The 122216-nt window shown below is 43.7% G+C and overlaps 7 protein-coding genes across 12 annotated transcripts; all 7 read left to right on the top strand.

The window, feature by feature from the left end:
- Positions 1-3440: 3440 nt before the first annotated feature.
- On the top strand, positions 3441-19703 carry prkcdb (protein kinase C, delta b). 3 transcript variants are annotated; one of them, XM_079296028.1, is made up of 18 exons: positions 10506-10544; positions 10661-10729; positions 11011-11138; positions 11383-11655; positions 14005-14173; positions 14967-14998; positions 15097-15182; positions 15526-15655; positions 15757-15857; positions 16004-16088; positions 16297-16412; positions 16879-17052; positions 17270-17361; positions 17498-17560; positions 17766-17904; positions 18046-18234; positions 18380-18508; positions 18619-19703. In XM_079296028.1, exons 3-18 carry the CDS (start codon positions 11030-11032, stop codon positions 18775-18777), a joined length of 2046 nt encoding a protein of 681 aa, XP_079152154.1. In that variant the 5' UTR covers positions 10506-10544; positions 10661-10729; positions 11011-11029; the 3' UTR covers positions 18778-19703. The 3 variants fall into 3 exon arrangements, with proteins under 3 accessions (XP_079152153.1, XP_079152155.1, XP_079152154.1); XM_079296027.1 differs by lacking the exons at positions 10506-10544; positions 10661-10729 and adding an exon at positions 3441-3598; XM_079296029.1 differs by lacking the exons at positions 10506-10544; positions 10661-10729; positions 11011-11138; positions 11383-11655 and adding an exon at positions 3441-3598.
- Positions 19704-21765: 2062 nt separating this feature from the next.
- On the top strand, positions 21766-37631 carry sfmbt1 (Scm like with four mbt domains 1). Of its 3 annotated transcripts, none has more exons than XM_079296234.1 (21): positions 21766-21827; positions 25929-25986; positions 26088-26182; positions 26686-26929; positions 27610-27698; positions 28510-28762; positions 29657-29754; positions 29925-30020; positions 30335-30494; positions 30766-30848; positions 31566-31692; positions 32241-32354; positions 32526-32568; positions 32674-32741; positions 32852-32991; positions 33240-33349; positions 33665-33840; positions 34503-34681; positions 34841-35062; positions 35497-35625; positions 35799-37631. In XM_079296234.1, the coding sequence occupies exons 2-21, from the start codon at positions 25962-25964 to the stop codon at positions 35937-35939; spliced, it is 2592 nt and encodes an 863-aa protein (XP_079152360.1). In that variant the 5' UTR covers positions 21766-21827; positions 25929-25961; the 3' UTR covers positions 35940-37631. The 3 variants fall into 3 exon arrangements, with proteins under 3 accessions (XP_079152360.1, XP_079152358.1, XP_079152359.1); XM_079296232.1 differs by having other exon boundaries at positions 29919-30020; XM_079296233.1 differs by lacking the exon at positions 21766-21827 and having other exon boundaries at positions 25861-25986; positions 29919-30020.
- A 340-nt stretch (positions 37632-37971) lies between these two features.
- On the top strand, positions 37972-48721 carry stimate (STIM activating enhance). Of its 2 annotated transcripts, none has more exons than XM_079297188.1 (8): positions 37972-38872; positions 40521-40569; positions 40669-40764; positions 40876-40997; positions 41232-41344; positions 42878-42955; positions 43130-43273; positions 47015-48721. In XM_079297188.1, exons 1-8 carry the CDS (start codon positions 38671-38673, stop codon positions 47129-47131), a joined length of 921 nt encoding a protein of 306 aa, XP_079153314.1. In that variant the 5' UTR covers positions 37972-38670; the 3' UTR covers positions 47132-48721. The 2 variants fall into 2 exon arrangements, with proteins under 2 accessions (XP_079153314.1, XP_079153315.1); XM_079297189.1 differs by lacking the exon at positions 47015-48721 and adding an exon at positions 44042-44093.
- Positions 48722-50510: 1789 nt separating this feature from the next.
- On the top strand, positions 50511-53203 carry mustn1b (musculoskeletal, embryonic nuclear protein 1b). The gene is made up of 3 exons (XM_079297192.1): positions 50511-50640; positions 50759-50882; positions 52743-53203. The coding sequence occupies exons 1-3, from the start codon at positions 50632-50634 to the stop codon at positions 52856-52858; spliced, it is 249 nt and encodes an 82-aa protein (XP_079153318.1). The 5' UTR covers positions 50511-50631; the 3' UTR covers positions 52859-53203.
- Positions 53204-53314: 111 nt separating this feature from the next.
- LOC306797774 (protein C19orf12 homolog) lies at positions 53315-55073 on the top strand (the record flags this gene model as incomplete). The annotated part of the gene is made up of 1 exon (XM_079297191.1): positions 53315-55073. The coding sequence occupies exon 1, from the start codon at positions 54747-54749 to the stop codon at positions 55071-55073; it is 327 nt and encodes a 108-aa protein (XP_079153317.1). The 5' UTR covers positions 53315-54746.
- A 1027-nt stretch (positions 55074-56100) lies between these two features.
- LOC306775578 (inter-alpha-trypsin inhibitor heavy chain H3-like) lies at positions 56101-65487 on the top strand (the record flags this gene model as incomplete). Its single annotated transcript, XM_079266035.1, has 21 exons — positions 56101-56214; positions 56485-56514; positions 56733-56756; positions 57330-57484; positions 57568-57672; positions 57795-57957; positions 58156-58266; positions 58408-58536; positions 58780-58896; positions 58981-59149; positions 60225-60350; positions 60735-60916; positions 61698-61886; positions 61975-62114; positions 62322-62482; positions 62668-62694; positions 63413-63526; positions 63665-63866; positions 63964-64136; positions 64850-64961; positions 65083-65487. The coding sequence occupies 21 exons, from the start codon at positions 56101-56103 to the stop codon at positions 65219-65221; spliced, it is 2682 nt and encodes an 893-aa protein (XP_079122161.1). The 3' UTR covers positions 65222-65487.
- Positions 65488-66748: 1261 nt separating this feature from the next.
- Positions 66749-77558, top strand: LOC306775423 (inter-alpha-trypsin inhibitor heavy chain H3-like). Its single transcript, XM_079265848.1, has 22 exons — positions 66749-66875; positions 68262-68297; positions 68409-68432; positions 69331-69488; positions 69578-69682; positions 69763-69925; positions 70216-70326; positions 70449-70577; positions 70719-70835; positions 70920-71088; positions 72039-72164; positions 72294-72475; positions 72660-72845; positions 73548-73687; positions 73856-74016; positions 74268-74297; positions 74434-74634; positions 75034-75147; positions 75241-75442; positions 75532-75707; positions 75800-75911; positions 76094-77558. The coding sequence occupies exons 1-22, from the start codon at positions 66768-66770 to the stop codon at positions 76233-76235; spliced, it is 2892 nt and encodes a 963-aa protein (XP_079121974.1). The 5' UTR covers positions 66749-66767; the 3' UTR covers positions 76236-77558.
- Positions 77559-122216: the final 44658 nt, after the last annotated feature.

Here is a 122216-nt window from a genome sequence, read left to right as displayed (position 1 = left end):
TATATGTATTATTTCAAAGGTCTATGACGCCTCCACTAAAAAACAAGACATGCTGTATTTGTCAAACCATTTTCACTTCATGCTGGATCAGAATTCAACGACATTTCATTCCATTAATTGTCTCTACACTGATTGACCCAAGGGAGGCACTCTAATTTTAGGTCATATTAAGGTGACATTATTTGTATTGCCCAGAGGGATAACACATCATTCCTGCTAACTGTTGCCTTGTTGCTGATTTACTTTGGCCAAATATAAAACACACATTCCCATCTCCTTCCAGTAGAGACCATAATGAGCCCTTCTTTTCTCCAGGCTTTCACTTCCCAGCTCTGGTCAGATTGCTGGGTAATACCAGCAATCTCAGATCAGTGGTTTATGCCAAAGACTTCCGCTAAACTGGAACAACCAAGTCACACAGCGAGGGACCGCGACCAAGAAAGCAGCACTCGCGTGTCATACAGAAAGTAGGCAGAACAGAAAATAGGAAGATTGGGGTTGCTCTAGATAAATGATCCCAGGAGCGTCAGTGACCCAATACTCACTTGAAGTACCAAAAAGCGAGAGAGGAGCGAGAAAAGGCATTGTAAGCGTGCAAAGTTGTTCATTTCCTTCAGGCACCTGAAAGTTAAAGACACCTTGCTCCACTTCTCCTCTTGAGCATGAACTCAGTGGCATGGTCTCTTACTCGTGCGAACACATTCACAAAACCTTCCCCATGGTATCCAGGCAACCAGAGAGGCACAAAGTGATTCGGTAACGGCCTGCTCGTATGAATCAATAGCTTCAATTTCAGCAGTCTCTGCAAATTGTAAGAAGAGGACCTCTTAAAACAGAAAAAAAAGGACAACTTCTCCTTGTACACACTCGAAAACCTTCAAATCCACATCCGGGAGGTCAATGAGGAATTCAAGATATGGGCCTGTTTTGCATTTCATAAACTACTTTAATATGCAGTCACAAAAGTTCCGAATCAAACTGAGATCATTGTAATTAATCAACAGGAAAAGCAAAGAGGGTGTGTGAGATGTAATTCCCGATAAGACAGTGATACCTACTGTATGCAATAAATGTCAAAGGAGCCGGTCTTCTGAGCGGCCCACATGACAACACCAACGTAAGCAGTTGAGCAACTTTCCACGCCGTAATCATTTCCCATTGCAATACTGTGAACACACCAAACTTTGAGGTGGGGGTTTCTTTTAAGGGGAAGTTCTCCATTTGACCTCTGTTCTAGTGTAATGCTCTATACTCACAAGAAGCTGAGCACACTAATGGACACAACAGGACGCACCAAAAGCCCTGCTTATAGTCCAGCTCAGGGTGTTATCTGAACAACATTTTAAAGCAGACACAACACAAACACTTTTGGATGTTCCTTTACCACTAAAGAGGAAAGTCACTTTGAAAGTGAGGAGAGTGACGTTACGCTGCTTTTAGAGAGATAAACCACCCTCGAGCCAAATGTTAGAATGATGAGCTTCTCTTTGTCTACAAACGTGCAGTTATCAGCCTGGCAACATGAAAACGGAGCGTAGGGTTTAAGTTTAAGTTTCATATACATTTATAAAATGTGTCCTCTGCATTTAACCCATCCCTAGCTTATTGGGAGCAGTGGGCAGCTGAGAGGCGCCCGGGGAGCAGTTAGGAGTTCGGTGTCTTGCTCAGGGACACTTTGGCACAGGACACAAAGCAGCCAAGGATCGAGCCGCCGGCCTTGCGGTTGCCAGACGACGCTCTCTACCCAGTGAGCCACGGCCGCCCCCAGGGACTGTGAAAGGCAAGGAACCGAATAACAGCTGATGAGAGAGAAGGAGACGTAAATGAGGACAGATGAAGAAAGGCAGAGTTCATCTCTGGCATGTCTCTTTTTGGGGATTGTTTTTTCATCCCACCCTCTGTTTGTTCCTCTCATTACTCACTCTGATGCTTTCCTGCAACCCCAGGTGTTGAACTTAATGAACTTAATTTCTGTCAGATAACTTGTGACTTTTATAATGTGCGTCCCTCTGTCCTAAATGTCTTCCTTCAGAAAGTGGTGATGGTGAAAACATCTTTTGTATTTGCTCATGTTCAGGAGAAAGTCTTGCTTCTCGTATTTGATGAAGTTCCTGTTGAACCAGAATGCTGAGCGGGAAAAACTAAAAGGAGGAGTCACTGAAGTTTAAATCAGTCACTGATTGAAAGTCTGTGATAGGTTTATTGGGTGGAACGTTTTATTTACAACTACTGGTGCAGCATGAGGTCATCCGTAAAGATAAGACAGTTTTCCAGGACGTGAAAGTAATGGACTTGGACTTGTTTTTCTGTCACATGTCTGTACGTTTGGGTGTGTTAGATACTGGAAACCTGGCTGACATGGTAAATCCCAATAGGCGAATACTCTTTGTCACAACCACAAATTCTAGTTTTGAGTGATCTTGGAATTACTAAATTGTAACGCTTGACTGCAAATGCATGTCCAGTTTCCAAAGCCCTCCTTTTGTAGTTAAATCTGTTGTTCTTCGTTTCAGTTGTTGTCCCATGCGCCAAATACGTGTGGTGGTGATGACATGATGAGTAACTCTCTCAGCATTCAACCCTGCCACCTACTCTGCCCCTCATTGTTGGGCGCTTTTTGTAGCTATAAATAGCTCTTTAGGAGTTGAGACAGGCTGTCTAAATTTACTGGCCCATTCTCTCTTACAGTCATACAGTTTTGGTGGGTGGGGGCTGATGACTCAGCACCACGTGGACGTCTGTGTGGAGGTGATGTGGGCAGGGCCAAGATAGAAAAGCTTGGCTGTTGGGATCAACCCTATAACTGAATTCTCCCTGAACCTGTCTGTGCGTAAGAGAGAGAGAGAGCGAGAGAGAGAGAGAGAGAGCGAGAGAGAGAGAGAGAGCGAGAGAGAGAGAAACCAGAACAATTGTGTATCTGAGCATACATGTTGCATTGATTTCCTGTTGCTCATGACATGTTTTGTTTTACTTGAGGGAATAAAAATAGTTGGGGGACATTGACGCTCAATGTGCAACTGCAGAGCGTTGCATCCACCTCTATGGTTTGCATTTAAAAACGGATAAGTTTCCACAATGTCAAGTTCAAGGCAAAGGCTTAAAGAAACAACGCGTAAGCCTAAATCATGATATGGTGGCGAAATGTAAAATATCAGGTTTTCCAATGTTGTTGGTCCAGTGAACTCTGCAGTGTCAGAGCCTGAAATGTAAATAAGAAGCTCAAAGCATTCCAACGCCGATCCTCTTGTGACTTGTTATCCACTGTACGCACTGCCAAATCATACAGTCTCACTTCTGTGTGTTATGGGTGTGTGTGTGTGTGTGTGTGTGTGTGTGTGTGTGTGTGTGTGCTTGGGAATTCACCTGGCTGACGACACACACACGAACTGCTCCGCACATGATTGAGCCGCAGTACAGCGTCAGTCACAGACGGAGAGAGCGGGAGCACGAAGTAACAGCTCGAGTAACGACTTGAACACTTCCTTAAACCACTGGTGAAGACGTGTTGTTTTAAAGACAATCCTCCGGGAGAACTGCGCTTCCAAAAACACTCAAACCCGCGACAAACAAAGACACTTTTGCTGCTCAGCGGAAAGAGGTAAGTCACAGTTTGTTGCGAGAAGAGGTTCAACTTCATTGTAGTTTTTGGGGGAAGGACAAAAAGTACACGGTGTTGTTTGACCGCACTTGGTTACAAAGTACTGCGTGTCAGGAGTTGCCTGTTTCACACTGTGGGCGCGCTTTGGCTCGTGCTTTTTGTCGCGTAAAAGAAGCAAAGCGCGACTGCAAAAACCTCGGTTGGCATCGTCGGTAGAAGTAATGTGACTGTGTGTTGGGAATGAGAGGAGTTGCTGTCGAAGAATGTCTCCCTCTCTCGCCGTGTTTCAGTTGTAAAGTTACGTAAGAGAAAGCCTGTTTCTGTGCTTTGCAGGTCCGGGCTGGTGTGACACACACTCAACGCGTCTCCCCTGCTACTCGGGGAAGCGATGTTATGTATGTGTATAACACTGGGAAACCAGTTAGTTTGCTTCATAAATCCGCCTCGACAAGTGTTGTATTCTATGGCAACAGAGAGGTCGTTTTTTTTAGTGATGTAACGTTAAACTTTGTCGAAATTCAAAATGGGGCTAAACAATGGCATTCATCAAGATCCGAACGCCCACCACAATGAACACACACCAAATAAAAAAATAACATCAATGAAATGTTACCTTTTTGTTGTATAACAGGGGGCAGTCTTTCATTGGAAACACCTTACCTCGATGCCTCTAATGTCCCTTTGTGTGATTCCGATTTGTAAATATTGACAATCCACAGCTTAAGATTTACTGTACGTGAAGTCAAAATGTGGAGACGACCCAAAGTTCTTGAAGTTCAAACACAGATGAAGTGAGTTGACTTGGGTTGGCTTTGCTCAGTGTGGTCTAACTTGAACTGGAGCTGGTTTGCCTAGTTCAGCTGAGCCTGGAAGTCCATGTATGCATGTCAAAAGTACTCGTCCTTGCGCTGAAGTGCAGCAACTCAAACACCCGTACCATCCTCCGTCACCTGTTCTGGGTAAAGTCAGTGATTGAGAAGCAGTTCCGCATGTAAAACACAAAGACAACTATTTGTGTTGGCGTAAATAAGTGCCATGTGTCAGCAGGATGACTAAATAAGTCTCTGTTTGAACACTTGTGGGTGTAAACAACTCAGCCTTCTGAATCCACAGTAGACAACATAACTGGTCAGCTCCCCAGACACTCTAAACGCATTATCCTATTTTGAAATATTCCTTCCATCGCTTGCGAAAAAAAGACTTGTTTGTCACAAACGACAACACATTTCTGCCTTTGTGGCATGCCCTGTATCCTGTTGTTATCTTCTGGAGGCGATGCCGCTTTGTGAGCGCCGGTAACACTATCTGCCTGCGGTTACTGATGTGTCAATATTGGCTTGAGGCTTCATGAGCTGCTCGGAGGACGCGGTTGGGACATCTGCTCAGTGAGGAGTTGCCCTTCCAACGCTGATCCCCCTCGACAGTACAAGACGGGTATAAAAACTCGCCCGACTACTTTAGACAATGTTTAGATTGGTGTTGGGCTTTATTGTGTGTCGGAATAATTCATCATTTATTTCAAGGCAGGACTGCAGAGTCGAGGAAGCTCCGATAGGTACGGCAAATTATAACTCAGAGCTGGGTATTGATCCAGTACTTTTTAAGTACCATTTAAACTGTCTACGTTAAACTGAATATTAAAACGGTCACGTACTGAATGTCAACATTAGTCAATTTTATTTATTTAAATGAAATATTTACACACTTGAATAAAAATGTTTAAACTCAAAGTGGTGTTTGGTTTTAAACTCGAGTATCATTTTGGCAATAGCATAAAAAACAGTACCACCAAAACTGTAAACGGTTTGTTTTAAGCGCCATTTAAACATGAAATGTACAATAATACATGATACTAGTTAAAAGAGCACCTGCTGTTTATGCATAACTGCAGACACTCACAAAACAACACAGCAGTTTGGCATGCATTTGGTAAATCAGCACTGGGAGATGATAGTTAAGCTGCTCGTCCTTGGCCTCTTGTCACTATACCTCTCTCACACACACACACACACACACTCAACATCATGCTGTCCTGCTCTGCTCTCCTTGCTCAGGTGCTATAATGTCTGTCTTAACCAAGGCTTTGTGAACTGTGAGCGAGGCAGAAATGGACACCGCTCTTAATGCATGTGGAGAGGACACAGACACACACACACACACACACACACACACACACACACACACACACACACACACACACACACACACACAGAGAGAGTAGAAGCCAGATTCATTAACCTTGGTTCGTGAAAGAAAGGAAGGCTTTGATTCTTTCAAGCCAGTCCCCACCGAAAATTCACTAAAGGCTGCTTTGTTCAAGGTTATTAGCGTGTGCACGCGCACAAGTACACTTATGTGCTTTCGAGGCGGCGCTAATGCGGTAATAATAATACATGCCGCCGTGGCTCAGCCAAAGACTGGTGGGTTAAAGCAAGTTTTTCTGAGAATTACGTTTGTTTGAGCAAATTCTTCAAAATCGGGAATGAATTCAAAACATCAAGTGATTGTTTGTGCTCAAAAAGTTCTCCTATGTCATGTTATTACCGCCACCAAGATACAAAACAACTGAGTCATTAAAATGGTAAATTTCGGGGATTGGGCAGACTTGACAGATGTACAGTATGTCCTTTCCAGTATACAGAGCAGATCAACAGCGCTTTCACAGTTCAGAACAATCCCTCTCCGTGATCACTGTTTGATTTCCAATGCGGAGGGATTGTTTTTGTTTGAGCTATCATAAAGAGCACTTTCATGATCCAATCGATGTTTATTCACACAGCTACACACAAAACCGGTTATTAGGTGCGAGTGTGGACTGGCTGACTCTGGCCATGCTTGTTCAGGTACATAATAATCGTGCGGAGCATGTTTGTTCAGCTCTAATTTGCCAGACGAGGCCACGCCTGGCCCAGCTCCATCCAGCCAGGCTGTCCTGGGTCTCTTTCACTCGCCCTTCCTCTCTCTCGTCATCGTGTGTTGACAGCGCAGTCTCTTGAAGGAACTGGAAAACGGGGAGGATAAGGAAACCAAAGTGTTTTGTCATTCTTCAACTGAAAGGTGCTTTGAGCACATGGTGCATCTTCTTCCTTCACGTTTCTCCATGTTTCCTGATATTGATCACCGTGTGTGTTACAGACAGTACGGGAATGTGTCAAACACTTCCTGGTTGTGCTTGACAGGACCACCAGTGCAACCTGCCACACACTCTCGGAGCGATTGTGATCGTGACATGTGGTTTTGCAAGTCTGAAATTGTCTGAACCGGTTGATCTGTTACCTGTGTCCTATATTTTTCATGTTCTAGCTTTATTTAACTTCCTGTCAGGACAGTTTCCATCGCTCAATGTCTTCCTCTGTTACTGTAACTGACCTCAATTGAAAGCACATGTGAGGATAATAACGCAGTCAAGTCAAGATATCGCAATGCACTGAGTTGAAGGAGCCTGTTTGTTGCTGGTTTTGATGGTTTCTCAACATTTCTCATCTAATTGAGTTTCATCAACTACTGATTTCACGGCACGCCTTTTGGCTTGTCATAGTAGGAAAAGCCCAGGTGTTAGTAATAACATCAACGATGGCCTTTTTTGTCTCCGTAAGCTGTGACAGTGAGCCAGCATACACAATACCAGAACCCTGAAAGCGAAGCAGCCAAATAATATCCAGCCAGTTTTTTGTTTTTGTTTTTTTATTTAAGACCTGCGCTTTTCCATCTGTGACATGTTCACTGACATCTTCCATGAAAAAAAGGCCTCTAGGTGTTGAGTCAGCAGAATTTAAACCTGGGTATTAAAACTTTAAATCGACCTTTCTTCACTGCGGACAGTTTGGCACATCTCAGTAATAAAAAAGCACAGGTGTAATTCACGACATTGACAATGGCTGCATTCCCTTCAGGTGAGACGGTTTCGCGGTCCAGTTTTTGTGCGACGCTGACTCACTGGAATGACGTACTGCGAGTTCTATTGACACTGTAACTGTGCCATCGTTATTGTTATTTGTAACACCTGTGCGTTTCCTCCTCTGACAAGTCAAAATGTCTGGTGTGAAAATGGTATGTGTCCATGTTTAGATCTAAGTGCCTTTAGTCCTGAATGTCTTCTATAGTTAAAAACAACCCATCACTGCTGCCTTTGGGACTTCTAGATATACAGTCTCAAAGTGCTGTGCCGTCTCCAAGTATTTGTACATTTCTGTTGCCTCTTACTCCAGCGCACTGAGGGTGTTTACCTTCACATCACATAAACAATTTAGGAACAGGCCTGTACTGCAGCCATATTCACGTCTTGCTTGTTTCAGGGGCTTTTCGCCTGTTAGCCTGGCGAAGGAAACACGTCCTCAGTTGGACTGAGGTCGGGTAACTGACTTCACTGTTCAGTCAAGAACATCCCACTGACGGCCCATAAACACTGGTTGCCTTGTCTACATGTTTAAGATTGTTGTCCTGTTGGATTTTCCCTTAAATTGAGGGACTGTAGAGTACAGAATGGGCTCCAGGTTCCACACTGTTTCCCCAATATAGATGCATGCGACGCATACTCTTTTTGATGTAAATAAACCTTCCTTATAATTATGTAGCGAAGGGGTTAAACACACTGTAGAAAGAGACTGAATCTCTTCCAGCTGTTCTGCAGATGGCTCTATGAGGGGATTAAAACTGTATATTAGTCATCTAATAATCTCTTCCTTTTGATTTGAGGGTTTCCCAGTCAACTATGCTGCTAGCAGAATTCAAGGTGCTGCAGGAAGAAAGGGAACTCCATTGTTGTTGCTCTCTGTGTAGCTGTGCCTGTCTGTGTTCATTCCTACAGATTTTAAAAGGTTGACATGCAAATAAATTCCCCAACCTGCTGGACCTGCTTGATCACTTGTTCCAAGAAATGACATTCCCATTAACTCGGCGCATACCAAACCCTTGACTTGTTTGTGCTGCTTCACAGAACATGACTTTGATGATGAGTCTATCTATTGTAGACTGTCACGCATCTCAGCGATGCGTTTCATAAAGCATGCAGTGTGATGGAATATTGGTTTCACGTCATCTCTAAAGGTCACTTTTCTTGTTGTGTAATAATCTACGTATTTTATTATCCACTTGCTAAAAATGTGTGGTTCTGCTGTCCTGTTCATCACATGAATAACTTGAGGTTGTCATTAAATGCTGATTCTAAAATATATTGCACTGAAAGCATATATTTTATAAGTTGTGTCGTTCATATAACCTCCTCAGAGCTGATAAAACGGGTGACGGGGATGTTCTCGTCAAGTCAAAGCGCCATTTAATGACACGTTCCACTTGTGAAGGCAAGTCTGGTTCTCTCATTGAGTCTGAATTCTCCTCATGGCCACTGGCCTGCCTTCCACTGTGTGTGTGGTTTTTTTTTCTTTCCCTCCTTCTGCTCTTTTACTCGACCCACCCCTTCCCCGATTGCATGTGCTCATTTTTTCCACCCTCTCTGGAGAAACAAGGCTCTCTTTTCTTTGTAGCAATGCCGGTCTATGTGTAGGCCTTCGTGTGTGTGTGTGTGTGTGTGGAGAGAGGAAATGGACTCTAAAAATGTATGTCTAAGTGTGTATTTCACATCTGGCAAACTCAATAACTGTGATTAATATTATCTTTGTGAGTGTCTGTCTGTCTGTATGGGTTGTATTATGAGAGCTCGGAATGGTCTCCCGACCCTCCCGACCTCACTCGGAAACAGTTGCTTGTTTAGGAGTTTTTCAATCTGCGACAGAGACGTGTCATTCTCCTGAAAATGCACAGCATCCAAAATGTAATTAGCTAAGAGATGTAGCCAACTTGCATTCTCTATCACAGTAGCCTTATCCCAAAGAATTCTTCAGCTTAATAATGGGGGTTCACTTTTGTCTTGGTCCAGTTTTCCTTTGACTTATGACAGCGCCTTAAAGTTTTCCTTTGTCGTCCTTCTTAAGCCTGGGCAGGGGTTTGTGGTTTTGGAACAATACAGGGTGGTGTGATGGCTCTGTGGTTGCTCTGTCGCATCACAACACAAAGGTCCTGGGTTTGAATGAACTGGCTGAAGGCTTCGTTCTGTGGAGAGTCTTTGAATTAGAAAAAAAAAACACAGTACATTCCTGTCCAGGAGTCTATGTGAGAGAAGGACATGTTTCTGTGCATTACTGTACAGAAATGTCATTTCATAGGGAAGCTAAACACCATTGTGTAGTAAAATGAGAGATCACAGGTGTGCCGTGTTGCAGAAGTGTTAAACCAGGATGATGTTAATGGTGCAAGAGACTGATGCCACGAGAGATCAAGTTAAGGAACTTAAAAGCTCACAAACTGTGCAGTGTGGAGGAATTCTGTGGGATCTTGTTGCTGCTTAAGGATTTTGGATGTGGGCTGAAGTGCCCTCTTGGTCGTTCTAGTCTGATGTAGCGTATATGTGTGGTGTGAAACAGCTTTGACGACAACAACGGTTCAGTAAGTGATTGTGATGGCAGTTCCATTGCAGAAACCATTCATTAATGCTTTGTAGAGAGACTCTGCCACACCACTTGATAATGATTGTGTTAAAATGTATAGACTGGACCAGGTCAGCTGGGCGGGTTAAGAATGACTTTAAGAGGAAGTGGATGAAACGCATGGAAACGAGTGCTGAACAAATCTGTCAGTGGAGCAATTCAGCTTAGATGAAGCAAGCGGGCGGACGGACGCTTTTGCAAGCTGTGGTTTCTGTTTCAGTTCTGGTCACTTTTGAAATGAAGTATAGAACTCTTAAGAATGAATACATTTTACCACAACCAATACATGCAAATACCTTTTGTGTAAGGTGAATACCTTTACAAATGATTTGAAATGATTGAATCAGGTAATTTGTCTTTGTCAGCGTAATAGATCTAATCCTGCATTTTTCAAATTTGACCTGATGTTAGTCTAGATTGATCCAGAACTAAGTAGAGACAGTTAACCACAACATCAATGTAAAGTAAGTAGCAACGAGACTTTACTGCTTATCTTTTACCTTTTTTTTTGTCTTATAGCCTAACATTGAGACTGTCTTGGAAATGTGATCCTTTTTGATTGTCTGTTTCTCTCTGGAAGTCCCAAACTGTGCACACGAGAGCAGGATAAAAGGAAGGAGTTCATTTCTTCTTTCCTCATTAATGGCAGGTACGGTAGTTTCCAAAGTTGTGTCTTAAGTTGAAACTTCCTCTGTGGTTCCCATGTGAAGACACCATTGGCCACAGACTCTCTTCCTTCTTGTTTTAAGTGCAGAACTTAAGCAATCCAAGTACTTGCGTGTCAAGTCATTTTAAGTACATTTTACTTTATATTGCCCAATGTCAGAAATTTGCCTCAAGGGGCTGTACAATCTGTGCATACGACACTCTCGCTCTCCTCTGACCATATTGTGTGTGCGACGTCCAAACTGTGGCTCTTTTTTCTTGAAGGCTTAGGTGAGTAGTCACCATGGCACCCTTCCTGCGCATCGCCTTCAATGCCTATGACGTGGGCGTTCTGCCTCCTCTGTCTGAAACTCCCATCTGCGCCATCAAGATGAAGGAGTCTGTCAACACAGGTATGTACAGATGCACACACACACACACGCAGTCATACTTTTACCTAGATAGGGGAGCTCCACAGCGAGCAGGGAGACCTGACGTCCCACGTTCAATTGCTTTAACAGCCACCATCTGCTGAGCTCACAAATCCACACGCAAACTCTGCACCTCCAGCCACTTTGTGCAGTAATTGCGCCGCTGCTGTGACTTTACTGAGAGAGTAAAAGACAAATGTTTTATTCCTACTGATCTATTTCACAGAGCGAGGAAAGACCTTGGTCCAGAGGAAGCCCACCATGTACCCAGCCTGGAATTCCACCTTCGATGCTCACATCTATGAGGGGCGAGTCTTGGAAGTGGTCCTCATGCAGAGTGCCGAGGAACCGTTGGCCAAGGCCACGGTTGGAGTGTCTGTACTGGCAGAACGCTGTAAGAAGTCCAAGACCAGCAACCGTGCTGAGTTCTGGTTGGACCTGCAACCTTCAGGGAGGGTCCAGATGGTTGTGCAGCACTTCCTTGAGGACACTGATGCAGGTAAAACGGCTGCATCTAAAAGCCTCTGGAAACCTGGTTTGAACTCTTTTGTATTATTCTAACATTAGATATGTATGACTGAATACGTCTGTTAATGTTCATAAAAAAACATTCTTTGATATTTAATTGTTTAGAGTATTTCAATCAAAACTCTAACCTGCTTAATCAGGACCATGTGGGTGTGGTTTGATCAGATTAAAGCAACAGTGGCCCAGCAATTTCAGAGAGAAACTCCACAAGTGTCATCACACTTAGATTCAAATATTGCTAAATCCTGTTTGGAAATATGTGACATCACAGCATCACCTTTTTCTCGATGAGCCCAACCCAGTTGAAACAGCACAGACATACATCTCCCATGTGAAATAATTCAAATTTAGCCAATTCAGCGTGTTGTTTTAGGACCCTACCACTTGAAGAAATTTTGAATTTGCCAATACTATTACTCTGCATTAAAAAGTGCGTTCCCTGACCGGGAATCGAACCCGGGCCGCGGCGGTGAGAGCGCCGAATCCTAACCACTAGACCACCAGGGAGTGCTGAGACAGGCAGGAAATATAGTGGGGTAACCGTAGCTCTTAGATCCCCTTCCCCCTCTCCTTTTCGCTCCCTCCTCTTCCAACCACACTCATGTAGATCCACAGAAAATCACTCTCCTTCAGTGTCTATATGTGCCCTCTATTCGCAGAGATGATTCCCTGTCTAGTGTTCATTTCATTGCACTTTACACAATCAACCACACCTAAACATGTTGGTGATTGTGGACCTCTCTGGAGAGTGTGTAGTCGTCATGCTCCGGGCCAACTGCCTGCCTCAAACTGCCACGTGTTAATCCGCATGCTGGACATGTGTCAAGTTAAGCTTGTCAGCTGACTACAGGTGTGGCCATGTAGCCAATGCACTATCACAGTCCATCTAGGTCATATACTGTAGGCAGTACTTTGTAAATGAAGCAAACATACTGAACACAGCAATGAATATATACTATGTATATGGCACAGCACATATAACAAGAAGGGTTAATTCCTGTTTCTCTTGATGCAGTGTGCAAATGTCTTGACAATGACTACTCTGCAGCATATCGTATATCAGGCCTATATTAGTATTTTATTACAGATTAAATATATTTGTCTTGTTCTTTATTTTATGCTTTTTTTATTATGTGTTTCAATGCAGAGTTTTAGATCTCGGCGGTCTATCCTTTCAGGAATGAGGCGGGGGAATTATTGAGATTCTTTAGTATGATAAGGCCACTTTAAGCCATTGAACAGCACCTCAAATGATCTCTCACTGGCAGCTTGAGTTCAAAACCATATAACCATCATTATCTGCTTTCAAAAACCTCTTTTAGTTTCACTTCAGCTGTAGGAAGCAGAAGTTAAGCAGAGCAGTACTGGCCAGCAGTGTGGCAACTGCTAACTCACCACCCCAGACAGGGAACCTAGTCTATGGCCGTCACTGCTGTCTGCCAACATGGGAGTGGGATCGAGTGAGATTTACAAAGGGGGAATTTCTGCGTGGGAGTAGCACAGTCGGGGGTTCACCGTTCAGGGTTGGAGAGGGTCATGAGAGGGGTGTGTGTCTGCTGTCATGAGGGTTAGGCTCCATACTCCCATCAGCTCCCTCCTACACACTCCACAGGTTTCCTGAAAAGCAGCCCGGAGTATTTTTAGGCATGTGTCAGCGCTGTCTACCTTCTTTCTCTTGCCCTCACTCTCACCGTCTTGGCTCAGCTCACTGACGCGCTTTCCAAACATAAACATCTGTCGGTAGAGTGGCAGAGAGGAAATTAGTTTATCTCGTTCTCCTCATCACTCTTCCCACTTTTCCTTGTCGATCTATTGTCTCTTTAAGGCTACTCCTTTTATGAAGTGTCCCCTCTATCTCTTCTCTCCCTCACCCCCGTCCACCCATTTACCCTCCCGATCTCTCTCTGAGTTGTCCGCCTTCTTTGTTTACCTTTCTCACGCCTCTTTGGCTGTGGTCTTTGGGTGACTTTTGACCCCACCCCGCGTCAGTCGAAGCCGCTGATACAAGATGGTATTTTTCTGTGTTTACCCCGCATTTAGCAGCAGTATCGGAGGCTCCCTTCTATAGCTAGTAGGGCTTTTTGACTAAATAGCCCTTGGCTATTAGAGCTGATGACTAATATGTGAACGTCAATAAAGCTCATCAGCTAGATTGTAAAAGATTTGGGTGGTTAAATAATTCCAACTCGCTCTATCGTTTTTCTTTTTCTTTGGAAATCAATAAAAGTGTACTTGTATAACACTGCACTTTAAAGCTGTTTTGAAAAACACAGAGGTATAAATACAGTAGTTTGATTTGTTAATCAACCTCTCCCCTCAGCGTCGTGTCAGCCGTCAATGAAGGGTTCTTGCGAGGATGGACTCACGACCCTCACCAAGAGGAGAGGAGCGGTCAAGCAGGCCAAAGTTCACATCATCAAGAACCACGAGTTTACCGCCACCTTCTTCGGCCAACCCACCTTCTGCTCTGTCTGCAGAGAGTTTGTCTGGTGAGATGCCATGTTACATCTGTCACTATTATGTCATCAAATGCGCAGCTTCTTTTTTTTTTTTTTTTTTTTTAAATAACTGCTGCATTCCAGGGAGAGAATATGGTGGTAATTTCCAATGCTCCTCTTCCTGGGCACGACTTATCCAAAAGCAGACAATTTAGTTTTTCTCCAATAATATTACACACTATTGCACAATATTACACTGGCACAGCTTTGATAACTCCAGACCATTTAAGCTGTCACCTACTGTATGTTCCCTGGGTACCACATGAGACCAATAACATCCTTTGTCCAATAAGAAAAGTCCAGCCCCCCCCACGGGTGCTTCTCAAAAGACCAATTAGTAGCGGTTCTAGTTTCGTTAATGGAGCAGTGTGGGGGTTTTGTGATGGGAGAAACGGCAGCAGGACTGCTGTTGTGAGAATGAGTCAATGTCTTGGGAAGTCCCACAAAGCTGTCATGTTGCCTTCCAACTATGTCAGCACCACTAACTAAGCTCTTACTACTACTATATCCCACTTAGAGGCAGGCAGAAAGAAATCTGATGTTTTCTTCAGTTCTGATCATTTTTAGATATGGAAGTTTCAATCTCATGATTTAACATGTGAAAGATATCTTCCAGTCATGGTGTTAACAAATATAACCCACGAGTCATTGCTGTGCCTACTATTGAAAAACCATTCTGGATATATTGCTTTAATATCAGCAGCCATGTTTTTCTGAGTAATGGCCGACGAAAATCCTTTTTCTGCTTCATCTTACCCTTTACATTCCTTTCCTCCCCACACAGGGGGCTCAACAAGCAAGGCTACAAGTGCAGACGTGAGTGTTTTCACTAAACGCTATCTGCGTTTTTATCACATTTTACCCTTTTGTAGTCTTCACAGTTAACAAAATATGTATTCATTTGGTTCACCCAGAATGCAATGCGGCAATCCACAAGAGATGCATCGATATAATCATCGGCAAGTGCACTGGGACAGCAGCCAACAGTCGGGACACTGTGGTGAGCAAAGTCAATGTTCTGTGCAAAACCTCACCTCAGATCTGACACCCTTTGAATTTAGAGCATGTATGCGCTGTTATTAAGCAGCCCATTAATCATTCAGGTAGTCAATGTGTTTTTTCCTGACTCAAAAACAATGCAAACTGTTTTTCATGAGTCAACTTAAATCAGATTCAAACAAATTGTACAAACAACATCAACATATAGATTCAATAAGAATTGGCTGTGGAATTTCATTCATCTCAAAAGCAACTAAAACTGGCAAAGCGTAGTCCCACATGTGTCTGTTTTATTATCCGATAGCAGCTTCCTGTGTGTTTAATGGATCTCTGCGTGCTTGTAGTTCCAGAAAGAGCGCTTCAAGATTGATATGCCGCATCGCTTCAAGCAACATAACTATAAGAGCCCCACTTTCTGTGACCACTGTGGCAGTCTGCTCTGGGGTCTCTACAAACAGGGCCTTAAATGTGAAGGTAACGTGTTTTTATACCCTGTCTTCAGATGATATGTCTGCATTTCTCCTGCCTCCGTCCATGCCCATGACTCTTTTTTCTCTTTCATTGTATCCGACCAGAGTGCGGCATGAACGTACACGGTAACTGTCAGAAAAAAGTGGCCAATCTGTGTGGAATCAACCAGAAACTACTGGCAGAGGTTCTGTCTCAAATCAGCCAGGTTTGTACGCTAACAAACTGTTTATTTCAGTGTATGTGGACTTTCTGTTCATTTTATGCCAGTCAGCAATTTAAAAAAAAGTGTAAGTTACTAATTGTTAATGTGCAATGTCAAGAATATTCTAGCAAACTTTTTTTCATCCCTAGAAATCAATCAAGAAGTCTGATGACTCCAATTCAGAAGATATTGGGATCTATCAAGACATCAATAGTGCAACAGTAGACCCTAGTGGTAAGATGGGTTCATTGTAGCACACACTGTAACACAAAGTTGTTTGGTTTAAATCAAGTTTTGTCATTAAAGGTAAAATAGGAATAGTAATGTCTGTGATTGTCTTTTTAACTTTGTTCACATCCTCAAATCCTTTATCCTTTGTTTGAGTTTGACTGCATATTTGCATTCAGGTTTGCATGCGTATTTACTCTGTGTGCATTTATAGCAGACGGCATGGAACGTGATGGCTTGAGCCCAGGCACACCTGCCGTTGCCCGGGTACGCCTCAACATGAGCCACCTGGTATTCCACAAGGTGCTGGGAAAAGGCAGCTTTGGCAAGGTAGGCCCCATGGTCCCCATCTTTAGATCCTTTCCTGGAGTTAACATGAAATGATTGTGTCGACATAAAGAATGGAAAACACTTCAAACTTCAAACGTTGTACAGACATGTTATGTCAATGGTGTTACACATATATGGCGGAAAAAAATATTCTTCCGGGAATTGTCTCCATGTGAATGTATATGTAATATGACCATGAATATGACAGCGATGGTCCATATCTTCATGAAAGAAGAGTAAAATGATGAAAGCTGAATTATAATTCAAGCGAGCTCTCAAGGACACACACTTTCAAGACGAGATTCTTATCACGTCATCATGTCTTAAAAATCATCATCCTTCCTTAAACCATATTTGATATCATTTTTTATTTGTGTTAAATTTATAATTAATTACATAGTACTCTATGAAACTGGTGTCATCAAACTGATGAAGTACTCACTCTAAGTGGCTTTTGACACCCCAGGTGCTGCTGGCAGAGCTGAAGGGGCAGGGCCAGTACTTTGCTGTGAAGGTCCTGAAGAAGGATGTCGTTCTCATGGATGACGACGTGGAGTGCACCATGGTGGAGCAGAGAGTCCTGGCGCTCGCCTGGGAGAACCCCTTCCTCACACACCTCTACTCCGCATTCCAGTCGAAAGTAAGCACACAGATGCTGAACGTCGACTGGTAAAACTTATAAAAGCGTGTTTTCTGATGGGGAATCAACCCAGGCAGCAGCGACAACAGTCACAACTCCCAATTGTTGTTAAAGACCCCCAGCCCCCCTTGTCTGAATCCATTATCTCTCTCGCTCTCGCTCTCTCTCACACCCTCTTCATGTCTCATTTGTTGACAATAATGTGTTGTTTGCACAGGAACACCTCTTCTTTGTAATGGAGTACCTGAATGGAGGCGACTTGATGTTCCACATCCAAGACAAAGGCCGTTTCGATCTCAACAGAGCCACGTGAGTACACAAGGACACCACTCAAAACTATGAGCAATACAGAAACTGCCCTTTTCCACATTGGAGGATCTGTAACGAGCTCTTGAGCGCAGTGAAGCTGTGATTTAATGGTTGTTTTGCACATTTCAACATTCAGATTCTACGGCGCTGAGATAATAGTGGGACTGCAGTTCCTCCACTCAAAAGGAATCATCTACAGGTAAGATCCCACAGCCATTCTGCACAGATGTCTGCAGTCTCTATATTCAACTTGTTACTGCAACCGAGGAGGCGGGAACATTATCTCTCTTTCTGATTTTTGACTGCAGTACTCCAAACAGAATATACTGTACTGGAAATGGTTGTACATTGTATATATGTATATATATATCTATATCTCTAGCTCTTCCTGTGTCTTTCCTCAGAGATCTGAAGCTGGACAATGTGATGCTGGACAAGGACGGACACATCAAGATAGCAGACTTTGGCATGTGCAAAGAGAATGTGTTTGGAGACGTCAGAGCCACCACATTTTGTGGGACACCAGACTACATCGCACCAGAGGTTAGATTCAGCGCCGGACTTACGTTACATTTCATACCACTACTTATAAAAAAAGATGTTTATTCTGAAATATGTTGAGAATATATATATGTCTTGTCACTCATGTCTAAAGTGTTTTTGTGAAACCGTCTCTCCTCTCAGATCCTGCTAGGACAGAAGTACACCTTCTCGGTAGACTGGTGGTCTTTCGGCGTGCTGGTGTACGAGATGCTGATCGGTCAGTCGCCGTTCCAAGGCGACGATGAGGACGAGCTGTTTGAGTCCATCAGGTCGGACACCCCTCACTACCCTCGGTGGATCCCCAAGGAGGCCAAGAACCTCATTGAACTGGTACCTGACAGGATACATTTGTTATTATTAAGCACACTTTGTTCCACATAGGCGGACACGGTGTTTACATCATTCACAATAATTGATTTCAATGCGGACACTCCTCCTCATCAGTCCGTCTTCTTTCTCTCCATCATCATTCCAGTTGTTTGAGCGAGATCCCAGTCGCAGGTTGGGTGTGGTGGGCAACGTTCGTGCTCATCCGTTCTTCAAAACCATCAACTGGCCGGCACTGGAGAAGAAAGAAATGGACCCTCCTTTTAAGCCCAAAGTGGTACGAGTCTTTTTTTTTTTTAAATATGAATGTATGAATCCAGGATACCAATTACTTCAGTGTGCTTTGTTACATTAGCTTAACTGAAATCCCTGACCTGCCACCCACAGAAATCTCCCAGTGACTGCAGCAACTTTGACCGAGAGTTCCTGAGCGAGAAGCCGCGGCTCTCCCACGCAGACAAGAACCTCATAGATTCCATGGACCAGGCAGCGTTCGCTGGCTTTTCCTTCATCAACCCCAAAATGGAAAAAATGATTAGCAAATGAAAAAAAAAACGAAATGGCTCCTTTGGGAACACGGTCTTAGCCCTGAACTTGGAAATGGGCTCGAAGTTCAACTGGATGGATAACAAGAACATGACAATATTTGGGCTTGACTAGGACTTCTTTAGTTCGTCCATCAGAGGACGAGAGATAAAGTGAAACCAGGATGTATGCTGGCATCGAAAGCAAAAATCTTGTCTCGGCTGTCAAACTGTATAGGTGTATAAAAGAATATAAAGCTCCAGGAAATTAAAAGGGAGATTATTATAATCAATGCTGGGGAGGGATAGTCAATGATGCATTCTGTCTTTTCTTACTTTTCTGTCAATTTTCCTCGTGATGACACCTTGAATCTAAACAAATCATCGAATGTACTGTATTTAGATTCACAGGATTTAAATCCCTCTGAATTGAAGGAACGTTATTGCAGAACCGAATAAGTTCCTCCATCACTTACTGCACTATCTTGAGAAATTGGAGGTGCTCTAAGCACATCCCAGAGTCTCGCATCACCTGAAAAGCGTTAATCTGTTTTAAATTTTGTCAAGTATTTTAAAGTGCCCTTAGTGTCAAAAACCTTTCGATGAACATCAAACTGAAGCGTCGTGCAAACAATCGCTCTTTTTGATTTTCTGCGTTGTCACCACTTATTGGACAGCCGTGGTATGGTACTTAACCTGTATATGTGTTGAAGGATGTGTTATTTTGTGTTGGCGGTATGGGCATTCCACTGTAAGCATTGGGTCTTTGAAATGTGTTATCTTACTTTAATGTAGGGCTTTTAACATGAAAATAATAATGCTGTATATGGAAAATTAATATGTGCATTCTAATGAACTGCATGTGAGTTGTGGGTGTCTTTTTTTTTACTCATCTTTTCCATCTGATTAGAAATAAATACATTGTAAACTCTTGATTAAATCCCTGTCACTTGATTACATTTTGTTTTTCATTTACCTTGTGTTGGAGACTGATGTATATCACACGGCTTCATGTGTAGACGCTCTTTCAAAACAAAAATCCTTTTGTAAAGACCAGCATACCATAGAAATCCCAGTACTAATCACTGCATTCCTGCTGTTATGGCGTGGTCCTCTGGTCGCTGCTGGTTTCCAGCCATTGTTTGCTCGATTTTGAGGAACCGACATTGGACACAGTCTGTAGTGCCTCACCTCAGAAACCGTGAATTGCTTTGGAAGGGCACCAAAACATTTCCAAGGACCACAGGGATTTTGTCAGCACCTAAGAGAGGGAGAGAAAGACCTGCATGGCTTTACTGACATCTAGTGGTCAGGTGACATAACTGCACCTCGTGTGGACGAAAGGCGAGGAGACATTCCTGCAGTGCGCACGGCTTACGACCTGTCCTCGTCCTCTGTCCTCGTCCTCTGTCCCCAGCAGTAATCCCCTGCCGACTGCAGGATGTGGACAGTGAACAAATAACTAACACGAGGCGAATAACGGCGACCTCCACTGAGCAATAAACCAAGTCAAGTAGTTGAGACATGTGCCTTTATGCAAACAGCATCATAGACCAATGCAGCATTGAAGTTCTAGACCCTTAAAAAAATGTAATGACCCCACACATTTAAAAACCGAAATAATAAAAACAAATACGTGGGGTTTTTTTCTTTGTTTATTTACTGATCCTAATTTCCTTAAAACAGTCGCCTGCCGTCTTTTGTTTGGAAGCTTATATATTGAGAGCGCCTCTGCAGTTAAATAAAACGACTGAATGAATTCAGGAGTAAATGCCTGCCCCCTTTTGATGTATTCATGGCTCTCCGATTGTTTCGACTGTTCACGATCCGATAGGTTTTCTGTTGCCCATTTTTATTGAAGGCGACTGTTTTCCCCTCAACGCGTGAATTTTTTTTTTCTTTTGTTGTAACCATCCGAAGGGTTGGTCTATTGTGGAGGATTATAGCATGTATATGGTCCAAGTGAGCGGCAAAACATGTGTCTGGCTCATAGAAGCGCTTTACAAAACGAGAAATACGCGTATTTAATACATAAATTAGATGTAGAATACGAAATGAATGGACTTTGAGCATTGCACTCACAGTGTGAAGGCATATTTCCAGCAGTTTCTCCCGCCCTCCTCCAAAAACCCGACTTGACAGCCTTGTGCAGCAGAAGTACCGAAACAGCGATGACATACAGAACTGAATTCAGTCATCATGACAGGGCGTTATTGTGCTTGATTTAAAAAGCAATTGCCCATTCAGCCTTTTATTGGGAATTGTAGGGCTATTTTATGTGCTGAAAAATATCACAGTGAATGAAAATTAAGCAACTCGAGGTCACCTTCAACAACACAATCTACAGGCTACTTTATTCAAGAACAAATTGCTCTTTCGTGGCAAAAAGCACTCCTATCGAAAGTGGGTCGATTATATGTGCAATTAATTCCAGCTCAACCATTAACTAAGTGTTGATTCCGCTGGGGATAAAATACAGTAAACATGTTGACCCTCGTGTCTTTGTCAGAAATAAAGCAAACGAAAATCATTCTGCTTCATTCTGTTTTATTTTGTGAGGTTTTCTAGATTTTTGGTCTTGCTTCTTGACTGAGTGGTATTTTATTGTGTGTGTGTGTGTGTGTGTGTGTGTGTGTGTGTGTGTGTGTGTGTGTGTGTGTGTGTGTGTGTGTGTGTGTGTGTGTGAGTGTGTGTGTGTGAGTGAGTGTGTGAAGATGGAAGTCGTTGTGATGTAGCCGGGCTCAGAGGCATAGAGGCGGCAGAACATGCGCAGTGGCCATTTGTGCCATATTGGGAACGAGGTCGTGAACGAGAACTGCGTCAAGGTAGCGGCACACGACCGGAGCGAACCGGAAGTGTCGCGAATTATAACCCTCGACACAAAAAGAGCCGCCGTTGCTCTGACGACGACTTGCGACTTCCGCTCGCGTAAGCCATCTTATTTTGAAAAGCCTCACCGGGGGCTCTCGGTTTTCATTCGCGTTAGCTCTCAAACGTTGCTGCGAGCGAAGCGAGCGAGCAGGCGAGAGAGGAACGGCATCTAAAAAACCCACTTGGAAAAACTACTTAGCGGTAAGGGGCGAATTTTGCGACTAAATATTCACGTACTCTGTGTTGTCAGTCACACATCCCTCGCGGTGTTTCGCATTATGGCGAGGCATTCGTCTTTTTTCCCGTCTCTCAAAAAGATGAGTCGGGTTCGGTCGAGTGTAAGCGCCCTTATTGCTCGTCAGCCTGCTCTTATTGCTCGAGCCGTGTGACGTTCAGTAACTTGACTCGGACACACGGGCGATTTTTTTTTTTATACCATGTGTCCAATGAGTCCCACACGGCCGCTGTGCATTCACGACCGCGTGTTTATTTATTAGACAGCAATTTAATAAATCCCTCAATCGCTATGCGATGTTCTCCTCATTGTGAAAGTTAGACCGTCGGCGCTGTAGTCCCTCTCTCTCTCCCTCTCTCTCGCTCTCTCTCTCTCTGCGTTAGTGGCCCATCAATGCGGCGGTTAGTCTGTACAAACGGTGCAATCTTACGCTAGTTTCAGTTCAGACTGTGTGGGTCTCCTCCAGTGATTTTGCGCTTGTGTGCGCGTCAGTGTATTTATTATGTGGAAAGCGTTACATAATGACGGTCGCACGACCTCAGCCGATTCGTGTTTGTGTGCAGCTCTCACCTAAATAAACAAATTTGTTTATAAATGCATTTAACTTCGGCGTGCTTTCAACAGCTGATGGGACAGGAAGGCTGCTCTGAAGGTTGTCGTTATTGCAACCTATTCTTTTTTTTAAATATGTTTATTGTGTTTTCCCTCTTCTGGCCGCTTCACTTCCCCTATTGTGCAACTTGAGTGATCCGCTGGCAACGATGCCCCGGTTGACGTGCCGCTATGCAATGGAAACGAGCAGCGTGATTGCATTTGCAACTGAATGAAAACTCGTCTCGTTATTTTTGTGTGCTGTGTGCTGGAAAGGTGGATTATTTTGGTCTGCAGTTGTAGCAGTTAGATATACTTTATTAATTACATTTTTTCGCTATTATGGTGCAGGTAAAGCAATACAAAAAGAGTACAAAAATGCAAATATAAGAATGAAAATGCACAATATATACAATACAAATACCAGAGTAAAAATATAAAAATGCACAATATACAATAAAATAGAATAATATTAAAATGATCTAACTAAACAATGGTGCAAAGATTTAACAAAACAAACAACAGTGTAACAGAGTTATAGTCGTTAGCAGGCTCCTTGGTCTCCAGAGCAACCGTAACGTGATTATTAATGATGTTTAGGGTATTTTAAGTTGTTATTTGGGCTGCCGTGGAGTGTAAACCTGTCTCAACTTTATTTCCCAGTCCTTTTTTAAAGGGTCATTTCACCTACATTACAAAAAAAAGCCCCTATATTTTCTCACTTGGTGCTATTGACCCGTCACCAGACAGATGTTTTTGGTTGTATGGTGTCAAGTCATGAGACGTCGGTCAATGAGATTTCTGCCACCACACCAATACAATATGGGGTGAGTTGAACTAATATTTGTGGGGCTCACAGCATTGCTGTTAAACAAGGTCATCCACGTGCTTCCCTGTAAACAGTTTTCATTGGAACTACTACCAAAGAAATAGTTCCTATGAAAACTGTCCACAGTGTTGATTATTTCGAAAGAGATGTTGCTGTTTTTACTGCAACTTTTAAATGCTTTGAGCTCAACAAGCAAAATTGCGATCCATTCAGTTTCATACGGGTGAAAGCAGAAGTTTCCCTGCCACCTGCCACCACGAAACCAAAAGTAATTGCATGGCTTGATAGCACTACGGGTAAGAAAACATTGTTTTTTGTACTTTGATTGAAATTTGCAATGCAAATAATAATTAGAAAAACAAAAAAGTGCTCTTCTGAAAATAGGTTTCGTTGATGTTAGAGGATCAAACAGCAGGACATACTAATGTTCTGCCACATTGCTTCTTATGTCAAACTGGTAATCAGCAGAGGCCATTAAATCGTGTTTGGGCGAAATGTTTCAACAGCTAATTTCATTTTATTGAAAGTCGACTTTGATTTTATTTCCAGTAGAAGCCGTCCACTGTGTGTGATTTTGTTAGTTTGCATTTTCCACCCGGGAACCTCCGAGGTTCAGGAAGGCTCATTGGCATTGCATGCTAAGTGCAGATGAGAATATGATTCCGCAAGTGCTTGTAAAGAGGATGTAGTGTGGCTCTCAGTTGCCTGTGTGTGTGTGTGTGTGTGTGTGTGTGTGCCCTTGTTTGTACGCGTGTGTGTTTGCGTGGGTGGGTGCACATTTGGCCCTTTATCTTTCAGGTTCAGTCAGTCTCGGTTGGTGCAGAAAGATTCAGACAGACTGCTGCTAGCTGTCGTCCACACGGACCACTTGCTGTATAATGAAACGGGGGAAGTTGCCTTTCTTCTTGTCTGCGAGTACACGCTGAGGCCTTTGCTGCTCTGCGAAGTTAAATGCTGCAGGAACCTACAGCTGCGGCAGAGCAAACACCGAAAGCTCGTCTGTGGAAATTTGAACCGGTAGTTTTAATCGATGTACTTCTCAGAGAGTGTATGCAGACACTAGATACTATTACACTATTTCATTTTTTTGTCAAAGAATGACAGATTCAGTTCACACACACAGAAAAGCCACTGATTGTAGAGGAAAGGCCCCACGAGGTAGACCTATCCGAAGCACCAACCAGAATCAGTTTAAAATACCGCCATGAACTCATAAATGCTCTTAATATGCAAGCTCAGCATCAGATGTTAGAATACTGCTTCTTAACTTTAGGCCTGTATTATTTCTACACTGCTCTTTTTTTTTTTCTCCCACTCCTATGTCAGGAGTGTGACCCCCGGGGACAATAAGGCCCTCTGGTGTGTGTGTGTGTGTGTGTGTGTGTGTGTCAGAGGGAGGGGGGAGAGAAAGACAGAGGGAGTCTGGGGCAGGGTCGCGGGTGAAAGGTGGCGCTGATCCCGGTGGAGCACGGGGGTCGCGGTGGCAGTCCGGTCGCCGGGAGGGGTGGTTTCTGACGGCGGCCCTGGTTTTAATAGAGACGTCAGACATGACAAAGACGGGCCTGACAGGCCGGCTGAATGGAGCTGCGTTGACAGAGCGGCTATCCTCGGCTGTCCCATACACCGCTCTCTCCACCTTCGTCACGCCCAGCGCTCCCTTCTGTCTCATTCATGCCATCGCTCTTGTTGCATTAACTTATTTCATCCCCGTTTTGCACAATGCCCTTCCGTCAGTTCGATGTGTCAAAGCTTGATGCGTGTGTCCACATTCACGTCAAGGCCCCGTTTGAGATCTTCACATCGGGGCAGGAAAATAAGGTGTACGATTACAAGACGAGCCCAAATGAGTTTCACAAGAAGAGGTGGAGTTGGATGAGATTAGCATAGTTTTTAATATATTTCCCTGCGATCACGTAGCCTACCATCTGGTGTGCTGCTTAGGTGTTAGCCTGGGCCGCCCTAATGAAAGGCAAATGTGCGGCGTATAATTTGTGATTTTATTCATCACCACCGCTCTCCTGTTTTTTATTGATGCGTCCAGGAGCAGATAGAAGCACTTGCATATTGATGTAGGAACTTAACCAGCTCTAAAATCAAGGTCTCCTATAGGCCTTGATTTTAGAGCTGGAAAAATCCAAACAAATGTTAATTCATTTCATTTTGGCTTTGAAACAGGTTTTCTTTTAATTACAGCTGTTGGATTTTGTCTTTCATGACCTTGCGTGTGTCGTGGTTGCTGGTATTAATACAATTTTTTGTATCCATAGCTGTTGGCTGACACATTGCATGCCGATAGATGTGTCTTGTCGTTGTAAATGCAGTAGCCAGATATAGTGCGTCTCGCTCTCTGTTTCCGGCTCTTTTGTGTAACTCTTTGCTGATACAGTTTGGCTTGTGAACTGCTGAGCGGGCTGTTACAAGCAAAACGATATATCACCTGTCTCATGAATCTTATTGAAAACAGTAGCGAGTTCACGGACTATTTACTGAGGTGGAGCTCTGCGTGAGTGTGGTTAAGTCACAGCGTATTGTGCTGCAGACGACTGGTGCAATTCTATGTTTTCTTCTCTTGGCCGCCAGGAGTTTTGGACCGGTGCTCGTCCATTTACTCGCTGGATAATAATCCCTCTCCTCTGTTCCTCCTCAGAGCTCCTAGTCTCAGCCTTGAGGGGGCACCAGCATGAGTCAGGAGTTGCTGGAGTCTGGTAAGACCTACTCTGTGAACAGCTGCGTGAAATGAGTAAGATAACAAGTTGGAAAGCGGGTTGGAAAAGATAAAAATGTGTTGCGTGTGTGTGTTTTCCAGACAGAGACTCTGCTCAGGATGCATCGGACTTTAACTGGGATGACTACCTGGAGGAGACTGGAGCCGCGTCCGTACCCCATCACGCCTTCAAACATGTGGGTGCTGACAACTTCCACAGCTTAACACGCATCACAGGATAATCTCGTGCCAGTTATTCATTATCAATTACTAAACATCTGTGCAAAGTTCTGAGGAAACCGCAAGTTAAACACTGTGTATTAAATCTGAAAGTATGAATCAAATTTATGAAACGTGTCAGCTGGTAAAGCCCCTAGAAACGGCTGTCGAAGTCATAAGGCAATCAACAGCGTGAACATAGAAGTCACTGTGTTATTACCAGTAGTAACAAAGCTTCTATGAATACAGATTTTAACACGTGATACTCAGCTGTGTGCTGACAGATAGGTTTAATAGGAATAAAATCCAATGGCATCATAAAATAGAAGCCGTCCCTTCTCTTCTTTTATGTTCTTTGTCCACATTTGTACGTTGTTTTTATGTAACCAGCTGCAGAATACAAATAAATGCTGTCTAACTGAGAGTGTGCCAATACAAGTGAATGACTCCATGTATCTCTGTTCTTCTGTCCTGGTCTCAGGTGGACCAGGACCTGCAGACAGGGCTGACTCCAGGCATGAAGCTCGAGGTGTGTGTGCGCTCGGAGGCCGATCGTCCTTACTGGGTGGCCAACATCATCACCACATGTGGCCAGCTGCTGCTGCTACGCTACGAGGGATACGAGGAAGACCGGCGTGCCGACTTCTGGTGTGACTTAATGACGGCGGACCTCCACCCGCTGGGCTGGAGCCGCCAGCACGGGAAGACAGTGAGGGCCCCCGAGGGTGAGGCCTTGGCTGGTGTTAGTTGTGACATGAAAGTGAAATTAAATTCTCTCACATTTAGTTCTGATGATAACTTACAGATGTCAAGTTGATACATCTCTCGTGTAACTTTAGTGCTACCACTTTAAGATGTTTTTTTTTTTTCTGAGTGCTTCAGGGACAGACGAGCAGTTTTTTGTACTGTGTTCACAAAATTCAATTTCATGGTGGAACTCGACTATGAAATGTGACTTTTTGCTCTGCATAGCGAGGAGTAATGATTGTTTCTGTCTCTCATAAAGTGTTGTCAGCGTTGTGTTGTCTCTCTGCTGTTCTGGTTTCATGATAAATACTTTTCTCTGGGAAATGAACATGGCGCTGAAGCAATTTCACTGTTTTTCTTCTGTTCATTTTCAGTTAATACGACCTAATTAGCACTGATGTTAACTTGTTGAAGAAATATTATGGCGCGAAATAGCAGAGCAACTGAAATACGTCGCCTGTACATATTGTGATGAAAAAGTCCTGACAGATGTAATGATCTAATCATTTTTAATCAATTCCAGTATTTATTCTTATTTTATAGCTGATGACTAAGAGAGACCACAGGAGTGTATATGTGTGTGTGTGTATGTGTGATCCTGAGCCCACCGCCTTGTTTGTTTCATGAACTAAGCGCTGTATGTGTGTGGTCCACCCAGGTGTGCGTGAGAAGCACCAGGACTGGGAGGCTCTGCTGGAAAAGGCACTGGCCGAGGAGTGCAGCGCTCCTGCCAACCTGCTGGAATTGGTAAGACAGAGGAACACAGCAGCTGTCCTGAGGAACTCCTCACACACCACATGTGGGGCGTTGTCTTTTGTCTTTGTCTCTCAAGTTTGTCATTGCCAAGAACAATCTCCTTTGTCGATGCTGGTTTAATGAATCGTACGACTTTCAAACCACATAATGCAGTGAGTAAAACTGCAGAGGTTGTCATAATAAATTCAGACTTTCCCCTTTCCTGTTTTAATGTCACTTGTAAATGCATCAGACATTAGAAAAACACCAATTGGACTGTTCATACCCTCAAGTGGTCAGAGCTGTGACTCTGTGGTCTTAAAACTCACACAACTGTTCAACTGTTATGTTTTGTTTCACTGTTATTTGCTACTTTTATAGCGTAGATTGTTGGTATGTTTGGTATGTTTGTGCCCATTTTGATATGATAAAAGCACGGGGCAAAACCGTCACACTTCATATGTCCTTTTGAATGAAGTTGATCTTGAACTAAATATGATTTTGTAGCAATTTTGAAGTCTTGCGCGCGTACCCTGAGTGAAGTCACACGCTACAAGCTACAAATCCACAAGGCCGCACGCTTTTTATTTACAGCACCAAGGTTGTGCTGCTGAAATCAAATTTGCTGTCGGAACAGCCTGTGACATTCTTTAGAGCCATTAGTTAGCTTTTAGTGACTGCTTCAGTTCTGCCACTTCGTCATCCAGTGCTTTCTCTCCAAGTGCAAATTCCTCACCTTGCCTAGGCGTGTGTTCATTTGTGTACGTGTGTGTGTGTGCTATGTACCACCCCTCCCCCCCCCCCCCCCCCCCCCCCTCCACAGTCCCAGCGTGGTCGAGACCCAGTGGAGCTCCTGTCTGCGGGCTGCTACGTGGAGCTCCAGGACGGTGTCGATCCGGGGCTTGCCTGGGCTGCTGAGGTGGAGGAGAACGTCGGAGGAAGGCTGAAGCTGCGCCTGCTCGGCACCGAGGCTCTGCCAGACACGCCCGCAACCCTCTGGCTCTTTTACCTCTACCCACGCCTCCACCCACCCGGCTGGGCCAAAGAGCACGGCTGCACCCTCAGGCCTCCTTCAGGTCAGTGGCACTGACACGGGTCAGATTTATATTTAGAAACAAAAGGAAGAAAGGGAAAAACAAATGTCCTGATCTTGATGTGTACTGCCAAAGCAGGCATGAGTAATGACGGAAGAACGCGTGAAGAAATCACACACTGGATACATGTCTAATTATAGTATAATATTAATTTGTATAGAATCGCTACATCAGAATGAATGTGTAATTACTACTTATTTTCAGACTTATATCAGCATCTTCCAATACTTTGAGCCAATATTCAAAGTGTGATGGTGTCAGTACACCTTGAAATAGATTTTCCATGCAGGATTAAATAGATTATTGTTTTCAGAGCCATGATGCTCTTCAAGTGAATAAAGTTTGTTGATATGCACGATGTGAGAAGCCCCGGAGGCTGTATCTCTCTCCTGACACAGCTGATCTACCTTCTGGTTCCACTACAGCTAAGCTTTGTTGATGTTTAATGCCAGTTAATGTGGTGAGCAGTAGTGGTGCATTTAACGGATTTGTAACATTTTATAGTGTTAGAAGTAATCACAGCCTTTTTGTATTTCTTGCATTTTATTGTTTCATAAAAGAATAGAGGAGACAATGTATTTCTTATATGTGATTAAGGGTAACAACCGAAGTTCAGCCTCATTTATTTTGCTCATCATCTTGTTTATAAGGCCGTCTGGGACCTCATGCCGGGTGATGAGAGGTAAATGTGTGTTTTTGTTTGCTTGTTTTATTAATTATGAGCGACCTAATTTGAGGTCCGGAACAAAGAACAAGCAACAAAAAAGGTTCAGTTATTTACAGAACTAAAAGTGTGCAGTGTAAAATTCAATCGGATGTATGTTTTACCATTCTCCTTCAATATCTCTCTGATTTGTGTGTACTTGTTTGTTTCAGACCTGTTGGCCCTGCGGACCGAGGCAGAGTGGGAGGAGGTGAGACAGAGGATCAGTGACCTGCCTCAGGATGAAGCTCTGACTGCAGAGTTCAGTAAGGTACTGCCAGCCATGCTCTCATTCGTTCCCACTGGCCCAAACACATCCCCTTAACATTTGATAAGTGTGCTTCAAGCAAAGAGTCGTGACGTTCTCCACTAAACTGGATGCTGAAGCTCAGAGCTGAGCTTTTGAAAATGACGTGTGTGTGTTGTTTGTCTCAGGATCAGCCGGCCATCGCTGCTCATTGTTTCAAAGAAGGAATGAAACTGGAGGCTGTTGACCCCGCGGCTCCTATTTCCATCAGACCTGCCACTGTCACCAAGGTAACAGACTTTCCTATCAAATCTGTCTCTCCGATGCTGCAGTGTTTATCTCTTTCTTTGCTGCTTATTGGCCTTAGTTGTTTATGTCTTTACTCGCTAAAAGGCAAATGACCCCCCTCCCCCCCAGAGTCTTGAAAGACCACAAACATGGCTGAAACTACATCTTTTTGAACATTGCTCTTTAATGGTACAGCCTAGTGGATCTCCTGAGCTTCAGTGTGACTCGGTGAAACGAAACGGGTGTTTTAAAAACTTGACAGCTGTCAAGAAAGAGTGTCTGAAAGTGTCCTAAAATGACCTCCTCTCCACTTCAGGTGTTCGATGAGCAGAACTTCCTTGTGAAGATGGACGACCTGTGTGGTATTGAGGAGTCGGAGGGTGCCGGGAGGTCCTTTCTGTGTCACAGAGACAGTCCAGGGATCTTCCCTGCTCAGTGGAGCCTAAAAAATGGACTAACGCTCAGCCCTCCACCAGGTCTGCTTTGTCAAATGTTGCCCCTTTTTATAACCACTGACTTAATCGGTTATCAGTGATATCAGAACGTAAGGAATGGCAGCGATTAGATCCCTCATGCTTTCTTTCCCTCTCTCTCTCTCTCCCTGTCGTGATTTGTTTCCATTATCTGCTTCTCTCTCTCTCTCTCTCTCTCTCTCTCTCTCTCTCTCTCTCTCTCTCTCTCTCTCTCTCTCTCTCTCTCTCTCTCTCTCTCTCTCTCTCCATTCTTTCTTTATTTTATCCTGTGCAGGATACCAGGGTGCGGACTTTGACTGGGCAGATTACCTGAAACAGTGCGAAGCCGAGGCAGCTCCTCAACATTGCTTCCCAACTGTAAGTCAACCTCCGTTTTTAAGCCTTCTACACAGAGTTCGCACTGGTCAGGCTTCAGTCTAGAGAGCCGTCTCATGTCCCAGACTCGCGTACAAACCTTCCACCAGATGCTGATTTGTAACACTTGTTGTTGCAGTCGTCATTGCAAAAAATGACAATTAAATGTGAAATTGTAGGCTGTTGTTATGATACTGCTGTTGCATGAAAGCTGCATGACATCTGTGCTATGAATGAATAAAATGTTTATCACTATTAACAAGCCGTCAGAGCTAAAGCCTTCTTATTACGTGGGTTGTATTATCCAAGCAGCAACTCAGGCTACTGTAGGAAACTGTAGTATTTGAATTTAAACCAAATACAATATTTGCAGGTTCAGTTTGTACGTGGTTTTTAAAATGAGAGACTGAAATTGACCGCATTCCTCTGAAAGCATTACACCGTAGCAGCCTATAAAGTACGACACCTACTGTATCTCATGCCCATCCTGTTTGGGGACAGAGGTTTAACATTGCTATGATCAATGCTATAATACTCTCAAGCACACAAGTGAGCATGTTGTCAGGGCTGTTTGCAGCAATTGAAACAATTAAACTGTATCCCATACAGTCAGAATACGACAGAATGTAGGAGATGAGATTTAACCCATCTGATAGACAGCATAATAGCCTCGCATAACCCTCTCACACCCAGTATTTTCCCTCTCTGTTTACCTGCCAGGAGCAGTGTGAGCACAGCTTCAAAGAGGCCATGAAACTGGAGGCTATCAACCTGCTGTCACCTGAGAACATTCACGTGGCCACTGTCACCAGGGTCAAAGGGCAGTACCTTTGGCTCAGCCTGGAAGGTGAAAAGCAGGACTTCAAGAAAGTGTTTATTTTAGGTGGATGGAAGTAGAAAATGTACATGTGTCATTTCTGTGCAGTCCCACAGCACAGGTTAATGCTTTCCATTTCCTGGCTCCCGAGTTGAGTAGCGACATTTACATTTTTAACGCTAGAATTTGCGAGACATAGGTGATAGTATTTCACACGAGTACATACACTAGATGACTTCTTCTGAGATGATGCATGAACTAGTGTTGCACACTTCAGACAACATCAACATTTTCTGCTATTTCAAGCACTTTAAAGTCTTTCCAGATGCAGTATGGAGGATAGGGTGACCATATTTTCAAACTCCTAAATATGGACCCTTAAGTGTACCGCATGTTCATGCTTGTGCAGATGTACGCGCTTATGCGTGCGCCATAGCCGTGCTATTGGATATTGCTATCTGGCCGTCTTAATATGATCGTTTGTATCGGCATTCCAGGTTAATGCCAGGTTAAGGATGTGGTCTGAGTTATCTTAACTGCTGCTCTTGTCTAAAAGCTGTGTGTGTATGTTCATACAGGACTGAAGCAGCCCATGCCAGAACTGATAGTTCATGTGGACTCCCTCGACATCTTCCCCGTCAGCTGGTGTGAGACAAACGGCTATCCACTCATCTACCCAATTAAACCCTCAGGTACACAACATGAGTCATCATCGTGGACTCTAATGATCTTCACACATCTGCCTTCATGAGACTGTTACTAATGCTGTAACACACACAATACAGTTTTTTTTTTCATCCTGACCAATTGGCATAATGTAATAGTGTGACTGGGAACACATTCGTCTGTCCTTGTTTTTCCAGTTGAAAAAGAGAGGAAGATTGCTGTGGTGCAGCCTGAGAAACAGTGAGTATAAGAGGAAGGGTGGGGGTGTCGACCGGTTTATTGATTTGAATGGTTCGTGTCCTGTTGCCTTTCCACGCCTGACTCGAAATTTTCATCACTTTACAGCCGAATTCCACCGAAGTCGTCGTCACCTGACACTGTCAAGCAGCAGATGTCCAACCAGTCAGAGACAGGTGCGTGCTATGTCGCAGGTCCCATTGTCTGCGACGTGTCCCGTCTCCTGACTCTCCGTGCAGTCTGTGGTTGTTCCAGAATCTGTATCTCATTTTGTGTCCACCAGCAGGGCAGGGCAACAGGAAATACTGCTGCCCCAAGATCTACTTCAACCACCGCTGTTTCTCTGGGCCTTACCTTAACAAGGGACGCATTGCAGAGCTTCCTCAGTTCATTGGTCCTGGAAACTGTGTCCTCGTGCTCAAAGAGGTGAGCGTGGGTAGTCCAGCTGCTGACTGTGTGAATAACGCTACGCAAGCGGCGAGGCTCTGTAGATGGCAACGTCGGTCTCTGGGTCTGCCGCTATTCAATGGATTGTCACGAAGTTTGGTACAGCCCTTCATGGTTCCCAGAGGATGCGTTAATTGCTTAATCAGTTGTGATTTTAAAACACAGACAACCTCGGACCTGCAGATAACCTGTAACTGTTGTAATTTGTCTACATGTCTTGTATCCAGGTTTTGTCTCAGCTGATAAACTCTGCATACAAGCCCAGCCGAGTGCTGAGGGAGCTGCAGCTGGACCAGGAGAGCCGCTGGCAAGGCCATGGAGAAACGCTCAAAGCCAAGTGAGGGGAAGCACCGTTTAATCCGTAGCTCAAAAATACTCCACTCTGTAAAGAACCTGCAGGAATAGTTGTAGTCTTTACAGCTGGCCTTTTAGAGGACATGTGCTACTGGATTAAACATGTACTTGAATTCACCCGTGGAAATAAATATCTGCACAGCAGAACCCAGCACAAGACACTTCAGTAAAGCAGTGATTTAGCCGACGACGGCATCTGAGTTACTTTTAAGAGAGACCGTGCTACCTTTTTAGACAATAAAAAGACTAATTATGTCACACGAATTATTTACGGTTGAACCTTGCTTTTTTATATCAGGTACAAGGGAAAGAGTTACCGGGCCACTGTGGAAATCGTCCGCACTGTAGACCGCGTGGCTGACTTCTGCAGGAAAACCTGCATCAAGCTGGAGTGCTGCCCCAACCTGTTTGGACCGCGCATGGTTCTGGAGCACTGCTCGGAGAACTGCTCTGTCCTCACCAAGACCAAATACAGTAGGTGATTTACAGAACTAGAGGCTGCTGATTGTCGAGACTTCAAATGATTAATTAGATGATCTGGGGTGGCAGACAATGAACCTATCCTCTAATTGCCATGATTGTAATAGCTTTGAAATCTCTATACATGCTTGTCAGCTGTGACCTTAGTTCACAACATTATTCAAACGTCTTCAAAGTCAACACACAGCTCATTCATTTCTCTTTTTTTCAGAAACCTTATGAATAGAAATGATCTGCGAGTGCATAACTGCACCCTTAATGAATAGAGAAAGTCTGCCGAGCAGAGGGATAGAATTTGTGATTTGCAATAACAGGCAGTGAATGTATGGTTTGCTGAAAATATGTGTTAGAATTTGCCTCTTTTGTCTTCTGCTGAACTATTTTTCGACGGCACAAAGCCACAGATTTGTTGATATTTTTACTCGATACTGCACTGCGGTGTTGGGGTTAAGAAAGTGATGCAATTTGCCAGCAACAGACACTTACTTATGTTTTCATTTCGCTCCAGACAGCACATACCCTCCACAGACATACTTTTACATCCTATATAACGTCAGTTTGATCGATTTAATATCCATCTATCTAAATTATGTATTCGAATCTTACAGACATGTGAAATGCGTCATTTCACAATAAGCCTTTTGTCTTGTCGCAAGCATATTACTATGGAAAAAAGAAGAGTAAACGCGTCGGCCGTCCACCCGGGGGCCACTCCAACCTGGAGGGTGGAGTGAAGCGAAGAGGGAGGAGGAGGAAGAGGAGGAAGCAGCTCTTTGTACACAAAAAGAGACGCTCCTCAGCCTCAGTGGACAACACGCCTGCTGGGTCTCCACAGGTAACACACACCTGCACACTCATATTTCCTTCATTAAGCATTATATTAAAGGAAGCACAAGTTGTATCACTGTTAAACCAACACTGTAAACTTCTTCCTCACACTTCACTTGAATCTGTCCTAAAAGACTTGTTTGTTGTCCTTGTCTTTGGCTCACAGGGCAGCGGAGAGGAAGAAGATCTGGATGAAGATGACTCCCTGAGTGACTCTGGCTCTGAGCTGCAGGACGATCTCCAGGAGGATTCTGAACAATCGTTTGGGAAGTCTCAGCCCACCACGCCGTCCCCCTCCCCTCCGGCGACACCCAGGCCCACACGCCGAAGACGGAAACCCCGCTCACCCTCATTCTCTGATGATGAGAACCGACCTCCTTCACCAAAGGTAACGAAAGTCACAAACACTTTTGAAATGACTAGGTATCAATTTTGAAAATGTTCATATTCCGGTATTTTTACATCAAAGTTTACTTTCCAGACAATGTGTCTTTAATTAAAACTCTAATTTGTGTCTTTAAGCAAAATCTTTAAGCAAAATGAAAGATGTTCTGCACAATGCCATCTCTTTTGCCCCTCCCATTAAATACAGCTGCCTTTCTTCTGCCCAACTAAGCCGTTTCAAAAACATTTTAAATGATGTTTTCACTGTGACCAGAACTTGCTCTAACCGGCTAATAAGGAAATCAGCGAAACTGAAACAGCCAGTGCTTCTTTTATGAAATGTTCAGGTTTGATACCCTTCTCATCAGCATGAGCTGTGAGCCTCTGCACTTCAGCTGGGAGATCTCTGTCTGACTCACCATGTGTGTGTGTTTGCAGACCTCAAAGATGGAGCCTCCTCAGAAGTTGTGTTTGGACACCAGCCCCCTGGAGTGGAGCATCGCTGATGTGGTTCGCTTCATCAGGACCACCGACTGTGCACCTCTTGCGCGGATTTTCTTGGATCAGGTAAGAAATACTCACAGACTTCATGGCCAATCAGGATGAGAGCTCACTCCATGCGACTGCAATAAGGGCATCACACACTTGTATTGTATCCATGGTCACAAATACAAGATACCACTTCACCAGCCAAAACTAATTCAAGAAACTGCATCTGATATGAATTAATGTTTTTATAGGAGATTGACGGACAGGCACTGCTGCTGCTGAACCTGCCAACAGTGCAGGAGTGTATGGACCTGAAGCTGGGACCAGCCATCAAGCTGTGCCACCACATTGAGAGGGTCAAGCTGGCTTTTTATCAGCAGTTTGCAACGTAGCGGACGGGGAATGAACATGGACGTGACTGCATACTGTTCTGTGTATTAATTCCGTGGAAAACTATTTTCCAATTCTTACTTTTCCAACACTGGACATCCTTAAGAATCCTGAAACATACCACATTGTGTCATTAAAAACATGGCCGTGAGGTGAACGAAGCAACATCTCGTGATCATTGCAAACAGAACAAAGAAGAAGAGCTACAAAAGGTCCAAAAGTCATTAGGAAAGACACAGGGGTGGACTGAAAGACAGAAGAGACACTTTGATATCATGAATAAGTGTAAACGCTTTTGTTGACTTCAGCACGTTTTACAAAAGAAAACACACACACAAAATGCAAGCCGTTTTTAGCTCTGTCCTCATGAAGGCTTCTTAACTTATTGTGTCTTCAGAGTGTCTCCGATTCTCCTTTTTATTTATGCAGATGAATGAGTGACAATGCTACAACTTTCTCTGTCCATTGCGGCCATTTGTGATTTCCAGCCTGCCCTGCTGTCCCTGAAAGTGGATACCACTGAATCACAGCTTTTACTTGTCATACTAAGGCCTAAAATATTTGGTGTCTGCTTGTCAACACTTGCTAAATCTCTGCTGGAGTCAGAAATGAGGTGGTCTTGCCTCGAAATCTGGTGTTTTTCACACTGAAGTCTAATTTCGTGGAACATATGCTGAACATTTGTGGTGTGGATGAGGCTAAACGCAGTGTATGACAGCCTACTTTTACAGAAACACTTAAAAACAAACGTTGTTTTTTACAGAGTCAAGCTCTGAGCTGTATCTTGGCGCTTTGGCTTTGTGCTTTCTAGTTTTAAAAAGAGACTTGTTTTTATCCTTTTATCTATTCTATAGATAGCTTGGCCCATTAATTAAGCAATCACGAAAATAACTGTTTGCACACTGAAAGAACTACAAGTTGCCTCGAATACAGTTTTCAAGTTTCTTGAAAGCCAGAGGTAATATTCTACTCGATATATACATGGTAGTTTTGGAAAAACAGTCGTAGTGTCCCATTGCTAGGAAAGGAATTTGATTTTAGTGTGAACACCAGGCATGTATACTGTACTAACATAATTTGCAAATGTTATCCAACTGAATTAAGATATACTCTGGTCAACAACGGATATAAAGGGGGCCGTCATCTCAAGAGATCAAATTGCTTTATTGTTCTAGCTTCTACAGTATGTAAGAGCAGTTTACATTGTAAGGACACTAATGCAAGCACAAGCAAAACCATGTACTGGTAGTATGCAAATATGACTGCATGTTTGTATATAGTGTATATTGTCAAATATCTTTTAGTGCAACAGGGTGATCAGAAAGAAAAAAAAACTATGGAGCAATTAACTCTGCATAAGCAATGTGTAAATCTCTTAAATATAGGCTACAGTATATTTGCACAGAATACGCCTGAACTTTCTCATATGGGGTGCATTGTTAAAACTAATCAGGCAACAGTTGATTATTTGAACCATTTCATTTTTAAGAATTACCTTAATGATACATGTGCAGTTTTAAAGAAAGACAATATTCTCAAACTGCTTCTGTAAACTGTTTTTTTCCTCTTTTTACCAGTTGTAGTGTGATTTACTGTGCCGTGCTTCATTTTTTTGTGAGGAAAAAAAAAACTGTCGTGTCTTTGTTTACTAACTTGCTTGTGGAACAACTTTTTATTCATATTTGAAAATGATAACTGCTATTTAAAAAAAGAAGACTGCAATTAAAACTGTGAACAACGAATTGTAGCAGACTCTTAGTGTTTATTGGCAAACAAACATATGTAGGAAGTATAATACACACACTAAAACAAGATTTAAGGACCGTTATGTAACACACAAATGTATATATACAGCTATTAACAGACCGAGACATCATGGGGAAATGTGACATTTTCCAATTGGGTTTTACTTTTTTGTTCAGCAGTGTCATACATTTTCCAGCATGCAATTCGTAGTGACGTAGGCCACGTGACCCGACGTCTGTCAACATGAGTGGGCACTGTTGGGCAGGGGAGCAGCTGGATGTACGCAAACCGTGACCTGCAATGATTCCTTTTTAAAGTATATTAAGACGGGCTATTTTTTTTTCGAGCGTTAGCGTCACAATGAAAACCGCTGCAACCGTAGTTTGTAGCGCCAGAGACTGAATATGTGTGCTAGCCTTGCGTTAGCTTAATGCAGCTGAGTATTTAGCTTGGAGCTAGCTAGGTGAGCAATGATAGCATCAGCCGATGGAGCTCCTTTTTTTCCCCACACTGGAACTGCAAAATGTTCCTTCTGGTTGACCTGCATTGTGCAGCACATTGTAAATAAGTGACAGCATTGGTTTTGTCTGTTTCAGTAGCTGCATGACACGTTTATGTGGCGTGTCTGACACTAACGGTAGCCATCATAGTCCAGGTCACCGCTGCACGGACCTTCTAAATTGGCAACTGATTTGTTAATGTTGCAGTGTGTGGACGAGTAGGCTTAACAGTTACTGCAGCTTCTAGTAACCTTTAGTGGCGTTACTTTAATCACAACACCCGCTATGACTGAAGCAGGAGGATGAGTGTGCGCCTGGAAGGCAGAGGATGCCACCATCTTTCACCGAGGACTGTCCAGCTTAACATATCGATTAGCTGACCAACAGTCGCTGGAGAGGACTGGGGGGAAGCACACAAGGAGTCCGTGAAAAAGCTACTGCTCTCGGCTTTTAATCAGCTAGTCTCGTCCTCCAGCTCTTCTGTCCCATGGCTGGAGTCAACATGCTGTCCCAGGTCGGAGAGGTGGCGCTGGCGGGTCCAGGACCAGTGTCCATCGCCAACACGTCGGTGTCCGCCACTCCGACGCCCGGTACCGACAACCGGGGGTGCGAGAACGGCGCCTTGATGGACTCGTTTGGGATTTTTCTGCAAGGACTTCTGGCTGTGGTGGCTTTCAGCACTCTGATGTGTGAGCATGACAACCACATACCTGACACACACACACAGCTACTGACGTGACCGGGCAATTATCCAATAGCATCACTCAGTTAATCAAACTCTGTTGTTGATATCAGCTGTGAGGCTCGTGCCCGAGTCTGTCACAGGAGAACAACAGAGATACAACAGGCTCAGTGCACGAGACTTCTTCTGTTGTTGAAGTCCCATCGTAGATATAGAATAACTTTACGAAGTAAGATACATTACCAGCTGCTTCACAGTAAAAAACATCATTATCATCTGTCTTTACTGGCAGTGTTATGGAAGAATTGGTTAGTCTGCATTTCAAGAGCATACTGTATTGCACACACAGAAATAAAATCACACTCTGGCTTAAGCCTAGGTTAAATTCGGTCAGCACTGACAGCTGTGTGACCTAATGAGAGCACCTTCAGTTGTGTGTGTCCCAGCAGCTTCACAGGTATGAGGAATGTTCATTTTAGACTTTTCTTTTTTTCTCTCTGAGCAGAAGGGAGGAGGCCCCTGCCTCCATTCACATCACACCCAGCTGAACACAGGGTGTGTTTACCAGTAGTCTGAAGTCATACTTGAGCTCAAAGCAGAAACTGAGGTCACAGTGTCGCTCGCCTGCATGAAAACACAAAAAGCCTTGAGTACGGTAAATGGTTTGGGCAACACCACAGTATGTAGTGAGAGGGGAGATTGTTCTCTTTGTGAAGTATGGGGCTTGTGTAGAAGGTAGTAGTCCAGCTGAGGTATCACAGCGTCAGAGATGATGTTCTAATGATGATGTGTCTGATGTTAGAAAATGTACTCTCATTATGCAGCTTTGTGTGTAATAGGAGATAAAAGGAGATGGTAGTGTCATCAAAAACAAGCCGCAATTGTGTTACACTGTGAGCTTTCTCGCTTTAAAGCCTTGTTATTCCTTTACACACAGGGATTAATTACAGTGAGGTCTTCTAAGAAGCCCATCATTTTGGCACCACATTCATACATTTAGCAAATTGTAGAGTTTGTTCTCTTTGTTACACAAACAGCCCAATCTTCGTCATTTTATTCCTTCTATGTTTTTTAACTTGGTCAGGTTGTGATGTAACACCGAAGTATTTCGAGTCTGATCCACTTCTCCCTTTTGGCCATCTTTAAAAAAGAAACATGTCTCTGTTTCCTATAAACTTAGCAGTGAACTGAAAATACGGGGATCAGATGAATCATTTCACAGCTGCTGCACAGCGTAGTAGGTCATGTGTTGCGGGTTCTGGTCTCGGGCCGTTAGTTCTGCTTCCTACTGTGACCAACAACATATCGCCATTTGCCTGTTTTTGTGCAGTCTGTCTCACAAATAGATGCTATGCAGTTTCACGTAGGTTCGATGAGAGACTGTTGATGTTGTGTGATGGTTAAACTGTACAGAGGGGGACCGTCAGCCCTCATTTCCAAAGCATAAATATGTCAGTTGAAGGTACGATTTTCAGTGGAACCAAACAAACAGCCTCCTATAAAACCAACAAAATGCTCATTGGAGCCATAACAGCTCGCCTGAGGGTTGTAACTCGGTTAAATACAAACAAAAGATATCCTGTTTGATTGATTCTGTGTTCCTCTGTGCTCATGAGTGATCTGTATTAAGATCCCACCATCTCTTTCCTCCACAGTGAAACGCTTCAGGGAGCCAAAACATGAGCGGAGACCCTGGAGGATCTGGTAAGGCTGAGCCGACTTAACATCATTTCTCTGCTAAGGCATCAAATGAATCCTGTGGAGCATATGAACCGTCCTGTCTGTCTCTCTCTCTCTCTGCAGGTTCCTGGACACATCAAAACAGGCCATTGGGATGCTGTTTATCCACTTTGCTAATGTCTACCTGTCAGACCTCACAGAGGAGGATCCTTGCTCTCTGTGAGTCGATCCTGTATTTGAATGTTCTAGACATCGTGAATCATCAGGTTGTCTGGTAGGAAAGCTCTGACTGCCGATTTAAAATGACATTCCCTCCTCTGTCTCTCCCAGATACCTCATTAACTTCCTGTTGGATGCTTCTCTGGGCATGTTGCTGATCTATGCTGGGGTGAGAGCCGTCAGTGCGATTGTAGAGTGGAAGCAGTGGGACTCTCTGCGTTTCGGCGAATATGGTGAGGACCAGTGTGTGTGAGTTGTAAAGTGGCAGCTTGCTGCCCTCAGTAATGCAGTGCTGCGATGTCATTTCTTACAGTGCCTCTTTTGTCCCTGAAACACTTTGTGTGTCACAGAAGCAGACAACTTGTAAACAATCTGTGCTGCATAAACTCTACACATACCGAAGCAGATTTTTTGGACAGAAATTGTTCTCTCTTTTCGTGTGTGTGTGTGTGTGTGTGTGCGCGCAGGAGAGCCAGTGCAGTGCACAGCGTGGTTGGGCCAGTGTATCCTCTACATCCTCATCATGGTGTTTGAGAAAGTCCTTATCATGCTGGTCCTCCTCATCCCCCAGTGGAAGAAGGTCAGAAAAATAAAGGAGTTAAACCCATTTGACAACAAGAGTCTCCAGAAATGTCATGATGATCATGAAGTGTTCTCTCTCAGTTATTATTAGCCTGATTTTGACCCCAATCAGAGGGATTTGTCAAGGAAAAATACCCTTTATTTACACTATAATAAAGACTATACAGACACAGCAGCAGCTCTCACTCCCCATGTTGCTCTGTCAGCTCTCGTCACTTGTGCTGTTTACTCCATTTGAAAATACTTGGCGGGTTTTGCATTAACTTGCTGAAGATGCAGAGTATTGTGATAGTTTTAGGTAAAACAAATGCTTTTCTAAATACTCTGAAGTATGCTCATTGATACAGAGTATTACAAAGTGATCAGAAAAACAGGACAGCACCTACAGTCAACAAAGAGTGAGAACTAAAACACTTGATGAATTTGGAAAAACTCATGACACATTTGAATTGACACTTCTGTTTAGATTTCACACATTAAGCTGGTTTCATGTGTGCACGTACTGTGTGTACACACCTTTTCTTGAAGTCAAAGATAAGTGCTTTTACATTGGGGATGATTGTTCAGCCTTTTCAGGGCGTTCTCTCTGTAATCCCTGGTGTAAATGTGACATCGTTCCTGCTATTTCAATGTGAATGTAGTAGGAGCATAAGTGGCCCGTTTGTCTTCGCACATGAATGGCGAGGTGATCAAGTGGTCCGGAAAGCTACAGGTCAACACAAAAGTCTCCAGATAACCCTCTTCAATCTTATCAACAAAGGTTTGCGTTACCCCTCCCCCCACAAATATGTAAAAGCAGATTACTGTATCATTTGCATCCATATTTACATGCCACAAGTTGTCCGCAGCCTTTTTTAGCGCCAACGTGTTTCTTTGTGTGTTTTCCTCCACCTGTAGACCAGTGTGGAATATGAGTGTGTGTCGCTACACCTGTCTATGTAGTTCTTAGATATTACACAGTGTGATATCCACAGTTCTGAACGTAACATTACAATTGAGAAAGACATTATTGGGTGTTCCCTGACCGGGAATCGAACCCAGGCCGCGGCGGTGAGAGCCCAGAATCCTAACCACTACTAGACCACCAGGGACGTCTGTTGAAGCTTCACAACATGCCCTCCTAGTGGTCTGTAGAAACAGCACCAATGACTATAAATGTGGTGCCACAGTAGTTATTTTAAACTTGAGAATAAGTCCTATTTAGCGCCATCTACCATGCACACGCAGAAATGTCTGCATTTCGGTCGCCTGCCAGGCATTCAGCTTTTCTTTTGTAAAGGTCGAACGACATCATTACAGTTAAACATTTTGATCTTTTATTGATGCATATACAGATGTTGATGATGTTCCAAGTATATTGTGTGCTCCAGTCGACCCTCCTTCTACTTTATTATTGCTCCTACTGAGCTCTGAACTTTTAGTCTGATGCCTGGAGTGCTGTCTGTGTTTCTGTGTATATGCTTATGTCTGTGTTTGTGTGTGTGTGTGTGTGTGTGTGTGTGTGTTGTATATGTTTGTGTTTTTGTCGCAGCTGACTCTCCTCAACCCCATAGAGAATCCTGACCTGGAACTGGCCATCGTCATGCTCATCGTTCCGTTCTTCATCAACGTAAGTCTGTTGTTACCATGTGTTGTTTTTTTTGCACTCTATTGTGTGTGTGTGTGTGTGTGTGTGTGTGTGTGTGTGTGTAAATGTAAAAGCATTGTCTGAGTTTCAGTGTATAATTTAAGAAAAATCCCCTCTTTTAATATCATTCACAGTATTTTCTGTGTTTTATTTTAGGCCCTCATGTTCTGGGTGGTAGATAATTTCCTAATGAAGAAGCACAGGACAAAAGCAAAGCTGGAGGAGAGAGAGGAGGACTCACGGGGGAACAGCAAGGTGCGCTACAGACGAGCTCTGTCCCATGACGACTCCGAGTCAGAGGTAAGTCTCACTAGTAATGCAGACACCTTCGTGACGAGAAAGGAACTTGCTTGGTACTAGTTCTGCACTCGCTCAGTCTGAAGAGGAACGTCTTCTCGAGTGGCCTAGATCATGGTTCACTACCAACCATCCGTACGCCCACCAACACATGAAGTCATGACACCAGTCTGGTACGAGCTTATTTCCATTTCATCGTTTACCCTCGACGTCTCACACAAATCTGGGCTGTGGTTGAAACGTGTTTTTTTTACTTAGGAAGGTTCCTAACTGAGTGAAATAACCCGAAAGCATTTTAACGATGAGAGCTGGTCGAATTTTCTAAATGCTGAGGAAAGATGCTTCATTGCTTCCTTTCTTATCTCCTTTAGCTTAGGGAACACTGGAACATCCTTTACGAAAAGGAAAGGAGATAATACCCCCCCCCCCCCCCCCACACACACACACACAATTCCTTGCGGCAGCAACCTTCTGAAGTGACGCACCCTTCACCCCTCCATAAAACAAATTCTACGCTTTTGTTTGCACTGATTTAGAAATTATTTTCATAAAGTTCTATTATAATGGGACTTATGTTGGTGAATGTGAGTCACAGTGACTCATAACCAACAGCCATTTTGTTTCATTTGATTCATGTTTATTTATTTTGAGCATGTAACACATCCTAATGACACATCGTATCATATTTAGTGGAGTCGGCTTCCCTGAGCACCGCAGTTGTCTCTTCCTGAATCCTCATGAATCCTCCTTCATATCTTCCCTCCACCTCAGGACTTTTTCGACCGCAGGTTTCTTCAAAGGCCGCATGTATGAATGATGAACGACAACACTGTTTCTGATCACGCATTCTTGATAATATGATGTTCCCTGACCGGGAATCGAATCCAGGCTGCGGCAGTGAGAGCGATGAATCCTCACCACTAGACCTCCAGGGACGTCTGTGTATGTTCTCATAAATAACAATAACTTTATTGAAGGGATGTACTGTGTAATCTCTGGCCTTCGATGGAGTCGAACAGTGGTCGGAGTATCACATACCTCTCGTGGTGTTCCTGTGGAACTTTGTGATATCTGATACTGAGACGTTTTCACAACAACATAAATAGATATTAGAGATGAATTATGACCTCTTCACACTAGCTCTATGCAGATTATAATACTACTATTACAGCTTATAATACTACTAATTACAAGATTTGTTTTAATTCATAAAAATACAATCTTTTATTTCTTTGTCATTTAAATAGTGTTTTTTTAACAGGAAAAAAACCCAAATATAGGTGATTTAACAAAGTGAAAGGATACATTTCGAATTTTTGATGGTTTTCAGACTTCAGAGTTGTTGAAAAGATTTTTGGGACGCTATAATCAAACAGCAATCTGGATCATCAATGATTGGCAATTAATATCGGTGGCAAAAGAACATGAGGGATCTTTAAGTTATATTTGCTCCCTTTTTATCTTTTGAGCTGATCCGATCTGTGACTCTGATCCGTGATCCGAACTTTATGATCCGCTGCACCACAAGTTGTCACTCAGAACTTCTATCACAGAGAAGTCCAGCACGGTGGAAGGACACTCACACTGATCAAATTATACCGATGATTTCATACAAATAGATTTCAACCACGAATTCATCATAGTCACAAGCTCTGGCCACTGTTGCTCATAGCAAGTTGTGGCACTATTTTGTGTGATCATTGCAATTGAGCTCACAAGAAGACAAGAAAGAGGAAGGAGAGGAGGATGAACAGAAAGGAAGAGGGATTTGGATGATGACAACTTCAGTGACTATTATCTTTTGTCTATTTGTGAGACCAGAAGGCTCGTAAAGAACAGGCTGCTGATTTAATGCGGTAGCTGTGAAACCCTTGAAAGATTTGTTCCCAGGCCGGGAATCTAACCGGGGGCCACTGCGGTGAGAGCGCTGAATCAAAGACTTAAGTGGGACACTTTGTTATGACCAGTTTAACAATACAGATATAAAAATAACCCGTCACTTCCTTCTTGTTCACAGCAGCTCGTAATGAATCGTCTCCTCATTTGTTATGAGTGATGTTGATTTATAACCCAAACATGCGTCACTTCTCTGTTTCACTGCTGTTGAACGGGCTGTTACACACGGTGGTATTGTGGTATCCTTCTGTGGTCCTATAATGAGGCCGAGATAAGAAGTACAGGTCAGACAGAAGTCAAAAGGAAGTAATCACGTGTGCAGGTTTGGGTTTTCTGATATTTGTGAAAGTGGTTTGTTGTGCAAAATGATTTAAACAACACAGTGTTGTTTCTGTTATGAATACCAGTTGCATTTCTGGTCAGTGGGCCACATGTTGGTACACTTTTTCAGCTCGTGAAAGGAAATGTAAAGCTGCTTTACGGGGCTTTTTAACATGTCAATAGTCAAAGCAGTGCAAACAAAAGCCAGCTTCATGGTCTGGTTCACGAGTTGCTTGTGTTGTGCAGCTAACCCTGGGGAGCATGCTTTCAGCAGGGCGCTAAGCGGTGGGGGATGGGCGAGCTCTGCTGAAGCAGTTGTTTTTCTGTTCAGCAGCAGAGTGTGATCAGAGGCCGGGCTAGTGGCGCAATGGATAACGCGTCTGACTACGGATCAGAAGATTCTAGGTTCGACTCCTGGCTAGCTCGAAATTTTTATTCTGAAATGTTTCATTAGCTAATGTCATGGGGGACAGAAAATTACTGTTATTAATAGATCCACACTAAATGTATGCCAAATGTCATGTTCTATTTTTACATTCGGGGCTTCTATTGAGGTTTTTTGAATGACGCTTTGAAAGTCTGTTATTATGTGGCGAGCCTGTGTGTGTGTGTGTGTGTGTGTGTGTGTGTGTGTGTGTGTGCGCGATGGCAGGCGTTAATGTTGTTTTGAGAGGCTGAATGCCAACAAATATGTTTTGAAGCAGGATATTGCGTGAGATTAAAACCTGTTTTTAACTTTTGCAATGATTACATTTGTCTTTTTTTCAATGCATTCATATGTTTTGGACTGAGACAGCAGCACACACGGCAGCACTCACTGTACTGTATGGTTGTTTGTGTGTTTTTAATATTCAATGTACAGAACAAGCTTATAGGTTATGCATATAACAGGGTATGTGGAGAAAAGATGAATAGAGACACGCCACTTTTCTTTTATTTATATATATATATATATATATATATATATATATATATATATATATATATATATATATATATATATATATATATATATATATATATGTTAATGCATATACAGTATGTGCATCCATTTACCACCCCCATAGGTTTGGTTCGCCTAAAGAAGAAAACCATTAAACAATCACAATAATACTCATCCAATGCCAGCTCACATTGTTTCACTGCTATGAATTTCTGGAGACCCTCGACTTAATGTCGGTGAAAAACTAAATAGCTGGACCCTTTTATTAATCGCAGCAAAGTCCCGTAGTTTTACGTCGCATCCTCAGTGCAAGTGGAGAAAATCAGGCGATGTTGTGTCTTTGAGAAGCTCCTCTGTGCAGCTTCTCTTTCCCCCATTATAATCCAGTGTCTGAGGATTAGGGATGTACCTGTGATTCGTGTTACAACATTCAGCCATTTAAAGCTGAATAATTTCACCAACCAACCACAATTTTGCAAAGATTAGGCCTTTTTTTTTTTGGTCTATTGTTGTCAAATGCAGTCTGCCTTTCTAGTGGCACCATGAGCCTGTCTGCCTACTATGTTCTCTCTCATGTTTTGCAGATCCTTTTCTCAGCAGACGATGAGATGGACGAGTCCGATGAAGACGATGTCCGGCGGCTCACCGGCCTGAAGACTGTGAAGAAGAAGAAGAAGCTTCGCATGGGGATCCCCGTTTGACCCGTGTGCCTCACTGAACTGCTACGATCCTCCCACACAAACGTTCCCCGCACCTCCACAGATCCAGTGTCAGCGTTGGGAGTTGACCCAATCTTTTCACACATAGGATGCCCTTTGACAGAAGAACTGGAGTCCTTTTATTGTTGACTCCTGGAGGACTTCTGCATAAACTAGAGTCTAACGTGGGAATTTATTTAACACGCTGGGGGATATTGTTTTTGGTTAACCAGGTTACATCGGATCACTGTTGTATCTTGACGAGGCACTCCTTGGCTGAGTGTTTTAAAAGAATGGGGAAGAGAATCTCACCATGAACAAACATAACATTGTTAAATCCTTCATGTATGCATAACAGGAAAAACCTTAACACTGGTCTAATACTGTTTGGACTCTTGGTGGCAGTGTGTACCAGGGGGGCGATGGTCCAGGATCAGTGACGAATCTGAATGGCCACAACAGAACCAAACAGCATGCAAACAAAACTGTTCAATGGGTTTGTTACATGTGATGGTCGAACGTGTCCTCTGAAGTGATTGTATTCCTGATGTAGATTCCATTTAAACTTTGACCTTTGTTTTGCCATATAGATGTACCACCATGGCCTGTGATGCCTGTGTGTGTGTGTGTGTGCGTGAGAGAGAGAGAAAGAGTTTACAGACCCTCTAATTTAGATAGGCATCACGTCAGAGTGCTTGAATCACTGTATTGATGCAACTCCGAACACTTTCCAGTTTCACACTGAACTACATATCTTGTGTTGTACTGTTGCTCGTGTCAAAGGGAGCACATTAACGCCTGCAGCAACCTTCCGTTTGTATCTCCTGTCCTTTCAACTCTCAAACCTGCAGGACTACAAGTACCACAATGCAACATCCGTCTAATATCAGCTCCGCATGTGTCGTCTCGTCTGTAGACTCGAGACTGCCGTCGCCGTTTGTTGGTGACCGTTTTACTGATGTGCTCTGATCGTGTGTTCTTTGTCTCTGAATGTCTTTTGTCTCATACGTTGTCTGGTTGTTTTTTTAATAGTGTGTTTTATTTTTGGGCCAAAAAGGTGACTATGCTTCTTCCAAAAGTGTTCTTTATTCCTGAACTCCAACAGGGAGAGTAGATATGCACCAGTTCCAATTCATCACAGCTTTCACCTTTCCTTTTGTGTTTGTGTGATTTTATTTTTGTTACAATAATGTGCCTGAGTGAAATTACCAGCAGGTGTGTTTTTTTTTCTTGGTTTGATATATATTTTTGGGACTGTTTTATCCGGAGCTCCAGATGTTCAGGCATGAAGCAGCATTCAGCTGGCTCTGATGTTAAGAATGTTAAGAATGTGACATGCAAAGACCTTGAAACTGTTAAGTGACTGTGGACCAGACAGTCGGGAGAAAGGGCGTGTGTGTGTGTGAGTGTGTGAGCCCATGCCAGTGTATATATACAGTATACCTGCATGTACTGGCATGTGCTGGATGCATGTCTTCACGTGTGCTTAGTGGGCGTGACTGTGACTGTGGCAAGTTTGGTGATGGCGATGATTTCATTTTTATGTTTTTGGCAGGTTGGCAGGGAATAAATGACATTTTAAAATGAGCAAAAGTGTAGCATCTTGCAGCTGTTATGGTCACTCGCTGCTCAGCCAGGACAAAGAGGGCTTTAAGTATTTAGCAAAGTGAAACTACTAGATGATGGTTATGATGGCAAGTGACGGAGGTAAGTTATCATTCTAAATGCTTTTTCCAATAAAGAATGTGATACACTATCATGGAAGCTGAGTCATTTCTACTACAGCTTGTATGATAGTTAGAGATTCTTCCCCGTGTCAGTACACAACAAACGTAGCACCATCCTATTAATGCAGGATATCTGCGAGTGGGCACAAATAATTGTGTGCATTGCTGTTCTTCACCACTTGAGGCAGCGCTTTGACACACACACACCACAGATTTGGTTAGAAGTGCAGTCGCCACTGGAGCCATCCGACCTTCAGTCATGAATGATTCGGTGTCCAAAAATACATCCAGCTGGTAACTTCTTACAAACAGCGAAGGGAAGACGCACATTTAGCATCAGGCGTCATTGTCTTCCTTCAGAAGCTCTTAAAAATAAATGACATCATCATATCCCAGTGACACCAGCATCACGATTTTGAAGTACAGGTTGTAGCTACTATGGCCCATCATATAGTTTAAGTTGCTAGAGGAGTTTGAGAGAGATGCGCGATAAAACACTGATTACCTTCAGCCTTGAACTTGGAATGCTCTAATAAGCACCTCCACAAACGTGTATTTTATTGTGAGACATGCATTGATGGCAGCTTTGAGAAGATGATACAGGGTTGGAATAATCACATGCGCATGAGATCGTGTGTTGAGTTTTTAAATCTGTGGAGGCAACACTCTCTGACTGAACGACTATCCTGGGACTGTGATGCTACTTCAATGTGTCTTTCAGATTCTCTCTGCGTCGCCCAGTTTGTCGTTTTTAAAATAGTGACTCAGTTTGTCCGTCACCGCACAGTTAACAGTAACGCCTCGATTTCACGTTATGATGCCAGGTGTTCTGACGGCCCAGTGTTGCTTTAACTGTCTGCTTTACTTTAATCTAATAAGGGAAAAAACTCAACTTGGCTCAAAATAAATCTGTCACACACATTATGAAGTAGAAGTTTTGAGAAGAGAATGATGTAATATTATTCTAATTTAAGACATAAATTCCCAAAATAATATCTAGGGTACTTGGTCTTCCCTAGTCTTTATACATATTTATATGTATATATATATATATATATATATATATATATATATATACATATACTGAATTCTAACACCAAACCAAACCTCGCTGTAGACCGAGGCTAAAAATACAAGCATACATTTTTACTGAACATTTATTTGTGCTTGTTAAGCACCTGAATATTGCTGTTGGATCTGTAGATGAACGAATAAAAAAGCTACTCTGGGGCCACAGCTGAGCTGAAGACTATAACTCATATTAGAAAAGGATTGATGGACCTCGTGTAACTCAAATCAGACAGTTTTCTCAGCTCTCCTGGTTTTTGTTTGAATCATGTGGAAATGCTTTTTACAAGACCCCCAAAAAGACTTGAATCAAGTTGTAGCAATGGACAGGCAGAGTCCCAGCTGCTGGAGCTACAGGAAGGTGGTGGACACAAGTCCCACAACAACATTTAAAAAAAGAGGGTATCTCTGCGGGGGGGGGGGGGGGGGGGCAAACAGCCACTTATGTTGTGTCCTGAATTATCAGCTGTTGACCTGTAAGCTCGTTGCAGCTGTACCATCCCTCACGTCACACCTAATAATACACTCTGACAACAGGCAGAGTGGGAAACAGGGGTAGGGGGCCTGACTGACTCGCTGGGTCTGGAGCAGGACTATATATAAGGTCAGGCTTGCTGGTAGACAAAGACACGCACAAGAAAAACAACCAGCGAATCTATCTCACTGGAAAGAGGTGTCTGTGGAATAAATACGCCAACTTCAATCACCATGTCACAGGTACGTTTAGGTTAAATATGGTGTTTTGATGTTCACAGAAATTGAACACAGTGCTTTGAGACAGACCCTCTTTCACCCTTAACAGTCATAACCTTCCCGTCTTTGTTATTCACTCCAGCCAGCCGAGATGAAGAAGAAGAAGCGTCCCCCGATGAAGGAGGAGGACCTGAAAGGAGCCCGCAGTAAACTGGGACTGAAGGGCGAGGTCAAGAGTAAGACCTATGAGGTCATGGTGGAGTGTGGTGAGTAAAGCCTTTTCTTAATTTAATGCTGTTTCCTCTGACTCTAGAAAACAAGACATGTGGCGTAACACCATGTCAGATGTAAATAAAAAGCAAAATAAATAGAAGACGAAATTAATACACATATAAATACTTAGATGCACCATTAAATGAATAAATAAATGATGGAAATTAGAAATACATAAATAAATAAATGTAGATTTATAGAAATGAATTGAAGATATCTATTTTCCAATTGATTTAACAACATTTATTTATTCATGGAACTTTGCATTTAATAAAGCATTTCTGTATCAATCTCAACATTTGTGTAGTTACCCGTTGGTGCATTGGCTCATGGGAATATTTAAATTATGTTAGCGTGACTTTAAGTGAGTTTGTTACAAAAGCGTTCCCTGACCGGGAATCGAACCCGGGCCGCGGCGGTGAGAGCGCCGAATCCTAACCACTAGACCACCAGGGAAGTCTATATAATGTGTTGCAGCAGAATTTTAAAAAAGATCAATAAGAGGACACGCTTATCGGCTTTTTCGAGTGAAGACATTATCGTCAATACAAGACCGTTGGAGTGTTCAGCACGTGTAGCTTCAGTTTCCTATAGGTGAGCTGATGTTACCGAGACTATACCCACAGCAGTGCTAGCTAATGCTAGCAAACGTTCTGCACTTGCATTTTACATCTGGCTGCTCTCATGAGAATTGTAATTATTAACCCAGCAACAGGAAGCGGGATGTGGAGATGTGTTACACAATCACTGGAAGAATTAATTACTTTTGCTCAAGTGAAATACCTCGACAGACAGTTTGGGGCTCGCCTACTGCTCCACTTACATTTATTTGACAGCAAAAATTACGTTAATTTTGAGTTTACTTCACATCCTCATATTTTACAAGTAGGACCATCTTCGAGACACACAGATATGTGACGGTGTCTAAATACTGTGCAGCTTAGATATCAGCTCTTTTTTTTTACGATACCAGGTGGGATTTATTGTTGCTGACTGCTGTGTTAATGCTGTAATGCCTGTTGTGGGATTTGTCAGATTGTTGAAACAGATTAAGCTGGAAACACAGCGGGCATTTTTGCAGCGTTTTCTCCACAAAATCCAGTAGCTGACTAATGAAAAATTATTTCTTGATTATTGCCAAAGTAATCTGCAGCTGCCTTTAACAATGTGCTCTTGCTGACAGATGCTAACACCATTCACGTGCACCCCTGCTGAACTTGCATAGATTTTCTTTTATGCACTTTAAACTTTACCCAGCCGCACAAATATTGAGGGTGTGTGTGTGTGTGTGTGTGTGTGTGTGTGTGTGTGTGTGTGTGTGAGTGTGTGTGTGTGTGTGTGTGTGTGTGTGTGTGTGAGTGTGTGTGTGTGTGTGTGTGTGTGTGTGTGTGTGTGTGTGTGTGTGTGTGTGTGTGTGTGTGTGTGTGTGTGTGTGGTCAGAATCAATATAGAAAGCCAACATTCATTGTTTGCAGCTTATTAAGTCAAACTTGCTTTTTGAATTCTACTTGAGAGAATATGTAGTTTACATATTACCTGTACTTTGTCCAGCCTAAGAGATATTTCAACAACATGTTTAAATATTGCTCGGTTTGAATGATTGAAAGAGATAATGTCAGCAGGAACTGAGAGGCAGTGTTTACTGTAAAGACATGAAAATTTCAACTGGGAATGAGCCAGTTGGCGAGAGAGCTGCATCCTAAAACACAAGATGATGAAACAGAAACACCTGTTGCAGACATTTTTGTCCCATTTTTGTCTTAATGATACCCAAGTGGAGGCTGAGCAGTCACCAGGTTTAAAGCATTCTTTCTTCTGACGGGACTGATGTGTGTGTCTCCCTCTGCGTTCAGAGCGTATGGGCAAAGTGGCTCCGTCTGTCTTCAGCGGCGTGAGGACGGGGACAGAGACGGCTCTGGGGACACCTGCTGCCGCCAAAGCTCCTGGAGCCAGTGTGTTCAGCAAGTAGACACACTGCAGGACACAAGAAAAGAGCTGAAGAAGCACGCTGCAGTCTTGGTGATGCTACATTGTATGGATTGCAAACATTTTCTGAATGAAGAGATGATGATTTAAGAGAGATACATTGTATAGTTTTATGCCAGTATATTGTGTTGACATTTCTGTTCAGGCAAGCAGTTGAGTTACTTTGTCATTTGCACAGTGCTGCAGACGTCAGTGGGTTGGATTGTAATGTGGCTGATGAACTGTAAATGAGATGTGAGGTTTATTACCAGTGTTGACAAAGATTGTCTGATTATTTTTACTGACCATTTTTCCTAAATAAATGATTTATCCTGTATTGAAATTTAAAGTTTTTTTTTTTATTGGTACTAAACTACAAAAAGAGGGAAATTTGTATGTAAATGGTAAAACCTCATCAAGTAGACTTGAAGATCTCTATGTCGATGCAGGACTGTGCTGTAACGTGCTAAAATGATGGTTACAAACACAATGAGGCCTAAATGCACAGAGCGTCTGTTTGCATTCTACACATACAAGCAAATGGGAAGATTTATCTCAGTTTTATGGTTAATCTAGGTCAATTTGAACCTTAATATTATTCGTCATGTTCGGACAAAGTCAGCACCTCCAAGTGGCCAAACAATTTGTTATTGCTGGTTTTAAAATACATACAGGGGCGCACATGCTCAGAAGGATGGAGTCTTTTGAAAAGAATGTGAACTGTTTTTATGACGCTGGAGAGACTCTTTATCAAATAGTGCGGAATGAAAGAAATCTATAGAGATTAAAACAATAAATAAAATGTCAGTGAATCAAGAGACATCAAGCGAAGTGATGCAGATCAATCAAAGTAAAACAACTCACTTTTTTATGAGGGAAAAGACAATAGCTCAATCATAGAGTTGGAAATATGTCTTTGATAGTAAATACACACATTTTATGTCACACTCACACGGAGCCATCTAAAAAATACATATTACAGAGAGGAACGGCGACAGGGCTCCAGTATTTATCCCACTATGACTCCGTCGTCCTCAGTGAACTCATAGGAGGGAACCTCCAGGTTTAGAGGAGCAGGTCCCTTTCTTATCCTTCCTGCAGCATCGTAGTGGGAGCTATGGCACGGACAGTAGTAGCCTCCGAAGTCTCCGGCGTTGGCGATGTGCACACACCGGTTGATCACTCTGTCCTTGTCATGCTGGGGGTCACGGCGCGCCGCCAGATTCACACCCTCCTCTGCTGCGATTTCCTTCTCTGTGCGGTGACAGACAAACAGGGGCTTTCCTCTCCACTTGAAGGTCATGTTATGAAAAATCACTGTGTCACACTATTCAATATATGCAGGACAATGTGTGTCAGTGTCTGATGTGATATTATTGAATCAAAAAACACAGGACATGATGTTGTCTGTCCTTTGTGCACTTCCAGGAAATGAACCTTGTTTTGAGTGGTTGATGATCGACAAGTGGGGGTTTCCAGCTGTGGGGTGTATCTTGGTTTGGTTTAGGTTGTAGAATTTTGGGACAGTTGGGCCCAGAACACATCATCAGTAATGTTCCCTTGTGTCATTGAGTGTTTCGGCCTTTCAACACTATACACCCTCTCCAAGGGCGGCCAGCTGCAGGATGACCAGCCCTCAGCTTGTGTGCCGTGCCCAACTGTCTCAAACTTGACAACATTGAGAATGGTAGATGCTTGAAAGGTTAACAGGTGGGGATTCTCAAGCGGGTATAGTTATAGTATATTGTACATTGTTGATTTGTGAATTGCTGAGTTAATATTGTATTTGAACAAACTGACAGTATTTTCCTGCTTTCTTATTCTATGCTTATTGATTGCTGAGTGTCTTTCAGTTATAATTTCTGTCATGTCTCCTTAAATGTATAAATCTGATGCACAGTATGTGCCATCGACTTGATGATATGAAGCTGTGTTGTGAGTTATCTGCCAATCAGCAAATCCAGACCACAGTGAAAGGCTCAGGGAAGGGAGCAGCAGCAGCAGCGGGCGGTCTGGCCTTCGCTGGAGGGTTAGTCGGGAGACCTCAGCAGCAGCTTTATGGTAGTCTTCTGGCCGTGCTGGGAGACATTCAATGGACAGATTTGGCTCAGCTAACTGCTCTAGTGATGGGCAACGCCACCCTGAAGCAGCAGCTGACGGCGACCCTTCTCGGGTACATCTCCAAGGAGCTCCAGGCGCAGGTGCACTACGTGGATTAGTGTCTGTTATAACATCCGTGCTGCAGATGATCAAGTTTAAGAAATACGGCACAAAATGAGCAGGTCAGTTCTGCCCAGTGCCCGTCTTGAATCCTTTGACAACGCGAGCCAAACGCAGTAAACACAGTGCCATCTGATGACGATGACTCGCCAGAATGGAGAGCAAAGGACAGGTCGTCCACATTTAAAAATGTTTGTTCAAAAGGTTCAAAGTGGCATAAACCTGCAGTCAATGTATATCTGTTCAAGTGAAATCAATGTGGTCCACACAGATTTCCTTGAAAAGTTTATTCATCCCAGTGTTACATCACAATGGTCTGATTCATCCGCATGCACTATACCTGTGGGCCAAATAGACCACGAATCAGTGAACATTCTTTTTGGGGGTGGATAATTTAACTTCAGAAAACACACAAGAGTCTGTCTGATTTACTTACAGTCCTCTACTGTTTGCTCCCCGGCAATTGGGAAATAACATAAACACCCACATCAAGTGAAGAAGGGAGTCCAGCACATGTATCTATCTGCTGACCATTCAAAAACGTTCATAAACAGCAAAATACATTGTGATACGTCTATAAACCTATATCTTATACTAACTGACAGAGTTATTTAAAAAAATAGACAACATATATCGTGAATACAGATACAGCAACACAGATGTCTTGCTGCAATATGAACCGACTGCTGTGACGTATTGTACTGTTTGCATTTGCCTAAACTAAATAATATAACTAATATATACTGATGCTAACGCTCTAGGTGCTTGTCATGTTGCCAAACGTCTTGTTAGCTTTAAGTTTAGTGTCAATCCGACTGAAACTTTAACACACACTTTTCAGCCCAGGCAGAGATATTTTCACCAACCTTTACACTTCAGGGCCTCCTGCACTTTAAGCTCAGGTCTGTTGGTCAATACTCCAGGCCAATGCACACACAAACACACTTTTTGTCCCTCCTCCTCCTCCTGTACAGAGAGCTTTTTACTCAGCACTGAAGTCAGACGCTGTTCAGTGGAAGTTTGGTCATGTCTGGACTGCAGGGTGTTGGACTGCTGCTGCTGTGGGGCAGCGCCTGCCTCTGGCTGCCCGGCCTGACCCGGGGGGCTCTGGTCATCTCCGGGGACCATGAAGCTCTGCAGGTAACTTCACACACTGACCTTTTCTGAGCCTAATTTGGAAACCACATTGTTTAATACGAAAGTATACATTTCCTCTGGTGGTTCCTAATTTCACCAAATTATCTCTGCACAAACTAGTTTGGAACTTAAATCCTACTTGGTTTCACTGTCACATTATGCCTTCTAACTTCTGCTCTTTGTATGTACATACGACACAGAATGTAACGCTGTTTTTGTGATAAGTTGGTGCATGTAATGCTTATCTTGGCATCTGCTGAATTTGTATTTCAGGAGACAAGAGGAGCTGCCAAATCACTGCAGGTACTTGTGAGAAACAATTTAAAGACAGAGACCTTTTACATTAAACTATAAATGTTGTTCCAAAGTGTGAAATATGTGAAAAAATAAACGAGGCTATGTTGATCATTCATATTATTTGCTAGCATGATGCAACAGTGGCCGATAAAATTGCCAGATTTGCGCAGTGTTGATTTTCCAACTCCAAGAAGAATCTCCCTTTTCTTTTTTCTTTGTCACAGAAAAGAAGTACGGCTGAGGCCACGGTAAGAAAATAATCCGTTAGTATTGTTTGTATGTATTGATGATGATTGTGATTAGAAATATTCAGTTCAATGCAACTTTATTTATCCTGTAAGGGTAATGCTCTGCAAATAAATGAAAAAGAGCAGAACAGAAAAAGATAAGGGAAGAATGATAAACTCTATTAATCAATATATTGGTCCTTCTCTGGCAGATTGATAAACAGCTGGCATAATACTGTCAATAACACGATCGAGAATAACAAAATTAACTGAAAAGGAGTTTCGTTTTCAAATTTCCACACTATCCCCGGATACAGCACCCAGGTTGACTCACCGAATCGCTCGGGAATCACTCCCAATGTGGAATCATTGTCGTAATGTCCTTCAAAAAAAAGAAAAAGAAAGTCAAAGTTGTGTCATGGTTTTCTTTGGCAGCAGTCAGGATAGCATGCTGTTTACTGGACCCAGGTGCAGTTCAGTTTGAAACCACAGCACATCGTACAGTGCTTCATTGTGTAAAACCGCTGTATGTGAAATGCTTGTGGTAGAAGGCTTTCACTCGTGTTTCAACCGCTCCCTGTCCTTCTGTCTCAGGTGGAGGTGTTCAGCGTGAAAGTGGACTGCACGGTGATGTCTCGTTTCGCCCGCACCGTCATGACCTCCAGGGCTCTGAACAAGGCAAAATCCTCACAGGAAATCTTCTTTGAAGTGGACCTGCCCAAGACGGCCTTCATCGTCAACTTCAGCATGTCAGTCAGAATATAGCTCATGTGACTATTAGAACAGATCCTGTCTTTCTTCACCTTTTGACAAGTGTCTTTGTTCCTCACAGGGAAATTGATGGTGCGGTATATGTTGGGGAGGTGAAGGAGAAAAAGAAAGCCAGGAAACAGTATGAGAAGGCTGTTGCCTCTGGACAGACCGCTGGACTGGTCAAGTGAGTCATAACACAGTATGAAATACGCATTCAAAAAAGCATACTGTAGCTAAACCTTCACTGACTTAGGGCAGATCGTGTTGACATGAGATGCTGTCATTGGTGTCTGTGTTTCATCACAGGGCCTCTGGGAGGAAGATGGAGAAGTTTTCCGTGTCTGTCAACATCGCAGCTGAAAGTAACGTGACTTTCATTCTGACCTACGAGGAGCTCCTTCAGAGGAAACTGGGCCAGTATGAGATTCTGACTCGAGTTAAACCCAAACAACCGGTGCAGGAGTTTCAGGTGAATCCATGTTCATGATAAAATCTCTCTTCAGATATTCAGATATACCTTACAAATGATCTCTGCTTCTCTGTGTGTGTGTGTGTGTGTGTGTGTGTGTGTGTGTGTGTGTGTGTGTGTGTGTGTGTGTGTGTGTGTGTGTGTGTGTGTGTGTGTGTGTGTGTGTGTGTGTGTGTGTGTGTGTGTGTGTGGAGACAGATTGTGACAAACATCTATGAGCCTCAGGGCATTGCTTATGTGGATGCCCATGCAACCTTCCTCTCCAATGAGCTGCTCCCCCTGGTGGAGAAAACAGTCTCAGACAACAAGGTACACGATACAACAGGCCTTAAAGAAGTTGACTCTGATCCATCTTGCAGATCCTTACTTCTTTTTCTCCACATTCAATAAAATGATTGATCCAAGAAACAAGAGTAAGCTAAACTAGTCGTATCGTTATCCCTTTGTCAGGCACACATCTCTTTCTCGCCAACGATGGAGGAGCAGAGGAAGTGTCCAGGTTGTGATGAAACGCTCATCGACGGAGATTTTGTCATCAAGTATGACGTGAAGCGAGCAAACAGCCTCGGGGACGTTCAGGTCAGCCGTCAATAAATACTCAGTATCTGCTGATGAATGCACATTTGAATCAGGCTTCACATGTAAAAGTATGCAGATTCACTGTAATGTTGTTTATCTGGAGGCTGAGTTGTTTAATAAAATTGAGAAATTGACAAATGTGAAATGAATCAACAACATTTTAGAGGGGGAAATTCTTGCAGTTTTTTGCCTTTTCATTCTTTCGTGTACATGACTGCTCTTCATTGATTCTCATCCCTTCAGATTGTGAACGGATACTTTGTGCACTTCTTTGCTCCCCCTGACCTGACCAGAGTCCCAACGAATGTGGTGTTTGTGATTGACAGGAGCGGATCAATGAGTGGAACAAAGATGGCACAGGTGAAATACGTTTTGTGGCGGTAAGCCCCGTACTGTATGCATCACTATGCACATCTTCATGTGTGGATTTTGGAACCTTTGCAGACCCGCGATGCACTGGCAGTCATTCTCAAAGACCTCCACGAAGAGGACCACTTTGCTCTGATCCTGTTTGATCATGAAATTACCACCTGGAAGGACTCTCTTACCAAAGCAACACAGGGAAATGTGACTGAAGCCATTGCCTACGTCAGGAACATAAGAGACAGAGGAAGTAAGAGGAAAGCAAATGGGAGCAACTTTTATGCCATGTTTTTTGTGCACTTTATTGGGATCTGGCAGAAGCGTGTTTGGTTATCAGCAAGTATGAAAACTAAATTCATAACATGAATAAAATGATTAATATCAATAAGATTAATAACATATTAATAATAACGGGCACCATCCGGGGATCAGGGATGTGGAGGGAAAAATCTCCTCACAATGAAAGTGGAGCAAGCCAGCACACGTGGACTGATAGCTTTTCAGTCACACGGCGCTAAAAACGTTACCGGAACTGGTTTACCGTCAAAAAGGATTTTAATCCTGCTGTTGCAATTACAGTTATTCCCAATACACTTATGATTATGACTAATTATGAATTCTTAATTATGAATGATTAAACACTTTTATTTTATCTACTAAACACACCGTTTTTTGCTCAAATTTCTTCCAGGGACCAATAACCAAACTACTGATTAAGTCTCCAAATTGGTGTTCAAAATGTAAATCGTCTAAGTAAGGAAGTAAGATTTATTTATAAAGTGCTTTTTACAGACATAAGTCACAAAGTGCTTAACCGGGGCATAATTACAAACATAAACAACACAATGTGACCATATAAGGGCCAATCATTTACATGCACACAGAAAGTACAAAATTAAAAGCAGGCCTAGGACATGAATTTCTAGTCAAATGCCAGTCTAAACAGGTGTGTCTTGATATCGCGTCATAGCGGTTATTGCGTTCCTTCGGATTTGTAGACTTAATTTCCCTGAGCCTAGAACCGGGAACCTCTTGACCTCTTGGGTGGGGGGGGGGGGGGGGGGGGTATCCGGGAACTGATGGGTGTATTTTGTTACTTTTGGACTGAGCCAGGCGTCCCCCATGCTTTGTCTTTATGTTAAACTAAGAAAACTGCCTGCTGGCTGTAGCTTCACATTTAGTGGACTGAAATGACAGTCGTATGGAACTTCTCTTCTTATGCTCAGCAGGAATTATTTTGTTGTTTAATTGTAGTTATGTCCTCTGTGATGATGTTTCGCAACAAAAGTCCATGTTAATCTGCTCATCGTATTGTTACCTTTCAGTCACCAATATCAATGACGCTGTACTGAGGGCAGTGAGCATGCTGGAGAGCGAAAGACGAGACAAGAACCTTCCAGAGAGGAGTGCGGACATGATTATTTTACTGACTGATGGGATGCCAAACAGTGGTAAAATGTCTTCATTTAAGATTTAAATATTCCATTCTAAAACGTTTGCTCTGATATAAAAGAGGGGGTGGTTCTGTGCACTGTGCATAAACATTTTGAAAAGTAGATGTGTCAGAAAGTAATCAAAAGGGTTTTTATCATTTCTGGTTTCTTTCTGTTGATCTTACAAAGACCTGAGGAAGCTCTTTGTAAGATCAAAAGGTTGTTTGTGAATTAAGACAAACCTTTCGTGTGCAGAATCCCCTTCAGATTTGTGAATGCAGCAAGTTGATACACAATAGAAATCAAAGTTTGAAAAACCTTGGAAGTAAGTTGAGTAACTTAAGTCTTGCTGTCATTATATGCTCACACATAACACTTGTGTGCCTGCTTGTGTACATGTAGGGGAGTCCAACCTGCAGAAGATTCAGGAGAATGTTCAGTCTGCCATCAGAGGAAACATGTCTCTGTTCTCTCTTGGATTTGGAAACGATGTGGATTACTCCTTCCTGGATGTGATGAGCAAACAAAACAAGGGAGTGGCCCGCAGGATCTTTGAGGGTTCAGATGCAGTCCTTCAACTTCAGGTGGAGCCTAAAGGCCATGAATATATTTTCAAACCAATTCTTTAAGATTTTTGTTCAATGTAAATAATATCAGCAAATGTATAGAGATAGAGTGCTGCAGGAATGTGTCCTAAAACCCTAAAACAATTATTTTTCCCTCACCTTTTCTATTTTTGAATGGGTTTTTGGTTAGATGCCACAAATAAGGTCTGTGGTTAACACAAGCTGAGGATATTTTAATGTTTTGTTCTGCGAAATAAAATACACCAGTAAATAACCCTCTTTTGAATGTTGAAGCTTTTACGTGTCTTAAAAAAGGCAGTTGCTAACAGGTGGCTACTACTAAACACTGTCACACCGACTAGTCCTCCTTCACAGCCAAGTTATGGATTCTCGAAATCATACGACCGTGGTCGTATGATTTGGACATTTGATATGAAGGCTAACGTTAGCTTTTTACTTCCGTATTCACCCTTTAAAAATCATAAAAACTGGGTTAATTTGTGAAAGTTATCTTGCTGAACAAAGCGTGTAAGTATCGTGAACTTGGGTTTGCCACTGAGCATATTTTCTGCAAAAATCCAAAATGCAATCCAAAAATCACATTGACTTTTTGTCAAGGGAACCAGTGCGATGCTTACTTCATTGGTTGGCCAACATGTCATCCTTGCAGCAGTCTATAAATGTCACATTCTTCTACAATTGTGTAAAAACTATTTTAGATACAATTATAATAAAAACTGGTGATATAAAAATGTTTTACAAATACATGTAATTCAATGCATGTCTACATTTGTTCCAGGGTTTCTTTCAGGAGGTGGCCAGTCCTCTACTTTCAGAGGTGGATCTGCGTTATCCTGACAACGCAGTGGACTCCCTGACTACCAACCACTACACCCAGCTGTATAACGGCTCAGAGATCGTGGTGGCCGGTCGGCTGACGGACTATGACCAGATGGACAACTTCATGGTGGAAGTGTTCGGCCAAGGGGTGAGGAGAAGGAAATGGCAGAAAATTAGAGACAATGCTGAGTTGGAGGGAAGACGTGTGTTTATTACCTTTTTTCTCTGCCCTATAGTTCGAGCAGGACTTCACGGTGAAGGGCCAGGCCAGGGCTTTGGACTGGGACGTGATGTACCCAAATGACAAGTATATCTTTGGGGATTTCACAGAGCGTCTATGGGCGTACCTCACCATCCAGCAACTACTGGAGAAGAGGTCTGTTATTCAGTAATTTCACTGAAACTGATACCTGGATTCACCTGACATCTTTGTTTCCCATTGGTCGCACCTTGTTAATGATACTTTTTGGGCATCGTCTGAGGGCCCATGATTCATCTTGTATTGTTAATTCATAGATCCCGTTGTGGTTTTCTGAATGTCAGTGTCTTATGTGGCAACTTCGGTACATTTTCCTTCTTGCAGCAAGAGTGGAGCCCCACACGAGAAAGCCAACGCCACAGCCAAGGCCCTGGACATGTCTCTGCATTACAGCTTCGTCACCCCCCTCACCTCCATGGTGGTCACCAAGCCTGATACTGAGGACGGACCAGTCGGCCCTCTCATCGCTGATAAGCTGACTGAGGGTGAGGGAGGAAAGAGAGGGTTTCAAAAGTGATAACTCTGCAGGCTTTCCTGATCATGGCTGCCATCGAGCTTTTTCTCTGAAAAGCAATACTGTAATACATTCACAAGCAGTACTGACGATTCATGTTTTCAACATATGATTTATATTTATTCAACTTGTCCATCTGTTGTTGTTTTTTGACAGAGCAAAGACAAGCGGCAGAGAGAGCGTGTAAGACAGTTTTACAGCATAAAAATATAATTACGTGATTAAGTCATTTCACTGTACTTGCTTTCAATTAATTGAATTGTTCCTTTTTCAAGCACATCGATATGGACGCCCTATGTATGCACCCCCTATGTATGCACCCCCTATGTATTCTCACCCGGCAACACCCACATATCTAGGTAAGTACACTTTAAGCAATGGCAGCTGCATGGCTCTGGGGATGGCGATGTCTGTCAGTTTGTCACCACAAACATAAGATAGATTGCCAAGAAATGTAATGCAGACGTTCATGGTCCTCAGAGCATGAGTCCTGAAGACTTTGGTGATCCCTGACCTTTTAATTAGCGCCACCATCAGGTCAAAATCTGTACTTATGTAGTGAAATATCTGATGGAGCCAATACCATATAACCAAACACCTGCAAAACGAATGATATTCCAATCAAATTCAACTGTATTTTCTGATTAGCGCATGCTAACGCGCTAATCAGAAATGGTGAACATGATAAACATTACACCTGCTAAACATCCCTGTATTAGTATGTTGATGTTTGCTAACATGCTGTTTTCTTTAGCAAGAAGCACCACTGTGTCTATAAGTGCAGCCTCACAGAGCAGCTAGCGTGACTGTAGACTGTTAGTCTTGTTGACATGTTGTCATCAGCAGAACAAACTAACCTCCATTGTGTTTGTTACTGTCATTCTACTGGTGTCACCCGCAGTGGATGGAGATCCTCATTTCATGATAGAGCTCCCTGACCGAGAGGACGCACTGTGTTTCAATATCGACGCTAAACCAGGAACCATTTTCAACCTGGTCAGAGACCCGACACAAGGTCAGCCTTGAGTCCTGATTATCATCATGACGTTTTTTACCCCTTGACTTTTCACTACGCATGTGGACACTTGTCATATATGTGTTGGTAAATCATACCAAGCACAGTGAGTGACTGAATCCCACGTTGTTTCCTCAGGTATTTTGGTCAATGGCCAAATCATCGGAGACAAGAAGATTGCTCCTGATGGTAAAGTTAACACCTACTTTTGCCGTTTTGGCATCGTCCACCGGGCTCTGGGGGTGAGGCTGGAGGTGAGCACTCAGGACATCTCGGTGTTCCAGAACGGCAAGCGGGTCAAATTGCTGTGGTCTGATACAGCTTATGTCAAAGGACCCAAGTAAGGAAGTCAAAGAGAGCTATCTCTCTACATGTGAAAACTAAAATCCAGTTCAGGACGAATAGTTGTCATCTCCTTCCCCTTATTTCTCCTCCAGCGTGGATCTTTTCTTGACCAAGGATCGCAGCCTAACGGTAACTCTAAAGGATTCGGTCAAGTTTGTCATCCTGCTACACAAAGTGTGGGCGAAGCACCCGTACCACCGGGACTACTTGGGTTTCTACACCCTGGACAGCCACCTCCTGTCCCCCTCTGTTCACGGCCTGCTAGGTACAACATGACACACATCGATTGCATGTTTTAAAATTGAATAGCAGGTCCAAACAAGTGATGTGGATTGCATTTCTGAATTCCATGGATGGATTGCCGTTATATCCGTCACTTTGTTTGGGGGATTGGCCCGATGTTGACTTACTAAGCGGAGTACTTCATTTTATCGTTCGCTTTGTAAACGGTACATTTGGCAAGTCATAATCGTGAACATTTGACAATTGCACATTGTAGTTCCAGCCCAGGCAGAAGTCCACCTCATCGTGCACCCACTTAGGAAAAATAAAAAAATAAGAAAAGTGAAAGAATCTGCAATCTAAATCTGCAGCTCCCCTCTGCTTCACAGAAATAAGAACATTGTTTTTATTTGTGGCTTCAAATTAAACTGGACAGTTTCCCTATGTGAGACCTTAAAATTGTACAAAACAGGACTAGATTTACTTTACTTCACAAACACTCACAGGAGGAATTTCCCGTTGGGATTTGTCAGATTTGATGATTTTTTTAAAGGATTTTCTAAACAAGATATGGGTTAAAGAAGTTACTAAACCGAAGACATAATCAAACAATTGTCTACACGATTCATGTTCCATACAGTATAAACAGAGGGATACAGTTGAACAGATATTTGGCATTTACTGGTGGAGAAATACAGGGCCTGAATGACTTGATTCTAAAATGATATTTACTTTAAATGGTGGTTTGTCCTCCAGGTCAGTTCTACCACGGGGTTGAATATGAGGTGTCAGACCTGCGTCCAGGTGAAGTCCCAGAGAAACCGGACGCCACCATGCATGTGAAAGGACAGGAGCTCAACGTGACCAGGTATACTATACCTACATGCACAGATACGTGTGCCCCATCTCAGCGTGGAAGAGTTTGCATGCAATGTGTGTCCGAAATGAATAACTGGGTTCTGTGTGACGTTTCTGTCTCGGGTCCACAGAGGCTGGCAGAGAGACTTCAGGAGGGATGTGAAGAGCGGAGAAAACGTTCCCTGCTGGTTCGTTCACGGCAATGGAACAGGCCTCATCGACGGAGAAGCAACGGACTACGTTGTGTCAGGCCTTTTTAAAACAGTTTAAAAACAGGTTAAGCATCCATGTCTACCACAGAAGTAATTAACTTGAATTCATACAATAATTATTCAAATCTGTCTGTACTTACAACTATGAATTCGCTGACATCTTGTACCCAAAGGCAAGCAGGCTTAATTCACAGTATTGCATCGACAATTTCACAGTTTCTATCAGTGTAGTTGCTGGAATTATAAAAAATGGCAAGTAACACTGTACCAAAACAGTGAAAGAACTGAGAGTGAACAGAATCACTTGTACTAAAATAAATGGGAAAGTTCTTTGCGATGGACTCAGGCTGGACTTATTCATTTCATCTCAGTGTTTCATTGTTCCCAACATTGTCCAGCTCAACAGATAAGATCGTTAATGTTTGTCATTTTTGGGAATGTCCAATAAAAACCCTGATGATGACGCTGGCACATCTGGCTTTACTGAATTAGTATAGTTAAGGAGTTTGCTAATGTCAGGAGCTAAGATATAAAGTGGGATCCAAAGTGTTTCCAAGCAGTGCAACTCTGATGACTGTGAGGTCTACTGTAGGACTCCGAAACCACATGATGCCAAATATATTTCAATCAGGGGGGACTTTATTAGAATTTAACAATGATTTATTAAACATGCATAAAATATGAACAGTGCAAAGTCTTTGGCGATTGGACTCCATCCTGAAGTAATATAGCCGATGTGATGCTGAGGTGACATAAGGCCTAACCCCCCCTGGAGTCCAGACACTGGTGGTGGTGGTGGTGATGAAGGGAGTTGCTACAATCTGATGATGAATGAGGAGCAGGACTGTGATGCTGACTGGAGGTGACTGAGGTGGAGGAGGTTCTCATCTGATATGAGCTGAAATGACAGCAGCAGAGAGGAGAACACTTTTTAAAGTTTGACAGCTACGATGTGATTGGCTTTAATTAAGCAAACTGTGCAGAGTCTGGTTGGTTAACTTAAAGTGAACGCCCACAATGAGCTGATAGAGTACTCTCACAGGGAGAGAGAGAGACTATGAATGCAAAGATAGTCTTCCTGACTGAATTTATGCTTGGTGACAAATTATTTAAAAATGACATTTCTTCACCTCCAAAAAGAAAATTCCAAATGACTGAGCGTTGTTTCCTACATGAAATACACCTGACACTTTGTGAAGCTGTAATCCAACGTATTTAGATCTCAGCATGAGGAATAAATACATTTATGAAAGACAAATCCCCTTGATTTACGTGACGTCAAAGCATGCAACACGTGTGGTCGGCTAAACACACACACACACACACACACACACACACACACACACACACACACAGAGGTACATCCTGAAATCAACGATGAACAATTCTTGACTGGGGGGGGGGGAGCATCATTTCAGTTTGTTTACGGGAAACACTGACTCAAACAAAAACAAGAGCTGCAGAGGACCCCTCCTCCGGTAGAGTGTGGGTGGAGTAAAACGCTTACGGGAAGACCGAAGACTTTATTCCCACGTGCCTCGAATTCCCTCCACACATTTTTTATTCAGCCTTCCCCGGGGCAGATGCGACACTGTTTCCCAACAATGCCTGCGCTGTGGAGAGTCATGCTGCTGTGGATTTGTGTCTGCGTCTGGCTTCCAGCTCAGGCCCGGGGAGCCCTGCTCGTTTCTCGCAGAAATGCTCTCTCACAGGTATTTGACGTGTGCAGCGTTTGCATGCAAACGCATGTCTGTTTTGTTATTTTCCATGGTCAGCTGGCGATCAGTCCATACACAGTTCATAAGACCCTGTAACTTCAGTTGTAAGAGTTGATCTAAATCCACAGGCACGCAAATGAAGTGCAGAGCGTGTCTGCCAGCAGAAAGTGTTTTCCCGGGGAAAGACTGTTTAAGTATGTCATTCAATGAGGCTGTTTAGTTTAATCAGGAAACGAAAAATAAATAAATAATAATTTAATGATCCATTGCAGTTTTTTTCGGGGTTTGTAGTCTTTAAAAAAGGAGATTGATTGCGTGTTTCTTTGTTTTTTTCTTATATACTTATAATTAAAAAAAAAAAAATCTTAATTCGTTTTTTTTTCACTTGTTTTGGACCGTTTCTCCACTCTGCGCATGCGCAGGCTGCTCTGAAGACGAAGAAGGGGAAAAAAGAAGCAACATTTTATCTGAGATAATAACCAGGTTCATCAGTGATGTCAGATGGACTATGACCTGTTATTACCATAGTATGAGAAACGTGCACGTCAAGGTTTCCTTCATTAAATTGGTGAAACTATTTTTTGTCCCGTTTTTAAACATGATCATGTGATGCACGATGAGAGGATACAATAACGCTGTTGATCCACAGTTGACTCTGGTGCCCTTGGTCGACAGAGCAGCTTCATTGGTGGGCCTCATCTTTAAAATGATTCCTGCATGACTTGGTGCTCTCCTGCCAAGTGTGTGCAGTGTTCACCTCTAACTTATGCTTTACATTTTTTTTGAGAAATACAGTGGTTTTTTTCAATTGTCTTCATTGTGCGCATGAGCCAAAAGTGGCCGAGGCACGCACCTCGCAGGACTTTGCAGAGCGAAAAACTGAAATAGGCTACATCCGGTATTTGCATTTTTATCTTTTACTGAAAATAAAGACAGACATTATTAGACCAGAAATATCCCGAGTTATAGGCTACTGGAGCTAAGCTGTAGTAAAACCAGTCCACCAGTTTGTTCATGTTTCAACCAGCCTGCCTGCCGCTATACCTGTTTATTCCTCCCAGCTCGATTGGTGTGTGACCTTTACATCCAACACTCTTTTCCCATGCCTGTCTCAATTTATTTGTCTGATTCTGGGGCAACACCTTGCTTGCATAATCTACTCAAAACACTTGCTCTAAAAGACGTCTTGTGAAAGAGAGAGCCAACTTTAATGATCATATCAAAAGCATGGAAGCCTCAGATAGAGACTATGATGCAGTGTTTGTACAACATTGTACAATCAAGTGTAGTGTTGGCAAATCATTATTCATTTGGTGCACATCTCTCTCCGGTCCTGCTTTTCTTTTCCCAATAACCATGAAGTCATATGTTGTGTTCCAGGAGACTGAAGAAGCTATGGGCCCCAGGTTAATGAAGGTACTCACAATTGAAATAATTACGAACAAAAGTATATAGTACCACGCTGATGTTCGTTTCATCCTGCTGAAAATAAACTGCATATTCTTGTTTGTTTTTTTTGTTCGACAGAAAAGAAGCACAAGCTCTGTGGAGGTAAGGAAACTATTTTGATATTCATATAAAATTCTAAAGTCAAAATAGAGGTACGACTTTTCTTAACAACAAGGCATTTCTACATGCATGTTAACGTATGATTAAACATGAATAGTGAAACGTGGCTTTCATAATTCAATACACACAAGGCCATGGTCAAGATGACTGGTAGCTTCTATCTCACAGTAGTGCTATTGTTACTGTTTGCAAAATGAAGTCCACATTTTCTATAAACCTCATTGCCTCCAGATGTCTCTTGTTCCGCTCTTGCCCCTGCCGTGTCTGTTGCCATGTATTTCTCTCTTCTCTTTGCTTTGCTGGAGATAATAAACATGCAGGAAGTGATTTGTCTCTGTGCTTTATTCCTTTCTCTAAACGTTTCAACTTGTTTACATTAAAGTGACCTCTCTGGGTTTTGTGACATGAATATTTCGGGAACATTTCTCATGAACTCTGATCTGAAATTCAGTAGAGACACAACAACAAGCTGCCTGTTCTCTTGGCCACATGGTCTTGCTATAATATGATGTTTTAGATTTTTTGTGGGTTTGATTTATTTTGGATGACACCTTTTAGAAAGCGTTTTACTCAACAAGCATGTCAAGTGTCACATATTGTGAATCATCTCAACAACGGGAGGATAAAGTAGACAGACCAGTCAGACAGGAAGGTTTTGGTGATGAACATACAGAGGTCTACTGGCATGAGGGGCAAGTCTGAACAGAATCAAATGAGGGTCTATGAAACATGAATGGAGCAGACAGGTACAGGTTTAGATGAGGTTTAGAAGGGAAAGTGGAAACAGGTGGGTGGGGGTGGTGGAAAAGTCTGAGGGCATCTCGTGGACAGTTGAAGAATGACAATGAATGAGGCAGAATGTGAAACTCCATCTTTTCAGATGGTGGAGGTGTTCAGCGTGAAAGTGGACTGCACGGTGATGTCTCGTTTCGCCCGCACCGTCATGACCTCCAGGGCTCTGAACAAGGCAAACTCCTCACAGGAAATCTTCTTTGAAGTGGACCTGCCCAAGACGGCCTTCATCGTCAACTTCAGCATGTCAGTCAGAATATAGTACCGGTACATGTGACGATTAGAACAGATCCTGTCTTTCTTCACCTTTTGACAAGTGTCTTTGTTCCTCACAGGGAAATTGATGGTGAGGTATATGTTGGGGAGGTGAAGGAGAAAGAGAAAGCCAAGAAACAGTATGAGAAGGCTGTTTCCTCTGGACACACCGCTGGACTGGTCAAGTGAGTCGGACTGAAATATGTTACAGTCGGCTGTGTTGGTGTGAACAACACATTAAAGTAACACATGAACATGATTACAGAGCTTCTGGAAGGACCATGGAGAAGTTTTCCGTGTCTGTCAACATCGCAGCCAAAAGCAGCGTGGCTTTCATTCTGACCTACGAGGAGCTCCTTCAGAGGAAACTGGGCCAGTATGAGATTCTGACTCGAGTTAAACCCAAACAACCGGTGCAGGAGTTTCAGGTGGGACACGCTCTCCTCATTCAGTTTTCTTAATAATGACATACTGTTGAGGAGGAGCTGAAATGTGTGTCCAGTGTTAGGAATGCATAGTGTGAGGAGGAACTTGTGTCGACATTAATGAGACTTTACATTACAATGACTCCACAATTGATCTGCCTCAGGGATAACTTTTGTGTGTGTGTGTGTGTGTGTGTGTGTGTGTGTGTGTGTGTGTGTGTGTGTGTGTGTGTGTGTGTGTGTGTGTGTGTGTGTGTGTGTGTGTGTGTGTGTGTGTGTGTGGTTGGCTACAGATTGTGACAAACATCTATGAGCCCCAGGGCATTGCTTTTGTTGAGGCCACTGCAACCTTCCTCACCAATGAGCTGCTCCCCCTGGTGGAGAACACCCTCACAGACACAAAGGTAAAGGGTTAGAACGATTTCTATCCAGCTGTTTATAGACTTATAAGAACTTTATGATGGTTTTGTTAGAATAAATGATGAGTCCTATAATGTCAACTGAAATGAATCTCTTTGTCTCTCAGGCACACATCTCTTTCTCACCAACACTGGAGCAGCAGAGGAAATGTCCAGGATGTGAAGGCACCATAATTGATGGAGATTTCATCGTCAAGTACGATGTGAAACGGAAAGAGGGCCTTGGGGAACTTCAGGTCAGCATCCAGCAGAGACTTTGCTTAGTATTTTACTTCTGATCTTCGTTTTACTTGCCTAGCCATTTAAAGGCGAGCACAGTTGTGACTTTGTGTTATATTTCCATAATAGTCTTAATCGTATTCTGTATTTCCCTTCAGATTGTGAACGGATACTTTGTGCACTTCTTTGCTCCCCCTGACCTGCCCAGAGTCCCAAAGAATGTGGTGTTTGTGATTGACAGGAGCGGATCAATGAGTGGAACAAAGATGGCACAGGTGAAATACGTTTTGTGTCGGTAAGCCCCGTACTGTATGCATCACTATGCACATCTTCATGTGTGGATTTGGGAACCTTTGCAGACCCGCGATGCACTGGCAGCCATTCTCAAAGACCTCCACGAAGAGGACCACTTTGCTCTGATCCTGTTTGATCATGAAATTACCACCTGGAAGGACTCTCTTACCAAAGCAACACAGGGAAATGTGACTGAAGCCATTGCCTACGTCAGGAACATAAGAGACAAAGGAGGTAAGAGGAAAGCAAATGGGAGCAACTTTTATGCCATGTTTTTTGTGCACTTTATTGGTATCTGGCAGAAGCGTGTTTGGTTATCAGCAAGTATGAAAACTAAATTCATGACATGAATAAAATGATTAATATCAATAAGATTAATAACATATTAATAATAACGGGCACCATCCGGGGATCAGGGACCAATAACCAAACTACTGATTAAGTCTCCAAATTGGTAAATGTAAATCGTCTAAGTAAGGAAGTAAGATTTATTTATAAAGTGCTTTTTACAGACATAAGTCACAAAGTGCTTAACCGGGGCAGAATTACAAACATAAACAACACAATGTGACCATATAAGGGCCAATCATTTACATACACACAGAAAGTACAAAATTAAAAGCAGGCCTAGGACATGAATTTCTAGTCAAATGCCAGTCTAAACAGGTGTGTCTTGATATCGCGTTCCTTCGGATTTGTAGACTTAATTTCCCTGAGCCTGGAACCGGGAACCTCTTGACTGCACTGAATTGGGGGGGGGGGGGGGGGGGGGGTTGTATGACAACGGGGATTTGTCTTTGGATTTGTAGGCTGAATTTCTCTAAGCCTAGAACCAGGGACCTTACCGCTCTAACAACAGCGAGCTGATTCTCCTCTGGCGGCAGAGAAAACAGCAAATGTCGACTTGAAGAATCCGGGAACTGATGGGTGTATTTTGTTACTTTTGGACTGAGCCAGGCTTCCCCCATGCTTTGTCTTTATGTTAAACTAAGAAAACTGCCTGCTGGCTGTAGCTTCACATTTAGTGGACTTTTAGTGGACACATTTAGTGGACAGTCGTATGGAACTTCTCTTCTTATGCTCAGCAGGAATTATTTTGTTGTTTAATTGTAGTTATGTCCTCTGTGATGATGTTTCGCAACAAAAGTCCATGTTAATCTGCTCATCGTATTGTTACCTTTCAGTCACCAATATCAATGACGCTGTACTGAGGGCAGTGAGCATGCTGGAGAGCGAAAGACGAGACAAGAACCTTCCAGAGAGGAGTGCGGACATGATTATTTTACTGACTGATGGGATGCCAAACAGTGGTAAAATGTCTTCATTTTAAGTTAAGATTTAAATATTTGAAAAACCTTGGAAGTAAGTTGAGTAACTTAAGTCTTGCTGTCATTATATGCTCACACATAACACTTGTGTGCCTGCTTGTGTACATGTAGGGGAGTCCGACCTGATGAAGATTCAGGAGAATGTGGGCTCTGCTATTGGAGGGAAGATGTCTCTGTTCTCTCTTGGATTTGGAAACGATGTGGATTACTCCTTCCTGGATGTGATGAGCAAACAAAACAAAGGAGTGGCCCGCAGGATCTTTGAGGGTTCAGATGCAGCTGTTCAACTCCAGGTACGGTATTTACAGCAAACATAAAGTCCATGCCTGTTTGGAACTAATAGTGTAAAACATACATACACATATACACTGTACGTATATACTATATACAGTATATATATATGTATATGTGTGTATGCATATCCAAGGACATTTAAGAAAGAGACAATGCATGATTTGGATTGTGTCATTGTTCCAGGGTTTCTATGAGGAGGTGGCCAGCCCTCTGCTCTTGGAGGTAGACCTGCGTTATCCTGACCAAGCAGTGGGCTTCTTGACCAAAAACAACTACAGCCAGTTGTTTAACGGCTCAGAGATCGTGGTGGCCGGTCGGCTGACGGACAGTGACATGGATAACTTCCTGGTGGAGGTGTTCGCCCAGGGGGTGAGAAAAGGACAACAATATGTCAATTAAAGCACGAGTAAGACACTATCTGGTCATGGTGATGAATAAAAAAGATGTGCACTTGCGCTCATATTAGACAGTTCCTGTTTCTTAATATTTAATGATGAGAATGATATTGTGAACCAATTGAACTTTAGTAGGTTGTCTCAGTCTATGTATTATTACTTTAGCAGTGTCAGTTTCTTCTGTGCTATCTCAGGGCCTCAGTAGGGATCAAATCATGATGCCATGATGGTCCTATTTTACTGATCCTTCTCTTAAGGGATGGTCACTGAAAAATCTCAACAATTTGAGAAGATTGCCATGTAATTATGCAGTCATGGTCCCCAGAGGATTAATCCTCCTGACTTGGTCCCTTAATTTATCGTCAGGTCAAAATTTTAATTTGTCCAATATTTTGGTTCATGACTAATTACCCGCAAAACTATTTGATATTCCTATCAACCTCAGTCGTACTTCTTACTAATTTGCAAATGTTAGTGCGATAACATGCGAAACTAAGATGGTAAACATCGTGAACATTACACCTACTGAAGGGAGCGTATCTATGGTCCTGCATTAAGTAAACTTTTGAAAAGGTTTAGTCGACTCTCAGCCTTGTCATCAAATTATGTTATTTCCTCCCGTCAGTAAAACTAAATTTAATAAATTAAATTTCTCATCTTTCTGCTCTTTTATTAGCCGAAGGAAGACTTCCAGGTGCAGGGAAAGGCCAGTGTGGTAAACTTGGATGTGATCTACCCAGACCAGGAGTACATCTTTGGGGATTTCTCAGAGCGTCTGTGGGCCTACCTCACCATCCAACAGCTACTGGAGAACCGGTTTGTTCTTCTGAATGGTGTCTGCCATCTTTGTTTGTACCTGCACCAAGATTTGAAGCAGGCTTCTGCAGGAACTGTGACATAATGTGCTTTTCATAGCACATGTGCGTTATATGTCATTATTAAACAATCAACTGCTCTGCTCTCGCTTCCTCTTCGATCTACCAGTGACATTGGTACTCAGCAAGAGAAAGACAATGCGACAGCCACGGTACTGGACTTGTCCCTGCGATACAACTTCGTCACCCCTCTCACCTCCATGGTGGTCACCAAGCCTGAAACTGAGGACGGACCAGTCGGCCCTCTCATCGCTGATAAACTGACGGAGGGTGAGGGAAATGCAACAGGCCACGTTTAATTAGTTAGAAGCTGATTGGAAGAAATAGTCAACAGTGATTATGTTATTTCTTTCAAATGTATAGCATATTGTCAGATAATTAGAAACTTGTTGAATCAGTAAGTAGAACATGCCAAAGACAACGATGTGTTCAAAAAAAAGTGCCTGCAAAAGCGTCTGCTAAATGACTGTAATGTGATGTAATGTGTTGTGTGTTTTTCTAATTGTTGCCCTGTTTCACAGACCAGCGACAGAAAGCAGAGAGAACCAGTGGTACGGCACTCTCTTTTAACTTAATTATGTGGAATTCCTTATTAAACCTTTATTTCACCAGGACATTCCCATTTATGAATCTCGTTTTGGGCTGAACAATTTTGCTGAAGTATGATTTTATTGTTTTTGATAACAGGTTCCGGGGGCGGTGGTTCCAGTGCCGCCAGTTCCCATAGCAGCAGTTCCCATAGCAGCAGTTCCCGTGGTGGCAGTTCCCATATTAGCAGTTCCCGTGGTAGCAGTTCCCATATTAGCAGTTCCCGTGGTAGCAGTTCCCGTGGTGGCAGTTCCCATATTAGCAGTTCCCGTGGTGGCAGTTCCCATAGCCAATCAGATGGTAAGCCGGTAATGCAGCAGTAGTCTAACTGTTACATCATTCTATCATATGTATGTGTTCGTCGTTCAGGCCACTGTACTTAAATCCTCTATTACATTTATTTTTCTTGGTCCATACAAGGCCAGACTCAACGAACACAGGAATTATGTGTTTTATTCTGTCTAAAATAAAATCATTACAGCCATATCAGATCCAATGATATGACACCTGTTGCATGTATTTATTCTATTTTGGTTTGTTTTCTATTTTGTTTCTGTTTTTTTACACCAGTTGTTTTTGGATCCATCACACATGAATGTTCGTATTTAATACTGAAGAAATCAGGGCGGCAAACCCACTTGAGTTTGACTGTTACATATGATTTCTGTCCGACATTATATTTTAACGATGCTTTTGCAGTGGACGGAGATCCTCACTTCATGATCGAGCTGCCAGATAGAGATGACGCTCTGTGCTTCAACATCAACGACAAACCAGGAACCATTTTCAACCTGGTTAGAGACCCAAAATCAGGTCAGCCCTGAGTTTACGAAAAAACAAGACTCTTTATTTGTGAGAAACGTTGAGGATGGAAGAAAAATAACTCAAACCTGTCATTATTATCAGGCTTTGTGGTGAACGGCCAAATTATTGGCAAGAAGAAAGTCGTTCAGCATGGTAACATCAACACATACTTTGGCCGTTTTGGGATCATCCACCAGAAGTTGGGGCTGAGGCTCGAGGTGAGCACTCAGGACATCATCGTCTTCTACGAGGGCAAACAGATCAAGCTGCTGTGGTCTGATACGGCCTCTATCAAAGAAACAAAGTAAGTAACACAGCCTTGTAAACACATGAATTAAACTAAATGATTTGTATAATTATTAAATAGGTCACGTTTTTTTGTTTTTTCTCCAGTATGGACTTCAGGTTAACTAAGAACTGCGAACTGACAGTGACGCTGAGGCACTCGGTTCGATTTATGGTCATCAGACACACGAAGGTTTGGAAGAGACGCCACGACCAACAAGACTACCTGGGTTTCTACACCCTGGACAGCCACCACTTGTTTGCCTCTGTTCATGGTCTGCTAGGTAAAGGACTGTGAGAAAGTGTCATATCGTGATGCATTGATTGCGTAACTGATTCCTCATTTTTAATAACTCTAAAAAATAACGTCCTCTAGGTCAATTCTACCACGGGGTTGAGTTTGAAGTGACGGACCTGCGTCCAGGTGAGGTCCAGGAGAAATTAGATGCCACCATGTACGTGAAGGGACAAATACTCAACGTGACCAGGTGAACATGCCTCATCAATTTTAAACACACACACACACACACACACACACACACACACACACACACACACACACACACACACACACACACACACACACACACATAATGCAGGCAAGATAAAAGAGCATTTCCTTTTGCATATTCTCACCTCATCATGTTTTTTTAAATTATCTCCTATACAGACACTGGCAGAAGGACTTCAGCAGGGATGTGAAGAATGGGGAAAGTATTCCCTGTTGGTTTTTTAACAATGATGGAGCAGGCCTCGTTGATGGAAGAGCCTCAGACTACATTGTGTCTGGGCTTTTTAAGGCTACTTTTTGAATCTTGAAAATTCAAAATCTCAGTGACAATGCAATGGGGCCACATTATCATGGTTAGAGATTGCACATTACAGTGAGTCAGTGTGGATTTACTGATGGACATAAATAATATGGTAGGTAAAGCTTTCCGATAGGCTGTCATAGAATTATATAAGTCTGCATATTTCACATACCAAATTAACTTTTCTACACTTCTTTGCAATCAAATCAATATTTTTCTGTACATTTGTTTTGCCTCCTGTCAGTGCAGTACTGCCTGTACCTTGCTCAGCCCAGTATATTTGGGTTTAACGTCTTTGCACTTTGGGTTCACTTCAAGGTAACATGGGTGTGTACATGACCTCAGCCACAACTGTACCAATTGTGTTGTGCCTCACTCTGTGCTTTGGGAGCTGCAACCTTGATTTACAATACAGCTATTGAAAAAGCGTTTTTTCAACAGCTGAACAACTTCTTGGCCGTAAATAACTGTTTTGATGTCTTCCAGCCGGGCTTTCGACAGCACCACAGTACTGACACTGCTCTTGTTAAGGTTTTCAACGACATCCACTTAAACACGGACAATGGCAGAATTTCAGTCTTGGTATTACTAGATCTCAGTGCTGCATTCGACACGGTCGACCATGACATACTACTAGAAAGACAAAAAATTTGGGTGGGACTTTCTGGCACAGCACTTAACTGGTTTGAATCCTACTTGAAGGACAGAGAATACGTTGTGTCTGTAGCTAATTACACATCAGAGCTGACTAAAATGACATGTGGTGTTCCCCAAGGTTCAATACTGGGGCCTCTTCTGTTCAACATCTACACACTTCCACTTGCTCAGCTTGTGGAAAACAACAAAGTGTGTTCTCATAATTATGCAGACGACACACAAATCTACATAACTATGTCACCAGGTGACTATAATCCCATACTGGGTAACTGCATTGAACAAATCAACGACTGGATGTGCCAGAATTTTCTTCAATTAAACAAAGATAAAACGGAAGTAATTGTTTTTGGTACCAAGGACGAACGATTGAAAGTCAGCGCTCAGCTTCAATCACTGACGTTAATTGAACCAGTTTCAAGGATATGAATCAATTTCCTGCATTTCTGCATTTTACTACTGCATTTTATTTCTTACACTGCTTTTTTTGTGTTTTAATGACTGCTTTTAATGTCTCAATGAATGTTCTTAATTGTTTTTAAATCTCCTTTTCTTTTGCGTTATGTTTTGATGCTTTTAATGGTTTTATGTGAAGCACTGTGAATTACCTTGTTGTTGAAATGTGCTGTACAAATAAACTTGCCTTACTGCCCTGAACAATAACTACTTGGCATATATGGACTGTGTGACTGTAGTGTCTGCAATAATGTACACCAGTTTCTGTTTGATTGCCTCAGCATTTGGAGCTGGTCCACTGTGAGTACACATTGCGTTGGGATGTTGGAGTGGTACAAGTACAGCTCGCACTTAATTTCCTCAACCTCATCACTGTTGACAAGAACATGGTGAGAACACGTACCTTGAGGTCAAGGGGTGGAATCTATGGTTAACTGTAGTACACTTACTTTAGCAAACATTAAATGCAGTACATTTAAAGGAATCGTTTTCTAGTGGCATTTATTTCCCCGCCCTACATTACTACAAATATGTATTTGGCATTTTTGCCCATTCATTTATCTAATATCAGTAAAAAGCAGGTGTGGAGAGGAACCTGTGAGTAGCTGTATGTCCACAGGGGGCAGCAGTGAGCTCACTGCGGCTTATTGCGCCACAAACCGGAGGTAAAGAAGACAACGCACTCAAAAACATAATTAAATAAGCCACACAAAAAGGTGAGATTTGTGCTTTATTTTTCAAACATTGCGTTTCACTACGACTAACGAACAGACTACAGCGATACTAACCGACGAAGTTGTCAATTGTCAAAAATGTGCTTATACTAACATTTCTGCATGTGTAACGTTAGCCCGGTAGAAGCAACAGTCAGGAGACTTTCTCCACTGAACCTCACCTGAAGAGAGAAGACCAGAGGCAGGTGTTGAATAAACGTGTGGATGGAGGTAACGTTATGTCTTTTATGTGTGTACCAGGAGCTCACTAACCCATACTTGTATTGTTACAGTATGGTATAGTACACTGCATACAGTATATTATCTAGCAGTGTACAGTCAGTACTTATGAAACCTTAGTGATGCTGTTTGCATTATGTTCATCAATGTTCCTCTACATGTATGCTTTAGAAATTATTTAGGGTGGAACAATCATTGTTGACAGATTCAGTAATCCAAAATTAAGTCACATGTGACCGCTATGTAGTCACATTTACTCCTGACACAGCGACATGCAACTGGTCATGAAAGGAAACACTTTCTATGTATTTCATCTGGGTGACATACTTCAAGGAATATGTATTATATTCCCGAAAGACATTAGGAGAGAAAAGTGGCACTCTAATGATAATAAAAATGGGTCATGATGTATCTTTGTTTAATTTTTAGCAACAAATCTACAAATGTGATATATAAAGCCTTTGTTAATGGCCCTGAGCGCCCATGCTACACCCACACAGGTGATTTCAATTGACTAGCTAATTAGTTGTCCTCTCTGGACTGCACAGCAGACTTTTTAACTTGTCAGAGTAAGAAAATCAAAGGTGTTTCTAATAACAGCTCAGTAAGCCACATCAGTGTGACAATGAGCCAGCATGTACAATACTAGGAGCCTGAAGCTAGAGAAGCTAGAGCTCAGCCATTGTTAATGTTATAAGTATCTAATTGTCAGGTAATTGTTGAAAGTTTACATTAGCTCTCAGTATCTACAATCATTAGTCTCTTCTTTTGTCTTTATTTCACTATTTCCATTGAAGTCCCTGAATGGCATACAGTGGTGTGTGTTTGTTTTTTGGTCATTGTTTAAAGCTTTACCGTTAAATAGACACTGTTTTGGCTCAAAATGTAACCCCTCTGCCTGCCTCTGGACATGTTTGACCTCTTACCTTTTGAGCTATCAGACATCCAAGCTGCGTTCTAAATCACATACTTTATTTTTTTTACTTTTAGTACATAGCTACTGCAGTTGCCCTTACAAAGTACGTACTGTTGCATGCAGTATACAGTCAAATGGGACATACTACTCATCGTAACAGTGGATTGTGCAAAGGATTGTGGGTCAGAATAGCCAGAAAAGCAGGCTGGCTTGCGAACAAATGTAGTCGGAACATCATGGTGTTTTATGGCATACTGCATTTGACATATTGGGACATACTAAATCTTTTTCTGGCATATTAAATAGTGTGGTACTACAGGTATTGGAACACTATAGTCACTCTGATTGTGCTGTTGTGACTGGTATGCTATATCTTTATTTCATCAACAGCTCAGAACACTTCCTCGTCTCTGTCCCCCTTGATATCCGCCATTTGAATATCTGTATTTTGTGTGTTTGTAAGTGTGAGGACACCGTGCTGTTGCACCTCACCAGCTCTTATTACACGGCTCTGGTGTTTGTACTAATAGATCCAGGGCAAGTGTGTTGACCCCAGTCATGTCGGAAGTTCAGGAGTTGAGAGGGATTTTCTTGAGGGGATCTTTGCCGAAGTGTTTGCTTGTGTGTGTGTCTGTCTCTTTGTATGCGTGTGTTTGTGTAAGCTTTGCTGATTAACACCAGATGTGCGGGGCTCAGGGTGTCAGAGGGCCCCACTGTGCTCCACTGGCCCTGGTTGAAGAAAACGCTCGAGCGACTTCTTCACACATGGCTGACATTAATATCTTTGCTCTTCATCCCCCAGATCCCCACAAGGTTAGAAGCATCAGGTCAGACTAAGAGTTTTAATAAGGAGGTTGTGCAGCAAACGGCAGGTGGTTAATGTAGTTCTCCTGCTGCTCCACTAGAGGGCGGGAGAGGGCTGTAAAACATCTGTAGCGCCTCAACCCAGGTCCCACAGTCAGGTTTGACTCCTGTGAGATAATATTTATTTTCAAGGATCTTTGTAGTTTTTCAGTTGTTATGGAAAAACAGGAACATTGTATTTTTGTATTGCGTGTGTTTTAAATGACATTTTCAAGAGAAATAGTTTACTTACAAAGTTCCACATAGAAACTGCTGCAATATTTTGAGAAAGTGACTGATTAGTGCAACAACTAACGATTATTTTCTGTATTGATTAATCTCTCGATGATTTTTTTTTTGGTGTATTTATTTATTTTATTCTATAAAATGTCAGAAAATTGGGAAATATGGAAATAAGTTCCTGGAGCCCAAAGTGACATTATGAAACTGAATCCAGTCAACAACCAAAGACATTCAACTTACAGTCATGCAAAAGAGCGAAGAGCAGCTTTTATATAGGACTTAAATGATTCTTTGATGAATACAATTGTTGGTGATAACTGTCATTTGGGTAATTGTGCAAATGATTAATTGTTTCAGTCCTAGTTATGATTTTTGCAATCGTTTAAATGAAAGTTAAAGTAGTTGTATAATCATTCTAAAATGAACGCTGTTTATTACCAAGGACATCCTCCTTTACCAGTATTTTAACAACTTCTTGTCAAAGTAAATCTCAAAATGAATGTAATTTAAAAACTGCTGTCCCAAATAAACTTTTCTTGTTGTGTACAAAACTTGAAAATGCAAACATGCCCACTCTCAAACAGCTGTGCAGTGCACGTTTGTCTCAAGTGATATTATTTCATTTGAACCGCACTTTTTGAACCCTTTCCTCCGTCCTCACCTCCCAGGTCTCCCCCCCCCCCCCTCCCCCATCCCTCCCCCGCAGTCTCTCTACCTTTTGTCCTCGTGTGAATATTTCACATTGCTGCTGCCGCTGGTGCGTGATGCGGGAGACTGAGCGCTCATTGTGTGCACGCAGTGTGGGTGCTGCGGTATGCGGCTCCTCGGCGTGTGGTGTGTCGTGACAGGCGTGTGGCCGCTGACGCCAGCCGGCCGCCTGCCTGTCTGTCTGTCTGTTCAGTTACACCTGACCGACGCTGACATCGCCATGCCCACACACACACACACACACACACACACACACACACACACACACAGGTAAGAGAATGTGCACACACACGCTCACATATACATTGCACCGCTAGACATGGTGCCCAAAAGTTAAATGAAGCGTCATCGACTCTCCGCCACTGTAGTCCACTGTACGGGAGGTTGACGAGGGGCTTTGGTGGCCCCTTTGATGTTCTGTTGACTTTGTGAGTTCATGTTTGTGACCAAAATGTCATCAAAATGCAGTTTGCAGGTAATCTAACTCAAAAGATTTAACCTACATGATTTCAACCTAATTTAAATACATTTTTGCATATCTGTTGCAGGCGATATTGCAGCGCACCGTGGCGTAATCCTTGGTATTTAGTGCGTTCTCTCAGGCTGCCGAGGTGAAAAGTTGAACCTGGTGTTGACCTTCTCTTGAGAGAGGGCTTAGCTCTGAAGTCAGGCGCAGGCCAAACGCACAGGGAGGATATTCTCAAGTTCCTCTTTCCTTCCCTCACGCGCACCGCTCGTCTCCACGGCCGGCCTCCCCTCCCACACGGAAACAATTAGCATCCGCGATAAGACGCCGTACATATTTCCATCATTTTATCTCGTCGGTTTTTGTTTGTTTTTGTTTTTTCTCCATCGTGACAAACGTCTTGTGTCGTCTTGTCATGGCGCTGTTAATCGCAGTTGCATCTCATCTAGGTGCAAGGAGTTGGAGAGAGAAAGAAGGAGAAGTGGACTGATAGGGGCCTTATGTTTATCACTGCAGGGAGTTGAATTCCAGATGGAGAGATAATGAAAAGAACAAGCAAACAATTATGCAAAAATAGACAAAGTGGGGGGGGGAAAACAGCCCGAGCAGACTGACCGACGACGGGAATGCCGTTTGGGACAAACTAGACACGTTCTTATTTGTACTTCCGAGAGGCCAGTTCAAGACAGGTCGGCACTGTACAGGTCTCGATTCTACTGATGCATAAAAAGCTGGATACCTGTTATTATCATAAACCCCCAGAACCACAACAAATACTTTTAAATACTTTTTCTCTCCTTTTTCTGTTTGTGTGGGCAGTATTTTATATATTTCGAACACCAATGTTGGCTGATCTCAGCCCCTGCTCCCCGAAAGGAACTTATTTTAGGTGTGCGTTTGTGATATAAAAAGGTTTCCATGTGACCATGAATATCCAGAAAGAGGTGTTTGCGTGCAGGCATCTTTTGTTGTTTCCATGTTGTGTTTGTCCCTCTTGAGGGACAGAGAGCGTTAACCACTGTGTGAGATTTACGCGTCGCGTGTTATTACGAGTCGTATCTTACGCCTCAGACTTGCTGATCCACACTATATTTTAGTTAAAGCAACTTGACCCAGAATCCAAAACCAAAGCTGAGTCTTGACATTCTTCCAGTCCAGTGGAGCAGGAGGATACACGGCCCAAAGATACGAGGCCGACGGTAGATGTTGAGTTGCGCTGCACTCCGCTCTCCATCTGTTTTAGTTTTGGAGTGGTTGTGATAACCTCAGCCTGACCCCTGATTGGGCTAATCTCACCCTCATCTGCTCTCGCTGGTCAGCTGACGGAACGCTGCGCTGCGATTGGCGGGTGCACTGCCGGGGAAGAGGAATTTGTTTAGCATTGTGTTGTGGTAACAGTTAGCCACTGAGAAGTTTAGTCTACTGTCTAAACCGTAGCAAAGCTTCGAAACACAAAAACAGGAGGAATGTTTAGGGTGAGTATTCACGTTGGCTGTCCCAGGCGAGTATGAAATACTGTTCCCCTGCAGTGTTTTCAGTGCAGCGCTTAAAGTAATTGTTAATACCTGTAAATAAGTTGAAACCCGCCCTGTGTCTTCAGTCGTCAGAAGTGAGCGCTTACTTCCAGTTCGAAGAGGAGAATATTGCAACGAGCCCTTAATGCGGGCCGTGCATTTTATGCCTGGGCCTTCTGTGCTGTCCTACTGCGCTATGGTTATTTGTTTCTATTGGTGTACGAATACACGTAATCGTATTAAACCATTTGGCCCGTATTGTTCGGTCCGTATTGTGCGGACGCACGAATACCGGCCGGCGAACGAACACTGGGCTGAATCTGATTGAATAAAAGCTCTCCTTCAAACAAGCTGTGCTGGAAGCGGAGCAACAGAGGAAGACAGGAGCTGTGCAATGGGAACACAAATTACAATACAATGTAGTGTATTTGTGAAAAATTCTAAAGCTATAACTTTGTGATTCTGTTTAGGCCAGCAGAGAAGGCTTAGCTGGCCCTGACGGCCCACCACTGGTCCAATGTATTAATGTTTCATTCCATTTGTACCTGTTAACTCTTGATATGAAGATCCTGTAAGAATGCTGTTGTAGTAGTTACAGTACTTCTAAGTTGCTGGATGGGACGGGATAAGCTGCTGTGTAGTAGCTGCTCCAGGCGGTCTGTTTAGAGGGCTTTAGTCCAGCCAGATTAGATCAGAGGACCACTCTGTTTGTTTGTTTTGGTTTTGGGAGGGGCCAGGCTCCTGAGGGATACCCCCCCCCCCCCCCCTCTCCTCTCAGCTACCACTCTGCTATCCCGCCCCAGGATTCCCCCTCAGGGCACAGTTGACTGGAGCCCCCCTGACCTCTCGATCACCCCTTCCTCACCCACGTTTGCCAAGCCATCCTGGGAACGAAAAAAAAAAAGAAAACGCAGGAAGCCTCTGCTGTGTCTTAGCGTTCCGCAGCACCAAATCACAACCAGACCCGTTGATCTGAGGGGCGCCTCTAGCCCTGGTCAGCCCGAGAAGAGGTTCACCTCAGCGGCTTGACCTCTCTTTCATCTGCTCCTGGATCTGATGCGTTTGCTCACACCCAGTACCGCTTCAAGAGAAAGGTGTTTGCTAAGCTTAGAGGTTGGCTGACGGCCTTGTGTGTGTGTGTGTGTGTGTGTGTGTGTGTGTGTGTGTGTGTGTGTGTGTGTGTGTGTGTGTGTGTGTGTGTGTGTGTGTGTGTGTGTGTGTGTGTGTGTGTGTGTGTGTGTGTGTGTGTGTGTTTTATGTAATCATCATATCTACTTTTGAATTTAAGGAGGTACCAGTATGGATGGAGTCCAGATTTGATTAAAATAAGTTATGTGATTGTGACTCTGCCATTGGTTTGAATATAGCTAATTTGGTGTGTTCATCACATGGTTTTCTGCTACTGTTTGTGCTCTGGGTCCCATGATTGCAATACACGCGTTTCTCTTTCCACTTATTCTCATGTCTTTCCGTTGACACACTCTTCCCATTTCTCTGCCTTTCCGTGTATCCGTCTGTCCAGGCCCGATAAACAGCCATGGGCGTACACCTTCACATGCGCACACACACACACACACACACACACACACACACACACACACACACCTCTTCTGACCTCTTCTTCATCTCCCATAAGGCCTTGGGGTGAGGCAGCATGGCACCAGACAGTTATTCAAGCCCTCAGGCAGCTTCACAACAGGTCAGAGAGAGAAACACAGAGAGGATTTACATCTAAATTTCCTTTAGAAATGTATAAATACAAAATAGAATTTTAAAGTCTAAGGAACTAATTTGCTTCTTTGACTTTAATTATTGCCCTTTGTAGATTCCCTTTCAGTCTTTAAACCCATCCATTTAAAACCGAAAAAATGTTATTCAGCCATAAATTAATTTTGTTTTTTAATATGTTTCGTGTATTTTTAATCCCATGAAACAGGAAATAAAAGCAGGGGGGAATGCTGTGATTGGATTAAAAGTCGTCTTTGTAAACATTGTGACCCAAGTCTTTGACACACCTCCTCTCTCCTCTTTGAGAAAGTCTCTTCATAACACGAACGCCAAGAGATGAAGGTCTCTTTTTAAACGAGGACATGGGACGGGGAGGAAGACTTTGGAGTCTTTGTTCAGCACGCGGGCCTGTGTTTTGTCTCCGTTTTGTTCTTCTAAATCCTCCTCGGTCTGCGTTTGTCTCCCAGCTCTGCTTTGAGCGATTAGGCACGAGGGGTTTGAACAGCTCAGTTAAATGAAGACATCATTTCAGCCCTTTTTTCTTATTGTGGCTTTGAATAGTCTTTCTTTATATCAATAAGTGACACTGGTTTGAATATTAGCTACATTTTAAAGTTAGTTCTTTAAAGAGAAATAGTGTTCACCGAATGTTACTGTTGTGATAGACTTGTGGCTGGTTTGCTCTTTATGGGATGAGAGTATATTGTGTTGGACAAGTGATGTCAGTAAACCATGCCACCAGAGATGAGCCATATCACAAGAGGCATCACTAGAAATCTGAGTTGTGCCATTAGACGGAGAGAAAGGCAGTATCTTGAGGGAGAGGGAGAAAAAGGGGGAGAGACACAGAACGGATTGTTCCACAACAGACTGACGGACCTTTTAGCCTTATCTTCCTGAGCTACTCTTACAGAAAACCAAGGAGAGGAGGGAAAAGAATGCCCTGCTCTTTCTCTCCCTCCCATTTCCCATTCTCTCATTTCTCCTGTCTGCCTCTCCCGTCCCTCTTCATTTCTTCTTCTTCTTTTGTCCATCAGTCTTTACCTGGCGTTTCTTAAAAATCCTCTTAACCCTTGCACTCCTTCCATTGTCCCTTTCCTCAATATCTTACCTTGATGTTTTAAGATCTTGTTTCTTTCCTCGCCCGCTGCTATCTTATCCGTCGTCAGCTCTTTGGAGCCGTCTTAGAGCTCATTGCCGATTGTTAAAAGGTGGATTTGTAAGCCGCCTGCGAGTCTCTGCAGCAGTTGACTGTTACACTCCGTAAAATAGATCCCGCTCTCCATCTCAGGTTCACACTATATGCATGACAGCTTTTCAGGAGGGGTGCCATACAAACGCGGGGCCCGCTCGCCTTTTTCGCGAGAACATCTTATTTGCATTTGTTTACACGTGCCACTCTCTGCACATTTGGATTCGCCGCATGTCACGATGTTTTGATGCAGCCCTTTTGCCCAGATCCTGATGCACACAAGACACGCATGCAACAGTATTTGGTTGCGATGACACTTTGAGTCGTCCCTCTCCTCCCTCTCTGACAGAATGAAACGGATGGATAATTAGATATCAAAGGGAGGCAGGCAGGGTGTGGCGAGGCGCGCGGGGCCCTATGATGGTAAAGCACTTATTAATGAGATAGGCCTTATCTGCTCTCCTCCCAGGAATTCTGCCTTTGATCGGCCACGACTCCGGACTTAATACATTTTTGATTGATAGGCTGAGATGACAGAGAAAGGTGGTGTGGATGGGGGGGGGGGGGTGCAACTGTAATGATGCCCTTCACTGTAATATATAACCTCTGACAATAGTGTTTCACCTCATGGGATCGGATGCATGAAGACACGCAACTTGTTCGCGTGGTGAATACAGATGTGCTCACACTGTATAAATGCACACACGTACACCTTCACATTCCTCTGCCCACACAGACATAAATTCACCAAGACAACTCAAACAGACAAGCCTATTCAGTCACCTTAACCCCGACTATAACTCACACACCGGGAAATCTTTTCCCTAAGACGGAGAAGGCGAGGGCCGGGCCTGTGGAGGAGGGGGGGGGGCCTTATCTCAGTCCCAGCAACGACCCACCCGGACACGCTGCTGCTCGCCGGGATTGGTAGGGATGGTGTACTCGCGTTAGTGAGGCATCTTCATGGACGGAGATAACGGTCCCACTCTCAATAACACCTTGACCAGAGGGAGGAGAGGCAACCTCGAATCAGTGAACCTCTATATACACACACACACACACACACGCTCTGTGCCACACACACATCATCCTGCACTGCCACCGCTGCTCCCTCTCTCCGCTCGACAAAGAGGTGACTGAGCGTAACCATTACAGCGCCGTGTCACCTTGTTATGAGTCTCTGTCAGTGTGAGGCGTCGGGTAAATTAGAGAAGCTATAACTGCTGCGCCGTCAACGGACCGCCGGGCCTCTCATTTATTACCGTGCCAAGGGCGGGGGGGGGACCCCGTCAAGTGGACAGATCGGTCAACGTGACAGGCACATTTCAGGTCTCCAAATCAATCACACTAACAAAGGCAAGTGAAAGAGGAGGTGGTTGTTGGTTTCTGTCAGAGGGCTACAGCTCTGTGTCTGGATGAGTCGGGAGAAAAGGCCTTAAAAATACCCTCTGCTGTCCTGAGCCAAAGACTCAAAGTTTATCTAACTTCCTACACCGAGGGGCAATGCATTGACCTCTGTCCCATTATTCCATTTGACTTCCTTGTCTCTATTATTCAGGCTTGATCACAGAGTCGGTACCAACGATGGTACGTTGAACCGGATAATACGTTGTGGAAGGTGGTCGAAGAACAACCGTAGGCAGATTTTTAAACTCGCACATCAACGTTTTTTAAAAAAGCGCTGGACACAGCGTGAGACTGCGGCTCCATGAGAAAGCCGACGAAACGGAGCCAGCGTTGAACAGAGAAGCGGTGGGAAGCGAGACGGCGTGAGGAGGGGTTAGATGATAAGAGTGGGAAGAACTGATAGAGTGGAAGAAACCGTGTAGAGAAAGAAAATGATTAAAAACAGCAATCACCCGTCGCGGACTGATAAACCAACCAGTCGTTAATTGGAAGTGTGCAACTTGTGGGGATACGGTTGGATTAGGTTCACTTCTTCCCACCCTCTTTCTTCTCCTTCCTCTGTGGACCTAAATGTCTCAAAGACACACTTCATTATCAACACTTAAAGTTATTACAATGAATGTAATATTTGCAAACCAATGGAGAACTATGGAATGGACACTTCTATAGAGTGCTTCCATTGCTACTGTACATTTGAAACAAACTTTTGGGAAGACAAAATGCCATTTGTTAGCAAGAGAAAATGAAAAACGAAGACAGTCGGAGATGGCGAGACAAAAGAGTGGTGAGGTAGGAGCTATTTTTGAGTGATAGGGGTTTTTGGGGCATATAGGAGATGGGAGATGGGCGGTGGTCCATAAACAAAGGGCTGACAGCCCACCCATCACCCCGGCAGGTCTGGCTTGTGCTGCCTAGATAAAGCAGGGCTGTTGCCTCCTGTATCAACACCATCCATCATCCATCTTTGCCTGCTCGTCCGCTCATTCGCCCTTACATCAGCCCTCTCACTCCTCACACCTGCCTCTCTGCCAGCTGTGTGTGTGTGTGTGTGTGTGTGTGTGTATCCCTTTACCCCTCACAGCTCTCACCAAACTTTTAATACAGCAGCCACTATCTGCATTTCTGTTTCATCTCCCCTCTTTATATATTGACCTAGTTTGTAAACTTTTCCCGTTAACTCAAACAGTGCGCGTGTGCTTTTGCTTCAACTGTCCAACCGAGCCGTAGTTCCTTGGATTGTTAGCAGTTGTTCCACTCTTTTGATGTGACGCGGGTCTTTTAGTGAATTATGCATCTCAAAGTCCACTTTGGAAGGATGAGCATTAATCACTGACGTGTCCACCATCCTCTGTGTCTTTTTTTATCTGCGGCTGCTGCTCATTTCTGGTTTGCTGCAAAGTCAACGGGTACTGACAAGTGAAGTGAAAGGCATTGTTTTCTTTTTATTTCTTTGTTTCTTTTTGATTACGTGAGAACTATTCAGGTTGAATGTATTGTCAAATCAGACAAAGCAGGAGTCTGGCTGAGCTTTGGCAAAATAGCATTTTCCAAAAACTAGCCTGACAAAATATTAAACCGTGATTGAGGAAATTTTAGCCCCCCTCAAAGTGACCCTTCAGGCCACCATTGTTCCCTCGTCAATTTGGTTTTCGTACGAGCATCTCCTTCCTTTTCTTTGTTGCTCGTGGGGAAATTATGCAAATCGGGATGGGCACTCCGGAGACAAAATGTTGACATCTCCCATCCTCGCTGCCCCCTAAATACACACACGTCATGCACACGCACCATTCAGCGAGCTCTCTTTGGCCCACATTGGTGGGTCTGTCTCTTTTGGCTGTCTCTCAAGCATACTTTAACAATTGCCGCCACATTGCCTCGAGTCCGTCCTTTCTTCCGTCCATTCTGGTCCGTTCGAGTTGGACTGGACAGGTGCTGAGACGGGAGGACAGAATGCCGTCAGCCGTTTCAACAAACAACATTGGGTTATCTATGTTTTGAAGAGAACACAGGAAGTAGAAGTTGGCTTGCGCTTTGATTAGCCGCCTCCATCAATGCCACCTCTGCGCATGTTCGCTTGGGGTTGCTTCAAAGAGGAAACTTTGTAGATGCAGTTCTGTTTTTTTTCTTCATTTCTTCAGTGTTTCATTCAGTTGCACCAATCGGAGGGGATTGAAGAGATAGAGAGGAGACCTGGAGACTGAGCAGAGCAGGGCGGCCAGGGAAATGGCTCAACTAGAGGATGAATTCAAATTAATAAAAGCCAAGAAATGGGAAAATGGGCTATCACTTGTGCAGCACAATGAACAAAGTGCAGATACCACTGCCTTTCTGTGCCGGGGGGGCTGGACGCTCTATGTTCTCACACTAGTCGAACAAATGCGAGTGAACGGAGCCAGAAAGCACAATGATTGTCCATTAGTCTGTCCCCAAACTCTGCTTCCTGTCGTAGCTTTAGGGAAGCAGAGCTGTCTGAGCTGTGGGAACCCGTCACGTGACCTCGGTGCTCCCCTAGCCGGCCTCAATGGACCCCGACACAACTCTCTGTGTATCCGCTAAGAGGTGAGCATTGAGTCGGGGTTCATTCAGAGGTTTAAAGGCTCTGAACGAATGTTTGAAACTATCAGAGATCTGGCACTTTGCCGTACGCAGTGTTGTCACATGTTGCCAGAAAGAGTTCCATAATATATTGTAATATGATCAAATATTACATCATAAAGTGTAAAGTAACATAATTTAATTAATACATTTGCGGTAAGAAAAAACAAAGATCAACTAATCAACTAAGCGATTAATAACTTAATTGTTTTTAGCTCTTGATTTATTAATATCCATTTTTAGGTTTTTCTATTTCTAGATGTTTTCGACCATTCAGGTAATGTTGAAAAATCAATTCGCACTTTTTAATAGGTTGGTCATGTATTTAAACGAATTTTGCATCATTGTGCTTTCCATGTAATTCAAAGAATTAGCCAAAAGTAGACGTTCCCGTTTATTTTACCTGTAAACAGTTAATTTTGTTATCAGGGCCACTACACGATTATTGTGGTCAAAAGAATTTGTGGTAACGATATTCTCGTTATATATATATATATATATATATATATATATATATATATATATATATATATATATATATATATATATATATATATATATATATATATATATATATATATATATATATATATATATATATACATACATACACATTTTGGGGAAAAACCCCCACTATCAGTCAAACTTTGTTTATTGTGGATTTTGTCTTTTTTTGGCAAATTAATTACACTTGCATTATGCTCTATGTAGAGAGGTGTAGAAAGTGTCTTTAACCATAAAAAATATTTAAGAGGCACTGGATTATTTACAATATGTCGTGTATTTTTAACATGTCAATATTTCATCTTCTTAATATCTCTGTAATCACCGATATATCGTACACTCCTATTTTTAATACAAAATGACAAAGACCATGATTAAGATTCTTAATCATCAACAAACACAGAATTTGTGTACAGCCTGCATGCTGCATTTCACACTTTTTCTTGAGTGGATGAGTTATTCCCCCTCAGACATGACAAATGAGCACCATCATCTCCTCACGATGAGCTCATCGCCGCATCCCCCTCGGCTCTAATGATGATGATCTTCAGTCACGCGTGGCCGAAGAAAGGGTGCTGCGTTTAAGACCCCTGCACTCGCAGTCGTCGCCATTAACCCCCATGACTCAGCTGTTGACACTAAAACCCCCGCCCCGGTCTAATGTTCACACATCAAACGGCCGTGATCGACACTCTCGGTCTGTGTGGTTAGACCGACGTGATCGGATGTGACATAAGTAGACCGCGAGTGGGCAAGCGGTGTCTGAAAGTGTGTGGGAGATGGAGAGAGCGAGGAAAAAAGGGCTACATGATATTAGCGCTGAGGAATGCGATGTGTTGTGAGGTCATGTGAAACACGGCTGGCACTCTGCATAACCTTCGCGGAGGCTATCACGACATGACCCGGAAGTAGTCGGGTCATGTGTCGGGGGGCAAAAAGGCTCGTCTCTGTTGACAGCACCCTTTTCCAATCTATACACAACTCTCACTCCTCAACCTCCTGGGAACCGCACTCCCCGGCTGCTCGGCTTAAAGGCCTCTGTCCACACAGGAAAAGACACGTTGACGTGACCGACCGAAGCACAGAGAGCCATTGTTGGCAGTTTTAGGATATCGAGGAGCCGTATTCCACGGGCGTGAGCCGAGAGGAAAACTTCCCCCAGGAAGTGCTGCGGTCGACTAATCGAAACCACATCTAGATGTATCTCACTGATTTTTATCCCAGACAGGTAAAGGTGTCTCTGGCTTGACGTGGAGCATTGATTTCATGTTTGAGGGTCTGAGTATAGAGAGGGACGGAGCAGGGGAGGCAACGGGTGGAGCGAGGGTTGACGTGAAAGTCACAGAGTTCAAGTTGCATGTTAACCAAACAACGGGGCCTTTTCAGCAGCTGGAGCCTGAGGTTTGCGTAACTTTAGTGAATTAGTGCAAATTTGCGGAGGTAACCTAATTTTCAGAGAAAACAAATGGCGGAATTTTAATTGAGCACAATAGCGGTCAACTCACCAGGCAGATTGGGGAAAATGAAGCGAGACTGATGGGAAGAGTAATGGCTGCTGCCACAGCAATTATCACTGCCCTGTACTTTGTTAGAGAGGGCAGAGTAAACTCAATGAAATGGTCGTAGTGTGCTTCAGATAAGTGTCTTAAAACTAATGTTTGATCGTATATGCAAATAAAAAAACCGAGCACCGTAGCGCGTGTCTCTGTTCTTTGCAGTTTGAAAACATTTAGTTAAATGGCAGATGTTGAAACTATGATAATTAACCGGTTAGTTGATCGAGGGAAAAATAACTATTCTGAAAACCATCGAATCAATGTCATTCATTTATAAAGCAAAATGGAAAAACATCCTCAAATGTGAGGATTTGACGATTTTCTTTGGAAATTTGAAGACGTCACTTTGAGCTGTAGAAACGTGACGGGTGTTTTTCAACCATTTCTTGACTTTTTTTTGCCTTGTCTTGCAAAGCTCATTGGACTTAAAAAGCAGGCGCATAAGTCTGTCTGTGACTGTAATACTGTGCTGATTCTTTTATCGCGTCAGTACTTTACATCAGACCGACATTAATTACAAACGGTGTCGCGCTATTCTTTCTAAAATAAATGAGTAAATCAACTTAAAACCTTTAAAGTATTCGGATGAATGTTATTAATGTGTCTGCCATGTTGTTTGACTGTAGTTAAACAATGTAAATGTTGTGCATGTGTCTGTGGTACACTGTTTTTCTTTTTTCTTTCTTATATAAAAGGAAAAAGCTTATTCAAACAAATCCACTGCACACAGCTTTTTAGCAAGGTCAGAACAGCTCAACTTGTCAGTGTATGCACCATGTGTGTGTGTGTGTGTGTGTGTGTGTGCTCACTCTAATGTGTGTTTTAATGTTTTAACATATGCAACCCCTTATAAACAGTGTTTTATACAAACAGTGGCAGAGCTCCCATCAGATAAGACTCCAGAGAAGGAGACTGCCTAGTGAGGGAGAGAGGGGTGAGGGAGAGGGAGGGATGAGGAGAGGGAGAGAGGGATGAGGGAGAGGGAGGGAGAGAGGGATGAGAGAGGGGAGAGGGAGAGGCGGGAGGGAGAGAGGGGAGAGGGAGGGGTGAAAGCAGCGGCAATTTGAGAAATAAGCTGAAAAAAAATCTTGGCCAAGAAAATGTCTCTTGAATATTTTGAGACGGCAACACATTTGTCTGAGGAAACTTTGTGCCTTTTTTATTTGACCGCTCAACATTTTAGCATAAACATTCTACGACCTTGTTTCAGTATTTTACTTACAGCTGATAGCAACTTCAGCAAAAACTTTACAAAAATACAGGAGTTTTATCAGAATAAGAAAAGAAAATCATACATTTGACTGCATCTGCTTGCTGAACAGAAAGAGGAACATGTAGCTTTAGCCCTTCACAACGGCCTTTTATTTCCCCCCACATGTGATATCAGCTGTCCACTGCGGTCCAGAGTGTGTCTAAGTTTTAGGTGGTTTTTGGCATAATCTACTGTGTGTGTGTGTGTGTATCTGATGGCGAGACACGGCATGGCACTGGTCACTTTATCGTTGCTAATGTAATCTCCTCTGCTTCCTCCGCCAGCACGACATAAAAGGCCGCTGCCTGATACAGAACCATGTAACGCAACAACTAGTTGCTTCAGCCGTCTCTCTCATATCTCATATCTCTCTCTTTCTTTCTGTTGCTCCTCAGCAGAGGAGAGAGAAACGTCTCCAGTCCTCTCCGAGTTCTGATGTGCGTCTCGTCTTCCAAATTTAACTTTCTCAGCATTTTTCCTCTCTACATTACGCTTTTCTTCTGTTTTTGAAGATTGAGGAAGCAGTGTTGACTGAACTGCTACTCTGCCCTAGATCAACTAAATCTCTCATTTTGAAACCCCCCCCCCCCCACAAATTTCTGTCACTCCAGGAGACAAATGTGCATCTTGAGTTCATCCCCCCCCCTCCCTGTGCCCACTGGCTCTCTGAAACTCGCTTGCTTTCGCCTTTGAAGTGCTGCGTGCAGAATGGAGATTCTTTGCATGGTGAATTTGCCCAGTTGCCCGCAGCGTATCCATTACACAAGTTTAAAGTACGCACCGGAGTCGTTTTGGAAGGGCCCTTTTTTCTCACTTCACAACCAATTTCTCTGTGTTTTGAACTTCGGTAGTCATGAGCCATGTAATCTGTAAATTGGGCCCTTTCTTCCGAGCTCGCGCTCCACCATCGAGCGGCGTTTGATGTGCAATTATTTTGCTCATTACAAGTTAATTTTATTGTGATAGTTTTGCAAATGTTTCTCCGGGTCATGATGTTGAAAGTTTCCGAAGAAGTAAGAAAGGGGGAGGAATTAGCGCGTCGGCGCGAGCGTTCACGGCGGCGCGGAGAGCTCATTTGAGACGGCAGCAGCGCCGGCTATCTCCAGGCTCACTTTCAAGCCATTTAGAAACAACCTGCTGGGTGGTTTGAATCGCTAAGGAGAAGTTGATCTGGGATTTAGTGTAGGAAAATGATCCAAGGCCCTTTTTATCTGCTGTAAAAGGTTGGGGGGGGTAAAATGGAGATTTGTCGTGTTTGTTAGAACGGAACCATAATCTCCTCCACAGAGAAATCTTAGCAGTATGGGAATCATGTGTCCCCTTTATGTCCCCATTCTCTCTCCACACACATCTTAACAGCCTGGTGTGATGGTGTATGTGTGCCGACATACTGTTGATATGAGAATGAAGGGGTGTTGATGAAGGAAAATCTCTCCTTTTCTTTCCGCATATATTCGGGATTTGAGAGGCTTGCTAATTTCTCATAGAAGAGGATCAACACATTAATTATGTCTGGCTCACGAACAAAGCTGTTTTTTTTTGGGAGCTGTGTTGTGGAATATTTCTTAAACTATTCGCCCATAACAGCTGCTAAATGTCATTGTTGAAGCTTGGCAGTACAACTCTGATCATCACATAACTGTGCCGCTAAGCATTAAATTCATGTGACTGAATTATGCTGTCATGCTTTTTATGAAAAATTTCAATAGCTGCTTAAATCCATTGATGGAAATAAGATTGAATTTTACACTGACATTTTACTCTTCCTCTTCTGTTTAATTCTACGATACCCCAAATCATGTGGCGAATACTCTCATTGTGTGGCCTTTCTTTGCCTAAATAAAGACAGCTGGTTTCATTTTATTGTTGTTTTGTGTTTGATCCAGTCACCCTAACTCGAACACATTTACAATTTCCCTTTTAGCTCTGGGACACAATAACCAGCGCACGCGTGCCCAAAATGGTTTGTAGACTCTCCTTTTCATCCGAGGAAGAGAGCGCTCTGTGCTCTTTCTTTTACCTCTTTCATTTCTCCCCCTGTCTCATGGCAAAGGCAAATTCTGTTGGACTGTGTTCTTTAATGCCATCAACGCTAAACAAACTTTGTTGACAATAGCTGCTGGCAAAGCGCCTCCACAAACAAAGGACAGCCAACAGGTTCAAAGGCAATGCATCACTCTGCTTCTGACTCTTCATTATTCATCCTTCTGTCTTTACCTCTCATCCCCCATTATTTTCCGTGCATGTGTGTGCGTGTGTGTGTTTTCTTTGTGGCTCTTTGTCTGTTAAACTGCTACATGGTCTGGATACTGAGGCTTATTAGCTGTTCAGTTTAATTAAAAAAGGCCATTCATATGAAAATGTGAGTCCGATAGCGATTGCTGTCCCCAGCAGCTTCCTCCTGTTCCTTTTAATTAGACACCCGCTTGATTGACATCAAGCTTTGGCTGCAGCCCTAGTGTGTGCGCGTGTGTGTGTGTGTGTGTGTGTGTGTGTGTGTGTGTGTGTGTGTGCGTGTGTGTGTGTGTGTTTGAGAGAGCGAGTGTGCTCTTTTAAGTGTCTGTGTGCAGCCATTTTCTGCACAAACATACACAGGCGTGCACAAATACCAGCTCTAAGGTCATTAAAGCGCTGCAGCGGGAGAGACTGTACATCAAAGTTCACTTTGTCGTCATGAGGTAATTATCCGCACAGTAGCGCGGAGCCCGGCTGCCCACCTTGTCACTCATGTCCTCCGGGTCACGTCCAACAATGAACAGTAACCTTGTGATTATGAACAGGGTCCACAGTGTTACTGTGTTCAGTCACACCAGCGCCGCCCGCCACGCTGATGGAAAAGGTGATGAGCTACTTTCGATTTTCTATTTGTCCTCTCCTTCCTCTCTCTCTCTCTCTCTCCCTCCGTCTCTGGAGAAAAGTGTCTCTTCATCTGTTTTCAGTGGAACGCTACCAGCTCTCACAACCTTATTATTATACTGTCAGCGGCACGTGCCCGGCTGATGGATGTTCCTCTCAACTGTTTACTGCAAGCAGATGATTTAACTAAGGCTCTCTGTTCAACCTGACCTCTCCTCGTCTCCTAGAACGAGATGACTTCATCCGTTGTTTACGACAACTCCATTTTATAGGAGCAGGCAGAGAAATAAGCTATACGGTTGGTGGTTGTGTTTGAAGATGAAGGTGTTTGTGTGTGTGTGTGTGTGTGTTAAGTGGAGGTCCATGTATCTGTGCATTTATTTTCTGTTATCGCAATGCAGAGTGCGTGCAGTGCAGACTCCTTTTTGTGCAGCTTTTTTTTTTATTTCCAAACACAACAACAGCTCATGTGTGTTGGAGTAACAGCAGAATGTAGCCCAGAGTAGCGGGCTGTTTCATGTTAGGGGCTGAGTAAAAAGGACCGCCTCCTCGCAGACTGGAGTCTCCAGCAGAAATGGCCCATCAGAAGTCACTGCCCTGTAAAGTTGTGTTCCTTTCCCCGTGTTTTGTTTTGATTTGCAGGACGTTTGGGAATGATTTGGGTTGGCGGCAGGGATACCAGAGCAGGACGTGCATCGCCAACCTGAAATGTTGTTCCAATTACTGCTTTCATTATGGGTTTGTCATCCGCTGTTGAAACGCACGGCGGCCTGCATTTCATGCTGTGGCAGGAGAGGCCGCTTGTTCTTTTATTTTTATTTTTTTAAGTGATGTAGTCTGATATCCCCTGCAGGCGAATGCAGCTCAGAGTGTGTACAGCAGCCACCGATAGGGGGCTACTTATGTAAAAATGTGAATGAACTGAAACTAGAGAGTCATAGTAATATCAGTTTTGTTGTCGTTTTTGGTCGGTTCACAGCATTTGAGATCTCAGGCCTTCATTATAATCATGTTATAACACGCATTACGTTCACCTTTCATTTCAACTGAGATTAAAATGACTTAAAGTTTTGTTTTGCTTGAGAAGAGTTCCACTTAAAGGTCCACAGAGCTCTCCATTTTGTTGCAGTTACACAGTGTTCTCTCCTTCCTCTCAGGCAGATTAAATCACTTGTGTTACTCGGAAATGCTCGGAGCAATAAGGCAGGATGGAGCGCACACACAAAAGAGCCTAACATGGTTTGAAAGAGCAAGACAAGAGAGTGAGACGGAGGGGAGTGCGTTGATGTAACGTATCGTTGTGGCGACTCTCTTGAGTTAACACCATTAGGCAGCCAGTGCGAGAGTCCAGCTGTCTCTCTGAGCCGCCGAGGTGAGTTACCTGGGGCCGACTTACCTGTCCTCCCAATGCCCCCCAGGATACAGTGTTTCAGCCAGGCCCCGTGTCCTCCCCTCTCCACAGCACTTAGCAGTGATTAACCCCGGATTCGGCCGGCCCACCTGCCATCTGACTACCATTACAGCCCTGCTTATCTGCCTCTCCATCTCCCTACAATAGGGCCTGGGCTATAGGCCGGGGGATCGGGCCGGGGAGGGCAGGCTGCTCTGTTTAATAATAAATCATTAGCTAAATACTTTTGTCCATTTGTGTCATGTTACATGTACTTCAATTTTCTGCTCTGTCTCTGTCCGTCACCCCCCTCCTCTCCCTCCCTCCCGCTCTTTTCCTCCCCTTTCTCGTCACCACGGCCGTCTGCTGCCACCATCCAGTCGCTGCAAGCGTCTGTCCACCCGACTGCTCCTTCCTGTTGCTTTTTTCCCTTTTTCTCTGTCTGTCTCCTGACTGCCGATTAAAAGTCAGTCTTCTTTCTTCACATGAGCGGTCGCATTGTATGTGTCCTACAAACTGACTTTACAAACTTAAAAAACAAATGTATTTGAGATCTTAAAAAACGAGAGTGAACACATGTTCCACCTTGGGTTGATCATTCTGTTTTGTTGAGTGTTAGTCAAGCGAACGTACTTTGTGGCCGTTTCTGGCTACATTCTGAATGGCACCATCTGAATTGGCCTGTTTTGGCTGCTCCCGTGTCAAAACCATCCATTCAGACATATCCCTGCTTCACTGTACACCTCTTTTTGTCTGATTTACTGTAAACGGACACCGCAGAGGTACGACGACTGCAGAGGATTTGTGTCATAGAGGTTTCACAACACACACGCATATGCTCGACACCAGCATCGGCAATCTGGACAGCGAGGAGGCGATAAGTCTGTTGGTTCATGTAACTTGTATAAAGTGATTATGGACATACTGAGCTCTCCATATTTAGACTGCTTGACGCCCCTCTCTTCAGTTCCCCCCCCCTAGTCCGACTGTTGTAATCAAATTTTCCGCTGACAGAGGCCGTGGAGATCCTTGGGTCACGGTGCGAGTCCCTCCAGGCAACACACCCCAACCCCCAAACCCCCCCCCCGCCCATACGCCCTCACGCTCTAACTAAGAAGTCGCCATGCAGCAGACAGCACACATTAGATCTGTCTGCCACTACAACGGCTAACTCACCCAATCCATAACCCTGCACTGCCTCAGAAATGAGAGAGAGAGAGAGAGATTAGAGAACAGGACAGCAGAAAGGAATTGCATTTATCCTCGTATCCGCCTTTTGTTGTTCCTATCATTGCTCAGCACCTTACAATACCTGCCAGAGGCAAAGACGAACTATATATTGCATATCATTTAAAACCTGTCAGAGATCATTTAGGAGGATTTAAAAAAAACGAAAGTGTGTCAAGTGCCTGCTGTGTTGGAGCTGAGAGAGGAGGCCACACCTGGAGAGGTCACGCTCCTTGTTGACCTTTTAGTGTGTCACCGACCTGACTCCCCCTCAGTTTCACGATACATCACTCTGCATGTCAACACTTGCCTATGGCCTCCTCCGCTACTGTTATCTGCAATGGAGAGCAATTGGCCTCCTTTAACTTGACTCACCCGTTGAGGGATTTGCCCCGATCATTCGACCGTCGTAGTAAAACGCTGATGTCAACATCTGGCACGCACGATTCATAGGAAATGTTTATTTTCTGAGTTAGCGTAGCCTCACATGGCTTTCAAAAGTTCAGGCTGATTTTATTTTCTCTGATTTCTATGTTGATGCTGACAATTTTTTCATTCAGCATCTTGTATTGTAGTTCTCGCTCTCTCGCTCCCTCTCTCTCTCTCCTCCAGGCCGTAGCATAGCCAGTAGCTGATAGGCATCTCCTCTGGAGTCTGCTGTAGTCTGCCCCAGCTTCAGACAAAGTGCCTCCATCAGACCAGTGAGGCTCCCTGGGAACCTAGCAGCAGACCCACTGGCCCCACCATTGGCCTGTGTGTGTGTGTGTGTGTGTGTTTGCGTGTGGATGGATGACGAGGGCTCAGACTGGAACCTTTTGTGTTCCAGTCCCTCCCGGTGTTGTAAATGGGTTTTGTAAAGTGGGAGATGTAGAGATGTGTAGCGTCCATGATATGTCGGCCACAGAAATGAATGCTCGGTTTATTCCGAGCGTTGAGCTGGAAGCCGTGCGCCATACTATTACTGACTCTTCATTATGTATGTTTGTATTCATGCGGTCGTGTTGTAGTCCATGTGAAGGAGCCATATCAAGATTGACTGCTTCTCAAAGCCCTGAGACACACACACACACTTCATAAGTCGTGCTCCCGCTTCAAATCTGCGCTTGGCATCAGGGAACACTTGGGACCGCTTGGCTTTTTTGACTTTCATCATAACTATAAAGAGGGACCAAATGGACAAAAACAAAAACCAAAAGAGGAAATCATAAGAAGTGCTTTTATTCGGGGGCCAAGTGTTCCGGGCCTGACGCACACGTACACGTACTCTTCCTGTACCTGACCCCCATGTGACCCCCCCCATCATTTTCCAACATTTAAAAATGCAGTCAAGGAGGCTATTATCCCGCTGGAGTTTATTTGTGTGTGTGTGTGTGTGTGTGTGTGCGCGTGTATGTGTGTGCACGCGTGCGTGCATTCCTCTTAGGCTATCGCCACCATCGCTTGACAGGAATTATATAATTGCAGCCTGTGATCTCATTTTCCTCAAAGAGCATTTTGAAGTTTCCTTTCCTCTTCTGCTCTTTTTGTTTCCTCTGTGTCCCACTTGTTTTAATTTTAAAATGACTCGCATTAAATCACCCGGCCTTCCCCCGCTCCGCTCTGCCATTCAGCAGCGCGTTATTCTCTGCTCACTGTTTCTGGAAAACTTTTCTAGGTTTAGAATATTTGTATTGTGCAGATAGACATAACATGAACGATCAGTTGATGGGATCCATCTTTTGATTATCCAGAAAAACCAGAATACTAATTAAATTTTTTTTTTTTATTACAAGAAACAAAACCGATGCAGTGGCTGATGGATCACTTGAATATTTTTCTCTCAGTATTTTTCATTGCTATGAAAATTGTTACTTCTTGTGCTGATGGAAAACCGCAGTGGATTCAGGGCTTGTCATGCGTCCTTCAAATATTACATTTGTATTGTAATTAATGTAAAACCTGGTTGTCAGAAAAGTGCCCCTCTGTCGTCAGCATTGTTTCCAAGTTTATTATTTGTCGGTTGTCCGAATACAAAAATATCAAGTCAAATTAAGATGACAGTTAATTTAGAAGAGCATAAATGTACATGTTTTAATGTACTATAAATCATAGTTTATGCCTATTGTTTACACTCTTACAGAGGACTTAAATTTTCCTCTTCCTGTTCCTCTTTTACAAATGCTTCCAATACCAGCTGTCCATTACCAATTAAGCAGCTAATAACGTTGTACTTTGACTGTCTGGATTCTAAATATAACGCCACGCTAAATCAAAACTTAATCCCCACATCTTGTTCAATTCCACCCTCTCTCTCTCTGAAGCTGCCGTCCCATTCATAGTCAATAGAGGGCAGAAGTGATCTGCAGGGGCTTGACTCAATGTGAAGGGAGACAGAGACATACAGAGCCTGTTTGTGTGTGTGTGTGTGTGTGTGTGTGTGCTTGTTTATGCCTTTGATGAATGTCTGCATATCACTGGTCCAGCTGCTGTGGATGGTAATGTTTCAAGATCCCTTAACACACAATGATGTCATATAAATAAAACACCCTATGGGACTATAAATGGAATTTTGTCTCTACCGTCAGAGATTAACGAAGAGAAAAAAGCACCTCAAGGCCCCTATAAACAAATGATTAAATACATATGAAGACCCTCTACATGTTTCTGAAGGTACATTCTAGCACGATTACAGTGATTTTAATCAACGGTTTTCTTCTGTGTTTCTCCTCTTCTGGCACACAGAAGCTACGCAATTGTGACATTTTTAAAAGTAACACTTCAGTCCAGCACAGTGACGGTCCACGTCAGTTCTTTCAATATGTTGAACAGTTTAATGACAAAGGAAACGGCTCTCTTGCTTTCTGTTCCCATAAATCAAATAGCTTCGAATGTATGGAAGAGTAAAACAGCAGAACCCCCCCCCCCCTGGCTTTATTGTCACACAGGCCTTATCTCCGATTGACACCTCTGGAAGCGTCCCAGGAGAGGGACAGATTTGCTGCAGGATTAAACTAATTTACCAGATGATTGAATGTGAGTCCAAAGCCACTCTTTTGGAAAAAATGCAAAAAGGGGCTCACGGCCACCCCTCCAGTAGCCATGATACATGAATGACTTGGCAATCATGCCTCCTGTGTGTGTGTGTGTGTGTGTGTTGTATGTAAATCTGCAGTATGTTTTCCTTGATGAACTGATTGGAAGGGGATGTGTGTGTGGACAGAATCCGTGGTGTATCTCATCATGTTGCAGTTCAGCAGTGTTGGGCACATGTTTTTTGTATTAATACCTCATAAGGTTGTTGCACTGTTAAGGTTTTGGAGATGTTCATTTAAAGGCACGCAGCCTGACACTCAAAGCCAGCCACCATCTCTGTAGTCGAGATGTTGAGCAGATGGAGACGAGGAGAGCTTGCTTTGGGTCAGACAGTTGGGAAGAACTCTGTAAGACTCCGCAGTAACCGTTTTTTAACACTTACAGTGCATGTAAACTCTGCATTTTGTTCACGTTCTTCATCACCTCCCAAATATGTAAAAATAAGGAGAACATTTTCAGTGTGTCCAAACCAATTTGTGCCTCGGGGATGTTTCTTAATTGGAACACATTCAAGAGAACACTTACACGCTCCCGAGTGGTGTACAAAATATTACATTAATTAACATGCAAAACAGTCCCGCTCGACACAGACACACACACACACACACACACACACACACACACACACACAATGCAGACACGCAAAAAGATTGCAGCGACGGCACAAAACACACGTAGGCCAAGAGGAAATAAGGGCAAAGAATAGGAAGGAAATTTGCTCGAAAATGTAGCTGTAAGCCTGCTGAAGATCTTATTACATAGGCTGAAGATAAAGATCTCAGCTGGAATAATACTTAGCACATGCTGCCCTTTTAATTAAGCAGTATTATCTGCAGAGAGGGGTGGAGAGAGCAAAAATCTCTCCGTTTCTGTCTTCATCCTTTCTCGCTCGCTCTCTTCCATATCACGGTTCCCCATCTTTACCCTCTGCTCCTCTCTCTCTCTCCCAATAATCTCCTATGAAAGGGACGGGCCGAGGTGTGGGATGGGGGAGGAACGGGGGACACACTCCTCAGCGAGGCGAGTGTCTTCTTTTAAGGCCTTACACATGTTTCTGTGTTTCTGCCTCGCTGGGGCTGTCTGAGCGCCCCGCCGATGGCCCTGGGGCTCTCCCTCTGAGGTGCATTAAGTTTGTGTGCGAGTTAGAGCTGACATGCACGCATCCACTCTTCATTCCCACAAGCGAGGACCACCTCTAAAGCCAGTGGGTGGTACACGGGTACCTTTCTACCAGCATGTTAGCGCTGAGGCCCGTCCCACGGTGTGGCCTCGGGCTGCAGGGCCGTCCTCCTGTGGCCGCGGTGCCTCATGTGAGCGTGGGGATAGGAACCAGTTGTCCAAACAGGGCCGTCCAGTCTGGTGGGGTCTGAATATCAGGATCTCTCACCATGGGGGCTGCTGTCGGGGACAGACCGTCGGCGTCAGGAGCCCGGACCTTTTAATGAGTTCAGCCGCCAAAGTGTTTTGATGTGAAACTCAACAATATTCAAGCGTTCTTTGTTTAACCTACTGCGGTCACAACAACTGTCCCCGAAGATACAGTTTTGATGCTTCTCATGTTGTGTGACGAAAAGTGCAGAGTCACTCCGCCGTGTTGGGAGTGACGCAGTGTTATGATAGTGATATGACTTTGTGGTAGTAAATACAGTCGGTGAGCTGAATGCCCCCGTTACACTGTTCTTAGGCATAAAGCCTTTAATCGTCTGATTATGCTCTTTAATCTAGTGGCTGAGTGACGCCTCTGTGCACTTCCAATTGTGCGACATGTTGCGCATAAAGCCTTTATTCAGATGTGTTAACCATTGCTCTGCGCTCCATACAAGTGCAAATCAAGTTAACACTCTCTGCCCGCCTGTGTCTACAAACCATGTGCCTGTGTCATTACTCTGCTCACACTGGCAGCGGAGCTCACTCTGTAATTCTGCGCACACACACACACACACACACACACACACACACACACACACACACATACTCTGCACACACAGGAGCTCTACAAAGCCACATGTTAATCAGCTGTGATTTAAACTTGCAGCAGAGAAAAGACAACGGATCAGCTCAATTAACACAAAAAAGAAAGTGCTCTCTCTCTCTCCACACACACACACACACACACGGTCTTAGCCATTGCACCTGCAGCTCAGGGGGCATTGTTCCAACAGCCCCCTTCTCTCTCTCTGTCTCTCCCTCTCTCTCTCTCTCTCTGGAGGAAAGCTGTTTTGTGGAGCATCTTTTCTCTCCACTCTGGGCTTTGGCCTCTCCACACAGCACCCCTCCTTTCTGCCATTTCCCCGGGTCGCTACTCTTCTTTCGGAGGTGCAGGGCGCCCCTCGCCTGCCTCACTGCAAACACAGCTGACAGAGGGCTGCTCACGTGCCGCTCCACAGGGCCCCAAAATCCTTTTTGAGAGTGTGTATGAGAGTGAGTGTTGTGGGGGGGGGGGGGGGGTTGTGTGTGTTTTGAGGAGGATCTGTGCTATTCATCCGATTTCTCTTGATGCTGCGGATGTCTGTCCATTTTTCAATTGTTCGGTTGAATTGTTTCTTTGAAAAACACCCAAACATATCATGTCGTATAATCTTGTAAAGACGAGACTCACTGAGAGCAAGAGTTGAAGCAGGTCTTTTCTGATGCTGCCAGTATTTTTTGGCTTATATTCTGCTGATGTGAGAACTTAATTACATCGTAGACTGTTAAAGTCCTTATTGTGCACGGGGTAGTCCATGCAGCGACATCACAGCACCTGAGCTTGCGAGTGTGTTTCTGTTTCGGTGTTAAATAGACTCTCACAGATGACTAGAAACTGAAAAAACAGAGTAAAATAGAATAAATGACGGATATCAGGAGGGTATTATTGACCTGTTCGTTCTAAGAAAGTACGTTTTGCTTCCGCTCCTCTTGGAGAATCATTCTGTCCTTGGCTCTAATGCCATTTTGCATCGCTCTCCTCTTTGGCTCCCTTGTCCCATTTGTCACCGCGGCCCGTATTGCTCATTCTCACTGATCATCCTATCACAGTGCTATTTTTCATATTTCTCATATCCGCTCCCCTTATCTCTCCTGCAGCGCCTGGGCCAGACACGCAAAGCTAATACCGGCTCCCCGATACGTGCACAGAATTCGGCGAGCAGAGATCACAGCGGTGTGAAATACATATAGATTTCATACGTTGTTCTGTGTTTGCTTGTAATAGGATCAGGCCTCATCCCGTTTCCAATAACTCAGGAGATAACATGAAAGTGCACGTTGTTGATCAATGAGAAAGTGGAATTCCTAAAAGGATATGCGGGGATATGAATTTACTCCACACGAACGCGGCCGGTAGAAATGGCAACTGTCGTAATTATTTGCCGAGTCGGTTATTCACTTAACACTTGACGATCAATTTGTGTCGCTACTGAAGCCGTGGAAACACAGACGTACACGCAGAGATGATAAGGTTGTGTATGTTTGTGTACAATCAAACGTGTGTGTGTGTGTGTGTGTGTGTGTGTGTATGCGTTTTAGGGTGATGGATGAGCTGCTGTGTGGTGTCGCTGGTATTCTACCCCTGCTGCCTGTGTGTTTTACTGCCCTGCCAGAGGTGCTATTCTATGAAGAGACTCCATGGCTGCATCTAGCTCCCCAGGTTAAAACAAACACAAACGCCCACCACCATTCAGCCTCCTGCCCCGGCCTGCTTGGCCTGCCCTCCTCCTCCTCCTCCCCTGGCTCCAGCAGCCCCGTCCAGGGGGCAATAAACTCGTTATCTCCCTCTCTCAGATCCTAATCTGACGGCCCGCCGCCCCGCACGCTGCCAGGTGACCTGGGGTGGAGGAGGGGGTTGAAGCTCGTTCTTTCGGTTCTTACTGCTCCAACTCCAGCTCCCCTCTCCTCGCCTTTTAAATCCCTTCGGCTTTCCCTGCCTGTCAGCACCATCTTAACCCCCACCTTCTGAAACCCTCCCCTGCCCGAGGCTCTGACGACCTCCTCCTTCTCCTCGCTCTGCTCCTCCCCCTTCCCTTTCAGCAATTAATCCAGCTATTGATCACAGTGAAACTCTAAAGGCTGCAGGCTGACTGGTTAAGGTCTATTCAGGCCGGTGGCTGCTGATGAAGCCACATCATCACAGCCTTTATTACAGCACTGTTATATTTTATTTAAACTTCTGACTCTCTTAGGTGCAATGTGTAAGATGCAGCCACATGCTCCAAACAAATAGGGTTCATTTCACCTCACCTGCAGGCTCCATACAATCTAAATAAACGGCACCGGGAGACGCCACAGCAAGTGAAATTCAGCCAGCACAAACTCCAGCAGAAGTAACAGCCGGCTGATGGAGCAGCAGTCTCTCTCGGATCAGACCCACGATGCCGGGGTAGCTCTACTCCCGGCAGCGGGAGAACAAGGCGATGGTGCTCGTACTTTGGATTTAATCCAATAAACAAACAACTTGCAGACCTATTCCTGACGAGCCCTCTACTTCTTTGTCCTCTGCTACAGCTAGTACAGGTTCCCTGCAGTATACTTGTCAGACCTGAGAGTTGGGTTTGCTGTTCAGCGAGGACGCGGGGCTTTTTCACAGTGTGGAAGATTTTGGCAGAATTCCAGTCATTCTTCAAACTCTTTTCTTTTTTTTTTTTCTTTTTTTTTTTTGGTGGAATGTTTTAAGCTACTGCTCCACACTTTGCTTATTGTTCTTTGCATGCGGGTTCAAGAGAGGCCCTCCAACATGTTACAGTAAAGTCAAACCATACACATGGACGTGCTGTAGATTTACCGTGACGCTCCTTTTCACATACTCCACTTTTTGAAATACATCCACGACGTTGATGTGACCTGACTACAGTTGGTGTTGCTCAGACAGCGTCCAGGGACCAGTTCACTACAAGCCAGACCACCTCCTGTGAAAGCTGCTCAGGAACAATGCTAATGCATGTACGGTCTGTGTGTCTGCCCAAGGTCCAGCGAATGGAAAATTCCCCAAGATTCACACACTTCCTTGATGACTCATTGCGCAGGTTCAGAGCCTCTTCATTGAAGGTCTGTTTGATCACAGTCTGCGTGTTTGTCTTTCAGTATGTGCGTGCTACTTCCACCTATAAGCGAGTGTGACTTCAATTCTTTGAATCTCAGCGATCTCCCTCGCTGTGTCATTGAATGAGATTGCGAAAACTCTCGCGGGGGGTTTCCATGGTGATCACAACTGGATTGGTGAACCACTATGATTTTTTTCCCCTGGCTGGTGACACAGTCGCCTTCTGTGCTGCGCAGTGCTGAAGCTCGGTCTGCACTCCGGGTCCAGTTCTTTGATGTGAGCAGCGAGGCGAGCTGTTTGGGTGTTTTGGGCAGGAGCTGGGACAGACGGGGGCAGAGTGTGATGGAGTGATTACTCTCCGCGCTGCTCTCCTGTCTGCCTGGCATGAATGCCCCTCTTCATCCACCCTAAAAGGCACATTATTGGCCCCGAGGAGAGTGGGATATCCTGGCCACTGACCCCAGAGTAGGGGTCAAGGGGAACAGGGGGGCAGATGAAAGGGAGCGTAATTATGGGCGAAAGACAAAAAGAAACCTTGTCTCCAAACAACTATTTTGGTGGGAAGGGGGGGGGGGGAATCTGGCTGAAGGGGGGTACAATTGAGATCAAGACGTTTTTCCCTGGCAAGTTATGTCCTTATCGCGTCCCCTGTCTCACCATGTGAAGCTGTGGCCACAGCTCTGATTGGCAGAGCCGTGGCTCTTATCTGATGGCGATTGGCTGAGGCCCGGCGGGCACAGGACGTGACAGCATGGTTCCCACAGTCCCACCCCGGTGAGAAATGGACCGATGGACTGGGGGAGTGCTGACATCTCTGTGTTCATGTGTGCGTTGGGTATCCGCGTACATATTTAATAAATGCCCCCCGTTACTGAACTAATCTGTTGTTTACAGACTGCATTTTTACTATATGTGGGAGGGTTTTCCTGCACACCGCTGAGGCTCTCAGCCTTTGGCCTCTGACATTGTGGCAGCCTCAGGGTCTGTGTTTGTCTGACCTGACATGCTCTAACTGGCCAAATAGCCGTCTGACTCTTTATTTTTCAAGCTTATACTCCAGGGATTAATTTTTCACTGAATGGCTCCTGTCAGAAAAATAGTAAGTGAAATACGTACTGCCGAAAATACCTTTTAGGGGCTCTGCCAGAAATGAGGGTACTTCTCTGTCCATCACTGGATTTGATCATGTGGGAGCTTCTTTTAGAGCCTATGAAGGGAATCAGATTTTCAACAAACGCCTTAATGAATAAAAAAAATCTCTTATTCTTCCTCTTTAAATGGTAGCCAAACTGCACAAGTGTGCATCCCGTTCAACATCTGGTTAGTCTGCTGACTCTCAGCTGGTTTAACCTCCATTCTGTCACCTTGTAGTCCGTTCAACACTGCCGAACTCGCAGTATCAGCTGTTCTCACTCATATCGTTTTCTTTTGCCAGACAACTTTGACAGCGACTGTTGTTCAGGAGCACAGTATCTCCTGCTCCAACGATCACAATGTTTGTAAGAGGCGACAGGAAGTTGTCTTCCTAACTTTGGTCCTTGACCAGGCTTCTGCCATCATTCACCAAAAGCTAAATTGTCCCTGTCCACATTTAAACACAGTTTCCTCATTTAGCCAACCTGGAGACCGTTTTTTTTCAAAAGCAGCTTTTGATTATTTTCAGATTAAGATGGCTTAGTGTGGATGTAGCGTAACTTGTCGTATCAAGAATGTGTTTCAAGCTGACTTTGTGCCGCCGCAGCACAGAATGAAACACACAGATGTGTAACTTTTTGTGCACTTTTTCTTGAGCTGTATTTTATTCTGAAAACCACAAAATCTGACTGGGTTAGCTTTCTAGCGGTGTCACTTTGAGAATAGTTAGTTTAATAAAACTGAGGTTTTCTGTGACAGAGATCAAGTGTCTTGAGCACAGTGAGTCAGTTTAGCACCCGTCTGTCTGCGGTATTCTGTGAATTACATGCTGCATTGATTTGGGGAATTATTTTAGCCTGCTGACGCCCACCTGAGGGCACTCACCCACATCTCTTGTTGCCGACCAACCGAAACTGCTTCTGAATGCAGAAGCACGCCCGGGCGTTTGGGCCTCGACTCAGGCCTTCTGTGATAAATGTGTTGTGCTTGCTATATAAAGTCAGATGTACCTTGTGATCATTCTCAGGCTTTCCTGAATTAATGTCATTCTGTCCTTGTTGCTACAAAGCAGGTGTAGAAAATGGATTTGTAAGTGATAAGTTGAACATCTGACCACTTGACACTGTTATCTAACGGTTGACTGATTAGATGGTTGTAGGCTGTGTGTTTGGAGCTGTTAGTGCATGTTTTGACACCTGTGGGCATTGGACAGGTAAGATGCTGCTAAAGGGTGTGTGTGTGTGTGTGTGTGTGTGCGCTGCATGCTCGACCAGATGGATTTAGGAGCAGAGGGGAGCACTCCCTCCTGGCTGATGGATGGAGGTCAGGGAGGTGTGGGGCTCTCCTGCCCACCCAGGGATGACTTTAATGGGGATAGGAGGAGTGCTGCCACAGGCTGCGTTACCAGCAGAGGACACAGATTCATGACCGCCCTTTACAGGAATGTGGTCAGGCAGAGGGAACTCTGTGCGTGTGTGTAAAAGTTGTTAAAAGTATGTTTGTGTGTCGGGCTTAGCATGTGAGCGCGCTCTGACTTTATATATGATGCGTGTTGCTACTCACCAGGATGTGTTTGTGCTCCACTGTGGACCTCCCAATGCTCTTAAACCTGGATTGAGAGCTGACACTTGGAGGATGACTTAGTGGGAGCAATGAAAGGCAGTCGGGGCTTGTCTTGTTAAAAGTACAAATTTGTGATGAGGGAGAGACGAAGCAGCATTAGGAAGGAACATTGGCCTGAGCAGCTTTATTCCTGCCCGAGATTTACGCTCTACTTTATTCCCAACTGTCACTCGTAAAACTAAAGGAGAAGAGACGAGAGGGAGGGGATGATATACTGGCGCGGCCCTATATGATAATCAAACCCAAACAGGAAATCAGTCGGAGGACTTGGCAGAGAGGAGGATGTCATCGTGCAGCTGGATGCTTTGATGGCGAACAATATTTCTGTTATTTCTCGTTTCACCTTCAGTCAATCTGCCCCTGAGCCGTATATCCAGTCCTACCTTTTACTTTTACAGTCTTTTAAAGGACATGTAATTAGAAAAAAAACTAATATTATTATGTATTGACTGCATCATTCATTCATCTTTAACATACACATCCTCTCTGTTACACACACACACACACATTCACGCATCGCCGTGTCATTTTTAAGGGAAGTATCCTCGAGTGATCTCCCTAAAGAAATGCTTTAACGACTTGAAGTGTAATTTGAAGAACTGTCCCGAGGAGTGTTTCTGAGAAAAGAGATAAGATAAACCGATGGGGGAGTTCAATGAGGCATTCAGAGAGATCAACCCATGTGATAAACTTACCGATAGTGTGAGGGAGGAGGGGGGGGGGGGGGGAATGCAGGTATGTGTGAGGTAGTCAGATTTAGGATATGCAGTTGGCAGATTTTTGTGTACAACATTGTTGTGAGATTATGCTATCTTATTTGAGCGCACTATAGATACACCGAGGTGGTAAGAGTCACTTTGGAGGCAGTGCCTGAGCATGTGGAAGGGGCTGCGCGCTGTTGTTTTGCCACGCTCGGCCTCTCTCTCTCTCTCTCACTCTCTCTCTCACTCTCTCTCTCACTCTCTCTGTGTCTCTCTCTCTCTGCATTGAAAAATTACATTGATCTGGCTTGACAAGGCGTTGAGTCTTATCCCCGCAGCGCAAGCTTAGGGGTTGACGCCACCGTCTGCGGAGGATAGCGGCAGCGGATAAGATGAGGGAGAGGCGAAGATCCGTTGCCTCATCGGCCGCATTAAGAGATGGGAGGAATCTAAAGTGTAAAATCTGCCTCTTTTGCGATCAGTTGGGATTTAGCGCTGGTTCGTGGCAGTCGGCGCCGGCGCTGAGTTCTCCCTGCTGACAGGGTAATCGCCCAGGGGCTTAGCGCCACAGGAAGAACAATACCTCCCACTTCCTCTCATCTCATCTCACGGATGATCTGGACAAAGTACACGTCCGCATCGACCATATCTGCTGGAGCGAAGCAGGCGGGGAGAGACAGGAAGATGACAGACCGAGGCCTGAGAGAACGCTTAGAAGTCCAACAAGCTGTCAGTGAGGGGCAGACATGAAGGAATATTTGTGTTTGTCTAAAGTGTGTGTGTCTGTGTTTGTGCATTGTGTCTGTCTACATCTCACTCGCACGCGTGTATTGTAGGTTGTGAGCGTGTACCTGCTCGTAAAATGTATGTGAAGAAACGGTGCTAATCTGCCTCAGGTTTTAGTATCTAGAATCCGTCCTGTTCCCATTAATAAGCGCCCTAAATAAAGCTGTATCTCTGACACATGCAAATGAACCGACGCAGCAGTAAAAAAAAAAAAAGATCAAAAGATGTGAGAGGCTGCTATTACAGTAATCTACCTCGGCAGAGATGAGAGGCTTTTATCTGGCCTAAATTAACTGGCTGATCCGCAGTCCATCATCAGCCACGGGATCGGAAGGCGTCAGGTAACATAAAACACTAAAAAACAGCCGCTGGTGGGCTTTTATCTGCTCGCAGAGTTATGCATGAGTAAACTCATTTTAAATCTTTCTATCTACATCCAGCCTGTTTTCTTTTTTTTTCTGCCATTTGTCACTTCCTTACAAAACTGTGGAACTGCTTAAATTGTAGATTGCAAAGGGAGCATGTAAATTGTCTGAATTGTAAAAACGGCTTGTTCGGTCCGCCTTCTCGCTGAAAGTTTTCCCACTCTTGACCTGTCCGGGTTTCCTCTGTATCTCTAAGATTCAGGCTGGGCTGGCTGCGCTGTAACCCGAGATACGACTCTCCTCCCGTCTTTCTCTCCGTCCAGGTGCTGGGCTTCACTGAGCGTCTAAATCTGTTAAGTACAGTCTCACTCCGCTCTGTCTAGCCCTGTGATAAGGAGCCCAGTTTTCCAGCCTCCGCCTCACACGTGCGTTCTCATATGACCCGGCCATTACTTTGCATCATTGAGGTTTGCTTTCCCTGATAAGAACACTGAGGGGCCATTCTCTCCGCCGTAAGTCCCCAGGAGGAGCTGCTGCCCAGTAAAGAGGTCGTAGCTATCTGAGGTATGGCAACCATTTTTATGACACTGCCTTGTTGCACTTAGCAGCTTGTCGCCAGGTTCTCATGTCAGGCACGCGCACGGCGGAAAAGTACCCTGTTGTGTATATAAAAACAATCTGGGGTAATTATAGGACCGTAAAAGGCGGGCCCTCAAAGCAGCAGAGCCATTAGAGAGAGAAAGGGAGAGAGAGTCGTTTTTACGTTCATAAATCACCCACAAACAAACAAGCACACACACATCTGAACAAGCATGCACACACACAAAGACGCATAACATAGCCTTAGGGGCACGACCTCTGCCCTAAAGGAGCTGCTAATACACCCAAATGACTGCCCAACAACTTGGAAACGTCAAGTGGCTGACTGATCAACAATAATGACATCTGCCTCAGACCATCCAATTAGCACCACAAATGGCCACACGAGGTCCTGCGCATGTGTGTGTGTGTGTGTGTGTGTGAGAGAGATCCCCATTCATGCTCATGTCCTTCTTTTTTTTAATGCACACTTAAATCCATATCTGTGTGTTCTGTGTATTTAAATAGCTGTGTGTGTGTGTGTGTGTGTGTGTGTGTGTGTGTGTGTGTGTGTGTGTGTGTGTGTGTGTGTGTGTGTGTGTGTGTGTGTGTGTGTGTGTGTGTGTGTGTGTGTGTGTGTGTGTGTGTGTGTGTGTGTGTGTGTGTGTGACCTGCCTCTTTTGGCTGGTCACTGTCTCCGTCTAATCAAATTGGGAGAACACCAGCGGCTAATGCAGCCTGCTGCCATCAAGTCGTCCATTTAAAGCAGCGCTGATCTGATTGCCGGAGTTTATTGGGAAATGGAGCGCGCAGGGGCAGGGCCGAGCTCCCCGGCCGTCTCTCCGCTGTGGCGCTTTTCACTGGCCGAACACTGGGAAGTGCCTCAGCCTTTACCTAGTTAGCACCCTTATCAGTCTCTGTGAGTTTGGGGTCACTTTGGACAAGGACCTAGAGGGAGATGTTCAATGTAATTTCATTGACAGGAAATGGGACTTGGGATGCGATTAGGTACTTGCGGGACAGGTAGGGGAGAAGAGAAGTGCTGTTTGGAGTTTGTATAAAAGCCATTTGATTGTGCGGCTCGTAGCCCTCGTATCACTCGTCGGAATCGGCCTCGCCGGAGAGAGAGCCCGGCGTTGACTGTGAATTCAAAGTCATATAGGTCACTTAACGCCAAACTCTCTGCGGGATTAGCGGGCTGCTGCGCTGCATCCGTTTGCTTCTATTTTGACTCTCTCAGGAGAAAGGGGAAGAGTCAAAGGTGCTCCGTTGTCACTCTGTACAAACGTTCTCGGCACATTCTCATTCAGAGAACAAACGGAGAAGCGTGATTGTTTGGTTCTGAGCGAGTGAAAATTGGTGCCGTTTTTACGTCAAAGACAAAAAGATTACACAGATTGAAAATGGAAGTGTTTGGGTGGAAAAATAGCACTCTCCAGTGAATTGCAAAAAGAAGTGTGTGAATGTGTGTGAATGCACCACCTCCCCCCCCCCTTTTCTATGACTTCCGACCCCCCCCCCCCCCCCCTCTCCTCTCCTGCTTGCGGCCACCACTCTCCCAGTCTCTGTCGCCCCGCGATCTTATCACACCTCTTCTGATTTCATTTGACCGTCGCCAGCTAATCAGAGGCCAACATCTGGATGGTTCCCATGGCAACCGGCAGGACCAAATATTCTAGGCCTTAAAAGGTGCGTTGAGGTCTGTGGGTTGGCAGGGGGGGGGGGATAAGAAATGCCCTGAGATTGACAGCTTTGATGGACAAAGCAGAACAGAGGCCTGGATGGTGCTACACTGCCAATGTTTTCCGTGTGTGTGTGTGTGTGTGTGTGTGTGTTACCTCATTTCCCCCGAGTCCAGTGACCATCCCATGGACCCACTGGGAAAGGGTGGAGGGCTGTTTGTTTGCGAGACTGCGTATGCGTGAGGGACAACGAGTGCAGGGGTATAGATGGAGCTATTTTCAAACTGTACCAAAGGGCTCCAACAGCTTATAAATACATTCACACGCACACAATAGTTTCTTTCCAATAGTGGGAGAGAGGAAGTGCACTGAGCAGTGTATAGACCTCTGCCGCCTCCATGTTGAGTCACTAAGAGCTTTACGGCATTACCACTACCTTATTTAACTCACTTGATATCCGCAGCTGCCGGTAGACATCAGTACATTCGTTTTTCTTTCTTGTCCTTGTGATGCTGCTTCGTCATTGATTATCCGAGGGAGCGATTCACATTGATGAGTGGATCGACTGATCACTTTACCTGTTAATTACTGTCACTGTCCTTCCTTCTCCTCTGGTCCGAGCACCCTTCCCTGCACTGGCCTGCCTCTCTTCTTCATGTATTAATTTGCCAGGGTCCATTAAAGTTGGGCTCCCCGGGGCAAGTAAAAACCTCATTTAGCGCGGCCTGCTCAGCCGAACGGGAAGCGCCAGACCCCCTCAGCCCTAACTGGATTAAGACCCAGCCAACGGATGGGCCGCGGGACAGAACTCCCACAACAGAGCAGTGGGACGAGAGGGGACCAGTGGGCAGCAGTGGGTGTAGTCCGTACTGTACAATTAGTTCCCGCCAACATCACCCTGGAGTCTATGGAAATGGTATCTTCTCTGACTTTTGGTAAAATTCCTCTGGTGTACAGTCAAAAGCTAAATCTTTTATTCTCATATCGCATACATATTCTGGTATCCACCAGATTATAGGATCATAGGACCTTAAATTTAATGAAAAAGGGAGGAAGACTTATCGGCATGAGGGAGAGTGGGCTACTATTTGCGTTGATGGCCATGATTTTTCTGATGCAATACAATTTAATTTACAGAGTTCATTATACCCCATACATATTACACAGAATAAGTTCTTATGTTTTGGTCCTGTCCATACCTGAAGTCATTTTGGAATTGTGTAATGAAAGCCGTTAGTGATCTCACCACACTTACAATGAACCACGGTGGGTGTTACTGTGTTATTGCAGTCGTACTTTTATTAGAATAGCTCTTGCGACAGCCAACAAATGCATTGTGCAGTGTTGGAAGGATGAATGACCGCCAACGAGGGTCAGGTGGATATCAGAAAAGGTTGCTTGTGTGCCGAGCTAAAAGATTGTGTACAACCTGAAAAGAAAAGTCAGATAATGTTGTAATATCTGGGGCGGGTTCTCAGATTTCATAGATAGGTTAGTGGATGAGCCACTGAATACAGAATATACCATGAATGCTACAGTTAGAAAAACGATGGTCAGATAGTTATCTGTATTAGCTGAAACTATGTTAAGGAATACATACTGACTAATAAAGGAGAAAATGTAGATCCTCCTAAAATTTGGTCTCAATTCTTAGATTTTCTCCGTGATTTTAAATATGATGACTGCATAGTTAAAGTTATGATTTAGAGTTTGACACTGAATGCATCTTTGCTTTATTTAGACTGTGGGTTTGGTGAGATAAATGTTATCTACACCCCACAACCATCATATTTAGATGTAAATGTTGCTAAATGCCCGCCCACTTCCAACCAGCGAGAAGAGCACAGAAAGAAAAACAAATAAAGCTGTTCCAGAACATTGTACATCCGCCAACGACCCCCCGTTTTCAGAGCTATTTGCTCAAGCTTTTAAAGTTTTGTTTTTCATATTTTTTAGGGGGCGGGGGGGGGGGTATTTAGTGTCTGATCTACTGACTGAACAGATAAAGAACGCAGTACCACACACTTCAACACAAATGTGCAAAATGAGCATCTGCCCCACACAAGACTTACAAGGTACGATTGTTTTCCTTCACATTGTTCTTCCTCATCGTCAACACGGTAACAAAATGTAAACTCAATTCTATTAAGGTTTTCAACAGTCGTGATCCTGTTCATCAAATTTCTATGTCCAAAATAATTCTGTTTTAGCGTGTAACAAAAATCACATGAATACATAATGTATTACACAGGAATGTGTTGGGTTAAGTGTTTGATGATCACTGTCATAAACAGACTCTTCTCATCCCCCCCCCCCTTCTCTTATCTGGCTCTCTCTTGTGTCACGTTTTAAGACTGTTCTCGGATGATTTACATGTCTTTTCTAAACAGGCAGACAAAAATCACAGATCTCCCCAGAACAACCCCTAGCACCAGTATCTCCCTGTTAGATATTGGTCACATGGGACATTAAAATGTTTTATTGCATGGAAAGAAATTTGGTTTTTATCCACAGTGAATCATTTGTTATTGCCGTTAGTCATGAACGTGTGCTGTAGGGTTCTTAGGAAGAACTCATTTAAACTAAGTGCACTTGATGCTTTACACCACAGTGCTCCTCTGATTGACGAAGGGAGTTAAAACTAGGTCAGGGGCTGTACAGAAATGTAATAATGTAGTTTATAAGACAGCGTTTGAGGGAGTAAAGGTGGGGTTGAGAGTTTGAGGGCGGGGTGGGACGTTCCTCAGAGATCACAGCACACCAAGAGAGAGGAAGACACGTTTTATTCTTACACTGACAACAATGTTGTTTGATCTCTCAGACGCAGTAACTCATAACAATGAAATTAAATGCTGTTTCATCTCCTTCTCCTGACCTTTTTTTTTTTGGTGTGTGATACCTAAATTAATCTCCCCGTGCCCTTGAGCTTATCTTGCACTCACATTCTGGTTATTTACCCGTTTAAATCAGTAATATGTGTGATATTCTCAGAATCAGATCCCATGATATGTATTTATATTATCTAACGCTGTTGCTTTATTTCCAAGTAAAGAGCAACTCGGCCCATGACAACATGAAGCCTCAGTTGACAGTTGTGGCGCTTCCTCATTGTTGCCGTGCACGATTGGTCAATTTGAAAGAACACAACAAAACACATCAGCCAATGCCAACACCAGACTGGCCTTACAAACACTGCCGTAGGAGATAATGCCCCAGGGATCCAGAGGAGTGGCTCTGGAGGTGGGGGGGGGAGGGAGAATAGGAGAGCCAGAGAAAGTCACTGAGTATCAGGGGAGTTGTATGGATCTGTTACGCTGTAGCTGTAATTAAGAGGGACAAACAGAATGTGTAGAGGGACTACAGCAGGGTGTAAATGCATTAGGGACCCCTAACCGAGGCCTGCCAGGATCAATAAGTCTCCTTTCATATCGGGCTGGACAGGAGCTGTCCAGCTCTCTGAGTGCTGAGCCTCACTTTCTGAAGCATTAAGCCTGACTGCAGACTGAGACTGCCGGGAGTTGATGAAAAGATGTATAAAAATGTGAAGTCCTGACGTGTATAATATACTGTGCAATGCAGCCTCACTGGAGGAATTCCATGCCAGACACCTGTTGAAGGCAGCAACGGGAAGATCCAAAAAGGGGACGGAGAGAGGAACCGGCAGGGGAAGACAATAAAACCAAAGTGATCAGACAAGGAACACGAGAGCCCACATTGAGGAGATGATGACAGGCAGAGGGAGGAGAACTGATAACCTTGCTCGCTTAAAAGCCTCTTCCGGAGCCGAATCAGGCGTCCCAATTACAAAGACGAGCTCCCAGTGTCGTCGTCCCCCCCCCCCCCCCCCCCCCCCCCCCCCCCCGATCAACGGCATTATTAATTAAAAGGCTCCAATTGAATCTGTGTCTGATGGACGAGCCTCGGGACGATCGGCTACAAGACCTGACGGAGCTTATTTCTGCATGATTGAATCCGTCGATAAAAGAAAGTCAACACACCGGTACAATGTCATACACTGACGAAGCGTTCACTTAAACACTAAATGCTATAAAGGATTCCTGATATCACATTTAGAAAGATAATCTCCAGTCACTTCAAAGGTCAGGGCTAGTTACACAACGGTGCACCTTGTTTAAGATGATTCTTTTTGGTCATTTTTTCCTTCATATGGCAGCTGACAGCCGAGATAAGATAACTGCTGCAATGACGCAGCACTTCCTGTTTCATAATGTCATTGAATATTTTTTCATTTATCGTTACAATTATTTTTTACCGTTGAGATATCTACTCGTGAAGCAGCAGATAAATGCTTGGTCCTTGTGTTGGAACCTGCTTTAGAGTCGATGTTTATAGACACGAGGACTTGAAAGATGCTCTTAACTCATCTCATCAACCATGTATGTGATTTAAATAAGACCAGGATCATTTAATCACTGACAGTCTGTTGTACTTAGAATTAACGTTTTACGTACAAAGGATTCAGTCTGATCATTTTATTAAATATAGCCATTCACACACGCTCATTCATCAGTAATAATAAAAAATGCCCTTTTTGAGACCTAATGAGACGCCTTTGTCAACGCTTACTGATAATATTTATACGGAGTACAGTTTTACTTTTACTTGTACTTTAAGATAATCCTTTATTAGTACCGCAGTGGGGACATTTACAGGAGTACAGCAGCATAGCGGATAGTGAGACAAGAGACATATCAACAAGTATTATGAATAAGTAAGTAAAACAGTAAAGAATATTAAAAAAGTAAAAAGTCCACAATAACTCAAATATTCTACATACAGACAGAATAATTGTAGTATCGCACAGTGTATTTATATTGCACATATTTTTAGTGTTGGGTGGTCTACTGTGCAGCCTGACCGCAGCAGGAAGGACCTGCGGTACCTCTCCGTCACACAACGCCATATTACAAGTATACTTATTCAGCCACTGGAAAATACACTTTTGATTCTTATTTTCTCTTCATGGTATGAGCAATCTTAAAACAGGTTTGTTGTGGTGTTTTATAATTGGTAGACATAACTGGCAAATGGCTCATAGATTTTCAACATCAGTTAAATCGATTTTATTACTTCTTATGGACCCTGTGCCCAATTGTTGTTTTTTTCTATACCAACTATGAAAACATACATTCTCACGGTTGGGTTGCACGTCAGTGGGTGTTACATGTTGGGTATCTGTTTACGGGGAGATTTTGGTATGTATAGACATGCTTGGCATGGCTTGGCTTGGCTTGGCTGGGACGCCCCACCTCTACCCCTCCAGGAGCCCTGGGGGATCAGATAAGACCTGGTTCCCAGATCAGGGTCAGATTGACAGTTGAGTGCCTGAGAAGAGTGATGGGCTTGGGATGAGATTTGGAGGAGGATCCCTTATACTGGAGGGCCCTAAGGGACCACAAAGAGCCCACAAAATATGTTGACCGTAATGATACAGATTACTTGACTGGGTAAAAAGAAAATCAACAGTGACACTTCAACAAAACAACAGACATTATTATTATTATTATATCAGAATTCATTCAGTGTCTCGCCGATTCTCTACTTGACTGTGGAGCCGAACTGTGCTTTAACTTTTGCAAGTTAGTTTGATCGTGTCCTATCGGCTTCAAGCTTGTGAACGTGAGCAATACTATATTAGTAACTGATGAGATTGGAGATTGACAAGAAAAAAATATTGTAATTAAAGTCTCCTTTGACCCTTCCTCCCCTCCTCCTGTTCCATGATAGAACTAGTTAAATAATGAGAGCTTTCCCACATATGTATCAACCACCAACATGTTTTAGGAAGGGTCAAAGGTTAGGTGCAACGATTCTATCTTCGGACAACCACTCCCAGTGAGAGAACCCTAACCCCAGGGAGAAAGAATACCTTTGAAATGAGACATAATTGGTCGATTTTAATACAGAAAAAAAATGGACAAATGTATCACTTGTGTTAAATGTCTTAAGTAAACATCTTGGTCACTTGTGATGGTTGTGTTTGATAATTCCCCCCCCCCCCCCCCCCCCAGGTTGGAAAGGTTTTTATAATTATCTTGCAAGAGTTCATGTGTATCTCATCTAAGAGGGGATTGTGTTCTGTGTTAAATATAAAAAAACGATATTTAAGGTTGTCAGAAGAAGGGGTCGATGCGCTCTCAATTCCACCGAGGACTCCTCCGGGGCTTCTGACTGAGCCAGATAAGTAATGTTGCTGCAGACACAGACTGTATTATTGTCCTTAGCCTGTAGACAACCTTCCACATATTTCCCCTTCTGGTTGGTGGCTCTTTGAGACTTCATGTCTCTGCTAGACGCATGTACACAGACACACACACACACACACTCGATTATATACACTGATGCCCCTTACAACCGTGAACTGAGCTATTAACCCAGTACACAGCCCCATGTTACATTCAGTCACTCACACACACACACACACTACACACTCTCTGGGACACATATTGCGCTATGACGTGCGCACACTGTTCGCGTCTGCCACACGCACACACAGGCAGAAATGCACACGGAGTTGGTCAGACAGACTAACTGGCTCTTCAGCTAATTGAGTGGAGTTTGTGGCCCCGTGTGGCCCCGCTCTGACCCCTCTGTAGCCAAGGACACCACTGAGCCTCTGCTTTGATACATTTGATACGGTCTAAGCGAGGAATGAAGACCTAAGCCTGTTTACATTTGAACTGGATTAGTGTTGGGGTGACAGTGCAGTAAGGTGAGAGTCGGGGAAAGTATTGGAGCGCAAAGAGGAATCAATCACCATTAGTGTGAACGTAACATCTGGTAGTGCCAGTTTGTCTTTTGTTTATTTTAATTTCAGTTCATCTATGTTGTGCTGACGTAAGCTGTGGATGTTGTTCCTGCAGTTTCTCTCATAAAAATAAAATTTTTGAGCTTTGAGACTTTTTGTTTTTGAAGGCCTACCTACAGGGAGTGTGTGTCCTTCTCCGCCTGTTTGTTATGGGTATCATTCCATTATGTATTAGTAAAATGGCTCCCTGCACATTATTGTAATGGGGTGACTGAGAGCAGCAGAAATCTGATACCTCTCTCTGTTTCTGTGTCTTGTTCTTTCACTTGTACTTTTCCTCTCTTTCGTCGTCGCTCACTTCCCCCCCCCCCCCCCCACACGCATCGTTCTCTCTCTCTTCCCTTTTCTGAAGTAATGATTTGATGTTTGCTAATGGCTTCCTAAATTTTGTGGAAAGGGCAGAACCTGCGCTGTCTAGAGTTTCAGACATTGGAGGTCTGCCAGACAAGGAGGGCCAGTGAGGAGGGGTAGTGGGGGGATTGAAGCGAGTCGAGGCCGGGTTGGATGCTGTAGGTAAGGGGGGGGGGGGTCGAGTAATGAGTATGCGGATCAACAGGGCGTTATAATAGCTTCCTTTCAAGATATTTGTTGGAATGCTGTTAAGTTATCCTACAACTATTGTTATCCTGTTTCTTTATTCAACTTCTTCTATTTCTTCCGTCGCAACGCTTCTCCTCCTTCATTTTTTAAGCTACAGAAACCGTTCAACTATTAAAATGTTCAGCTCTTTCACCAGAGGTCTGCAATGACTTTTTATATTTCCAACCTTTAAACATTTTGAATTATTAAGCTTTTTATTTTTTCAATAGGATCTCTATGGAGAATATTTTCAAATGGCTTCAGGCACACAGGTGTTCGCGATTGAGCCAATTAGTGATGTTGATAAACACACAGACTCACAGACTAACTGTATTAACTAACTGGATTAACTGTATTTAAACGTTTCGCTCAAAATTAGGCTTTTTTTGTTGAAATAATGAATGCTCTTACTAATACTGCGACAACTACTACTACTGCTAATATTTCTAGTATTACCACTACTACTACAACTTTTGCTGTTGCTACTATTACTACTACTGCTACTGCTATTACTGCTACCATAAATATTATTACTACCACTACTGCTATTACTACCACTACCACTACTATTATTACTGATACCACAACTGCTAATACTGCTATTCCTGCTACTACCAGTACTAATAACCAGTACTAATACTACTACAGCTATTAGTACGACTGCTGATACTACTACTTCGACTACTTCTTCTAATTACAAATACTTCGACGACAACTTCTACTACTACTGCTACTACAAATATCACTACTGCTACACTAGTACTTATTCAAATGCTACTCATACTTATACTGCAAATAATACTTCTACTACTACTACAACAAATATCACTACTGCTGGAATTCTTTTAAGCTACAGAAACCGTTCGAATATCAAAATGTTCATCTCTTTCAGGAGAGGGGTGATATAACTTCATATTTGTAATCTTTCAACTTTTTGAATTATTCAGCTTTTTGCAATTTTTTAAAATTGGATATCTATTTTCAGCAATGTTTTTGAGATTCATTTCAGCTTTCAGCATTCCAACGCATTTTCAGCAGGAAATGCATTTTCTAGTAATATTTCCTGTTCTGACATCCATAAATCCCAAAATGGAGAAATCCCCCCTCATAAATGAAAGCGCTTGAAGCCTGAACTCTCTTCTTTCTCAGAAATA

This window comes from Melanostigma gelatinosum (assembly GCF_949748355.1).
Source record: "Melanostigma gelatinosum genome assembly, chromosome: 3".
NCBI classification, from domain to species: Eukaryota; Metazoa; Chordata; class Actinopteri; order Perciformes; family Zoarcidae; genus Melanostigma; species Melanostigma gelatinosum.
The sequence above is the reverse complement of the archived record's forward strand: the minus strand, read 5'-3'. Positions and strand labels throughout refer to the sequence as shown.

Bases quoted from the DNA above. Each gene is read 5' to 3' on its own strand.
- prkcdb (XM_079296027.1), top strand. From the start codon at position 11,030: ATGGCACCCTTCCTGCGCATCGCCTTCAATGCCTATGACGTGGGCGTT. The intron at 11,139-11,382 runs GTATGTACAGAT...TCTATTTCACAG, and splicing joins GAAGGAGTCTGTCAACACAG to AGCGAGGAAAGACCTTGGTC. The intron at 11,656-14,004 runs GTAAAACGGCTG...CTCTCCCCTCAG, and splicing joins CCTTGAGGACACTGATGCAG to CGTCGTGTCAGCCGTCAATG.
- sfmbt1 (XM_079296232.1), top strand. From the start codon at position 25,962: ATGAGTCAGGAGTTGCTGGAGTCTG. The intron at 30,495-30,765 runs GTCTGCTTTGTC...TATCCTGTGCAG, and splicing joins AACGCTCAGCCCTCCACCAG to GATACCAGGGTGCGGACTTT. The intron at 32,742-32,851 runs GTGCGTGCTATG...GTCCACCAGCAG, and splicing joins GTCCAACCAGTCAGAGACAG to GGCAGGGCAACAGGAAATAC.
- stimate (XM_079297188.1), top strand. From the start codon at position 38,671: ATGGCTGGAGTCAACATGCTGTCCCAGGTCGGAGAGGTGGCGCTGGCG. The intron at 38,873-40,520 runs GTGAGCATGACA...TTTCCTCCACAG, and splicing joins GGCTTTCAGCACTCTGATGT to TGAAACGCTTCAGGGAGCCA. The intron at 40,998-41,231 runs GTGAGGACCAGT...GTGTGCGCGCAG, and splicing joins TCTGCGTTTCGGCGAATATG to GAGAGCCAGTGCAGTGCACA.
- mustn1b (XM_079297192.1), top strand. The intron at 50,883-52,742 runs GTGAGTAAAGCC...CTCTGCGTTCAG, and splicing joins TGAGGTCATGGTGGAGTGTG to AGCGTATGGGCAAAGTGGCT.
- LOC306775423 (XM_079265848.1), top strand. From the start codon at position 66,768: ATGCCTGCGCTGTGGAGAGTCATGCTGCTGTGGATTTGTGTCTGCGTC. The intron at 70,327-70,448 runs GTAAAGGGTTAG...TTTGTCTCTCAG, and splicing joins ACACCCTCACAGACACAAAG to GCACACATCTCTTTCTCACC. The intron at 75,443-75,531 runs GTAAGTAACACA...TTTTTTCTCCAG, and splicing joins GCCTCTATCAAAGAAACAAA to TATGGACTTCAGGTTAACTA.